Source organism: Heterodontus francisci, chromosome 21, assembly GCF_036365525.1.
Source record: "Heterodontus francisci isolate sHetFra1 chromosome 21, sHetFra1.hap1, whole genome shotgun sequence".
NCBI classification, from domain to species: Eukaryota; Metazoa; Chordata; class Chondrichthyes; order Heterodontiformes; family Heterodontidae; genus Heterodontus; species Heterodontus francisci.
This window is the reverse complement of record NC_090391.1, coordinates 52401732-52545910: the sequence shown is the minus strand read 5'-3', so window position 1 is coordinate 52545910 and position 144179 is coordinate 52401732.

The window sequence follows — 144179 nt, the reverse complement described above, 5'->3', positions numbered from 1 at the left end:
CCCTCTACATATAAAATGGAGGGAGATACCCTTCTACGTTCAAAATGGAGGGAGTTCCTCCTCGATATACAAAATGGAGAGAGATATTTCGCTACGTATAAAATGGAGGGAGTTACCGCTCTACATATGACGTGGAGGGAGATGCTCTTCTGTGTATAAAATGGCGCGGGATCACTGTCTTTATAACAAATGAAGGGGGCTTCCTCGCTATATATAAAATGGCGGGAGCTCCACCTGTCAAGATAAATTGAGGGGATCCCATTTCAAAACACTTTTTTCCATTTTATACCAGAGACAGTGGCCAGGATAACATAAACCGAGGGATGGACAAATACTGTTTTAACATTGGGGTGAGGGGCAGAGAGAGTGAACCGGACAAAGGAGAGATATACAAGGTTAGGTGGGAATGTGAGCAGTGAGGAGGACTGAAATAGACTACAAAGGGAGATGGACGGAGACAGAGGGAGATGGATAGGTCCAGACAGCGACAAAGGGAGACAGGGTGAGAGAGAGAGATCGAGGGGGAGAGATACAGAGTAATAGGTAGAGGCAGAGAAAGTGAGACAGTAAGGGAGAGGCAGAGAGAGAGACAGAGAGAGAGAGAAATGGTGTGGGAGAGACACAAACAGAGTCATGCACAGAGAGATAGAGGGAGAGAGAGAGAGAGAGAGAGAGACTTATATGTGTAAAATGGAGGGAGACCCTTATCTGTAGAAAAAAATTGAGGGAGCTCACTTTCTACGTGTGAAATAGAGGGCGCTCCCCCTCTACATGTGAAATAGTGGGCAATCCCCCTCTACAAATTACATGTAGGGAGCTTCCCCTCCACATCTAACATGGAGGGAGCTCCCTCTCTCACTATAAAATGGAGGGTGTTCCCCTCTATATATAAAATGGAGGGTGTTCCCCTCTACATATAAAATGGAGGGTGCTGCCCCTCTACATATAAAATAGAGGGCGCTACCCATCTACATATAAAATGGAGGGAGCTCCCTGTCTGCATCTAAAATGGAGGGCGTTCCCCCTCGACATATAAAATTGAAGGCGTTCCCTCTCTACATATGAAATGGAGGGCGCTCCCCCGTACATATGAACTGGAGGGCGCTCCCTCTCTACATATAACATGGAGGGCGCTCCCCCTCTGCACATAAAATGGAGGGCGCTCCACTCTCCATATAAAATGGAGGGAACTCCCCCTCTACATATAAAATGGAAGGCGCGGACGCGCCTTCTCTGTCTTTCTGTCTCAATGGCTTTCTCTGTCCTTCTCTCTCTCGATCTCTTTGTGATTCTCTGCGTGTCGTTCTCACTGGCTTTCTGTCTGTCGCTTTACTGCCTGCAATTTCTTTGTGTCTCTGCTCTTTCACTCCCCTTTTTCCCTCCTCTTTTTGTCTGGCTCTTTCTGTCCTTTCTCTATTTCTCACTCTCTCTGTCTTTTCTCTATTTCTCTGAATTTCTGTCTTTTCTCTCTTTCTGTCTTTTCTCTATTTCTCTGACTTCCTATCTTTTCTGTATTACTGACTTTGTTTTTTTTTCTATTTGTCTGACTTTCTCTTTCTTTTTTTTTCTATTTCTCTTTCTGTCTTTTCTCTTTCTTTGCCTTTATTTCTGACTTTCATTTCATCTTACTTTTGCTAACCCTAACCCCCACCCCCCAACAATTTATCCCCACCTCAATTTATATCCCCCCACAATTTATATCCCCTCTGCAATTTATTCACGACCGTGAATAACTTCCCAACCACCATATAAATACCCTTCGTCCACAGACCGCTATCTGATCTATCATGAAAAGTCATTGGCAAACAGGATTGAGGAAAATCCCAAGGCTTTTTAAACATATATAAAGAGCAAGAGGGTAAGGGTAGGCCCACTCAAGGACAGAGATGGGAATCTATCTGTGGAGCCAGAGGAAATGAGCGTGGAGCTGTATGAGTACTTTGCATCAGTATTCACCAAAGAGAAGGACTTGGTGGATGATGCGCCTAAGGAAGGGAGAGTCTCAGTCATCTCAGTACCAAAAAGGAGGTGATGTTGGGTGTCCTGCAAAGTATTAAGGTAGATAAGTCCCCAAGGGCTGGTGGGATCTACCCTAGAATACTGAGGGAGGCAAGGGAAGAAAATACTGGGGCTTGACAGAAATCTTTGCATCCTCATTGGCGACAGGTGAGCTCCCGGAGTACTGGAGAATAGCCAATGTTGTGCATTTGTTTAAGAAGGGTGGCAAGGGCAATCCAGGAAATTATAGGCCGGTGGGCCTTACATCAGTGGAAGGGAAACTATTAGAGAAGCTTATTCGGGACAGGATTTACTCCCATTTGGAAACAAACGAACTTATTAGCGCGAGACAGCATGGTTTAGTGAAGGGGTGGTCGTGTCTTACCAATTTGATTGAGCTTTTTGAGGAAGTGACGAAGATGATTGATGAAGGAAGGGCAGTGGATGTTATCTATATGGACTTTAGTAAAGCCTTTGACAAGGTCCCGCATGGCAGATTTGTGCAAAAGGTGAAGTCACACGGGATCAGAGGTGAGCTGGCAAGATGGATACAGAACTGGCTCGGTCACAGAAGACAGAGGGTATCAGTGGATGGGTGTTTTTCTGAATGGAGGGATGTGACCAGTGGTGTTCTGCAGTGATCAGTGCTGGAACCTTTGCTGTTTGTAGTATATATAAATGATTTGGAGGAAACTGTAGCTGGTCTAATTAGCAAGTTTGCGGACGACACAAAGGTTGGTGGAGTTGCGGATCATGATAAGGATTGTCAGAGGATACAGCAGGATATAGATCGGTTGGAGACTTGGGTGGAGAAATGGCAGATGGAGTTTAATCTGGACAAATGTGAGGGAATGCATTTTAGAGGGTCTAATGCAGGTGGGAAGCATACAGTAAATGGCAGAACCCTTAGGAGTATTGACAGGCAGAGAGATCTGGGCGTGCAGGTCCACAGGTCACTGAAAGTGGCAACGCAGGTGGATAAGGTACTCAAGAAGGCATACGGCATGCTTGCTTTCATCGGTCTGGGCATAGAGTATAAAAATTGGCCATCATGTTGCAGCTGTACAGAACCTTAGTTGGGCCATACTTAGAACATTGCGTGCAATTCTGGTTTCCACACTACCAGAAGGACGCGGAGGCTTTGGAGAGGGAACAGAGGAGGTTTACCAGGATGTTACCTGGTCTGGAGGTCATTAGTTATGAGGAGAGGTTGGAAAAACTCGGATTCTTTTCAGTGGAATGACTGAGGTGGAGGGGCGACATGACAGAGGTTTACAAAGTTATGAGTGGCATGGACAGAGTGGATTGTCAGAAGCATTTTCCTAGGGTGGAAGAGTCAGTTACTAGGGGACACAGGTTTACGGTGCGAGGGGCAAAGTTTAGAGAGGATGCACGAGGCAAGTTTTTTACATAGAGGGTGGTGTGTGCCTGGAACATGCTGCCATTGGAGGTGGTGGAAGCAGATACGATAGCGACGTTTAAGAGACATCTTGACAAATACATGAATAGGAAGGGAATAGAGGGATATGGGCCCAAGAAGTGCAAAAGGTGTTAGTTTAGGCAGGCATCAAGATCGGCGCAGGCTTGGAGGGCCGAATGGCCTGTTCCTGTGCTGCACTGGTCTTTGTTCTATGTTCTTTGATATCCCCATGTAAACATACCTCCTTCTAATACCTTCCTCTGAAGAGACTCCCATCTAAATATCACTCCTTTGAACATACTCCAATCTAATAACCTTCGTGTGAACAGACTGCCATCTAAATACGCCTCCTGTGAACAGAATCCCATTTAAATACCCCCTGGAGCAGACCGCACTTTAAATAACCCCTGTAAACAGACTCTCATCTAAATACCCCCCAGGGTCAGACGCCCATCTAAATACCCCCAGGAACAGACTCCCATCTAAATACCCCCTGTGTACAGACTCCCAACTAAATACCCTACCTGTGACCAGACCCCCATCTGAGTACCAGCAGGAACAGACTCCCATTTAAATACCCCTCCTGGGAACAGACTCCCATTTAAATGCCCCTCCTGTGACCAGACCCCCATCGAATTAACCCCAGGAGCGGACCCTCATCTAAATACCCCTGCTGTGAATAGATCCCCATCTAATATCCCCAGGAACAGACCCCCAACTAATATCCCTCCTGTGAACACTGCTGACCACCATGTGAACAGCACCCCAAGTAATTTGCCCCAATCCCCCTGTGAACAGTCCCACATATAAACCCTCCTCATGAACGGACTAGAGAATCCCCACTGCCCCCTCCCATTTAAACCTGAAGAATCTCACTGCCCCTCCCATTTTAAACCTGGAGAATCCCACTGCCCGTCCCATTTTAAACCTGGAGAAACCCCACTGCCCCTCCCATTTTAAACCTGGAGAATCCCTACTGCCCCCTCCCATATTAAACCTGGAGAATCCCACTGCCCCTCCCATTTTCAACCTGGAGAATCCCCACTGCCCCCACTGAGAGAGAGAGAGAGAGAGAGAGAGAGAGAGAGAGAGAGAGAGAGATCCACACGCAAAAACTTGGTAAACTGAATGTTGAAGGTTCACCGTTGCTGGGATCTTGCTGTGCAAAGCTTGCCTGCAGAATTCCCTGCATTGTAACAGTGACTGCATTTTAGATGTGAAGTCATTGCGTGTAAAGCTCTCCTGAAGGCCTGGAATTAAAGTCCTGAGCTTGGAGCCGGTATAATTCCCAAATAATGCTGGTGTTTTGGGCAGCGCCGTGAATTTGAGGGTGAAATGAAATGTGCAGCAGCCATTTGAATTGAGAGTGACGTTCTGAGAGTGGATTTCTCTGTCTCTCTCTCTCTCTCTCTCCATCTGTCTCTCTGAATGAGAGTAACAGGAGAGAGAGGGACGCAGGAGAGTGAGGGAAACATGGAGGGAATGGGAGGGGGAGAGGAGAGGTAGCCGGCTGTCATCTCACTGCTGCTTGTCGGATCTAGCTATGCACCATTGGCCTACAGCATTTCCAACATTACCGACCACTTTAAAAATTAATTCATTGAGTGTCAAATACTTCTGTGAATCAGCAATGAAATGGCTGAAATGTGACGGTTTATAAAGGCTTGTTCTCATTCCCGAATATTGCTGGTGTTTTTGGCTGTGGGCTGAATTTGATAGTGTAATGAAATGCCTGGGGGCCATTTGAATTCAGATTTTCAGGGATGGGAATGTGGATTTCTCTCTCTATCATTCTACGGGAGAGGGGATGGTGGTCAGCAGTGTTTGTGTGTTTTTACAATGAGGCAGAAACAGATGTAGAGAGACACACAGTGAAATAGACAGACAGAGAGCAGGAAATGACAGGGTAAACACATCCAAACTTCCCAGTCTCTGGCTCTGTGGAGGGGGATGTGTTTGTAAGACGGGGAGTCACTGAGAGATTGTTTTATATCAGTGATTGAGAGAAAGAGCCCTGGGCTCTTGCTGTGTTTTATTTCTGTTAAAAAATGCTTTGCTTTGTTTGAATCAATTTTATTTCTCTTATTCCCAAGGAGAATCTTTCGCAAGCTGCAGCTGTGATGATGCAGAGGAAGAATCTTTTGTCCACGTGGAACTCTCAGACAAGAGCTTGAACCAGAGAGAAAAATAATAATAAATATATATGTGTCATTGTCAAATTCATTTCTCAATACAGAGAAGACGACTGTGTATTTTCGGGGCTGATTGAAATGCTCAGTATTTCCAGCACGGTTTTTATTTCAGATTTCCAGCATACACAGTATTTTGATTTTGTGTTTTCGGGGTCTGTGGATTTTTTACCACAAGGGAGGGGGCTGGAGGGTGCTCCGAAGGGAATAGTTTGGGAAGCGCTGCTCCAGAACAGTCAATGCAATCCTTTAGATTTCCCTCTCTCCATCTCTTGCTGCAACTTGATCCCTGCACCTTCCTCCTTGTTCCTAACTTTTGTTTCTTCACATCTTTAAATCCCTATCCCTGTATCTCTCAACATCCGTTCTATCTCTGCCTCATTCTAGCGTCTCACAAGTTTCCATTTTCACTCTCTTTCTGTTACACTCTGCATCTTTATGTCTTCCAAATCCCAGAATCATTCCATCTCTGCTGCTCCTTTCCTGCAAAATTATGTCTGCAATTCCCCCATCCCCCTGTCTCGGGACACCCCTCTCTATTCTGTAAATGCATCTTACTTTGTACCACTGCCCCTCCACGTCTTTCTGACTCTGCATCTCTCTCTTTGTTGGTGATCTTTCTCAATATCAACATCTCTCTGCATATGTCTCCATTTCTCTCTCTCTCTCTCTCTCTCTCTCTCTCTCTCTCTTCTCCTCTCTCTCTCTCTCTCTCTCTCTCTCTCTCTCTCTCTCTCTCTCCTCATCTCTCTCTCTCTCTCTCTCTCTCTCTCTCTCTCTCTCTCTCTCTCTCTCTCTCTCTCTCTCTCTCATCTCTCTCTCTCTCTCTCTCTCTCTCTCTCTCATTCTCGGTATTCTGATCCTCTGTTCTCAGTTTCTCTCTCCTTGGTTTCGGACTCACTCCCTGCATCTCATTCTCCATCTCCCTTTCCATTTATTTCTTTATCTCTCTCTGTTCTGTCCTAATCCTGGGATCTGTTTGCTGTGTCTCTGTCCCTCTGTCTCGGGGTGGATTTGATCTCGCTGCCTTGGTGTTGAACAATGGTTTGCACCATTGGCACCAAGTCCGAGTCCAGCCCAGTGTTTCTTTGCCTCTCTGTGTATCTGCTCCCGACTGTCTTTGCCTGTCTCCTTATGGCTCAATGGGGAAAGGGACAGATCAGCCATGATCTAACATCGTCCCTGTGACAGGCAGTGTGTGTGTGTTTGTGTGTGTCTCCCCCGGTTTGATTTCCTGAAGCCAATGGGGAGAACAGGTGAAACACCTTTCTGCAGAGAGTGATGTGTCTGGCACTGGGATCTTTCTGTGCGTTAAAGGCTCAGAATGCCAGTTAGCCTCTGGAGAGCCTTGCTCTATGCCCCAGCCCTGTGCTTGATCGGACAGGAGTTAATGTGCCAGGGATCTGGGATCCAGTTGATGGAATTCCAGTGGCTTATCCAGACCAGGAATTAAAGTGAATGAAAGATTGTCAGGAGATGGAGCCAAACACAGGAAGGTGATGGAGGTGGGAATAACATGGGGGGTGGGAAGGGGGGCTGTTCTATGGGGGAGATGTTACAGGGTGGGAATTTGTAGAGGGGGTTTTTACAAGACAGGGAGGGTATTTAGAAAGGGGGAGTGTTTACATTGGAGGGCTCGGGGAGAATTAGATTTGTCAGTTGATGGGGGGTATTTAGATGGGCGTCTGTTCACAGGAGGGGGTATTAGAAGGGAGCTTGTTCCCGGGGGTATTTAGATCGAAGTCTGCTCTTGGTGTGGCATTTAGATGGGAGCCTGTTCACAGAGAGGGGGTATTTTGATTGGGTTCTGTTCCTGGGGGGGGCGGTATTCAGATGGGAGTATGCTCCCGGGGGGGTATTTAAATTGAAGTCTGTTCCTGTGGGGGGTATTTAGATGGAGTTTGTTCCGGGGGGGTATTTAGATGTGAGTTTGTTCCTGGGGGTTATTCAGATTGTAGCCTGTTCCCGGGGTATTTAGATGGGAGGCTGTTCCTGAGAGGCTATTTCATAGGAGTTTGTTCCTGGAGGTCTATTCAGATGGGCGCCTGTTCCCAGGGGGTATTTAGATGAGGGTCTATTCCTGGGGGGTTATTTAGATGGGAGTTTCTTCCTGGGGGGTATTTAGATGGGAATTTGATCCCAGGGGGTACTTAGATGGGGGTCTGTTCCCGGGGGTATTTAGATGGGTGTCTGTTTCGGGAGTGGGGGGGTATTTAGATGGGATTCTGTTCCTGGGGATATTTAATGGGTGTCCTGTTTGGGGCGGCGGGTATTTAGATTGGAGTTTGTCCCTGGGGTATTTAAATGGGAGTCTGTTCCTGGGGGGGGGGGGGGGTTGTATTTAGAATGGGAGTCTGTTTTTGGGGGTGGTTATATAGCTGGGAGTCTGTTCTGGGGGTGGGGGGTGGGTTTTAAGATGGTTGTCTTGTAACTGGCTAAGGGATAATTAGATGGTGGTCTGTTATAGTGACTGTATTAGATGGGTGTCATTTAACAGGGAGATATCCGATAGGGGGCTGCAGACGTGGATTATTTCGGTTGTGGGGTCTGTGCAAGGGGGATGTCTTCGGGTGGGGAAATAATGCAGAGATAAAAATTTGGGTGGTGGATAAAAATTGCACGGGGAGCAAATTTTGCAGGGGAGATAAATTGGTGGGGGGAATTGTTGGGGGGGAGATAACTTGCGGGTGGTGATAAATTGCGGGGGGGATAAATTCTGGGGGGATTATAAATTGCGGCGGGTATAAATTGCGGGGGGGAATGGGGTTAGAAAAAGAAAACGAGAGAAAAAGAAGAGAGAAAAGATAGAAAGAGAAAGAGACAAAGAAAGAGAGAGAAAGAAGTGGAGAAAGATGGAAAGAGCAAAGAAAGAAGATAGACAGAGAGAAATAAAGAGAGAATGAAGAAAGCGACAAAGAAGGAGAGAAAAAGAATGAGAGAAAAGATAGAACCAGACAGAGAAATAGAGAAAGACAGAAGTCAGAAAAAGTGAGAAAAGACAGAAAGTCAGAGAAATAGAGAAAAGACAGAAAGTCAAAATAGAGAAAAGACAGAAAGTCAGAGAAAGAGAAAAAGACAGAAAGTCAGAGAAATAGAGAAAAGACAGAGAGTCAAAAATAGAGAAAGACAGAAAGTCAGAGAAATAGAGAAAAGACAGAAAGTCAAAAATAGAGAAAAGACAGAAAGTCAGAGAAATAGAGAAAAGACAGAAAGCCAGGGAAGTCGAGAAAAGACAGAAAGTCAGAAATAGAGGAAAGACAGAAAGTAAGTGAAATAGTGAAAATACAGAAAGTCAAAAACAGGGAAAAGAACTGAAAGTCAGAGAAGTCGAGAAAAGACAGAAAGTCAGAAATAGAGAAAAGACAGTAAGTCAAAAATAGAGAAAGGGCAGAAAGTCAGAAATAGAGAAAAGACAGTCAGTCAGAAATAGAGAAAAGATCGAAAGTCAGAAATAGAGAAAAGACAGAAAGTCAGAAATAGAGAAAAGGCAGAAAGTCAGAAATAGAGAAAAGACAGAAAGTCAGAAATAGAGAAAAGGCAGAAAGTCAGAAATAGAGAAAAGACAGAAAGTCAGAGAAGTCGAGAAAAGACAGAAAGTCAGAGAAAGAGAGAAAGACAGAAAGCCAGGGAAGTCGAGAAAAGAAAGAAAGTCAGAAATAGAGAAATGACAGAAAGTCATAAATGCAGAAATGACAGAAAGTCATAAGTGCAGAAAAGACAGAAAGTCAGAAATATAGAAAAGACAAAGTCATATAAATAGAGAAAAGACAAAGTCAGAAATAGAGTAGACAGAAAGTTAGAGAAATTGAGGAAAGGCAGAAAGAGACATAGAAAAGAGGAGGGAAAAAAGTGGAAGGAAAGAACTGAGACACAAAGTAATTGCAGGCAGCAACGAGACAGACAGAAAGCCAGTGAGAAAGGCACACAGAGAATCACAGAGAGATTTAGAGAGAGAAGGACAGAGAAATCCATTGAGACAGAAAGACACACAATCACTCTGAGAGAAACAGAGAGATAGAGAGAAACACAAAGTGAGAGAGAGAGAGAGATGGAGGAACACAGAGGGAGAGAGAGAACCAGAGAGAGAGAAAAAATAACAGAAAGAGAGAGAAAAACAGAGAGCGAGAGAGAGAAACACACGGAGACAGAAACACACAGAGAGAGAGAAACAGAGAGAGAGAGAGAGAGAGAGAAGAGAAAGAAACAGAGAGAGAGTGAGTTTGAGAGAGAGAGATTGAGGAACAGAGAGAGTGAGAGACAGAGAGAGAGAGAGAGAAACAGAGAGAGAGAGAGAGTAAAACAGAGAGAAATAGACAGAGAAATTGAGAAAGAGATTGAGAAAGAGATTGAAAGAGAGAGATTGAGAGAGAGAGATTGAGTAAGAGAGATTGAGAGAGAGAAATTGAGTCAAAAGGAGAGAGAAAGGCAGAGAGAGACAATAAAGATGTGGTACTCACCATCCCTCACGGTCTGCGCTCCATCGTTGGACTCGAACACATTCCTTCCATCAGTTCATCCATAGGGAAAAGATCCTGGAGAGGGAGATAGGGGTGGGAATTGGAGTCAAGGGTCAGGACAGTGAGAGGGGGATTCAGACTGGACTGTCTCTCACACACACACATTGTAATCAGCTTGCAATTCACCAGGGCACAGAGACACAGAGACTGAGACACAGAAACTCATCTTCAAAAACCAGCCACATGGAAAGAAAGAATGGAGGTTGATGTTGCCCTAATATATCCCAGAACCTGTCACTCAAAACAGACAGTCCACCGAAAATACAGCTCATCCAACGAGCTCTCAGCTTCCTCCATCTGGACAATGCCTCCCAGGTTTGGAACAGTCCAAGGTGAGTCTCTGTGTAATCAGGGAGTGGGGGAGAGAGGGAAATTCCAAACATATCCCGAATCGACCATTCCAGACAGAAACCTTTATGTTTGTCTGTCTCTCTCACTCCCTCCCCCATAAACCTCATTAACAGAGCAGAAAACTTCTGTAATTTAAAACCTGGAGGAGCCGGTTTGGATAATGGCCATTTAACACGAATTGTATTAAATCTCTTTCACTATTCACCTCAAGTTAACAGAAAGTTTTGAAAATGACTGAAAATGTCTCACTGCAGTAACCTTCAAATTCTGAAAAAGTTTTTGTCGGAGAGGCCGGTTTGACTGCAGTATAAACAAGCAGTTTTTATTCGGATTTTCAATTCCACTGTGTGACAAAGACTGAAACTGGAGCCAGGTTAATGATGTAGCCGAGAGAACTTTAGCAACTGGTGACATTTCACACAACAATTCTCACCTATATTTACAGTTATATTTCTCAGTGATTCTTTGTACTTTATTTGCTGCTGCTGTATTTATGCATTAGCCTGTATTCAATCAAAAAAACCTTCTTAACATTTACCAGTTTAATGCTGCAAGGGTTTATAAAGCTGGAAAACCGACATTTAGCACAAATTGTATTAAAGATCTTCCACTTTTAACTTCCAGTTTATATTAAGCTTCGCGATACCGACCTCCACATTCTGACAAAGAGTTTTTGCTGCTGTAATAAAGTGTCACTTGTTTCCATTTTCTTCCTGACTTTTTCTATCCTCTGCTCTCCTTGGGGATTCAGAGATGATTTTTGTCCATCGCTTGTCCACATTCAGGAGGTTCCAGCTCCTCTGCAGCTGCTGTCCTGCAGAAATTAATTGTATTCAAATTTTTCCCGCAGTTTCGAGACGTGAGGAGAGACAGTTTATGCTAGCAGAAGAGAGATACAAATGGTCAGGGAGTTGTTCTGGTCTGGAATTCACTGTCTGACAGGTTTCTGAAAGCAGATTCAATATTAACTTACAAAAGACAATCGGATCAAAACTTCAATTGCACTGAATTATAGTAGAGAAGATACCAGCATAGAGAAGTGAGAGCGAGAGAGAGATGTCATAAAGTTCGTGATGAAGAATTCAATACAACTTATCTAGAGAGTTTTTATTTGTAAATGATTCAGTTTAATTTGATGCTGTTGTTTTATTTATGCATTGCCTTTAATCATTGAAAATAATTTTCCAAACACGAATCATTTTAATGTTACAAGTGCTTACATAGTAGAAAATAGGCATTTAACACAAACTGTATTGGAATCATTTTATTCAGCATCACAAGTTAACAGAAAGTAAATTCCTCAAACTTGTTAAAACTTTAAAATTCCCAGTAACACAGATTCTCCCAGCAGAAATGGCTCACCATCGCCATCTGCTGGTGTGCCTCGCTCACTGCAGTTACTGTGCACTCTCACCATCTCGATCTGCTGGTGTCCCTGTCTCACTGCAGTTTCTGTCCCGCTCTCACCATCTCCATCGACTGGTGTCCCTGTCTCACTGCAGTTACTGGCCACTTTCACCATCTCCATCTGCTGGTGTCCCTGTCTCACTGCACTTACTGTCCCCTCTCACCATCTCCATCTGCTGGTGGCCCTGTCTCACTAAAATTACTGTCCCCCTCTCACCATCTCCATCTGCTGGTGCCCCTGTCTCACTGCAGTTACTGTCCCCCCCCTCACCATCTCCATCTGCTGGTGCATCTGAAACACTGCAGTTACTGTCCCCTTCTCACCATCTCCATCTGCTGGTGCCCCAGTCACACTGCAGTTGCTGTCCCCTCTCACCATCTCCATCTGCTGATGTCCCTGTCTCACTGAAGTTAATGCCCCATTCTCACCATCTCCATCTGCTGGTGTCCCTGTCTCACAGCAGTTACTGACTTCCTCTCCATCTCCATCTGCTGGTGTCCCTGTTTCACTACAATTTTTGCCCCCTCTCACCATCTCCATCTGCTGGTGTCCCTGGTGCACTGCGGTTGCTGTTCCCCTCTCACCCTCTCCATCTGCTGGTGCCCTTTTCTCAATGCAGTTACTGTCCCCCTCTCACCAGCTCCCTCTGCTGGTGCCCCTGACACACTGCAGTTACTGTCCCCCCCCCCCTCACCATCTCCATCTGCTGGTGTCCCTGTCTCACTGCAGTTCTTGCCCCCCTCCCATCATCTCCATCTGCTGGTGTCCCTGGCACACTGCAGTTACTATCCCCCTCTCACCACCTCACAATCGCTGCGATTTGCAGATTTACCCACTGGCTGCCTTCGTTGACAACTCAACCACTAGGTGGCGCTGTACTAGCACATGCGCAAATGCAGCCTGTTGCGGCGAAACGTCTTGGACTGCCACGTTCAGGCAGCTGCCAGGACTAAAGATGGCGCCGGTAAAATAATCAAAGGCGGGTGGGGGCGGAGGGGAGGAGGGTGGTGGAGCGGGGCGGGGGTGGGGTGTTGGTGGGGGGGGGGGCGAAATTGGATTTACTTCCAATGTTTGAAACCATTCAGCTCTTTCTGTGATTTCACTAATTTAACAATGAGATTGAAAGGGTATTTCACCGCCTTTTTCAGCTCCAGTCTGAATTTAGTCTGGGTCACAGTGTAAATACATGTGTTGGTGCAGGAACTGAGAATCTGCAGCATCTTTGATGTCTGATCTGTGATAAAGAGAGGGTCAGTGTCGGAGAAATAATACTGAATATCTACACTTCGCCTATAAATGACAAATACAACCCAGGTCACCCAGAACAGTATAAAACTGCCGGATATACTGAACAGTAAAATAATTGATTTCCTGCGATTCTCCATCTCTGGGTCCTTGTGATTCTCTGCATTGCTATGGTGCCGGAATCCCCTGCGGACTTTACTGGAGAATAAAATCCGTCTGGCTGTCAGAACATTCAGCAGCAAAATCATAAAGACCGGGACACAAGGGGTTAAAATGAGGTCAAACATTTGAAATGCCCCCCAAAGGGGGGAAGTAAAGAAGCTCAGTTTATAATCACAACCCATGGGAACATTATCAATAATGTAATATTGTTCCAGTGTAAAGTACCAGGGGAGAGACTCTAAACAGCCCAGTACACTTACTGTTCCGACAACCACAGCTGCCGTTTTCTGGCTGCAATATTTTGCTTTCAGTTTCTCACAACAAATGGTCACAAATCGATCAAAGGTGAAAGTGACTGTGAGCCAAACAGAAACAATTGTGGATGCAGAATGCAGAACGGCATTGAGAGTACACACAGGAGTAAAGTTCAGCAATGAATCTGCTAAATAAATGAAAGCAATCCATCTCAATATGGGATCAGTGATAACGACCAGGAAATCAGACACTGCCATTCCTAACAGGTAGACAGTGATACATTTGGAGAGACCGCACTTTCCTCGGGACAGGATCACAATCGCCACCAAGTTAACTGGAAGAGAGAGAAAAGGAAGCAGAGAATTTACTGATCAGACCTGGAGACAAAGCAGCAGTTTGACAGGATCAGGGCTGAAATTTCCAGCTTTGTTGCTGCATCTTGCAGTGAAAACTGATTCATTGACCTGGGCAGCGCTTTGACACAGTGACATTTTTGAAAACACAATTATTAATAATGAATTGGAAATTGATACAGAAAGTGAATAAAGTCAGCAGCGGATCTGCTGGAAGAACTGAATGAGGATACAGTGCCAGTGGGGAAATGAGAAAGGGGTTTTACAGAGATGGAACCCAATGGGTTAATTGGGAATTTCTCTCCAGACTGTTGGTTGGTCAGGTTTGTACAGAGTGGGATGTGTAGCCAGTTTGTTGCTCTGGGTTCAGGGAACCGGAGGGAATGTTACCAAACGGGAAAAAACTGAAAACTGCATCGCTGAGTTAAGCATCAGCCATGATCCAGAATGGTGGAGCAGGCTAGAAGAGCTGAATGGCCTCCTCCTTCTCATTTGCTCCTGTATTCCTATCAGGTTGGACGAGGCAGCTACAGGTGGAGCCAGTGAGTGAGATTGGGAGGGAGAGAAGGTCAAGGACATGTAGGAGCAGGAGGGGATACTGGAGCAGATAGTTTGGGGAAGTGAAAAAACTGAAGCAACGGATGAGGAGACTGAGGATTCAAAACAGTGAGAGGAGAGGCTGAGATTCACAAGGAGAGTCTGCAGAAGAGTGTTAGAGGAAATCTAATCTATAGATCCCAGTAATACAACTCAATTCATACATTTAAACAATAATCCCTGTGGTTATTGGTGTTGGAGAACAGTTCATTGTTTATCCAATATAGTCAATATATTTAGTTTATACAATCAATTAAATATAAATTTTAATATATTTATGATATCAGCCTCGCTCTTTATTGAATTCAGCAGACACAGAGATTTTAAGATGCAGTATTTAAATACTGAATTACCATGCATAGAAATGCAGCAAGACCTGGGCTATATCCAGGCTTGGGCTGATAAGTGGCAAGTAACATTTGCGCAACACAAGTGCCAGGCAATGACCATCTCCAACAATAGAGAATCTAACCATCTCCCCTTGACATTCAACGGCATTACCATCGCCGAATCCCCATGAGCAACATCCTTGGAGCTACCATTGATCAGAAACTGCACTGGAGCCATATAAATACCGTGGCTACAAGAGCAGGTCAAAGGCCATGAAACCTGAGGCGAGTAACACACCTCCTGACTCTTCAAAGCCTGTCCACCATCTACAAGGCACAAGTCAGGAGTGCGATCGAGTAGTCTCAACTTGTCTGGATGGGTGCAGCTCCAACAACACTCAAGAAGCTCGACACCATCCCGGTCAAAGCAGTCCGCTTAATTGGCACCCCATCTACAAAATTCACGCCCTCCACCACAGACGCACAGTGACAGCAGTGTGTACCATCTACCAGATGCACTGCAGAAACGCTCCAAGACTCCTTCAACAGCACCTTCCAAACCCGCGACCTCTACCACCTCGAAGGACAAGAGCAGCAGATGCATGGGAACATCACCACCTGCAAGTTCCCCTCCAAGTCACACACCATTCTGACTTGGAACCATATCGCCGTTCCTTCACTGTCGCATGGACAAAATCCTGGAACTCCCTTCCTAACAGCACTGTGGGTGTAACTACCCCACATGGACTGCAGCGGTTCAAGAAGGCAGCTCACCACCATCTTCTCAAGAACAAATAAGGATGGGCAACAAATGCCGGCATAGCCAGTGACGTCCAAATCCCATGAATGAATTATAAAAACAGTGAAGAACGGATTCTATTCTGTTTCTCCAATCACTTAGTAAGGAATAGGAACTTTCCCCAAAATAAAATGAGGAGCTGACAGAAATCAATACAGAAGATCAGGTCCAACAGGAAAATGAGAACAATCTGACAACTTCAGCTCCCAGTTTCTCTCACTATTTGTTTTGGACATTCCAGCACTTGATGACAGAGAATTATTCACACTGCTGCTTCTTTCTCTTTCTCTTTACTTTGGCTTATCTCTTTCCCTTGGTTTCATTCTTCCTGCTCCTTTTCTCCTTCCCTATCTCTCTGGAGTACTTACAACCTGCAAACTGTTACTTAATGCTACTTTTCACAGACAGTTTATTCCTAACATTCTGCGCCTCTGTTCTTGTCACCAGCCCCAGGTTCAATGGTTCTATTCTCAGGGCCAGTTTGTTCAATGGTGAAACCTCTGTGAATAAGTTAATATATCTACGGAATACCCAAGGCTCCACCTGTTCACCTCTACTCTTCACTTCATCTACAATGCATGGAATAAACAAGATCGAAAGCTTCTTCCTGACAAACCTCACAAACATTGAAATTCCTTCTCCTGGAATTATAAAGTAATCCGCTGGAATGTGGGATTGTTTAATTAGTAAAACACCAACATCAGCGCTGCAGCTGATAATCTACAGATAAATGGAAAGACTCTTGATTCCAACTGATAGAGTGGAAACCAATAAAACATCACATTAGTACTTTCTATTTTACAATGTCGGCCAGTGACAGTGAAGGTCCACGGTGAAGCAGAGAAAAAGATGTGAAAGTGTCAGCACCAAACTCAGTTCAATAGCCAGACCTCCGATGCAGTGTCAGACACACACAGAATGAAATAATATTTGATAACATGATAACCAATATACAAATTGAAATCCCAGTTAAACTGAGCCATGTTATTGGGGAGGGATGACATTGTGCTGTCTCCTTGTAACACCGAGACTGTGAGATGTCTCATTATCAATCACTCAAAAAAAATCATAAAAATGTTCAAGGACCGGTTAGATCCACATCATGAAACTGTTAAAAGCTCTTGATGGTCTGATCTTGATCCTAGCCGAGATGCTTGATTTGAATACACTCAATATACACAGAATAATCCAGTAACAAAGCAACAGTTACCGAAACCACTATCATTAAAGACATAATACGCCTCCTGCAAGACTGAAAGTGCAGACAATGAGGAGATTCCATCAGTAAATTTCTGGAAAAGAAAAGGTGGCTGTGTAACACATACAGTGAGAAATAATACCGAGTACAGGAGCACAGTTAATATCGATTGACACCATGAAAAACTGAGATACAGGCTTACCAGGAATTCCAATTGCTGCAAGTACAGGATAGTAAATCAAGATGAACTGAATGATTACTGGATATCCCATTTCTGTGAGAAGCAGAGACTTCTGTTAGCCTGGAACCCACAGCTCCACGAGGCACTGTGAGCTGATCGATTCCAATGGGTCCTGATTTATACAGGGGATAAGTCTCCACTGACACGGTTATAGCCCTGATCATTGTTATTAGTTACACTCTCCTGAACAAACACATTATTTCAGCAGCTTTGACTCTGATGTAAATAATGTCAATGACATTTTCGAAGTAAGACCTCTCTCGGGAATAAACCTGAAATCTGTACTCATTCGGGATAGATGCTACAATTATAAGTGGCAACATTTATATTTTCCATATTATTGTATTGACCTTGTTCACTCTCAGGTTTCTATTGTAAATGTAACTGATCTGTCTGCAGTTTGCACTGAATCCAGGGACAAAAGCAAACCCGTTTCACTCTGTTCCTGACTTTTCCCAGTTCAATGTGAATTTTGAGGAACCGATTCGAGACCATGTTCAGGGTTACAGCCTCGAAACTACTGTGGGTGACATTGGGAGACAGACACTGTTCACGTCCATTGGGGAGGCTGTCGCACGGTGATAATATCACTCGTCAAGGAATGCAGAGGCCCAAATTGATGGTCTGGGTAGAGGGGTTCAAATCTCACCATGACAGCTGCATAAAATAGAGAGAGCTTCCTCTGTACGTATAATGTGGAGGGAGCACTGCCTCTATGTATAAAGTGGAGGGAGCTCCCTCTCTATGTATTAAGTGGAGGGAGCTCCATCACGACGAATACTGTGGAGTGACTTCCCTCTCAATGTATAATGTGGAGTGAGCACCCTCTCTTCGTATACAGTGGAGGGAGCTCCCTCTCTGCGCAAAACGTGGAGGGATCTCTCTCTATAAATATAAATTGGAGGGAGCTCCCGTTCTGCATATAAAGTGGAGGGAGCTGCCTCGCTGTGTATAAAATGGAGCGAGCACCCTTTCTATGTATAAATTGGAGGGAGCTCCCTCTATATACATAAAGTGGAGGGAGCTCCAGTTCTGTTTATAAAGTGGAGTGAGCTTCCTCGAAGTATAACTTGCAGGATACTCCCTCTCTATGTGTAAAGTGGAGGGATCTCCCTCTCTATGTATAAAGTGGAGGGAGCTCCCTCTCTATGCATAACGTGGAGGGAGATACATCTCTATATGTAAAGTAATGTATATGGATCTCCCTCCACGTTATGCACAGAGAGGGAGCTCCGTCCACTTCATACAAAGAGAGGGAGAACCCTCCACTTTATATACATAGAGAAGGAACCCACTCCATTGTATACATTGAGAGGCAGCTCACTCCACTTTGTATATCGAGACGGAGCTCCATCCACGTTATACATCGAGCGAGCTCCCTCCACTTTATACATAGAGAGGGAGCTCCCTTCACTATGTACATCGAGTTCCCTCCCTCCACATTATACATAGAGCGGGTGCTCCCTCAACTTTGTATATGGAGAGGGAGCTGGCTCCACTTCATGCACAGAGAGGGAGTTCCCTCCACATTAAATATAGAGAGGGAACTCGCTGCACTTTATACATAGAGAGGGTCACCCTCCACTTTATACAAAGAGAGTGTGCTCACTCCACTTTATACATAGAGAGGGAGCTCCCTTCACTTTATATATAGAGAGGGAGCTCGGTCCACTTTATACATAGCGAGGGAGCTCCCTCTCCATGTATAAAGTGGAGGGAGCTCGCTCGATGTATAACGTGGATGGAGCTCCGTCTCGATATACAAAGTGGAGTGAGCTGCCTCTCAATGTATACAATGGAGTGGGTTCCTTCTCTATGTATATAAAGTGGAGGGTTCTCCCTCTCTTTATATGAAGTGGACGGAGCTCCCTCTCTGTGCATAACGTGGAGGGAGATCCATCTCTATATATAAAGTAAAGGGAGCTCCCGCTCTGTGTATAAAGTGAAGCGAGCTCCCTCTCTATAGATAAAGTGGAGCGAGCACCCTCTCTATATATCAAGTGGAGCGAGCACCCTCTCTATGCATAAAGTGGAGGGATCTCACTCTCTATGTATAAAGTGGAAGGAGCTCCCTCTCTTTGCAAACATTGAGAATGCTCCCTCTCTATGTATAAAGTGGAGGACGCTTCCTCACTGCGTATACTGTGGAGTGAGCTCCATCTCAATGTATACTGTGGAGTGAGCACCCGCTCTACGTATATAGTAGAGGGTGCTCCCTCTCTACGTGTAAAGGGGAGGGAGCCCTCTCTCTGTATATCAAGTGGAAGGAGCTCCCGTTCTGTATATAAAGTGGAGGGAGCTCCCGTTCAGCATATAAAGTGGAGGGAGCTCCCGTTCTGTATATAAAGTGTAGGGAGCTTCCTCGATGTATAATTTGGAGGATGATCCCCCTCTATGTGAAATGTGGAGGCACTTCCTCTCCATGTATTAAGTGGAGGGAGCTCCCTCTCTATGTGTAAAGTGGAGGGCGCTCCCTCTCCACATATCAAGTGGAGGGAGCTCCCGCTATTTGTATAAAGTGGAGGGAGCTCCCTCTGTATGTATATAAAGTGGAGGGAGCTCCCTCTCTATGTATAAAGTAGAGGGAGCTCCCCCTCTTTGCATAAAGGGGAGGGAGCTCCCTCGATGTATAAAGTGGAGGGAGCTCCCTATCTATTAATAAAGTGGAGCGAGCTCCCTCGAAGCATAAAGTGCAGGGAGCTCCCTATCTATGTATAAAGTGGAGGGAGCACCCTCTCTATGTGTGAAATGGTGGGAGCCCCCTCTCTATGTTTTAAGTGGAGCGAGCTTCCTCTCTGTGCATAAAGTGGAGGGAGCTCCCTCTCTATATATAGAGTGGTGGGAGCCCCCTCTCTCTGTATAAAGTGGAGCGAGCTCCCTCTCTATATATAAAGTGGAGCGAGCTCCCTCACTCTGCATAAAGTGGAGGGAGTGCCCTCTCTATATATAAAGTGGAGGGAGCTCCCTCTCTATATATAAAGTGGAGCAATCATTTCTGTGTCAATGACATTTTCTGAGTCAGAACTCTCTGGGGAATTCACCTGAAATCTGTACTCATACGGGGATGGATGCTACAATTATGAGTAGCGTCATTTGCATTTTTCATATTATTGTATTGGCCTTGCTCATTCTTGGCGTTTCTGTTGTAAATGTACCTGATCTGTCTGCAGTGGACACTGAATCCAGGGACAAAAGCAATCCCATCTCATTCTGTTCCTGCATTTTCCAAGTTAAATTGTGAACTTTGAGGAACCGAATCGAGACCATGTTTTGGTTACAGCCTGGAACGTTTTGGTTACAGCCCAGAAACTACTGTGGGTAATATTAGGGGCACATAGTGTCCACGTCTATTGGGGAGGCAGTCACGTAGTGATAATATCATGGCGCTTGTAATCTAGTGGCTCAACCTAATGTCCTGGGGACAGGGAGACATCGAGTGACAGGGTGACTGACAGAGAAAGAAGGCCAAACCAGTGTTTTACACAGGTCTGGCTTAGCCCCCTTGCTTTTGTACTCTCTGTCTCTATTTATAAACCCCAGGACTCTTTATACCTCTTAACCACTTTCTCAAGCTGCCGTGCCACCTTCAGTGATGTGTGTATAAATGCCCTTGGGTATGTGGCACTCTACCCCATCATCTTAAATCGTTAATAAATACAGCAAAACTGAGACACACACGGACTTTGCACTGGTAGACAGGTTTTTTAATTCCAGATTTATGTTTTTTTTTTAGAAGAAACAGAATTCAAATTCACAACAGCCCAGTGTGGGATTTGAACTCCTGCTTTTTCAATCATCAGTTCAGGCCTTCAAATTAAAACCCATAAAAAGAGATTCATTTTCCTACAGCTGTTGTCTGACTGTCTCAGGTTTTGTATATTTCTCCCTTCTCCTCTTCTCCCATGTGTCTGAAGTCTTTGACGATTATCAGACATTGGTAAACTATTTTATGTGGTGTCCTGCAAATACCTTCAATTCTGTGTATCTGCAAGGGACACAATTAAAATTCTCCTCTTATTGCATCAACCAAAACCTGCAGGTCCATTCAAACACCCCTATTTCCTGTCTCTGCAAAGATAGTTCACACGTCCACAATGCAGGAATGTCTGAATGGAAACAGCTTTTGACACATTTCCCAACACGTTTGCTAACACTTTTCAGGATGAAGCTGAATTCATCTGACAAGATTGCAAACCCCAAATTGAATCTTTAAGATATAAAAAGTGTCGCAAATGAAATCCCAGATCTCTCTGTCCCTGCACCCATTTTAACATTGTAACATTTAGTTTATATCGCTTCTCCTCAGCCCTCCTTCCAAAATGCATCATTTTCCATTCCTCAGCATTGAAGTTAACCTGCCATGTGTCTGACCATTTCACCAGACTGCCTCTATCCCCCTGAAGTCTACTACTATTCAATTCCCTGTGTATCACACTGCAGATGGCACAATGTTGAAGTTATGCCCTGTAAACCCAAGTCCAAGTCATTAATATATATCAAAAAGATCAGTGGTCCTAATCCAAAGCCCTGGGGAATACACCTGTACCACAATGTGCACTGTATACAGTGAGTACAAAAGCAGGGAGGTTATGCTGAACATTTATAAAGCTCTGGTTGGGTGACAGAGAGGGAGAGACTGGGATTCAGAGGGTAACAGAGAGGGAGAGACTGGGATTCAGAGAGTTACAGAGAGGGAGAGACTGGGATTCAGAGGCCAACAGCGAGGGAGAGACTGGGATTCAGAGGGCAACGGAGAGGGAGAGACAGGGATTCAGAGGGTAACACAGAGTGAGAGACTGGGATTCTGATGTTAAAGGAGAGGGAGAGAGTACCAGCGAGAAAGAGGGAGAGATTGGGATGGAGAGTGTTGGTCAGTGTTCCTGCAAAGCTCTGTGCAGCAGCCTGGAAGGTATGACACAGTGAGAGATTGGGATTGAGAGGGTACATAGGGAGATAAAGATAGACAGAGAAGAGGAGAGAGATAAACATGGAGGGAGTAGCAGAGAGCGGAACTAGTGATTGAGTGAGTAAGAGAGGGGGGAAGACAGAGATGGAGAGAGATCACCAATAAGAGTAGTCTTTGATGGTTTGGTGCTCAACGCAATTCGATTACAGAAGGCATCACACAGGTCTTTCAGCAGTGGGGCAGCAACCAGTCTGCTCAGGACTCATATCAGCAACTACAGCAGGCAACAGGAACCACACACTGGTTGCCGGAATTTATCAGCGACAGGAAGCAAGAGGAATCTGCCACCTTTCAAATTCAGGATTTCTTTTCATGAGATGCAGGTTTCCTTTACAGAGAGAGGTCATTTTCTCCAGCCTTCCAGGCAGGTCAGATTTAAATGCCTGGTCTCTGTCCAATTCACTGATTTTTATAAGTTCAAAGAGAAATTAAAAAGCCTTTGTGAGCTGATCACGTGACCAGACCGTCTTTCCTGTCATTCAAAGTGTTGCTCTTCGAGGTCAGAACTCCTTGCTGTTTCCTTGAAACTGCTTGCTTTTCCTATTTTTGTGTGCAAATTCATCATCTAAAATTCCAGCTATTTGCAGGTGTCCAAGTCCACTGAAAATTCTTTTTTCAGTTTTTAAAACACACAGAATTTGAAGATTTTATTGCAAAAATAAAACCTATCTTAACACCTCTGCCCTTGGTGAAATGAAACGCCATTCTTGAATGCATTTCATTACAATGTAAAAACAGAAGATGAAAACCTTTTAAACATTTGTTTGCACTCATGCCCCTAACTCACTCTACTGGTAGTTAATACAATTTTGCTTTGTACCGTTGAACCACAGAACGATTATGGCAAGAAGGAGGCCATTCAGCCCATGCTGTCTGTGCTGGCCGAAGAAACTAGCCGCCCAATTTAATCCCACCGTCCGACACCTGGTCCATAGCCTTGCAGGTTACAGAACTTCAGGTGCATTACCAGGTACCTTATTAAAATAATTGAGGGTTTCTGCCTCTGCCACCATTCCTGCTAACGAATTCCAGACACCCACTACCCTCTGGGTGTAAAGGGTTTTCCGAATTTCCCTTCCAATTCTTCGACCAATCGACTTAAACCTGTGCCCACTGGTAATTGACCTCTCCGCTAGGGGAGCCAGGTTCTTCCTGTCTAATCTATCTAGGCGCCTCATAATTTTGTACACCTCAATTAAGTCACCTCTCAGCCTCCTGTGTGTTAAGGAAAACAACCCTAGCCTATCCAATCTTTATTCATAACTGCAACTTTCAAGCCCTGGCAACAGTCTTGTTAATCTCCTCCATAGTCTCTCCAGAGCAATTATGTCCTTTTCGCAATGCGGTGACCACAACTGTACACATTACTCCAGCTGTGGCCCAACTAGCATTTTATATGGTTCCAGCATTACATCCCAGCTTTTGTATTCTATACCACGGCAAATGAAGGAAAGAATTCCATATGTCTTCTTCACCACTCTATCTACCTGTCCTGCCAGCTTCAGGGATCTGTGAACATGCACTCTAAAGTGTCTCACTTCTTCTACCCTTCTTTTTCTCAAAATGGAGACGTGTGACCAGTGGTGTTCCACAGGGATCCGTGCTGGGACCACTGTTGTTTGTGATATACATTAATGATTTGGAGGAAAGTATAGGTGGACTGATTAGCACGTTTGCAGACGACACTAAGATTGGTGGAGTAGCAGATAGTGAAGGGGACTGTCAGAGAATACAGGAGAAGATCGATAGATTGGAGACTTGGGCAGAGAAATGGCAGATGGAGTTCAATCAGGGCAAATGCGAGGTGATGCATTTTGGAAGATCCAATTCAAGAGTGAACTATACAGTAAATGGAAAAGTCCTGGGGAAAATTGATGTCCAGAGAGATTTGGGTGTTCAGGTCCACTGTTCCCTGAAGGTGGCAACGCAGGTAAATAGAGTGGTCAAGAAGGCATACGGCATGCTTTCCTTCATCGGACGGGGTATTGAGTACAAGAGTTGGCAGGTCATGTTACAGTTGTATAGGACTTTGGTTCGGCCACATTTGGAATACTGCGTGCAGTTCTGGTCGCCACATTACCAAAAGGATGTGGATGCTTTGGAGAGGGTGCAGAGGAGGTTCACCAGGACGTTGCGTGGTATGGAGGGCGCTAGCTATGAAGAGAGGTTGAGTAGATTAGGATTATTTTCATTAGAAAGACGGAGGTTGAGGGGGGACCTGATTGAGGTGTACAAAATCATGAGAGGTATAGACAGGATGGATAGCAAGAGGCTTTTTCCCAGAGTGGGGGATTCAATTACTAGAGGACACGAGTTCAAAGTGAAAGGGGAAACGTTTCGGGGGGATATGCATGGAAAGTTCTTGACGCAGAGGGTGGTGGGTGCCTGGAACGCGTTGCCAGTGGAGGTGGTAGATGCGGGCACGATGGCGTCTTTTAATATGTATCTAGACAGGTACATGAATGGGCAGGAAGTAAAGAGATACAGACCCTTAGAAAATAGGCGACATGTTTAGATAGAGGATCTGGATCAGCGCAGGCTTGTAGGGCCGAAGGGCCTTTTCCTGTGCTGTAATTTTCATTGTTCTTTGTTCTTTGTTCTCAATATTCTCCCTTTTATTGTGTATTCCCTCACTTTATTTGCCCTCCCCAAAAGCATTACCTCACACTTCTCTGGACTGAATTCCATTTGCCACTTTTCTGCCCACTCAACCAAACCATGGATATCTTTCTGGAGTCCACTGCTATCCTTTTCACTATCAAGTGCACAGCCAATTTTTATGTCATTGACAAATTTATCAATCATGCCTCCTACATTTATGTCCAAATCATTAATATATGCCACAGAACGCAAGGGACCCATCAGTGCGCCCTGTGGAACAGCACTGGAAACAGCAATCCTTTCGCAAAAACATTCATCGACAGAGAGATGCGGGAGGGAGAGAGAGAGAGATTAGGGGAGGGAGAGAGAGATATATGGGGGAGGGAAAGAGATAAATGGGTGGGAGGGAGAGAGACAGAGATGGGGGAAGGAGAGAGAGAGAGATGGGGGGAAGGAGAGAGAGAGAAATGCCACGAGAGTTTCACCAAATGATTCTACAGGTTTTATTCCTTTCGAATTGGTTTACGGACATGTGATGAGGGGTCCTCTAAAACTAATCAAAGACAGGTTCTTAGAACAAAGGAGTTAATCTCAGATACTAGACTATGTATCTGTGTTCCGGGAAGGGCTCACTAAAGCTTAAAATATGGCTCAGGAACACCTCAAAGCATCCCAAACCACTATGAAACATGGTCAGACAGGAATGCAAAGACCCAAACTTTTCAACCAGAGGATGAAATATTAGCATTATTAACTTCGCAGGGTGAACTATTAAAAGTATGGTCCATATAAAGTGGTCAAAAGAGTGGGTAAAGTAAATTATTTGATTGACACCACAGATCGGTGGAAAATAAATCAGCTGTGTCAGATCAAAATGTGAAAGCAATATCATCGCAGTCTCCCCTGTCATTCAAATTGTTGCTCTTAGGAAGTCAAAATCCCTTGCTGTTTCTTTGAAATTGCTTGTTTTTCCTATCCTTGTATGCAAAGTCAACATCCAAAAATTCCAGCTCCTTGCAGGTGTCCAAGTCCACTGAAAATCCTTTTTTCTGTTTTTAAAACACATCGAATACGAAGATTATAGTACAAAAATAAAGCCTCTTGTAATACTACTCTCTGTTTCATGTCAGCTAGTCAATCTTCTATCCATGCCAAAACGTTACCCCCTACGCATGAAGTTGTTATTTTCCACAATAAACTTTGATGTGGCACCTCATGAAATGCCTTCTGGAAGTCTAAGTACAGTACATCCACCAGTTTCCCTTTATCCACAGTACGTTCCTTCTTCAAAGTACTCCAATAAATTGGTTAAGCATGATTTCCCTTTCACAAAACCAAACTGACTCTGTCTGGCTACCTTGATTTTTTCTAAGTGCCCTGCTATAACGTCTTTCAAAATTGCTTCTGACATTTTCCCGATGACAGATGTTAAGCTAACTCGCCTGTAGTTTCCTGCTTTCTGTCTCCCTCACTTTTTGAGTATATGAGTTACATTGGCTATTTTCCAGTCTCATGGAATCTTCCCCAATTCGAGGGAATTTTGGAAAATTAAAACTAACGCATCAACTATCTCGCTAGCCACTTCTTTTAAGACCCGAGGATGAAGTCCATTAGAACCCGAGGACTTGGCATCCAGCAGCTCAACAATTGGCTCAGTACTACATTCCTGGTTATTGTAATATTCTTGAGTTCCCCCCTCCCTTCCATTTCCTGATTTAGAGCTATTTCTGGGATGTTACTTGTATCCATTATAGTGCAGACCGATGCAAAATACCTGTTCAATTCATCTGCCATCTCCTTATTTTCCCTTATTAATTCCCCAGACTCACTTACTATTGGACCAATACTCACTTTATTAAATTCGTTTTTTAAAAAAATATCTATAGAAATTCTTTCTATCTGTTTTTATATTTCTCGCCATTATTCTCTTGTGCTCTAACTTTTCCCTCCTCATTACTCTTTTAATCGTTCTTTGTTCCTTTTTATGTTCTGCCCAATCTTCAGGCCTGCCATCCATGTTTGTGCAACTATATGCTTTCTCATTAAGTTTGATACCATCTTTAACCTTTTTAGTTAACCACAGATAGTGGGTCCTCCCCTTGGAATTTTTCTTCCTTATTGGAATGTATCTATTCTGTGTATTCGGGAATATTCCCTTAAATGTCTGCCACTGCATCTCTATTGATCTATCCGTTAACATACTTTGCTAGTTGACTTTTACTAGCTCTGCTTTCATGTCTTTATAATTGCCCTTATTTAAGTTTCAGACCCACTCTTTTCTCCCTCAAACTGAATGTAAAATTCAATCATATTATGATTGTTGCTGCCTCGGGGCGCCTTCACTATTCCGACATTAATTAATCCTATCTCGTTGCACAGTACCAGGTCTAGTGTAGCCTGCTCTCTGGTTGGCTCCAGAACATGCTGTTCTCAGAAACTATCCTGAAAACATTTTATGAACTCTTTATCTTGGCTACATTTGCCCATCTAATTTTTCCCGTCTATATGTAGATTACAATCCCCAATGATTATCGCTGCACCTTTCTGGCAAAAGCACCCATTATTTCTTCCTTAATATCTATCATGTGCTTACGATTAGGGGGCCTGTATATTACTGCCACATGTGACTTCTTGCCTTTATCATTTCTCATTTCAATCCAAATCACTTCTCCATCCTGGTTTCCTGAACTTAGGTCATCCCTTTCTATTGTGTTAATACCATCATTAATTGACAGAGCCACCCCTCGACCTTTTCCCACCTTCCTTTTCCTTCCTAAATGTCATATACCTTTCAATATTCAGGTCCCAATCAATGGCATCCTGCAGCCATGTTTCTATCAGATGGTACTTATTTATTTCTATTTGCGCCATCTGTTTATCTGTTTTGTTTTGAATGCGACATGCATTCAGATACAGGGCCTTTAGTTTTGTCCTTTTATTATTTTTGTAACCTCTAGTCTGTCTGCTGATTTACTCTTCGATTTGTACTCACTGTCCCTTCTGTCTTGGTGTGTATTTATCTTTTCCCATTTTCATACCTTTATCTCTGGCCTTGTCTCAACTGTTTGATTAACTGCATCTACCTAAATTTGATCCCTTGCTTCAAACCCTCGCTACTTCTCCAGTTTTGTGGCTAGCTAGAACACTGGTCCAAGCACAGTTCAGATGTTGACCGTCCCAACGGTATAGCCCCCACTTTCACTAGTACTGGTGCCACTGCCTCACAAACCGAAACCCACTTATACCACGCGAGTCTTTGAGCCACAGATTCATTTCTCTAATCTGATTTGCCCTACTTCAATTTCCACGTGGCTCCGGTAATAATCCAGAGATTATTACCTTTGCGGTTCTGCTTCTTAATTTGGTGCCTAGCTCCACATACTGACTATGCAGAACATCTTTCCTTGTCCTCCCTATGTCATTGGTACCTACATGGACCATGAGGCAGGATCATCCCCATCCCATTGTAAGTTCCTATCTAGCCCTAAGCAGATGTCCTGAACCCTGGCAGGAGGCAGGCAACACAGCCTTCTGGACTCTCGCAGTTTGCTGCAGAGAACAGTGTCATTCCCCCTCACTATACTGTCTCCTACTACCACTATATTCTTTTTTCTCCCCCCACTTGTACTGTTTCCTGTGCCATGGTACCACTGTCAGTCTGTTCATCCACACGATAGCCCTCGCTCTTGTCCATGCAAGCCAAAAAACCTCAAACTTGCTGCTCAATTGCAAGGGCTGAAGCTCTTCCACTCCCACCTTCTCGATCCCTTTACCTGCTTCATTCGCAGTCACACCCTCCTGACCCTGACCAGTGATCAAAACAAAAGACCCTATCCTAAGGGGTGTGACTACCTTCTGGAACAAAGAGTTCAGCTAACTTACCCCGTCCCTGATGCATCATAGTATCTACAGCTCCGGCTGAAACTCAACTACTCTGAGCCGATGCTCCTCAAGCCAAAGACACTTATCCCAGACATGGTTGCCATGGATTGCTGTGGCATTCCTGAGCTTCCACATACTATATCCGTGACTCATAACCTTTCCTGCCATCATTATTGTGCTACTTGAATTTATTTGTTGTCAATTAATTTATAGTTCCCCTCCTTTCCGAACTCCCTTCTTCACACTCTGTGCCCTCCAGCAGTACTCAGTGCAGACCAGGAAGATTCCAGATTCAATTTGCATTCTGTGCTACGTTAGTTAATCTCAGCTGGCATGTTGGTGGGATTACCACATTTGGCCTCACCTACTCTTTAATTAGGGAGAGGTAAATGATCATGGCCCTTGCTCCTGATTGCTCTCTGATGTTTGTATGACACGAGTTTGGGTTCGGTTGGGTTGCTGATCTCTCTCTTGCTTCCCCTCTCTGCTCTCGGTGCGGTCAGTTAGGCTGCAAGCATTCACTGTCCTGGCTCAAACACAAATGGCTGCTTTGGAGAAGTGCCTCAAAGCTACAGGTACATGGAACCGTGCCACAGAAGGGATTCACTTTTTATAGAACATAGAACATAGAACATTACAGCGCAGTACAGGCCCTTCAGCCCTCGATGTTGCGCCGAACTGTGTAACCGTCTGTCCTACACTATTCCATTTTCATCCATATGTCTATCCAATGACCACTTAAATGCCCTTAAAGTTGGCGAGTCTACTACTGTTGCAGGCAGGGCGTTCCACGCCCCTACTACTCTTTGTGTAAAGAAACTACCTCTGACATCTGTCCTATATCTATCACCCCTCAACTTAAAGCTATGTCCCCTCGTGTTTGCCATCACCATCCGAGGAAAAAGGCTCTCACTGTCCTCCCTGTCCAACTCTCTGATTATCTTATATGTCTCTATTAAGTCACCTCTTCTCCTCCTTCTCTCTAACGAAAACAACCTCAAGTCCCTCAGCCTTTCCTCGGAAGACCTTCCCTCCATACCAGGCAACATCCTGGTAAATCTCCTCTGCACCTTTTCCAAAGCTTCCACATCCTTCCTATAATGCGGTGACCAGAACTGCACGCAATACTCCAGGTGCGGCCGCACCAGTGTTCTGTACAGCTGCAGCATGACCTCGTGGCTCCGAAACTCGATCCCCCTACTAATAAAAGCTAACACACCATATGCCTTCTTAACAGCTCTATTAACCTGGGTGGCAACTTTCAGGGATTTATGTACCTGGACACCAAGATCTCTCTGCTCATCTACACTACCAAGAATCTTCCCATTAGCCCAGTATTCTGCAATCCTGTTACTCCTTCCGAAGTGAATCACCTCACACTTTTCCGCATTAAACTCCATTTGCCATCTCTCAGCCCAGCTCTGCAGCCTATCTATGTCCCTCTGTAACCTACAACATCCTTCGGCACCATCCACAACTCCACCGACCTTAGTGTCATCCGCAAATCTACTAATCCACCCTTCTGCACCCTCATCCAGGTCATTTATAAAAATGACAAACAGCAGTGGCCCCAAAACAGATCCTTGCGGTACACCACTAGAAACTATACTCCAGGATGAACATTTACCATCAACCACCACACTCTGTCTTCTTTCAGCTGGCCAATTTCGTATCCAAAGCACTAATTCACCTTCAATCCCATGCTTCTGTATTTGCTGCAATAGCCTACCGTGGGGAACTTTATCGAACGCCTTACTGAAATCCATATAGACCACATCCACGGCTTTACCCTCTTCCAACTGTTTGGTCACCTTGTCAAAAAACTCAATAAGGTTTGTAAGGCACGACCTACCCTTCACAAAACCGTGCTCACTATCTCTAATGAACTTGTTCTTTTCAAGATGATTATAAATCTTATCTCTTATAACCTTTTCCAACATTTTACCCACAACCGATCCTATCAGCCAATGTCTTCTCGTGTCCTCTCCTTGCTCTTCTTATCTCTCCCTTCAGATCCTTCCTGGCTAGCTTGTAACTCTCAAGCGCGCTAACTGAGCCTTCACGTCGCATCCTAACATAAGCCTTCTTCTTCCTCTTGACAAGCTCTTCAACTTCTTTAGTAAACCACGGCTCCCTCGCTCGACAACATCCTCCCTGCCTGACAGGTACATACTTATCAAGGACACGCAGTAGCTGCTCCTTGAATAAGCTCCACATTTCGATTGTGCCCATCCCCTACAGTTTCCTTCCCCATCCTACGCATCCTAACTTTTGTCCAATCGCATCATAATTTCCTTTCCCCCAGCGATAATTCTTGCCCTGCGGGAAATGCCTGTCCCTGCCCATCGCTAAGGTAAACCTAACCGAATTGTGATCACGATCACCAAAGTGCTCACCAACTTCTAAATCTAACACCTGGCCGGGTTCATTACCCAGTACCAAATCCAATGTGGCATCGCCCCTGGTTGGCTTGTGTACATACTGTGTCAGAAAACCCTCCTGCACACACTGGACAAAAACAGACCCATCTAAAGTACTCGAACTATAGTATTTCCAGTCAATATTTGGAAAGTTAAAGTCCCCCATAACCACTACCCTGTTACTCTCGCTCCTGTCAAGAATCATCTTTGCTATCCATTCCTCTACATCTCTGGAACTATTTGGAGGTCTACACGAAAACTCCCAACAGGGTGACCTCTCCTCTCCTGTTTCTAACCTCAGCCCATGCTACCTCAGTAGACGAGTCCTCAAACGTCCTTACTGCCGCTGTAATACTTTCCTTGATTAACAATGCCACACCCCCCGCCCCCTCTTTTACCATCTTCTCTGTTCTTAGTGAAACATCTAAATCCCGGAACCCGAAACATCCATTCCTGTCCCAGCTCTACCCATGTCTCTGAAATGGCAACAACATCGAGATGCCAGGTACCAACCCATGCTGCAAGCTCACCCACCTTATTCCGGATGCTCCTGGCGTTGAAGTAGACACATTTTAAACCAAGCTCTTGCTTGCCAGTGCCCTCTTGTGTCCTTATAACCTTATCCCTGACCTCACTACTCTCAACATCCTGCACACTGGAACTACAATTTAGGTTCCCATCCCCCTGCTGAATTAGTTTAAACCCCCCCGAAGAGCACTATCAAATCTCCACCCCAGGTTATTGGTACCCTTCTGGTTCAGGTGAAGACCATCCTGTTTGTAGAGGTCCCACCTACCCCAGAAAGAGCCCCAATTATCCAGAAAACCAAAACCCTCCCTCCTACACCATCCCTGCCGCCACGTATTCAACTCCTCTCTCTCCCTATTCCTCACTTCGCTGGCACGTGGCACGGGCAACAACCCAGAGATAGCAACTCTGTTTGTTCTCGCTCTAAGATTCCACCCTAGCTCCCTGAATTTCTGCCTTAACTCACCATCTGTCTTCCTACCTATGTCGTTGGTGCCTATGTGTACCATGACTTGGGGCTGCCCCTTGAGGATCCCAAAATCACGATCCGTGACATCACGTACCCTGGCACCTGGGAGGCAACACACCAACCGTGAGTCTCTCTCGTTCCCACAAAACCTCCTATCTGTTCCCCTAACTATGGAGTCCCCAGTGAATAATGCTCTGCTCCTCTTTCCCCTTCCCTTCTGAGCAACAGGGACAGACTCTGCGCCAGAGACCTGTATCCCATTGCCTCCCTCTGGTAAGTCGTCTCCCCCAACAGTATCCAAAACGGTATACCTGTTGTTGAGGGAAACGGTCATAGGGGATCCGTGCACTGCCTGCTGGTTCCCTCTCCTTCCCCTGACGGTAACCCATCTACCTTCTTCTTTTGCCTGAGGTGTGACTGCCTCCCGATAACTCCTCTCAATCATCCCCTCCGCCTCACGAATGATCCGAAGTTCCTCCAGCTCCAGCTCCAATTCCCTAACGCGGTCCTCGAGGAGCTGGAGCTGGGTGCACGTCCCGCAGATGCAGTCAGCAGGGACACCCTTGGCGACCCTTACCTCCCACATTCTGCAGGAGGAACATTCAACTGCCTTAACCTCCATTCCCTCTATTCTAAATTCCCAAGTTTTTAACCAATCACACGATAAAACAAGAAGAGAAATAGAAAAAAGCCTTACCTTGCCTACACACAACCAAGTCCTTTTTTTTGGCAAGAGGAGGAGGGCGGGTGGGAGAAACTACAAGAGTAGTGTCTCGGGTTCAGAAACAGCGGAAATATATAGGTTTCTCCTTACCCAGCAGTCCCTGGATACTGCTCCACCGATACTCCCGATGAAATTGACTGCCCAGCTGTTCACTCCTCGCTCGCAATGCCTGTGCTCCTGGAAAAGCTGCACAACGAAAAGGTAAGAGAATTTACACAGCCCAAATATATAGGTTTCTACTTACCCAGCAGTCCCTGCTCCACCGAAACTCCCGATGAAATTGACTTCCCAGCTGTTCCCTCCTCGCTCGTAATGCCTGTGCTCCTGGAAAAGCTGCACAACGAAAAAGAGAGTGGAGGGAGGAAAATGGGCAGGAACGGAAGAAAAAATAATCTATTATCAAAGTTTTGCACCGGATATCTTCTGCTTTGGAAAATGACTTCCCTACAGTAGAAGTTTGTATGACAACGAAAAGTCACCTTCATGTTACTGGTACAGGTAGAATAATCGTGATAAACAGCTGGCATCATGTTGGGATTGTCCGCCTCCTCGTTACCCCACCTCCCCCATCCCAACCCACACTTCCTCCTCCACCAAACGCATGCTGCTCTCCATCCCCACCTGATTCTGCTAACGGTAATGCACCTCCAGTTTTCTTAGAATCATGCAGCGCAGGAAGAGGGGAATTGGCTGTGCACTTGAAAAGGAAAAATCTGCAGGGCTACGGGGAAAGAATAGGGAATTAGGCCAATTGGTTATTTCTCTCAAAATGCTGGCACTGCTCCGATGGCCCGAATGGCCTCTTCTTGCGCTGTTTGATTCTAAGAAAACTGGAGGTGCATTACCTTTAGCGGAGTCATGTGGGGATGGAGAGCAGCAAGGGCTTGGTGGTGGGGTAAGGATGGTTTGGGGTGGGTGTAGGGCGGGAGCCAGGAGGCGGACAACAGCATCAAATAAATCTCAACAATAATTTACAAATAAAAACTCTCTAAATAAGTTGTGTTGAGTTCTTCATCACTAACGTTATGACATCTCACTCGCTCTCACTTCTCTCTCTGTGCTGGTATCTTCTCTACTATAACTCAGAGTAATTGAAGTTTTGATCCGATTGTCTTTTGAAAGTTAATATTGAATCTGCTTTCAGAAACCTTTCAGACCAGAACAACTCCCTGCCTATTTGTTTCTCCTCTCTGCCAGTGTAAACAGTCTCTCCTCACGTCTCCAAACTGCGGGAACGATTTTGAATACAATGAATTTCTGCAGGACAGCAGCTGCAGAGGAGCTGGAACCTGCTGAATGTGGACAAGCGATGAACAAAAATATTCTCTGAATCCCCCAGGAGAGCATAGGAAAGAAACATTCAGGAAGCAAATGGAAACACGTGACTCTTTATCACAGCAGCGAAAAACTCTTTGTCAGAATGCAGAGGTCGTAATCGCTGAGCTTTATATAAGCTGATGGTGAAAAGTGGAAAATCTTTAATACAATTTGTATTAAATGTCCGTTTCACAGATATATACACTGGTGAATGTTAAGATGTTTTTTTGGATTGAATACAGGATAATGCATAAATACAGCAGCAGCAAATAAAGTACAAAGTATCACTGAGAAATATAACTGTAAATGTAGGTGAGAATTGTTGTGTGAAATGTCACCAGTTGTTAAACTTTTCTTGGCTGCATCATTAACCTGGATCTAATTTCAGTCTTTGTCACAGAGTGGAATTGAAAATCTGAATAAAAACCGCCTGTTTCCACTGCAGTCAAACCGGCCTCTCCAGCACAAACTCAGAATTTCAAGATAACTGTAGTGAGTCATTTTCTGAAATTTCTGTTAACTGATAAAAAATGATTAAAACACTAATTAACTAATTAGTAAGGAGAGCAACTAAACCAGATGGAGGAGATTAATGTATTTAGTTCTAATTCAGTATTTATTGTAGAAATCTTGCACGATGGACCATATAGTTAAGTGTATCATAATTTAGTAAGGATTTAATAAGTATTCATTTATTTTATATTAATTAACTAATTCGTGCTAGAAATAACTGTTAGAGGGGTGAAGTCCTTACCTGTGAGATGTGGGAGGTCCGTGACGCTTCCAGCGTTCCGGCCGACCACATCTGCAGGAAGTGTACCCAGTTGCAGCTCATCACAGACCGCATGGATCGGTTGGAGCGGCAACTGGATGCACTTCGGAGCATGCATGTGGCGCAAAGTGTCATAGACACGAGTTTTAGAGAAATGGTCACACCCAAGGTGCAGGCAGAGAGATGGGTGACCGCTAGAAGGGGCAGGCAGTCAGTGCAGGAATCCCCTGTGGCTATACCCCTCTCAAACAAGTATACAGTTTTGGATACTGTTGGGGGGATAGCCTATCAGGGGAAAACAACAGCAGCAGCCAGAGCAGTGGCACCACGGCTGGCACTGTTGTTCAGCAGGGAGGGACAAAACGCAGAAGAGCAATAATTATAGGAGACTCCATAGTCAGGGGCACAGATAGGCGCTTCTGTGGGCGTGAAAGAGACTCCAGGATGGTATGTTGCCTCTCTGGTGCCAGGGTCAAGGATGTTTATGAACGGACAGGGGGCATTCTGAAGGGGGAGGGTGAACAGCCAGAGGTTGTGGTGCACATCGGTACCAATGACATAGGCAGGAAGAGTGATGAGGTCCTGCAGGGGGAGTTCAGGGACTTAGGAGGAAGTTAAAAACATCAGGACCTGTAGGCATGTAATCTCTGCATTACTCCCTGTGCCATGTGCCAGTGAGGCTAGAAATAGGAAGATACTGCAGCTAAACACGTGGCTGAGCAGCTGGTGTAGAATGGAGGGTTTCAGATATCTGGACCATTGGGCTCTCTTCAGGGACAGATGGGACCTGTACAAGAAGGACGGGTTGCATCTAAACTGGAAGGGCACTAATATCCTGGCTGCAAGGTTTGCTGGCGTCACTCGGGAGGGTTTAAACTAGTGTGGCAGGGCGGTAGGAACCAGAGCGGTAGGACAGCTAGTGAATTAAATGAGGAGGACATAGTAAATAAGGCCAGTCGGACTAAGAGAAAGAGCAGGCAGGGAGATGTTGATCAGCACAGCGGGACTGGTGGTCTGAAGTGCATTTGTTTCAATGCGAGATGTATAACAGGGAAGGCAGATGAACTTAGAGCTTGAATTAGTACTTGGAAATATGATGTTGTTGCTAGTACAGAGACTTGGTTGAGGGAAGGGCAGGATTGGCAGCGAAATGTTCCAGGCTTTACAAATTTCAGGCGGGATAGAGGGGGATGTAAAAGGGGTGGGGGAGGTGCATTGCTGGTTAAGGAGAATATCACAGCTGTACTGCGAGAGGACACCTCAGAGGGGTGATGCAACGAGGCAATATGGGTGGAGCTCAGGAATAGGAAGGGTGCACTCACGATGTTAGGTGTTTACGGCAGGCCTCCCAACAGCCAGCGGGAGGTAGAAGAGCAAACATGCAGACAGAGTTTGGAAAGATGTAAAGGTAACAGGGTTGTGCTGGTGGGTGATTTTAACTTCCCCAGTATTGACTGGGACTCACTTAGTGCTAGGGGCTTGGATGAGGCAGCATTTGTGAGGAGCATCCAGGAGGGCTTCTTGAAACAGTACGTAGATAGTTCAACTAGGGATGGGGCCCTTCTGGACCTGGTATTGGGGAATGAGCCCGGCCAGGTATTCGAAGTTTCAGTGGGGGAGCATTTCGGGACCAGTGACCGTAATTCCATAAGTTTTAAGGTACTTGTGGATAAGGATAAGAGTAGTCCTTGGGTGAAGGTGCTCAATTGGGGGAAGGCTAATTATAACAATATTGGGCAGGAACTGAAGAGTTTAGATTGGGGGCGGCTGTTTGAGGGTAAATCAACATCAGACATGTGGGATTCTTTTAGGCGTCAGCTGATTAGAATCCAGGACCAGCATGTTCCTGTGAGGAAGAAAGACAAGTTTGGCAAGTTTCTGGATGCTTGGATAACAAGGGATATTGTGAGCCTAGTCAAAAAGCAAAAGGAAGCATTTGTAAGGGCTGGAAGGCTAGGATCAGATGAATCCCTTGAGGAATATAAAGACAGTAGGAAGGAAATTAAGCAAGGAATTAGGACGGCTAAAAGGGGTCATGAAAAGTCATTGGCAAACAGGATTAAGGAAAACCCCAAGGCTTTTAATACGCATACAAAGAGCAAGAGGGTAACCAGGGAAAGGGTTGGCCCCCTTAAGGACAGAGATGGGAATCTATGCGTGGAGCCAGAGGAAATGGACGAGGTGCTAAATGAGTACTTTGCATCAGTATTCACCAAAGAGAAGAACTTGGTGGATGATGAGCCTAGGGAAGGGTGTGCAGATAGTCTCAGTCATTTCATTATCAAAAAGGTGGAGGTGTCGGGTGTCTTGCAAAGCATTAAGGTAGATACGTTCCCAGGACCTGATGGGATCTACCCTAGAATACTGAGGGAGGCAAGGGAAGAAATTGCTGAGGCTTTGACAGAAATCTTTGCATCCTCATTTGCGATCGGTGAGGTCCCAGATGACTGGAGAATAGCCAATGTTATGCCTTTGTTTAAGAAGGGTGGCAAGGATAATCCAGGAAATTATAGGCCGGTGAGCCTTTCGTCCGTGGTAGGGAAACTGTTGGAGAGGATTATTCGGGACGGGATTTACTCTCATTTGGAAACAAACGAACGTTTTGACGAGAGACAGCATGGTTTTGTGAAGGGAAGGTCATGTCCTACTAATTTGATTGAGTTTTCTGAGGATGTGACGAAGATGATTAATGAAGGAAGGACAGTGGATGTTACCTATATGGACTTTAGTAACGCCTTTGACAAGTTCCCGCATGGCAGATTGGTACAAAATGTGAAGTCACACGGGATCGGAGGTGAGCTGGCATGATGGATACAGAACTGCCTCGGTCATAGAAGACAGAGTGTATCAGTGGATGGGTGCTTTTCAGAATGGAGGGATGTGACTAGTGGTGTTCTGCAGGGATCAGTGCTGGGACCTTTGCTGTTTGTAGTAGATATAAATGATTTGGAGGAAAATGTAGCTGGTCTGATGAGTAAGTTTGCAGACGACACAAAGGTTGGTGGATTTGCGGATAATGATGAGGATTGTCAGAGGATACAGCAGGATATTGATCGGTTGGAGACTTGGGCGGAGAAATGGCAGATGGAGTTTAATCTGGACAAATGTGAGGTAATTCATTTCTGAAGGTCTAATGCAGGAGGGATGTATACAGTAAATGGCAGAACCCGTAGGAGTATTGACAGGCAGAGAGATCTGGGCGTACAGGTAGTCAAGAAGGCATACAGCATGCTTGCCTTCATCGGTCAGGGCACAGAGTATAAAAATTGGCAAGTCATGTTGCGGCTGCACAGAACCTTAGTTAGGCCACACATAGAATATTGCATGCAATTCTGGTTGCCAAACTACCAGAAGGCATTGGAGAGGGTACAGAGGAGTTTAGTTTAGTTTAGAGATACAGCACTGAAACAGGCCCTTCGGCCCACCGAGTCTGTGCCGACCATCAACCACTCGTTTACACTAATCCTACACGAATCTCACATTCCTATCACATCCCCACCTATCCCTATATATTTCCCTGCCACCTACCTATACTAGGGGCAATTTCTAATGGCCAATTTACCTATCAACCTGCAAGTCTTTGGCATGTGGGAGGAAACCGGAGCCCCCGGAGGAAACCCACGCAGACACAGGGAGAACTTGCAAATTCCACACAGGCAGTACCCGGAATTGAACCTTGGTCGCTGGAGCTGTGAGGCTGCGGTGCTAACCACTGCGCCACTGTGTCGCCCCATTTACCAGGATGTTGCCTGGTCTGGAGGGCATTAGCTATGAGGAGAGGCGGAGGTGGAGGGGCGACATGATAGAGGTTTACAAAGTTATGAGCGGCATGGACTGAGTGGATAGTCAGAAGCTTTTTCCCAGGGTGGAAGTGTCAGTGACTAGGGGACATCGGCTTAAGGTGCGAGGGGCAAAGTTTAGAGGGGATGTGCGAAGCAAGTGTTTTACACAGAGGGTGGTGAGTGCCTGGAACTTGCTGTCAGGGGAGGTGGTAGAAGCAGATACGATAGCGACGTTTAAGAGGCATCTTAAATATATGAATATATATTTAACAACAGGAGCGGAATAGAGGGAAATGGGCCCCGGAAGTGCAGAAGGTGCTAGTTCAGGCAGGCATCAAGATCGGCGCACGCTTGGAGGGCCGAATGGCCTGTTCCTGTGCTGTACTGTTCTTTGTTCTTGGAGATGAATAGTGAAAGACATTTAATACAATTAGTGTTAATTGGCCGTTATCCAAAGCGGCCCCTCCAGGTTTTAAATAACAGCAGCTTTTCCGCTCTGTTAATAAGGTTTTTGGGAGACAGTGAGAGAGAGAGAGACAGACAGACTGTCAGGTTTCTGTCCGGAAGGGTCCATTTTGGATATGGCTGGAATATCCCTCTCTCCCCCACTCCCTGTTTACACAGAGCCTCACCTTGGACTGTCCTCTACCTGGGAGGCAGTGGCCAGATGGAGGAAGCTGAGAGCTGGTTGGGTGAACTGTATTTTCGGAGGACTGTCTGTTTTGAGTGACAGGTTCTGAGATATATGAGGACAGCATCAGCCTCCATTATTTCTTTCCATGCAGCTGGTTTGTGAAGGTGAGCTTCTGTGTCGCAGTCTCTGTGCCCAGGTAAATTTCAAGCTGATTCCAGTGTGTGTCTGTGATAGAGAGTCCAGTCTGAATCCGCCTCTCTCTGTCCCAGTCCTGACCCTTTTCTCCAATTCCCACCGCAATCTCCCACTCCAGGATCCTTTCCCCGTGGACGAGCTGATGGAGGGAAGGTGTCAGAGTCCACCGATTGAGTGCAGACCGTGTGGGATGGTGAGGATTACATCTTTATTGTCTCTCTCTCTCTGCCTTTCTCTTTCCTTCTGACTCAATCTCTCGCCCTCACTCTCTCTCTTGTCTTCTCTCTCAATCTCTCTCCGTGTCTATTTCTCTTTGTTTCTCTCTCTCTACTTCTCTCTCTCAATCTCTTTCTCAATCTCCAGTCTTTCTCTCTGTTCCTCAATCTCTCTCTCAATCTCTCTCTCGCTCTCTCTCTGTTTTTTCTGTCTCTCTGTTTTTCTCTCTCTCTCTCTGCTTTTTTTCGCTCTCTCTCTTTCTCTATCTCTCTGCTTCTCTCCGTCTTTCTCGCTCTCTGTTTTTCTCTCTTTCTTTGTGTTTCTCTCTCTCTCTGTTTTTTTCTCGCTTTCTCCCTCTCTGTGTTTCTATGTCTCTGTTTTTTTTATCTCTCTCTCTCTGTTTTTCTTCTCTCTCTCTCTCACTTTTTTTAGATTAGAGATACAGCACTGAAACAGGCCCTTCGGCCCACCGAGTCTGTGCCGAACATCAACCATCCATTTATACTAATCCTACACTAATCCCATATTCCTACCAAACATCCACACCTGTCCCTATATTTCCCTACCACCTACCTATACTAGTGACAATTTATAATGGCCAATTTACCTACCTGCAAGTCTTTTGACTTGTGGGAGGAAACCGGAGAACCCGGCGAAAACCCACGCAAACACAGGGAGAACTTGCAAACTCCACTGTGTCGCCCCATTTACCAGGATGTTGCCACTGCGCCACTGTGCCGCCCTACTTTGTGTTTCTCTCCCGCAATTTATCCCTCCCCCCGCAAATTATCCCCCAACCCCCCGCAATTTATATCCCCCCACCCCACCTCCCGCCGCAATTTTTATCCCTGCAATGTTTCCCCCCGGAAAACATACCCCCCTTGTCCAGACCTCCCCAATCTAAATTCTCCTCGTCTGCAGACCCCTATCTGATATCTCCTGTTAACTGACCCCCATCTAATACCCTCACTATGAACTGACTCCCATCTAATTATTGCCTTCCCCCTGTTACAAGGCAACCCGTCGAAATACACCCCCGCGAACAAACTCCCATCTAAATACCCTCCCAGGAACAGACTCCCATCTAAATATCCCCCTGGAACAAATTCCGATCTAAATACCCCCGGTGAACAGACTCCCATCTAAATGTCCCCCCCCCCCCACCCCGGAACAAACTCCCATCTAAATAAGCCCCAGGAACAGAGTCCCATCTAATTACCCTCCGGGAACAAACTCCCATCCAAATATCCCCCAGGAACAGACTCCCATCTAAATATCCCCCGTGAACAGACTCCCATCTAAATACCCCTCCCCCCGGGATCAAACTCCCATCTAAATACCCTCCGGGAACAGACTCCCATCTGAATACCCCTCCCCCCAGGAACAACTCCCACCTAAATACAACCCCCACCCCCGGAACAGACCACAATCTAAATACCCCCAGGAACAGACTCACATCGAAATAACCTCCCCTCCGGAATAAACTCCCATCTAAATGCCGCTCCCCCAGGGACAGATTCCCATCTAAACAACCCCAGGAACAAACTCCCATCTAAATACACCCCAGGAACAAACTCCCATATAAATACCCCACCCCAGGAACAAATTCCCATCTGAATACCCCCCCCCCCCCCAGGAACAAGTTCCCATCTAAATATCCCCGGGAACAAACTCCCAGCTCGACACCCCCAGGGAATAACTCCCATCTGAATAACCACCCAGGAACAAACGCCCATTTAAATACCCCCCCGGGAAGAAACTCCCATCTAAATACCCCCCGGAACAAACTCCCACCTGAATAACCCCCAGGATCAAGCTCCCATCTAAATATCACCCCCCCCCCCACCCAGGATCAAACTCTCATCTAAATACACGCCCAGGAACAAACCCCCATCTAAATACCTCCCGGGAACAAACTCCCATCTAAATACCCTCCCAATAATACAAAAATAGGCAGCAATGTACCAATGTAGCTGGAGGCATCAAATTACAAAGAGATATTAATGTCTTAAATAAATGGGCAAAGCTGTGGTAGATAGATTTCAATGTCAGTAAAAAAAGAGAGTAGAACAGAATACTTTATAAATGGTGAAAAACTACAAACACTGGAGGTCCAAAGAGACTTGAGGGTCCATGTCCATTTGAGTGCAGTGTAGATGTACCAGAATGATAACTGGACTCCAAGGGTTAAATTACGAGGTGATATTACACAAACTAGGGATGTATTCCCTGGAATGCAGGAGGATCAAGGTGATTTGCTCAAAGATGTTGAGATTTTAAGGGGAACCGTGCCCACAAATCCCAGCTCCATACTCACATTCCCTTTTTGATCCCTAATACTTTATCCTTAGTTATCCTCTTGTTCTTCATGTATTGAGAAAACATCTTTGTGTTTTCCTTGATTTTACTTGGGAATATTATTTTCTGACTGTCTCTTTGCTTTCCTAATTTGCTTTTTAATTTCACCCCTGCACTTTCTTCACTCCTCTCGACATTCTGTGGTATTGCGCTCTCGGTATCTGACATCAGCTTCCCTGTTGTGCCTGATCCCACCCGGTTTGATCCTTGACATCCAAGGGGCTCTAGATTTGGGAGTCTCACCCTGTTTGCATTTGTGTGAAAATATTTGTTCTCAACCCTCACTAACTCTCACTGTTCTGACACTCATTTACCTTCAGGTCGCTGTTTCCAGTCCACTTTGCTTAACCCTCCCCTCCCTGAAACTACCATCTCCTCTGATCCCCCTGAAGCACCCTCACATGCTTCCTAATGTGTGGCGACCAGAACTGGATGCAATATTCTAGTTGTGGCCTAACCAGAGCTTTGCAAAGGTTCAGCATAACTTCCGTGATGTTGTGCTCAACACCTCTATTTGTGAAGCCAGGATCCCATTGGCTTTACTGACTACTCTCTCAATATGTCCTGCCACCTTCCAAGATGTATGTACATGTACACTCAGGTCCCTCTGTCCCTACACACTCTCGAGATCTGTTCCGTTACGTCTACACTGCCTCTCCCAATCACTTCTGGCAAAATACAATAGCTCACATTTTCCTGTATTAAATTCCATCTGCCACTTGTCTGCCCATTCTGCTCAACTATCTATGTCCTGTTGCAGTCGATTGGTATCACCCTCACTCTTTGCATCTCCTCCAAGTTTGAAATCATCGCTAAATATTCAAAATTTACTCAAACACTAAAACATTCCAAAATGCGAGGCTCACAAATTTAACACAAGTTTCCTTTTCTGAGTCTCGCTGGTCTGTTCTGATTTTCTGTTGGGTGGCATCAGATTGTGTTTTGTGTTCTGACCTGAACCCAAAAACGTATAATTCAGAGGCAGGATTATTACCCACGGAGCCACAGCTGTCTCCAATGTTCCCAGAAAATTCAGTTGTTGTGCAGGGCCAGTTAGTTTTTCGTGTGTTGTGCATTTAAATATTTGAAGAATCTTTGAAGACGGCTTTCTAAATAAAGGCTTAGAGTATAAAAGCAAGGAGGTTATGATGAAGCTTTGGAAAACACTGGTTCATCCTCAACTAATATTGTGTCCAATTCTGGACAAGGTACTTTAGGAAGGATGTGGGGGGCATTAGAGAGGGTGCAGAAAAGATTCACGAGCAAGGTTCCAGGGATGAGGGACTTCAGTTACGTGGATAGATTGGAGAAGCTGGGGTTGTTCTCCATAGAGAAGAGAAACTGAGATTATATTTGATGGAGGTGTTTAAAATCATGAGGGGTCTGGACAGAGTAGATGTCGAAGTAGAAATACAACACATAGGACATTCCAGACGCATTTCTGTTCAGTGCTTACTTGTACAAGTGAATTGACAATTTAATATTTTTAACTTACTTAACCCTTGTGTTCCCAGAAAGATAAAGCTAGCAAGTTCAACAGTGTCCACTTTGACTTCACCCCATCGTGTCTTATGTACATTCTCACAGGACAGCAGGTATAACTGTAGTCATAGTATTCAGCTGAAAATTGATCAGTTACATTATGATTTCAGTCATTTCAGTCCATATTTACAGTACACACGGTACCTCACTGTTGTAATAAAGTCATATAGTATCTATTCATCCCACTGGGGCAAAATTTCACTGGCTCAACATTCTCACCAAACACTAAAACATTCCACAATACAAAGCTCACAAATTCAACACAAGTATCCTTTTCTGAGTCTCGCTGGTCTGTTCTGATTCTCTGAGGGATCACTGATGCTAATCCTCCACATGAGCATTCGTCCTAATCTCGTGTGCCTGTCCTGCTCCCAAACCCGTTATCACTTACATTAAGGCAAGTGATACAGGAGCGTCTCAGTGACTGAAGCAGGTGAGTCCTGAGCCTGAGCCGGGCACAGTGAGTAACCCGGGTTAATCCGGCACTCCAGGGAATGTTTAAACGGAGCTGTACTCCGTAACTAACCCGTGCTGTACCTTCTCTGAGATTGTTCGATGGGGCAGTGCAAGTGAGGAGAGTTATTCCTTAACCACTTTAAATATGGAGAAGTTATTCTTTCAAGTACATATCCAAGAGATTGTTTTAAATGTGGTGAGGGTTTCTGCCTCGACCATGGTTTAGAGTCATAGAGCCACAGAGAGATACAGCACTGAAACAGGCCCTTCGGCCCACACAGTCTGTGCAGGCAATCAACCACCCATTTTATACTAATCCTTTCAGGCAGTGAGTTCCAGACACCCACCAGCCACTGGGTGAAGAAACTATTGATGTGCTTCGTTCAGTTAAGTTTGATGTCAATGTTTCCCCAGGATGTTGATGCTGGGGGATTCAGCGACAGGATAATGCTTCGAATGCCAAGGGGAGGTGGTTGGATTCTCTCTTTTTGCAGATGGTCATTGCCTGGCACTTGTGTGACGTGAATGTTACTTGTCACTGGTCGGCCCAAGCCTGAATGTTGTCCAGGTCTTGTGCTTGTGGCTATGGATTGTTTCATTATCTGAGGCAAAGTGGATGCTGCAAATCTAGAAACCATAGAGCTGAATCACTAACTCTATTTCTCCCTCCACAGATGCTGCCTGACCTGTTCAGTATTTCCAGCATTTCCTGCTGGGATTTCATTATCTGAGGAGGTGTGAATGGAGTTGAACACTGTGCAATCATCAGTGAACATCCCTACTTCTGACCTTACGATGAAGGGCAGGTCATTGAGGAAGCAGCTGCAGATGCTTGGGCTGAGGGCACTACCCTGAGGAACTCCTGCAGTGATGTCCTGGGACTGAGATGATTAACCTCCAACAAACACAACCATCTTCCTTCGTGCTCGGTATGACTCCAAACAGCGGATTCCTACTGGCTTCATTTTTACTCGGGCTCCTCGATGCGACACTCAGTCAAACGCTGCCTTGATGTTAAGGTCAGTCTCTCTTCCCAGTAGCAGACAGGAGTGAATCGTTCCCTTTGACCCATTGTGCACTGAACATGCTCTGCTTCTTCACAGCCTGATCCAGGACTGTACACAGCCGATTAATGTAGCCCATCAAACACTCCGAGAGCAGGTTCAGCACAGCTTCGGAACAGAGTACAGTTCCTTCAACATTCTATCTAAACGTCCTCCCTCTGTCTCTCCCTCTGCTATCTCTGACACTAGGAGTGAGACAGAGGGAGAGAGGGTTAGATATGCAGACAGAGAGACTGCTGCGGAGAGGGACAGGGTTGGCGAGAGAGATTGTTGGGGTGGATTGAAAGGGAGAATGTAAGATATATTAATTTGATATAATCCTTCACTGCTGTGTGCACAAACATATCGGAGATAGGTACGGAGAGTGAAACATCAGGAGAGACTCAGAGGAAATATTCTCCATTTTAAACATCCATCAAGCTATTCTACTGTGGGAGCCATCACCCCACCATGATATAGGTTGTGGAAATTTTGAAATCTATGTCCCTGCTTATGAACCTCTGTGCTAAGGGAAATAAGTCCTTCCTACCCAATCTATCGACGCCCCTCATAATTTTATAAGCCTCAACTCAATTTCCCCTCAGCCTCCTCTCTTCCAAAAAAACAACCCCCAGCCTGTCCAATCATTCCTTTGGATTTCTTTGCATTTTTGGAACGCTCTTCTGCTAACAGGAATTCATGCTGGCTTAATTGTTATTTTTTAAATCTGTGATTGATAGATTCTTGTTAACCAAAGGGATTAAGAGACAAGGGACAAACGTGGGATATATGGCATTAGTTAGATCACAGATCAGCCCTGATCTCATTGAATGCTGGAACAGGGTTGAGGGGTTGAATTGCCTCCACATTTTCCTATGTCCGATGTTAAATATCCTTCTTTCACTCCCAGTCATCCTGCCTGGCTCGCTGTCGTTCTCTCTGTCTTTCTCTCTCTGTTTCGGACAGTGTAGAGTGAGATTCACTCTGTATCCACCCCATGATGTTCCTGCCCTGGGAGTCGTCTTTGCTTCTGCTGCGTTTCAGCCGGTCTCAGTTTGTGCAGCACAACGCCATTTCTCTGTTTATAATATAATGGGCCCTGCCTTTACTCTGTATCTAACCCCATGCTGCCCCTGCCCTGGGAGTGTGTGATGGGACAGTGCAGAGGGAAACTTAGTGTGTGTCTAACCTCACAGTGTTCTTGGCTTGGAAGTGTAAATTGGGACAGTGTAGATGGAACTTTACTCTGAATCCCTGGAACTTAGAACGTTAAGGGGTGATTTGATCAAAGTTTTCAGAATAATAAGGGAAAGTGACAGCATGGAATGTCCAACATTGGATTCAAGGACTCTTTGTGAAACAGAGAGTAACAATTCGCACTGGCTGCGGAGTCTAGAACTTGTGGGCATATTCTAAAAATCTAAACGTAGTCTAAAACCATTCAGGAGTGAAATGAAGAAACACTTCAACACGCCAGGTGTGGTATCAGTTTGAAACTCTCTTCCACAAGCAGCAATTGCTGCTGATACACTTGTTAATTTTTAGATTTTTTTTTGTTAAAGGTATGAAGAGATATAGGGCCAACACGGGTATATGGAGTTCGATCGCAGATCAGCCATGATCGTTTTGAATGACAGAACAGGGTTGAGGGGCCAAATGGCCTCCTCCTCTTCCAATGTCCTCTGACAAATATCCTGCTATCAATCTCTGTGTCTGGGTCACCGTCTCGGTTTGTGTCTCCCTCTTTGTTTCTCTTTCCGTCTGTCTCTCTCTCTCTCTCCCTCTTCTCTCAGAACATCTTTAGAAATCCACAAACAACAGTCAGCCATTTTAGGTTTGTTCACGGTGGCCATTTTATGTTACCACAGCACTGGGACATTTATTTCAGAGACTGATTCCTCACTAATGTACTGTTAGTGCTTTAAACGTGACAGAGACACAGACATGTAGACACTGAGACACACAGAATCAGAAAGGAGTGAATCAGTCCCTTGTACCCATTGTGAACTGTATGTATACAGGCGCTGACACTGTATTAAATTAATTCCTGGGATCTGGGCATCACTGACAAGACCAGAATTTATTGTCTGATTTCCCTGAGAATGTGGTGATGAGCTGCGCCCCTCATCGACCCTCCTAGTTACCCCCACAAAAAATACAGTCAAGCTAGTCTGACACGATCTTCACTTAACAAATCCATGCTGACTATGCTTGATTAATCTGCATCTTTCTAAATGACCATTACTACTGTTTCTCAGAATTTATCCCAATCATTTGCCCTCCACTGAGGTTAGGCTGAGTGGCGGTATTACTGTCTATCCCTTTCTCCCTTTTTAATCAATGGTACAACGTTAGCAATCCTCCAGTCCTTTCCTTCTTTAATTCTCACTGGTCTCTCCATCTCTCTCACACTCCCTCTCTTTGTCTCACTCTCCTTCCTTCTCTGTCTATCTCTCTCTCTCTTTCTCTCTCTGACTCTCCCTATCTGTTTCTCTCTATCTCCCTCCCTCCCTCTCTGTTTCTGACTCTCTCTCTCTGTCTCTCCCTCTCTCTTTCTTTGCCTCTGTACATTACTCTGTGTCTCTCTAACGCCAACTCTCCCTCTCTCTCTGTCTCTCCATCTCTCTCCCTTTTGCTCTCTCTCTCTGTCTCTCTGTTTGTCTCTGTCTCTTCCTCTATCACTGTCTCACTCTATCTCTGCCTCTGTCTGTGATTCTCTCCCCTCTCTCAATCTCTTTTGCTCTCTCTTTGCAATGCCCCACTAGCCACATCTTGCCAACCTGAAAATGACCCATTTAGTCCTACCCTCTGTTTCCTGTCAATTAACCAGTTCTCAATCCATGCCAGTATATACCCCCCAATCCCATGTGCTCTAATTTTGATTACTAATCTCTTGTGTGGGACCTTAACAAAAGATTTTTGAAAATCTATATCTACCACATCCACCGGTTCCCCCTTATCTATTTCGCCAGTTAATCCTCAAAACACTCCAACAGCTTTGTTAAGGATGATTTCCCTTTCATTATTCCATGTTTACTCTGCCCAATCCGACCATTATTTTGCAAGTGTCCGGTAATCACATCTTTTATTATTGATTCGAGCATTTTCCCTTTGACTGATGTTAGACGAAAAGGTCCGTAGTACCCTATTTTCTCTCTCCCTCCTTTTGTAAATAGTGGGGTTACATTTGCTACCTTCCAATCTGCAGGAACCATTCCAGAGTCTATCGAATTTTCAAGGATGACCAGCAATGCATCAACTATCTCTACAGCCACCTCTTTCAACACTCTGGGATGCAGATCATCAGGTCCAGGGGATTTATTTACTTTAAGTCCCATTCATTCGTCTAGTACTTCTTTTTACTGATATTTATATTTTTCAGTTCGTCATTTACACTAGATCCTTGATTCTCCATTATTTCTGGGAGGTTTTTCGTATTTTCCTCTGTGAAGACAGACACAAAGTATTTGTTTAGTTTCTCTGTCATTGTCCTGTGATGAGAGGCTGAGTAAATTGGACCTGTATTCTCTGGAGTTTAGAAGAATGAGCGGTGATCGCATTGAATCATATCAGATTCTAAAGGGACTGGATAGGGTCGACACTGAGAGCTTATTTCCGCTGGTCGGGAACTGAAAGTCTCCCTTATCCCTTCCTAACCAGCTTATCACATCTGTCCTGTCAGCCTCAGGAATCAGTGAACATTCACTCCTCTGTTCACCGACACAGAGATAATGTTGGAGACGGTCACGTTGTTCGGTTAGATCGAAAGGGCAAATGTCAAATATAATCATAGTTTGATGTAATCCTGGATACACAGACGTCCAAGAAATAGGCATAGAGTGTGAAATATCAGGAGAGAAGGAAAATATAGATGACGAGAGGGTAACAGTGAGAAAGGGAGAGAAAGGCGTGGAGAGAGAAGTGGAGAGCGACTCTTACTGGTAATCACTCTCCATCTCCGTCTTCCCCTCTCTCTTACTCACACAATCACTAGTTCCCCTTTCTGCTACTATCTCCATGTTTATCAAATTCCTCTTCTCTCTCTATCTCTATGTCACTCTCTACTCTCTCTATCCCAATCTCCCGCTGTGTCATACCTTACAGTCTGCTGCACACAGATTTGCAGGAACACTGACCGACACTCTCCATCCCAATCTTTTCCCCTTTCTCACTGGTACTGTCTTCCCATTGCTATCCTTCCCTCTCTCTGTTATACTCTCTCTATATCTATCCCTGTCTCTCTGACTGTTACTCTCTCCATCTGGATGGAGGAATAGAAAGAGAGGCACATATAGAGTCAGCTTTACTCTGTATCTAATCCCACACTGTACCTGCCCTGGGAGTGTCTGATAGAACAGAGAAGACAGAGATTTGCTCAACAGCTCACTAATACCTTGGCAGCATTTGATGGGACATTGTAGATGGAGCTTTACTCTGTATCCCTGGAATTTAGAAGGTTAAGGGGTGATCTGATCAAAGTTTAAAGTGGTGGATGTGGTGCCAATCAAGTGGGCTGCTTTGTCCTAAATGGTGTCGAGCATCTGGTGCTGCATTCATCTCGGCAAGTGGAGAGACACCATTACACACCTGACTCGTGTCTTGCAGGTGGTGGAAAGGCTTTGGGGAATCAGGGGGAGAGTCACTTGTATCCACAGTATTGATGTGATTTTTTCAGTTCAGTTCCTGGTCAATGTCTCCCCAGGATGTTGATTCTGGGGGATTCAGCGATGGGATAATGCTTTGAAGGCCAAGGGGCGGTGTTTGGATTCTCTCTTGCTGCAGATGCACATTGCCTGTCTGTGAGTTTCTTTTTATATGTCTGTTTTCTTCTGTGCTCTGGGACCAATTTTCTCATGGGGACGTCATAATGGTGCCTCATAATTGACCAGTTAGCAAAATGAATGCTCATGAAATGAACGGGACAGGGACAGAGTAGATACGACATTGGATAAGGGACAGAACACAGAGAGTAGTGGTGAATGGTTGGTTCAGACTGGAGGACGGTACCTATGCCTGACATAATCTTATACACTTCTATTCAATCTCCCCTCAATCTGCTTTGTTATAAGGAGACAAAACCCAGCTTTTCCAACCTAACTATGTAGCTAAAATCCCTCATCTCCGGAACCATTCTGGTAAATCTCTTCTGCACCCTCTCAAGGACCCGCACCTCCTTCCTAAAGTGTGGTGACCAGAACTGGACACAATTCTCCAGTTGGGGCCTAATTAGAGCTTTCTAAATGTTCAGCATAACCTTCCTGCTTTTTAACTCACTGTGTACAGTGTACATTGTGGGACTGCGATATTCCCCAGGGGTTTGGATTGGGACCACTGATCTTTTTGATATATATTAATGACTTGGACTTGAGCTTACAGGGCACAACTTCAACATTGTGCCATCTGCAATGCAATAAACAGGGAAGGGAATAGTAGTAGACTTCAGGAGGATAGAGGCAGTCTGGTGAAATGGTCAGACACATGGCAGGTTAACTTCAATGCTGAGAAATGTAAAATGATGCATTTTGGAAGGAAGGCTGAGGAGACGTGACATTAAGGAAATTGTACAATGTTAAAATGTGTGCCAGGACAGAGAGATCTGGGATTGCATTTGTGTCACTTTTTATATCTGAAAGATTCAATTTGGGGCTTGGAATCTTGTCAGTTGAATTTAGTTTCATCCTGAAAAATGTTAGTAAACGTGTTGGGAAATGTGTCAAAAGCTGTTTCCATTCAGACATTCCTGCATTGTGGAAGTGTGAGCTATCTTTGCAGAGACAGGAAATAGGGATGTTTGAATGGACCTGCAGCTTTTGGTTGATGCAATAAGGTGAGAATTTAAATTGTGTCCCTTGCAGATACACAGAATTGAAGGTATTTACAGAACACCACATGAAGTAGTTTGTCAATGTCTGACAAACTTCAAAGATTTCAGACACATGGAAGAAGAGGAGAAGGGAACAATATACAAAACCCGAGATGGTCAGACAACAGCAGTAGGAAAATGAATCTCTTTTTATGGGTTTTAATTTGAAGGCCTGAGCTGATGATTGAAAATCCAGGAGTTCAAATCCCACACTGGGCTGTTGTGCATTTGAATTCTGTTATTTTCTTAAAAGAAAAACATAAATCTGGGATTAAAAAACCTCTCGGATGGACTGATTCACTCCTGTCTACGAGTGCAAAGTTCGTGTGTGTCTCAGTTTTGCTGTATTTATTAACGATTTAAGATGCTGGGGTAGAATGCCACATACCCAAGTTTGCCAATGACACAAAAATAGGCAGCATTGTAAGCAGTGTAGCTGGAGGCATCAAATTACAAAGAGATATTAATGTCTTAAACAAATGGACAAAACTGTGGTAGATAGATTTCAATGTCAGTAAAAAAGAGTAGAACAGAGTACTTTATAAATGGTGAAAAACTACAAACACTGGAGGTCCAAAGAGACTTGGGGGGTGGGGGGTGGGGGGTTCCATGTCCATTTGAGTGCAGTGTAGATTTACCAGTATGATAACTGGACTCCAAGGGTTAAATTACGTGGTGATATTACACAAACTAGGGATGTATTCCCTGGAATTAAGGAGGATCAAGGTGATTTGATCAAAGTTGTTGTGATTTTAAGGGGAACCGTGCCCCCAAATCCCACATTCCCTTTTTGATCCCGAATACTCTATCCTTACTTATCCTCTTGTTCTTCATGTATTTATCAACCATCTGTGTGTTTTCCTTGATTTCACTTGGGAATATTATTTTCTGGCTATCTCTTTGCTTTCCTAATTTGCTTTTTAATTTCACCCCTGCACTTTTTTCACTCCTCTCGGCATTCTGTGGTATTGCGCTCTCGGTATCTGACATAAGCTTCCCTGTTGTGCCTTATCCCACCCGGTTTGATCCTTGACATCCAAAGGGCTCTAGATTTGGGAGTCTCGCCCTGTTTGAATTTGTGTGAAAATATTTGTTCTCAACCCTAACTAACTCTCACTGCTCTGACATTCATTTACCTTCAGGTAGCTGTTTCAAGTCCACTTTGCCTAACCCTCCCCTCCCTGAAACTACCATCTTCTCTGATCCCCTGAAGGACCCTCACATCCTTCCTAATGTGTGGTGACCAGAACTGGGTGCTATATTCTTGTTGTGGCCTAACCAGAGCTTTGTAAAGGTTCAGCATAACTTCCGTGATGTTGTGCTCAACACCTCTATTTATGAAGCCCAGGATCCCATTGGCTTTACTGAATACATCCTCAATATGTCCTGCCACCTTCAAAGATGTATTTACTTGTACCCCAGGTCCCTCTGTCCCTGCACACTCTCTAGAACTGTCCCATTAAGTCTATATTGACTCTCCCAATCACGTCTGCCAAAATACAGTACCTCACTTCTCCCAGTATTAAATTCCAACTGCCAGTTGCCTGCCCATTCTGCTCAACTATCTCTGTCCTGTTGCAGTCGATTGGTATCATCCTCACTCTTTGCATCTCCTCCCAAGTTTGAAATCATCAGTAAATATTAAAAATTTACTCAAACACTAAAACATTCCAAAATGCGAGGATCACAAATTTAACACAAGTTTCCTTTTCTGAGTCTGGCTGGTCTGTTCTGATTTTCTGTTGGGTGGCATCTGCCTAGGTTTTGTGTTCTGACCGGGTTATCATTAGGGGTCGAGTTAAATCACAGACAAAATAAACACTTCACCTTTCTGCCCCGAAATGAACAGCAACATTTGTGGCTATTTTATGTTTGTATTCGGACAATATAGACAGCAAAGTATGTTACATGATGGGATGCTGCAAATCAATTTACACTTGTACGTTAGGACAAACAACTTCAAAACAATTATTCACAAGTCTAGTCCAACTTAACAGCAGATTCGACCCGATAAGATAATAAATGCCAACACTCTTGAGTTTGTTGGAGTACCTTAAGCTTTACTCTGTGTGGATTTCAGAAATTAAACATCACACATGCACTACAAATTAAAGATTACACTTTGGTTAGGTTACATAGAATCCCAGTAAAATAACACTAAAATCCGAGTGAATATTCCTGGAAAAATCAATGCTGCAAATGATCCCCACAGGCTCTCACCTTGTCCGTGCCTTCAATATCACCAAGTTCCCACTGATCGATGACCAGGAGGGATCTTCTTCCAATAGCTGGCCTGGCTATCCGGACTGCAGTGTCAGATAAAGGAAAGGGACCCCCCTTATATCCGGGACTGACCCTCACTCTCCCCTCGTGCACCGTGTCACTGGGATCAGTGTTAGGGTCTTTCCCTGCATGATCAATCACTGTGTGTGATCTTTTGCTTTACTGCCTGGATCACCCCACACACACATTGCATTTGCTTCTACATTCCAAGCCTCACCCGTACCTTATTTCTTGTCATTAAAAGACTCCTTTTTATTATCCATATCCTGCCTTCTTGTAATTCCAGGTCTTTGGTCATTTACTGTCCATATCTTGTCCTAGGAGTGCAGCACATCGGACATTCCAGACCCAATTCTGTTGAGTATTTATTTGTACAAGTGAACTGACCATTTAATATTTTTAACTACTTAACACTTGTGTTCCCACAAAGATCAAGTTCGCAAATTCAACAAAGTCCACTTTGACTTCATCACATCGTGTCTGGTGTACAGTCTCACAGGTTAGCAGGTATAACTGACCAATGTTGTACTGCAGGGATCGGTGCTGGGACCCTTGCTGTTAATAGTGTACATTAATGATTTAGATGTGAATATAGGAGGCATGATCATTAAGTTTGCAGATGACACGAAAATTGGTGGTGTCGTAAATAGTGAGGAGGAAAGCTTTAGATTGCAGAACGATATAGATGGGCTGGTAGGATGGGCAGAACAGTGGCAAATGGTTTTCAATCCTGATAATTGTGAGGTGATGCACGTTGGGAGGACTAACAAGGCAAGGGAATAAACAATGGATAATAGGACCCTCGGAAGTACAGCGGGTCAGAGGGACCTTGGTGTACTTGTCTATAGATCACTGAGCGCAGCAGCAAAGATAGATAGGGTGGTTAGGAAGGCGTATAGGATACTTGCCTTTATTAGCCGAGGCATAGAATATAAGAGCAGGGAAGTTATGATGGAGCTGTATAAAACAGCTGGAGTACTGTGTACAGTTCTGGGCACCACACTACAGGAAGGATGTGACTGCACTGGAGAGGGAGCAGAGGAGATTCACCAGGATGCTGCCTGGGCTGGAGCATTTCAGCTATGAAGAGAGACTGGATAGGCTAGGGTTGTTTTCCTTAGAGCAGAGAAGGCTGTGGAACCTGATTGAGGTGTACAAAATTATGAGGGGACGTGATAGGTTAGATAGGAACAAACGTTTTCCCTTAGCGGAGGGGTCAATAAAAGGTGGGCATAGATTTAAGGTAAGGGTTAGGAGGTTTAGAGGGGATTTGAGGAAAATATTCTTCACCCAGAGGGTGATTGGCAACTGCAACACACTGCCTGAAGAGGTGGTAGAGGCAGGAACCATCAAAACAGTTAAGAAGTATTTAGATGAGCACTTGAAATGCAATTACATACAAGGCGACGGGCCAAGTGCTGTAAAATGGGACTAGAATAGGTAGCTGGTGGATGGCCAGCACTGACACGATGGGCCGACGGGCCGATTTCTGTGCTGTATAATACTATGACTCCATGACTCTAACTGTCGTCATAGTATTCAGCAGAAAATTGATCAGTTACATTGTTATTTCAGTCATTGCAGTCCATATTTACAGTACACACGGCACATTACTGTTGTAATAAAGTCATATAATATCGATCCATCCCACTGGGGCAAGATTTCACTGGCTAACATGCTCACCCAACACCAAAACATTCCACAATACAAGGCTCACAAATTCAACACAAGTTTCTTTTTCTGAGTCTTGCTCGTCTGTTCTGATTCTCTGAGGGATTACTGATGCTTATCCTCCACATGAGCAGTCGTCCTAATCCCGTGTGCCTGTCCTGCTCCCAAAGCCGGCATCTGCTTACATTAATGCAAGTGATAGATGAGCGTCTCAGTGACTGAAGCAGGTGAGTCTTGAGGCTGAGCCGGGCACAGTGAGTGACCCGGGTTAATCTGACACTCCAGGAGCTCCCTCATCGTTTTCATAGAGAGGGAACTCCCTCCACTTTACACATAGTGAGTGAGCTCCCTCCACTTTATGAACAGACAGGGAGCTCCCTCCAATTTATACATAGAGAGGGAGCTCCCTCCACTTTTTCACAGTGAGTGAGCTCCCTACATTTTATACATAGAGAGGGAGCTCCCTCCACTTTATACATAGAGAGGAAGCTCCCTCCACTTTATACATAGAGAGGAAGCTCCCTCCACTTTATACAGAGAGACGGAGCTCCCCCCACTTTATACAGAGACAGAGAGAGCTCCCTCCACTTTATTCATAGAGAGGGTGCTCCCTCCTTTTTATGCATATAGAGGGGAATCCCTCCTCTTTATACATAGACAGGGTGTACATATTATACTCGGCTCTGTCTCTGGTATAAAAATGGTTAAAAAGATTTTTTTTAAATGGGATTCCCTCCATTTTAATTGTACAGGTGGCACTCCCAACATTTTGTAGACAGAGAGGGAGCTCCCTCCATTTGTTATATAGACAGGGATCTCCCTCCATTTTATACACAGAAGGGCACATCCCTCAACGTTATATGTAGAGGTGTATCTCCCTCCAAATTATACACAGAAGGGCATCTCCCTCCAACTTATATGTATAGAGGTATATCCCTCCATTTTATACGTAGAGAGGTGTCTCCCTCCACTTTATACAAGAGGGGGAGATCCTTCCATTTTATGCTTAGAGGAGTATCTCCCTTCATTTTATACGTAGAGGGGTATATCCCTCCATTTTATATGTAGAGGGGGAGCTCCCTCCAGTTTATATGGAGCGTTGTAGGTGCTGCATTCATCCAATCAAGTCGAGAGATACCATCACACACCTGATTTGTATCTTGTAGCAGGTGTAAATGCTTTGGGGAGTCAGGGGGTGTGTCACTTGTAGCCACAGTTTTGATGTGATTTATTCATTCAGTTCCTGGTCAATGTTTCCCCAGGATGTTGATGCTGGGCGATTCAGCGATGGGATAATACTTTGAATGCCAAGGGAAGTTTGTTGGATTATCTCTTGTTGCAGTTGCTTATTGCCTGTCTGTGTGTCTTTTATGTGTGTGTGTGTTTTTCTGTGCTCTGGGATCAATTTCCTCATGGGGACGTTATAATGGTGCCTCATATTCGCAAAATGAATGCTCATGGAATGAACGGGACAGGGACAGAGTGGATACAACATTGGCTTAGGGACAGAACACTGAGAGTAATGGTGAATGGTTTGTTCAGACTGGAGGACGGTATCTTTGCCTGACAGAATATTATACACTTCTATTCAATCTCCCCTCAATCTGCTTTCTGCTCAGGAGACCAAACCCAACTTTTCCAACCTAACCTTGTAACTAAAATCCCTCATCCCTGAAACCATTCTGGTAAATCCCTGCACCCTCTCAAGGACCCTCACCTCTTTCCTAATGTGTGGTGACCGGAACTGGACACAATCCTCCAGTTGGGCCCTAACCAGAGCTTTATAAATGTTCAGCATACCCTCCCTGCCTTTGTACTCACTGTATACAGAGCACATTGTGGTACAGGGGTATTTCCCAGGGCTTTGAATTAGGACCACTGATCTTTTTGATATATATTAATGACTTGGACTTGGGTTTACAGGGCATAACTTCAACATTGTGCCATCTGCAACGTAATAAACAGGGAACGGAACAGTAGTAGACTTCAGGAGGATAGAAGCAGTCGGGTGAAATGGTCATACACATGGCAGGTTAACCTCAATGCTGAGAAATGTAAAATGATGCATTTTGGAAGGAAGGCTGAGGAGAAACGATATAAAGGAAATGGTACAATGTTAAAATGGGTGCCAGTGCAAATCACACCAACAACTATTCCGATAAAAAAAGTGATGGACGCTTAAATAAAGCAGCACTGAAGTCGACGATGTTTCCACACGTTGACTCTGGATGATATGGAGGCACTTCACAGCTATCCTTAGGTATAAACTGTGTTGACATGGTTACTGGTTTATGCTGTCATAGCCAGACCATTGTGAGGTCAGCTGCACAATGTGCAGGACCAAAACTTATTGCATTTAAATATAAACATTGGTAGCAAAGAAATGAAATATACTTGAACAGTTATATGCTGTGAAGTTGATGGAATATTTCACCTTTCATCACCGATTGCATTTGACAGAGCACCTGTGCCAATGTTCAGTTAGAGAACCCTATGTTTTACTAGATAATGACATTCAATATGACCAAGAGTTTTGATACAATTGCCAAAAGCAAACTTGAGGGATTGAGTGGAAATTACCTCTTTTGCCGCCGAGACATAACTATGTATTGGAATATCTCGCATGTTAGTGTGTCAATTTAAATATCTTACAAAGTAGTTTGACTGGAGAGGCTAGGATTGTTCTTCTTTGGTGTGTTTTGATGGAGTAAATAATGATGCGAAACAGATGGCACAGATGTAAGTTAATTGGCAAAAATTCTGGGGTGTTGGGGCCGGGTTGCAGTGGGCATGAAGGAGAATGAGAATTTTTTGAATAAACGTTGCAGGTTATGATCTGGAATCTACTGTCCAACATTGGCGGGAGCCGATTCAGTCATAACATTTGAAGGGGAATTGGCAGTACGCTTGAAAAGGAAAAATCTGCAGGTCTACGGGGAAAGAACAGGGAATTAGACCAATTGGCTATTTCTCTCAAAAAGCTGGCAATGTTCCGATGGGCCGAATGTCCTCTTGCTGCTCTGTATGATTCCAACAAAATTGGAGGTGCATTACCTTTAGGTGAGTCATGTGTGGATGGAGAGCAGCGAGCGCTTGGTGGTGGGGTCAGGGTGGGTTGTGGGTGGGAGTGCGGGGGGTGCGCGAGGAGGAGGACAATCCCAACATGATGCCAGCTGTTTATCACGATTATTCTACCTGTACCAGTAACCTGAAGGTGACTTTTAATTGTCATACAAACGTCTACTGTAGGGAAGTCATTTTCAAAAGTAGAAGAAATCCATTTCAACACTTTGATAATAGATTATTTCTCTTCTATTCCTGCCCATTTTCCTCCCTCCACTCAAAGAAAGGATTAACTCCTTCTGTGGCACGGTTCCATGTACCTGTAGCTTTGAGGCACTTCTCCAAAGCAGCCATTTTCGTTTGAGCCAGGACAGTGAATGCTCGCAGCCTAACTGACCACACTGAGAGCAGAGGGGAGAAGCAAGACAAAGATCACCAACCCAACTGACACCAAACACGTGTCATACAAACACATGGATGTTAATAAATAGCAATCAGGAGCAAGGGCCATGATCATTTTGCTCACCCTAATTAAAGAGTAGGTGAGGCCAATTATGGAAATCCCACCACCATGCCAGCTGAGATTAACTAACATAGCACAGAATGCAAATTGAATCTGGAACCTTCCTGAAGTGAAGAGTGTAGGTGGACAGGTGGTGACTTGAGTGTTCTGTAGGTAATTTAAATTATTCACAGAGGTTTCACAGTTGAACAAACTGACTTTGAAAATAAAATCATTGAACCTGGTGCTGGTGAACAGAACACAGGCAACGAATGTTAGGAATAAATCATATGTGAAAAGCAGCATTTTATAACAGTTTGCAGAGTGTGAATACTCCAGAGAGATGGGGAAGGAGAAAAGGAGCAGGGAGAACGAAACCGACGGAAAGAGATAAGCAGAAGTAAAGAGAAAGAGAAAAACTGCAGTGTGAATAATTCACTGTCATAAAGTGCTGGAATGTCCAGAACAATTAATGAGAGAAACTGGGAGTTGAAGTTGTCTGTTGTCAGATTGTGCTCATTTTCATGTTGGACTTGATCCTCTGTGTTGATTTCTGTCAGGTCCTCATTTTGTTTTGGAGAAAGTTCATAATCCTTACTTAGTGACTGAATAAGCAACAGAATCAGTTCATCACTGATGGTAATTCATTATTTAAATACTGCACTTTAAAATCTCTGTGACTGCTGAATTCAATAAAGAGCGAGGCTGACATCAGAAATATATTTAAGTTTATATTTAATTGCCTGTACAAACTAAATATATCGACTATATTGTATAAACAATGAACTGTTCTCCAACACCAGTAACCACAGGGATTCTTGTTTGAATGTATTAGCTGAGTTGACTGACTGAGATCTACAGATTAGATTTCCTCTAACACGCTGCTGCAGTCTCTCTCTGTGAATCTCAGCCTCTCCTTTCAGTGTATTGAATCCTCAGTCTCCTCATCCATTGCTTCACTTTATCCTCTTTCCCAAACCATCTGCTGCAGTGTCCCCTACTGTTCCAACATGTCCTTTGCCATCTCTCCTTCCCAATCTCACGCACTGGCTCCACCTCCAGCTTCCTCGTCCAACCTGATCGGGATACAGGAACATCGGAGCAGGAGGAGGCCATTCAGCACTGCGAGCCTGCTCCGCCATTCTAGATCATGGCTGAGAGTCAAACTCAGCGCTGCAGTTTTCAGTCATTTCCCATTTGGTAATAGTCTCTGTCAGTTCCCTGAACCCAGAGTAACAAACCAGCTAACCCGCTCTCCACAAACCTTACCAACCAACAGTCTGGAGACAAATTCCCAATTAACCCATTGGATTCCATCTCTGTAAAATCCCTTCTCATTTCCCCACTGGCACTGCATCCTCACTCAGTACTTCCAGTAGATCCGGTGCTCACTTTATTCACTTCCTGTATCAATTTCCCAATTCATTATTAATAATTGTGTTTTCAAACATTTCACTGTGACAAAGCACTGCCCAGGTCAATGAACCAGTTTCACTGCCCGATGCAGCAACAAAGCTGGAAATTTCAGCCCAGATCCTGTCAATCTGCTGATTTGTCTCCAGTTCTGATCAGTAATTCCTCTGCTTCCTTTTCTCTCTCTTCCAGCTAGATTGGTGGCGATTGTGAGATTGTCCCGAGGAAAGTTCGGTCTCGCGAAAAGTATCACCTTCGACCTGGTGGGAATGGCAGTGTCTGATCTCATGATCGTTGTCACTGAACCCATATTGACTTGAATTGTTTCAATTTATTTCCCAGATTCATTCCTGAGAATTACTCCTGTGTGTTCTCTCATTGCCGTTCTGCTTTCTGCAGCCACAGTTGTTTCTGGCTGGCTCACCTTTGATCGATCTGTGGCCATTTGTTGTGATAAAGTGAGAACAAAATATTGCAGCGAGAAAACGGCGGTTGTGGTTGCAGGAATAGTGAGTGTGCTGGGCTGTTTAGAGTCTCTCACCTGGTACTTTACATTAGAACAATTTACATTATTGATAATGTTCCCATGGGTTGTGTTAATAAACTGAGCTTCGATACCTCCCCCATCTGGGGGGCAGTTGAATTTTAACCCCTTGTGGCCCGGTCTTTGTGATCTTACTGCTCAATGTTCTGACTGTCAGACAGATTTTATATTATATTTTTTATATTTAGAGATACAGAACTGAAACAGGCCCTTCGGCCACCGAGTCTGTGCCTACCATCAACCACCCATTTATACTAATCCTACACTAATCCCATATTTCTACCACATCCCCACCTATCCCGATATTCCCCCACCACATACCTAGGGGCAATTTATAATGCCCAATTTACCTATCAACATGCAAGTCTTTTGTGGTGGGAGGAAACAGGAGTACCCGGCGTAAACCCAAGCAGACACAGGGAGAACTTGCAAACTCCACACAGGCAGCACCCAGAATTGAACCCGGGCCACTGGAGCTCTGAGGCTGCGGTGCTAACCACTGCACCAGTGTGCCGTCCAATTCTCCAGTCAAGTCCGCAGGGAATTCCGGCGCCTCAGCAATGGAGAAAATCACAAGGAACCAAAGATGGAGAATCACAGGAAATCAATTACTTTACTCTTCAGTATTTCGGGCAGTTTTATTCTGTTATGTATGACCCGGGTTGTGGTTATCCTTTATCGGCGAATCGCAAACATTCAGGATTATTCCTCCGACACTGACCCTATCCTTATCACATATCACACATCAAAGTTGCTGCAGCGTCTCAGTTCCTGCACCAACACATGTATTTACACTGTGACACAGACTAAATTCAGACAGGAGCTGAAGAAGGCGGTCAAATACCGTCTCAATCTCATTGTTAAATGAATCAAATCATAAAAAGAGCTGAAGGATTTCAAACACTGTAATGGTGAGAGGGAGCCGTAACTGTAGTGAGACAGGGGCACCAGCAGATGGAGATGTTGCGTGGGGGACAGTAACTGCAGTGAGACAGGTACACCAGCAGATACAAATGCTGAGAAGGGGCAATAACCGCAGTGTGACAGGGACACCAGCAGATGGAGATGCTGAGAGAACACATTAACTGCAGTGAGACAGAGACACCAGCAGATGGAGATGGTGCGAGGGGGACGTTAACTGCAGTGAGACAGGAACACCAGCAGAGGAAGATGGGGAGAGGGGCCCAGTAAGTGCAGTGAGACAAGGACACCAGCAAATGGAGATGGTGCGAGGGGAACAGTAACTGCAGTGAGACAGGGACACTAGCAGAGAGAGATGGTGAGAGTGGGCAGTAACTGCAGTGAGACAGGAAATCCAGCAGATGGAGATGGTGAGAGGGGGAGCAGTCACTGCAGTGAGACAGAGACAGAGGAAGAGTTTCAGCTAGTTGGATCATTGGGATCTCTTCTGGTGCAGAGTTGACCTGTACAAGAAGGGCGGGTTACATCCAAAGAGCAGGTGGACCAGAACCCTTCCGGGGAGGTTTGCCTTTTCTACTCGGGAGGGATGAAACTCATCATGCAAGGGGGGTGGGACCCAATGTAGTAGTCTCTCCAATGAGATAATTGAGGCAAATGCAGAGGTTAAAGCAAGCAAGTCCAGTAGGCAGGCCGGGCGGGGACAGAAGAGGGAGCGTGGAAGGCCTGGTCGGCTAAACTGCATTTACTTTACTGCAAGATGTCTTGCAGGTAAGGCAGATGAACTCAGAGCATGCAAAGGTACTTTGGATTGTGATATTATAGCTATTACAGAAACGTTCTTGATGGATTGGCAGGACTGGCAGCTCAATGTTCCGGGATACCCATCTTTCTGGCGTGACATTGGTGAGGTAAGAGAGGAGGGCGAGTTTCACTATTGTTTAGGGTGGACATCACGGCAGTACTCAGCGAGGATATCCCTGGGGCAATGTCCAGCGAGGCCATATGGGTAGAACTTAGCAACAATAAAGGGGTGATCACTTTGATGGGATTGTACTATCGGCTCCACAATAGTCAGAGGGAATTGGAGGAGCATATATTTAGGGCAATCAGAGATCGGTGTAGGAATTATAGGGTCGTAATTGTAGGTGATTTTAACTTCTCTAATATTGACTGGGACTGCCTTAGTGCTCAGGGATCAGATGGGGAAGAATTTGTTAAGTGTGTCCAGGATAGTTTTCTGCAGGAGCTACACTCGAACTCCTCTTAGGAAATACGGATGGGCAGGTGGTTGATGTGTCAGTGGGGGAGGACTTTGGTATCAGTGACCATAACTCTATCAGCTTCAAGATAGTTAAGGAAAAGGAAAGGACTGGTCCTCAGGTTGAATTCCTAAATTGGGGTAAGGCTAATTTCGATGGCATCAGGCAGGAACTCTCAAAAGTTGAATGGGAGAGGCAGTTTACATGTACAAAGGGACGTCTGGCAAGTGGGAGGCCTTTAAAAGTGAGATCGGAGGAATTCAGTGCCGGCATGTTCTGTTGCATGGAAGGGCGAGCCTGGCAAGTTTAGAGAAACTTAGTTGATGAGGGATATTGAGGGTCTGTTTCGGACAAAGAAGGAGACATATGTCAGGTATAGGCAGCTGGGATCAAGCCAGTCCCTCGACGAGTATAGGGGATGTAGGACTACACTTAAGAAGGAAATTAGGAGGACGACAAAGGGCCATGAGATTTCCCTGGCAGAAAAGATAAAAGCGAATCCGAAAAGATTCTATAAGTATGTTCATCGTAAAAGGATAGCGAGGGAGAGAGTAGGTCATCTCAAGAATCAGTGTGGCAATCAATGCGTGGAGCCACGGGAAATGGGCGAGATCTGAAATGAACATTTATCGTCCATATTTACCGTGGAGAAGGTCATGGAAGCTAGTGAGATCAAAGGATATCCTGGAGCATATCAACATGACAAAGGAGGAGGTGTTGGAGGCTTTGAAGCGCATTAAGAACGAGAACAAAGAAGAGTACAGCACAGGAACAGGCCATTAGGCCCTCCAAGCCTTCGCCAATCTTGAAACCTGCCTAAGCTAACACCTTCTGCACTTCCGGGGCCCATATCCCTCTATTCCCTTCCTATTCATATATTTGTCAAGATGTCTCTTAAACTTCGCTATCGTATCTGCTTCCACCACCTCCCCTGGCAGCAAGTTCCAGGCACTCACCACACTCTGTGCAAAAAACTTGCCTCGAACATCCCCTCTAAACTTTGCCCCTCGCACCTTGAACCTATGTCCCCTAGTAACTGACTCTTCCACCCTGGGAAAAAAACTTCTTACTATCCACTCTGTCCATGCCGCTCTTAACTTTGTAAATCTCTATCGTGTCACCCCTCCACCTCCGTCCTTCCAGTGAAAACAATCCGAGTTTTTCCAACCTCTCCTCATAGCTAATACCCACCAGAACAGGCAACATCTTGGTAAACCTCTCCAAAGCCCCCACGTCCTTCTGTTAGTGTGACGACCAGAATTGCACGCAATATTCTAAGTGTGGCCTGACTAAGTGTCTGTGTAGCTGCAACATGATTTACCAATTTGTATACTCTATGTCCCGACCGATGAAAGCAAGTATGCCGTATACCTTCTTGACCACCTTATCCACCTGCGTTGCCACTTTCAGTGACCTGCCGACCTGTACGCTCAGATTTCTCTGCCTGTCAATACTCCTAAGGGTTCTGCCATTTACTGTATACATCCCACCTGCATTAGTCCTTCCAAAATGCATTACCTCACATTTGTCCGGATTAAACTCCATCTGCCATTTCTCCGCCCAAGTCTCCAACCTTTCTATATCCTGCTGTATCCTCTGACAATCCTCATCATTATCCGCAACTCCACCAACCTTTGTGTCGTCCGCAAACGTACTCATCAGACCAGCTACATTTTCCTCCAAATCATTTATGTATACTACAAAAAGCAAAGGTCCCAGCACTGATCCCTGCGGAACACCACTAGTCACATCCCTCCATTCAGAAAAAATCACCCATCCACTGTTACCCTCTGTCTTCTGTGACTGAGCCAGTTCTCTATCCATCCTGCCAGCTCACCTCAAATCCCGTGTGACTTCACCTTTTGCACCAGCCTACCATGCGGACCTTGTAAAAGGCTTTACTAAAGTCCATATAGACAACATCCACCGCACTTCCCTCATCAATCATCTTCGTCACTGCCTCAAAAAACTCAATCAAATTAGTAAGACACCACCTCCCCTTGACAAAACCATGCTGTCTCTCACGAATAAGTTCGTTTGTTTCCAAATGGGAGTACACCCTATCCCGAACCATCCTCTCTAATAGTTTCCCTACCACTGACGTAAGGCTCACAGGCCTATAATTTCCGGATCATCCTTACCACCCTTCTTAAACAAAGGAACAACATTGGCTAAGGTGGACAATCCCCAGGGTCTGACCAGCTGTATCCTAGGATGCTCTGGGAAGCAATGGAGGAGATTGCTGGAGCCCTGGCAGAGCTTTTTCTTTTATCGTTAACCACGGGTGAGGTACCCAAAGACTGGAGGATAGCTAATGTTGTGCCTTTATTTAAGGAGCGCAGCAGGGATAGGCCAGGGAACTACAGGTCAGCGAGCCTTACATCAGTGGTGGGAATGTTATTGGAAGAGATTCTGAGGGACAGGATTTATATGCATTTGGAAAGGCATGGTGTGATTAGGAACAGTCAGCATGGCTTTGTACGTGGGAAATCATGTCTCACGAATTTGGTGGAGTTTTTCGAGGAGGTGACCAAGAGGATTGACGAGCGCAGGGCAATGGACGTTGTCGATATGAACTTTAGCAAGACCTTTGACAAAGTCCCACACTGTAGGCTGGTCCAGGAAATTCAAACACATGGGATACATGGTGAGCTAGCAAATTGGGTACAAAATTGGCTTGCTGATGGGATGCAGAGAGTGGTAGTGGAGCGTTCTTTTTCAGATTGGAGGCTGGTGACCAGTGGTTTGCTGCAGGGATCGGATTTGAGTCCTCTGTTGTTTGTCATCTATATTAATGACTTGGATGTGAATGTAAAGGGCATGATTGGTAAGTTTTAAGATGACCAGAAAATTGGTCGGATAGTGGCCAGTGAAGTAGGTTTTCTGATGTTACAACAGGATATAGATCAACTGGGGAAGTGGCCAAGGGAGTGGCAAATGGAAGTTATCGCACACAAGAGTGAAGTGATGCATTTTGGGAAACGAAACCAGGGCAGGACATATGCAGTGAATGACAGGGCCCTGTAGAGAGTTGTTGAGCAGAAAGACCTTGGGGTGCAAGTCCATAGTTCCTTGCAAGTGGCAACACAGGTAGACAGGGTGGTGAAGTAAGCGTATGGCATGCTTGCCTTCATCGGCCGGGGCACTGAGTACGAGAGTTGGGATGTCATGTTACAGTTGCACATAACGTTGGTTAGGCCACATTTTGAATACTGTGTGCAGTTCTGATCGCCGCACTACAGGAAAGATGTGATTAAGCTAGAGAGGGTGCAGAAAGAGGGCACAAGGATGTTGCCTAGGTTGGAGGGCTTGAGTTAAAAGAGAGATTGAATGGGCTGTGCCTGTCTTCCCTGGAGTGAAGAAGGCTGAGAGGGGGCATGATAGAGGTATACAAAATTATGAGAGGCATAGATAGGCTGGATATCCACAGCCTGTTTCCCATTGTCGGGGTGACTAAAACTAGAAGGCATAGATTTAAGGTGAGAGGGAGGAGGTTTAAAAAGGAACAAATGGGTAAATTTGTCACACGAAGAATAGTGGGAATCTGGAATGAGCTGCCTGAGGAGGTGGTGGAGGCAGTAACAGTAGCGACATTTAAGAGGCATCTGGACAGGTACTTGAATGAGCAAGGCATAGAGGGATATGGAATTGATGCAGGCAGGTGGGATTAGTACAGATAGGCATCATGGTCGGCATGGATGCGGAGGGACAAATGGTCTATTTCGATGCTGTACGACTCTATGACTCTAAGATGGGAGTAGGGGGGTGTGGGGGGGATTCTCCAGGTTTAAAATGGGAGCGGTAGAGGATTCTCCATTCCGTTCATTGCGGTTTTAGATGTTGTCCTGTTCACGGTGAGGGTGGGGGGTCTAATTACATGGGGGTCTGTTCACATGAGGGGTATTGGGATGACGGTCTGTTCACAGTAAGCGTCAGTCAACAGAGGGATATCAGATAAGGATCTGCAGCTATGGTGGTGTCTTCACGGGGTGGGGGGAATGTTTTCCGGTCGTGGAAATATTACAGTGTCAACGAATTGATGGGAGCAAATAATTAGCCTGGGGGAGAATTTTCTGAAGGCGGGCAATATTTGCAGGGGGTGGGGGTGAGAAAAATACTTGCCAGGTGAGGGGGTAGACAAAGAAAGAGAGAGAATGCAGAGAAAGAAAAAATGGAGAAAGAAGAGAAAGAGAAAAAGAAAGACTGAGAAAGTCGGAAAGAAAGAGATTGAGAGAGAGAGAGAGAGATTGAGTGAGAGACACTGAGGCAGAAGGAGGGAGAAAGGCAGAGAGAAACAATAAAGATGTGTTACTCACCATCCAACACAGTCTGCACTCCATCGTTGGACTCTAACATCTTCCCTCTGTCAGCTCGCCCATGGAGAAAAGATCCTGAGCAGGGGCATTGGGGTGGGAATAGGAGAAAAGGATCAGGACATGGACAGAGAGAGGGGGATTCAGACTGGACTCTCTCACTCACACACACTGTATTCAGCTCCAATTCACCTGGGCACTGAGACTGAGACACAGAAATTCACCTTCACAGACCAGCCGCATGGAAAGAAAGAATGGAGGCTGATGTTGTCCTAATATATCCCAGAACCTGTCACTCAAAGTAACCAGTCCACCCAAAATACAGCTCATCCAACCATCTCTCAGCATCCTCCATCTGGACACTTCCTCCCAGGTATGGTACAGTCCAAGGTCAGTCGCTGTGTAAACTGGGAATGGGCGAGAGAGGGATATTCCAACCATATCCCAAATGGACCGTCCCTGACAGAAACCTGTGTGTGTGTGTGTGTGTGTGTGTGTGTGTCGCTCTTTCCCCCTCCCCAAAAACTCATTAACAGTGCAGAAAAGCTATTGTTATTTTAAAACCTGGAGGGGCCGGTTTGGATAATGGCCATTGAACTCAAATTGTATTCAATGTTTTTCAGTTTTCACCACCAGATATCAGAAAGTTCAGATAATGACTGAAAATGTCTCACTGCAGTTACCTTGAAATTCTGGTAACGAGTTTTTGCTGGAGAGGCCGGTTTGACTGCAATATAAACAGGCAGTTTTTATTCGGATTTTCAATTCCACGGTGTGACAAAGCCTGAAACTAGAGCCAGGTTAATGATGCAGCCAAGAAAACTTTAACAACTGGTGACATTTAACACAACAATTCTCACCCATACTTACAGTTATATTTGTCAATGATTGTTTGTAGTTTATTTGATGCTGCTGTATTTATGCAGTACCCTGTCATCATTGGAAAAAAAACTTTCTTAACATTTACCACCTTAATGTTACAAGGCTTTACAAAGCTGCAAAATGGCCATTTAACACAAATTATCCGAAAGATCTTCCACTTTTCAACTCCAGACCAGATACCAGCATAGAAAGACAGGTGAGAGATAGAGGGATGTCATCACATTGTTGATGAAGAACTCAACACAACTTATTTAGAACGTTTTTATTTATAAATGTTTGTCTGACTTTTATTTTATGCTGTTTTTTTAATTTATGCATTAACTTTAGTCACTCACAATAATTTTCTACACAGGAGTGAGTTTAATGTTACAAGTGTTCACATAGTTGGAGAATAGCCATTTTAGGCAAATTACATTGAAATTATTTTACTAAGCACCTCATGTTTACAGAAAGTAAATTGCTCAAACATGTGAAAAGCAACAAACTCAGTGACCCAGAATCTCCCTGTCTCACTGCAGTTTCTTCTCCCTCTCTCCATCTCCATCTGCTGGTGTCCCCATCTCACTGCAGTTACTGCCCCCTCTCACCATCTCCATCTGCTGGTGTCCCTGTCTCACTGCAGTTACTGTTCCCTCTTACCATCTCCATTTGCTGGTGTCCTTGTTTCACTGCAGATACTGTCCCACTACCATCATCTCCATCTGCTGGTGTCCGTGACAAACTGCACTAACTGACCCTTGCTCACCTACTCCATCTGCTGGTGGCACTGTCTCTCACAGCAATTACTGTCCCCCACTCACCATCGCCATCTGCTGGTGTCCCTGTCTCACTGCAGTAACTGACCCCGTCACGATCTCCTCTGCTGGCGTCCCTGTCTCACTGCAGTTAATATCCCCTCTCACCATCTCCATCTGCTGGTGTCCCTGTCACACTGCAGTTACTGACCCTCTCACCATCTTCATCTGCTGGTGCCCATTTCTCACTGCAGTTACTGCCCCCCACCACCACCATTCCAGTGTTTGAAACAATTCAGCTCTTTCTATGATTTCACTAATTTAACAATGAGATTGAGAGGGTATTTCACCCCACTCTTAACCTCCTGTCTGAATTTCGTCTGGGTCACAGTGTAAATACATGTGTTGGTGCATGAACTGAGAAGCTGCAGCATTTCTGATGTGTGATTTATGATACAGAAAGGGTCAGTGTAAGAAGAATGATATTGAATATCTGCAATTCGCCTATCAATGATAAACACAATCAGTGTCAACCATAACAATGGAAAACTGCCGGAAATAGTGAAAAGTAAAATTATTGATTTTCTGCGCTTCTCCATCTCTGGGTCCTTGTGCTTCTCTCCATTGCTGTGATGCCAGAATCCCCTGCGGTCATTACTGGAGAATAAAATCCGTCTGATAGTCAGAACATTGAGGAGCAAATTCAGAAAGACCGGGACACAAGGGGATAAAATAAGTTGAATCAATTCAAATGCCCCCCATATGGGGGAAGTATAGAAGCTCAGTTTATAATCACAACCCATGGGAACATTATCAACAATGTAATCTTGTTCCCGTGTAAAGTACAAGGGCAGAGACTCTAAACATCACAGCACACTCACTGTTCCGACAACCACAGCCATCGTTTTCTCGCTGCAATATTTTGTTTTTAGCTTCTCACAACAAATGGCCACAAATCGATCAAAGGTGAAAGCGACTGTGAGCCAGACAGAAACATCTATGGACGCACAAAGCAGAGTGTTAATGAGAGAACACACAGGAGTAATATCCAGGAATGAATCTGGGAAATAAATTAAAACAATATCAGTCAATATGTGATAATGTGATAATCAGTCAACCAGTGATAACGACCAGAAAATCAGACACTGCCATTCCCACCAGGTAGACAGTGATACATTTGGAAAGACCGCACTTTCCTCGGGACAGGATCACAATCGCCACGAAGTTAACTGAAAGAGAGAGAAAAGAAAGCAGAGAATTTGCTGATCAGACCTGGAGACAAAACAACAGTTTGACAGGATCTGGGCTGAAATTTCCAGCTTTGTTGCAGCATCGAGGAGTCAAAACTGATTCATTGGCCTGGGCAGTGCTTTTCCGCAGTGAAATGTTTGAAAATACAATTATTAATCATGAATTGGGAAATTGATACAGAAAGTGAATAAAGTGAGCACCGGATCCATTGCAAGTACTCAGTGATGATGCAGTGCTGTGGAGAAATGGGAAGGGGTTTTGCACAGATGTAATCCAATGGGTTAATTGTGAAGTTTTCCTCCAGTCTGTTGTTTGTGAAGGTTTGGCAAGAGCGGGAGGTACAGCTGGTTTGTTGTTCTGGGGGCGGGGAACCGACATGGACTGTTACCAAATGGGAAAAAACTGAAAACTGAAGCGCTGAGTATGAGTATCAACCATGATCGAGAAAGGCGGAACAGGCTCGAAAGACTGAATTGCCTCTTTCTGCTCCTATGTTCCTATCAGGTTGGACGAGGCAGCTGGAGGTGGAGCCAGTGAGTGAGATTGGGAGAGAGAGAAAGACATGTTGGAGCAGGAGGGGAGACTGGAGCAGATGGTTTGGGAATTTGGATAAACTGAAGCAATGAATGAGGAGACTGAAGATTCAACGCAGTGCGAGGAGAGGCTGAGATTCACAGGGAGAGACATAGTGTTAGAGAAATATAACCCATAGATCCCGGTAATACAACTCAATGCATACATTCGAACAATTATCCCTATGGTTATTGGTGTTGGAGAACAGTTCATTGCTTATTGAATTTCGTTAATGTATTTAATTTGTACAGGCTATTAAATATAAATTTAAATATATTTCTGATATCAGCCTCGCTCCTATTGAATTCAGCAGTCACAGCGATTTTAAAGTGCAGTATTTCAATAATGAATTACCATCAGTGAAGAACTGATTCTATTCTGTTTATTCAGTCACTAAGTAAGGAATAGGAACGTTCTCCAAAACAAAATGTGGACCTGACAGAAATCAATACAGAGGATCAAGTTCAACAGGAAAATGAACACAATCTGACAACAGAAACTTCAACTCACAGTTTCTCTCACTAATTATTCTGGACATTCCAGCACTTTATGATGGTGAATTATTCATACTGCTGCTTTTCTCTCTATGTCTTTACTTCTACTTATCTCGTTCCCAAGCTTCCGTTCTCTCTGCTCTTTTTCTACTTCCCTATCTCTCTGGAGTACTCACACTCTGCAAACTGTTACTTAATGCTACTTTCCACAGACAGTTTATTCCTAACATTTTGCGCCTGTGTTCTGTTCACCAGCTCCTGGCGCAATGATTCTATTTTCAGGGTCAGTTTGTTCAATGGTGAAACGTCTGTGAATAATTTAATGCATCTAGAGAACACCCAAGTCTCCACATGTACACCTAGACTCTTCACTTCATCTACAATGCCTGGAATAAACAAGATAAAAAGCTTCTTCCTGACAAAATCACAATTATTGAAATTCCTTCTCCTGGAATTACAAAGTAATCTGTTGGAATGTGGGATTGTTTAATTAATCAAACACCAAGATCACCTCGTAGCTGATAATCTGCAGATAAATGGAAAGACTGTTGATACCAACTGATAGTGTGTAAACCAACAAAACATCACATCAATTCTTTCTATTTTACAATTTAGTCCAGTGACAGTGAAGGTCCACAGTGAAGCAGAGAAGGAGATGCGGAAGTGTCAGCAGTAAACTCAGATCAGTAGACAGACCTCTGAAGCAACGTCAGACTCTGACATCGAGAAATAGTGTTTCATAACAGTGATAACCAATAAATACATTGAAATCCCCGTTGAACTGAACCATGGCATTGGGGACGGAGGACATTGCGCTGTCCCCTTTTAACATTGAGACCGTGTGATGTCTCATTATCAATCAAAGAAAAAAAATGTTCATAAAAATATTTCAGGACCGGTTAGATCCACATCATGAAACTGTTCAAAGCTCCTGATGGTCTGATTATTGACCCTAACCGAGATTCTTGATTTGAATGCAGTCGAATACAAGGAATAATACAATAACAATGTCACAGTTACTGAAACCAATGCCATCAAAGACATAATACAACACCTGCAAGACTGAAAGAACAGACAATGAGGAGTTTCCATCAGTAAATTGCTGGAAAAGAACAGGTGGCTGAGTAACACACACCGTGAGAAATAATACCGATTACAGCAGCACAGCATCGATTTACACCATTAACAGGTGAGATACTGGCTTACCAGGAACTCCAATTGCTGTAATTACTGGATAATAAATTCTTGCTATCTGATACATTACTGGATGTCCCATTTCTGTGAGAAGCTGAGACGTCTGTTAGCCTGGAATCCACAGCTCCAGCTGGCACTCTGAGCTGATCCACTCCAATGGGTCCTGATTTATACAGGGGATAAGTCTCCACTGACACGGTTATACCCCTGATCATTGCTATTAGTTACTCTCACCTGAACAACAACATGACAATAGCATCTTTGAAATTGATGTAAATAATGTGCTGGATAAAACACAATCATTTCAATTTCAATGACATTTTCTTTGTGAGACCTCTCTCGGGAATAAACCTGAAATCTGTACTCATTCGGGATAGATGCTACAATTATGAGTGGCGTCATGAACATTTTCCATATTATTCTCTTGATCTTGTTCACTCCTGGCGTTTCTATTGTAAGTGTAACTGATCTGTCTGCAGTAGCCACTGAATCCAGGAACAAAAGCGATCCCGTGTTTCTGCCTTTTCCCAATTAAAATGCGAACTCTGAGTCCCTGATTCAGGACCATGTTCAGGGCTACAGGCTAACAGCTACTGTGGGTGATATCAGGTGACAGACACTGTCCACGTCCATTAGGAAGGCAGTCGCAGAGTGATATTATCACTGGGTTAGTAATCCAGACGGCCAACCTAAAGGTCTGGGGACAGGGGCTCAAATCTCAGCATGACAACTGTATAAAATGAAGTGAGCTCCCACTATATGTATAAAGTGGCGGGAGCTTCCTCTCTTCGTATGAAATGGAGAGAGCAGCCTATCCGTGTATAAAGTGGAGGGAGTTCCCTCTCTATGTATTAAATGGAGGGAGCTCCCACTCGACGTCTAAAGTGATGGTGAGGGAGAGAGAGCGAGCAATAGGATTAGGGACAGAGGGAAAGAAAGAGAGAGAGAGAGAGCCAGGGTGAGGGCGAAAGAGAGAGAGAATGATAGAGACAGGATGAAGGAGAGAGAGAGAGAGAGAGAGAAAGAGAGAGAGAATGATAGAGACAGGATGAAGGAGAGACAGAGAGAGAAAAATGAGAGAGGCCATGATGGGGAAGGTAGAGAGAGGGAGAGAGACTGGGTGAGGGACAGAGACAGAGACAGGGTGAGGGAGAGACAGAGACACATACAGAGTGAGCGAGAGACATGGTGAGGAGGAAAGAGGGAGAAAGAGAAAGACAGGGTGAGGGTGAAAGACAGAGAGAGGGTGAAGAATAGAGACAGAGAGAGAGAGGGGGAGAGGAAGTCAGACTGAATGAGAGAGAGAAAGGGTGAATGACAAAGAGAGAGAGACGGTGAGGGTGAGAGAGAGACGTACACACAGTGACGGAGAGGGAGGGAGGGACTGGGTGAGGGGAAAGAGGGAGAAAGAGAAAGACAGGTTGAGAGAGCGAGAGACAGACAGATACAGAGAGACAGAGTGGAGGAGAGGGAGAGGGTGAGGGACAGAAAGAGAGATAGGGTGAGGCAGAGAGAGAGACAGGGTGAGGGGGAGAGAGAAATAGAAAGAGACATGGTGAGAGCGAGAAATGGAGAAAGAAAAAGACATGGTGAGGGAATTAAAGAGAGAAAGACAGGGTGAGTGAGAGGGAGAGAGAGACTGGGAGAGGGCGATGGAGAGAGAGAGAGAGACAGGTTGAGGGTGAGGGAGAGAGAGGGTGAGGCAGAGAGAGAGACAGGGGTTGAGGGAAGAGAGAAAGAGTGAGAGGATGTGGAGAGAGAGAGAAAGAGAGATAAGGTGATGGGGAGAAAAAGTGAAGAAGTGAGAGAAGGTGATGGGTAGAGCGTGAGAGGCTGAGTGAGAGTGAGAGAGAGAGAGGGTAGGGGAGCTAGAGAGAGTGAGACAGTGTGATGGAGAGAGGGGGCAGTGTGAGGGAGAGAGACAGAGAGAAAGAAAGAGAGAGAGAGGGGGTGGGAAGAGAGAGAGAGAGAGAAAGAGAGAGAGAGAGGGTGAGGGTGGGAGAGAGAGGCACAGGGTGAGGGAGAGAGAGAGGGAGAGACAGGGTTAGGGGAAATTTTGCCCCAGTAGGATTGATTGATACTATATGTCCTTATTACAACAGTAAGGTACCGTGTGCACTGTAAATATGGACTGAAATCCTATGACGACAGTTGTACCTGCCATCCTGTAAGAATGTAAAATTGCCACGATGCCAGCAAGTCACATTGGACACTGCTAAATTTCATAGCTTGAACTTCGTGTGACCACAATGGTTAAATAAGTTAAAATATTAAATGGCCAATTCATTTGTACAAGTAAACACTCAACACAGGTGGGCATCTGAGGAGATGGTAGTTCCAGGGACGTGGGATTTTAGCAAAGTGGATTGGAAACAGCTACCTGAATGTAAATGTGTGGCAGAGCAGTGAGAGGTAGTGAGGATTGAAAACAAATATGTTCAAACAAAGACAAACAGGGTGGGACTCCCAAATTTAGAGCGCCTTGGATGTCAAGGAGAAAACAGGGTAGGATAAGGCACAAAAGGGAAGCTCAAGTCAGATACCGAGAGCTCAATACCACAGTAAGCTGAGAGGAGTGAAGAAAGTGTAGGGGTCAAATTAAAAATTAAATTAGGAAAGCAAAGAGATGGCTAGAAAAATATTACCAAGTAAAATCAAGGAAAACGCAAAGAGCAAGTGGATAACTAATGATAGAGTATTATTGACCAAATAGGAAATGTGTGTTTGGAGGTGGGAGATGTGGGCATGGTTCTTAATGAATACCTTGTGCCTTTGTTCATAAAAGAGTGGGAAGGATGAAGATATTGTAGCTAAAGAGGAGGCGTGTGAAATATTGAATGGGATAAACAGAATGAGAGGGGAAATATTAGGTGTTTGGCATCTTTGAAATTGGATAAATGGCCAGGCCTGAAGGCATTGGAATCAATTCAGAGAAGGTTCACTAGGCTGATTCCTGGGATGGAGGGTTTGTCTTATGAGGAATGGTTGAAAAGGTTGGGACTATACTCATTGGAGTTTAGAAGAATGAGAAGTGATCTTATTGAAATATACACGATTCTGAGGAGACGTTACAGGATGGATGATGGGAGGATGTCCCTCCTTGTGGCAGAGTCGAGAAAAATGCGGCAGAGTTTAAAAATAAAGGGTCTCCCATTTATGACAAAGACGAGGAGGAATTTATTTCTCTCAGTTGGTGGTTTGACTTCGGAATTCTCTTCCCCAGAGAGCAGAGGAGGTTGGGTCATTGAATATATTCAAGGCTGAGTGAGACCGATTGATAATCGACAAGGGAGTCAAGAGTTATGGGGCGGGGGTGGGGGGCAGAGAGGAAAGTGCTAAAATCCCACGTCCCTGGAACTACCATCTCCTCAGATGCCCACCTGTGTTGAGTGTTTACTTGTACAAATGAAGTGGAGATAAGGCCACAATCAGATCATTCATGATCGTATTGAATGGCAGAACAGGCTCGAGGGGATGAATGGCCTACTCCTTCTCCGATTTCTTATGATCTTGTGTAAAAAATGGAGAGTGTTCTCTCCACTTTTTAAACCACTTTTATAGCAGAGATAAGGCTATATGTAATATAAATAGGGAAGGTGTCTAATGCAGACCTAACTAATGCATTGATAACTGTGTAAAAGGTATCGAGAATACAGAATTCTAAATATGTATTCACTGGAAATTTTTTAGGCCAGTATGTAGCAAGGCCAACAAGAGATGGGTCAGTTTTACACTTAGTTTTCAGGAATAATGATGGGCCGGTGGAAGGCGATTTAGCAAAGCTGGACTGGAAAAAGTTTATTGAAGGTAAATCAGTGTCAAAGCAGTGATAATGAATCATTTTATCTTGCGGAATTTATTATTCCAGATTTAGCTGTCTTTTATTTTCAGTGAAATTTAAATTCACAAGAGCCCAAAATGGGATTTGCTTTTTTAATCATTAGCACAGGCTTTCTAATTACAAACTGCAAAAGACATTCACCTTCCTCCTGTCTCAGCTTTTGCATATTGTCCCCAATCCTGTTCTTTCATGTGTCTAAAGACTTTGATTTTATTCAGACAATTGTAAACGTCTTCATTCTCTCAGGACATCGGCGAAAAGACCTTCAGGGACACAATCCACAAGCTAATTCACACCCTATTCAAGCAACCAAAATCTTCAACTCCATTCAAACACCCCGATGTCCTGTCCTTGCACAGATAACTGACAGTTCCACAATGCAGGAATGTCCTAATGAGAAACTACATTTACCTGACACAATCCAAGCTCCAAATTGAATCATTAAGATATAGAAAATACCATAGAAATGTGACTTGTTCTTTGCAACAGGGAGATTGAAACATTTCAGGGTACTATTCAACCAAGAAGGATTCCGAGAAAAGCCAGGATCGGTATTGAAAGAGAAAGAGAGTGAGTGAAATGGGGAGAAAGAGAGAGAGAGAGTGAGAGAGAGTCTGTTAGCTCTTGCATGTGTAAAGTCTCTCTGTTCCTGCTCCCATTTTAACATTGTACCATTTTGTTCATATTGCCTCTCCCAGTCTTCCTTCCAAAATCCATCACTTCACATTTCTCAACATTGAAGTTAACCTGCCATGTGTCTGTCCAATTCACCAGGCTGCCAATAGCTTCCTGAAATCCGCTACTATTCTCTTCCCTCTTTACGACATTTTCAAAGTTTTGTGTCAACTGCAAACTTTGAAGTTCTGCTCTGGCAACCCAAGTCAGGTCATTCATAAACATCAAAAAGAGCAGCGATGCCAATGTAAACCTCTGGGTGACACCACTCTGCACCCGCCACCCAGTCTGAAACAACCGTTCACCACTACTCTCTGTGTTCTGTCTCTTCCCCAATGTCATGACCCCTTTGCAGCAGCTTATTCGGGAGCAGAGAGTGTGAGCGAGTGATCAGCTGGGAAGGTCAGTTTCAAAGTAAACGTAATTTCCTTTTGTTTTCGGCGGAGACCAGGTGGCTGCTGGGTAAGTAAAACCCTATATATTTGGGCCGTTTAAAATAACTTGCCTTTCATTGCAGCAGCTTATTCGGGAGCAGAGAGTGCGAGCGAGTGATCAGCTGGGAAGGTCAGTTTCAAAGTAAACTTAATTTCCTTTTGTTGTCGGCGGAGACAAGGGGGCTGCTGGGTAAGAAAACCCCTATATATTTGGGCCGTTTCTGAATTGGTCACACCGCAGATTAGGATTGCTGAGAGAGAAAGGGATTGGGTGACCAAAAGGCAGGGAAGGAGCAGGAAGGCAGCGCAGGAGTCCCCTGCAGTCATCTCGCTCCAAAGCAAGCATACCATTTTGGATACTGTTGAGGGAGATGGCTCACCAGGGGAAGGCAGCAGTAGCTAGATTCATGGCACCGTGGCTGGCTCTGCTTTTTGGAAGGGCGGGAAAAAGAGTGGAAGGGCTACAGTCATTGGGGATTCGATTGTAAGGGGAGTAGATAGGCGGTTCTGTGGTCGAAAACGAGACTCCCGAATGGTATGTTGCCTCCCAGGTGCACGGGTCAGGGATGTCTCAGATCGGCTGCAGAACATTCTGAAGGGGGAGGGTGAACAGCCAGTTGTCATTGTGCACATAGGCACCAATGATATAGGTAAAAAACGGGATGAGGTCCTACAAGCAGAATTTAGGGAGTTAGGAGCCAAGTTAAAAAGAAGGACCTCAGAGGTAGTAATCTCAGGATTGCTACCAGTGCCACGTGATAGTCAGAGTAGAAATTATACAATAGTCAGGATGAATGCGTGGCTTGAGTGATGGTGCAGGAAGGAAGGGTTCAGATTTCTGGGACATTGGGACCGGTTCTGGGGGAAGTGGGACTATTACAAATTGGACGGTCTACACCTGGGCCAGACTGGAACCAATGTCCTTGGGGGGTGCTTTTGCTAACGCTGTTGGGGAGGGTTTAAACTAATGTGGCAGGGGGATGGGAACCAAATGAGGAGGTCAGTGGACAGTAAGGAGGTAGTAACGAAAGCCTGTAAGGAACTAGATAATGAAGTCAGCGTGACTAAGGGGAAGAGTAGGCAGGGAGCAGATGATGAAGGCAAAGGGAGTGGTGGTCTGAGCTGCATTTGTTTTAATGCAAGAAGTGTAGTAGGTGAGGCAGATGAACTTAGGGCTTGGATTAGTACATGGGAGTATGATGTTATTGCTATGACAGAGACTTGGTTGAGAAAAGGGCATGGTTGGCAACTAAATATCCCAGGATATCGATGCTTCAGGCGGGATATAGAGGGAGGTAAAAGGGGTGGAGGAGTTGCATAACTGGTCAAAGAGGATATCACAGCTGTCCTGAAGGAAGGCACTGTGGAGGACTCGAGCAGTGAGGCAATATGGGCAGAACTCAGAGATAGGAAGGGTGCGGTAACAATGTTGGGGCTGTACTGCAGGCCTCCCAACAGCGAGTGTGAGATAGAGGTACAAATATGTATACAGATTATGGAAAGATGTAGGAGCAACAAGGTGGTTGTGATAGGAGATTTTAATTTTCCCAACATTGACTGGGATTCACTTAGTGTTAGAGGTCTAGATGGAGCACAATTTGTCAGGGGCATCCAGGAGGGTTTTCTAGAGCAGTATGTAAATAGTCCAACTCGGGAAGGGGCCATACTGGACCTGGTGTTGCGGAATGAGCCCGGCCAGGTGGTTGAAGTTTCAGTAGGGGACTACTTTGGGAATAGTGATCACAATTCCGTAAGCTTTAAAATACTCATTGACAAAGACGAGAGTGGTCCGAAAGGAAGAGTGCTAAATTGGGGGAAGGCCAACTATACCAAGATTCGGCAGAAACTGGGGAATGTAGATTGGGAGCTGCTGTTTGAAGGTAAATCCACATGTGATATGTGGGAGGCTTTTAAAGAGAGGTTGATTAGCGTGCAGAAGAGACATGTTCGTGTGAAAATGAGGGATAGAAATGGCAAGATTAGGGAACCATGGATGGCAGGTGAAATTGTGAGACTAGCAAAGAGGAAAAAGGAAGCATACAAAAGGTCTAGGTGGCTGAAGAAAGACCCTAACCCTAACCCTAACCCTAACCCTAACCCTAACCCTAACCCTAACCCTAACCCTAACCCTGACTCTAACGCTTTGAAAGAATATCGGGAATGTAGGACCAATCTGAAATGAGGAATTAAGAGGCCTAAAAGGGGTCATGAAATATCTTTAGCAAACAGGGTTAAGGAAAATCCCAAAGCCTTTTATTCATATATAAGGAGCAAGAGGGTAACTAGAGAAAGGATTAGCCCACTCAAGGACAAAGGAGGAAAGTTATGCTTGGAGTCAGAGAAAATGGGTGAGATTCGAAACGAGTACTTTGCATCGGTATTCACCGAGGAGAGGGACATGAAGGACGTTGAGGTTAGGAACAGATGTTTGATTACTCTCGGCCAAGTCGGCATAAGGAGGGAGGAAGTGTTGGGTATTCTGAAAGGCATTAAGGTGGTCAAGTCCCCAGGTCCGGATGGGATCTATCCCAGGTTACTGTGGGAAGCGAGAGAGGAAATAGCTGGGGCCTTAACAGATATCTTTGCAGCACCCGTAAACACGGGTGAGGTCCCGGAGGACTGGAGAATTGCTAATGTTTTCCCCTTGTTTAAGAAGGGTAGCAGGGATAATCCAGGTAATTATAGAGCGGTGAGCCTGACGTCAGTGGTAGGGAAGCTGCTGGAGAAGATACTGAGGGATAGGATCTATTCCCATTTGGAAGAAAATGGGCTTATCAGTGATAGGCCACATGGTTTTGTGCAGGGAAGGTCATGTCTTACCAACTTAATAGAATTCTTTGAGGAAGTGAGAAACTTGATTGATGAGGGAAGGACTGTAGATGGCATATACATTGACTTCAGTAAGGCGTTTGATAAGGTTCCCCATGGTAGGCTGATGGAGAAAGTGAAGGCGCATGGGGTCCAAGGTGTACTAGCTGGATGGATAAAGAACTGGCTGGGCAACAGGAGACAGAAAGTAGCAGTGGAAGGGAGTTTCTCAAAATGGAGACATGTGACCAGTGGTGTTCCACAGGGATCTGTGCTGGGACCACTGTTGTTTGTGATATACATAAATGATTTGGAGGAAAGAAAAGGTGGTCTGAGTAGCAAGTTTGCTGACGACACTAAGATTGGTGGAGTAGCAGATAGTGAAGGGGACTGTCAGAGAATACAGCAGAGTATAGATAGACTGGAGTGTTGGGCAGAGAAATGGCAGATGGAGTTCAATCAGGGCAAATGCGAGGTGATGCATTTTGGAAGATCCAATTCAAGAGTGAACTATACAGTAAATGGAAAAGTCCTGGGGAAAATTGATGTCCAGAGAGATTTGAGTGTTCAGGTCCATTGTTACCTGAAGGTGGCAACGCAGGTCAATAGAGTGGTCAAGAAGGCATACGGCATGCTTTCCTTCATCGGACGGGGTATTGAGTACAAGAGTTGGCAGGTCATGTTACAGTTGTATAGGACTTTGGTTCGGCAACATTTGGAATACTGCGTGCAGTTCTGGCCGCCACATTACCAAAAGAATGTAGATGCTTTGGAGAGGTTGCAGAGGAGTTTCACCAGGATGTTGCCTGGTATGGAGGTGCTAGCTATGAAGAGAGGTTGAGTCGATTAGGATTATTTTCATTAGAAAGACGGAGGTTGAGGGGGGACCTGATTGAGGTGTACAAAATCATGAAAGGTAAAGACAAGTTGGATAGCAAGATGCTTTTTTCCAGAGTGGGGGATTCAATTACTCGGGGTCACGAGTTCAAAGTGAAAGGGGAAAAGTTTAGGGGGGATATGCGTGGAAAGTTCTTTGCGCAGAGGGTGGTGTGTGCCTGGAACACGTTGCCAGCGGAGGTGATAGACGCGGGCACGATAGCGTCTTTTAAGATGTATCTAGACAGATACATGAATGTGCATGAAGTAAAGAGATACAGACCCTTAGAAAATAGGCATCATGTTTAGATAGAGGATCTGGATCGGTGCAGGCTTGGAGCGCCGAAGGGCCTGTTCCTGTGCTGTTAGTTTCTTTGTTCTTCTGTTGGTTGTTCTCTGTCACTGTCCCTTTAATCACAGGAGCAACAATATTGCGAAATAGTCAGAAAAGAGGGGGCCGATGCCGACGTTGTGGTTAAGGGTCAATGAGGAGTGTGAAATATTGGATAGTCTAAACAGATTGGAATGATACCTGGACTCCAAGGGTTAAGCTAACTGGGATAATCACAAACCATAGGAAACACTTTTTATATGTGATCAAGGAGAGTCCGCTGTGAACTCACCGAATCACAGAATGCTCCAGCACAGCAAGAGGTCAGTCACCCATCGTGCCCGTGTGGGCTCAGTGAAGTTCTCCCTGGTGTCCTGCCCAATATTTATCACACAACCAAAATCACTAAAATAAGGCTCTGCTCATTATCATATTGCTATTTGTGGGATCTTGCTGTGCACAATTAGATGTACTGCTGTACATCTCTACACTGTCGGAGAAACAACCGTTCGCAACTATTCTCTGCTTTCTGTGTCTTGGTCAGTATTAGACACAGAGTAAAGCTCCCTTTGTATTGCCCCCATCAAACAGTCACCGGACAGGTGTAGTGCAGTGTTAGATACAGAGTAAAACTCCCTCTGTACTGTCCCATAAAACACTCACGGGACAGGTACAGCACGGGGGTTAGATGCAGAATAAAGCTCCCTCTACACTGTCTCCATCAAACACTCCCTGGGCATTTGCAGCAGAGGTTGGATGCAAAGTAAAGTTCCATCTACCAATGCAAGCCTCACTTTTCCTCTTTCTCTTTCTCCTCATCTCTTACTGCCTGCGACACTCTTTCTCTGCACTCTTTCTCCCTCTTCTCATCCGCAGAGCAAGACGTAGAGATTGAGATAGTGTACAGAGGGAGATGGATTTAGAGAGAGAAAAGCGGAGAGATAGAATTGGAAAGTGAGTAACAGAGAGAAGAAATTGTGTTTCAGAGAGTGGAAGAGGGGATGAGAGAGATAAAAGTGGAGGGAGACTACTAAGGGAGAGATTACCAGAGATTACCTCTCCCTCCGTGCCTATCATTCTTTTCCTATTTGTTACCCTCTTCATCTATGTTCTCCCTCTACCCCGATGTTTCACACTCCGTGACACTCTCTGATATGTCTTTGTATACTGCAGTGAAGGATTACATCGAAATATTATGTTTTACATTTGCTATTTCAATCTAACCGAACAATCTCTCTGTCTGGGAACAGAGGGACCTTGGACTAAATGTCCACAGATTCCTGAGATAATAGGACAGTTGGACTTTGTCTGCTGACTTTCTCTTTTCTCCATTTCTGTGACGTTCTGTCTTTTCTCTATTTCTCTGACTTTGTCTTTTCTCTATCTGTCTGTGTCTTTCTATCTTTTCTCTCTTTCCTTTTCTCTCTTTCTTTGTTTCTTTCTATTTGTTCTCTCTTTCTCTCTCTCTTTCTTTGTCTCTTTCTATCTTGTCTCGTTTTCTTAGTCTCTTTCTTTCTTTTCTCTCTTTATTTGTCTCTTTTGGTCTTCTCTCTTTCTCTCTTTTTTCGCTCTTTATATCTCTTTCCGACTTTTTCTTTTCCTCGTTCTTTTCCTAACTCTATCACCCCCACAATTTATACCCCCTCTCAATTTATCCCCACCACACAAATTTTCCCCCGCAATTTATTCCACACCCGCAATTCCCACCCGCAATTCCCCCTGCAATTGATACACTCACGCAATTTATACCCCCCAGCAATTTATACCCCCCAACAATTTATATTCCCCCCACAATTTATATTTCCCCTCAATTTCACCCCCCGCAATTTATACCCCTCGCAATTTATACCCCCGCAATTTATACCCCCTTCAATTTATACCCCTGCAATTTATACCCCCACAAAATATCCCTCATGCAAATTTCCTCACCCCACAAAATTTACCCCCCCCCCGCATATTTCCTCACACCACAAAATATCACCCCCCAACTTTTTTACCCCTTCAAAATTACCCCCCCCCCGTACAAATGTTTTACCCCACAAAATTTCCCCCTGGCAAATTGTTTACCCCACAAAATATCCCCCCCCGCAAATTCTTCCCCCAGAAACTTGTACCCCTGCAAATTTTTTGCCCCACAACACTTCCCCGCCACGTGAATTTTCCCCCCGCAAAATTTTGGTGCCATATTTCCCCCATGCAAAATTCGCCACCACAAATTTCCCAATGCTAATTTTTTTACCCGCCCCCAAATTCCCCCCCCCCCCGACAAATTCTCTGCCCTGCAATATTAATCCACCACACAAACGTTTTTCCCTGCAATATTTTCCCTCCTGGGAACCATCCCCCCTTGGACAGACACCCGCCCCCACCCAACTAAATAATCCTTGTCTGCAGACACCTATATGATATCCTCTGTTAACTGACCGCCATCTAATACCTTCACGGTGAACAGACTCCCATTTAATTATCCCCTCTCCCCTGTTACAAGACAAACCATATAAATACACCCCTGTTAAAAGACAACCCATCTAAATACTCCCACCGAGGAACAGACTCCCATCAAAATACCCCCTGGGAACAGACTCCCTTCTGAATACCCCCAAGGGAACAGAGTCCCATCTAAATAAACCCCAGGAACAGGCTCCCATCTAAATACCCCACTGGAGCAGGCTCACATCTAAATACCCCCCAGGAAACAGGCTCCAATCTGAAATAAAACCCAGGAACAGGCTCCCATCTGTGTACCACCCTGGGAACAGGCTGCCATCTAAATACCTCCCGGGGAACAGTCTCCCATCTGAATACCTCCCACCCCCCTCCCCAAGGCAACAGACTCCCATCTAAATATTCCCCCCCAGGAACAGACTCCCATCTAATTACCGCCTGGGAGCAGACTCCCATCTAAATACTCCCCCCCTCCGGGAACAGGTCCCCATCTGAATAACTCCCCCCCACCATGGTAACAGACTCCCATCGAAATATTCCACCCAAGGAACAGACTCCCATCTAATTACCCCCTGGAAGCAGACTCCCATCTAAATGCCCCCACCCCCAGGGAACAAGCTCACATCTAATTACCCCCCGGGAACAGGCTCACATCTAAATACCCCCCACCACCCCCGCCCGGTATTAGACTCTCATATAAATGCTTCCCCCCAAGAACAGACTGCCATCTAAATACCCCCTCGGAGCAGACTCTGATGTAATTCCCCCGCCCCCCTGGAACAACTCCCATCTAAATACCACCCGGGAACAGACTCCCAGCTAAATACACTCTGTTAAAAGACCCCCACCTTCATACCCACCGTGAACATACTGCCTGTTAAATACCCCCCAGGATCAAACTCCCATCTAATTACCCCCTAGGAGCAGTCTCCCATGTACATATCCCCCCCCAGGAACAGGCTCCCTTCTAAGTACCCACCCTGGAGCAGGCTCTCATCTAAATACCCCACTGTGAACAGACTCCCATCTAAATACGCCCCTGTTAAAACACAACCCATCTAATTGCTCCCCGACTCCCGCCCCCCCCCCAGGAACAGTCTCCCATCTAAATACCCTTTGGGAGCATCTCCCATCTAAATACCTCCCCAAGAGAACAGGCTCCCATCTAAATACCCTCTGTGAAAAGACCCCCATCTAAAAACCCACAGTGAACTGACTCCGATCAAATACCCCCAGAAACAGACCCCGATCGAAATACCCCCCTACCCCGGAACAGATTCCCATCTAAATTCCGCCCGGGAACAGGTTTCCATCTAAATACCCCCTGTTAAAAGATGCCAATCTAAATACCTCCCATTAACATACACCCATCTAATTCCCCCCTGGGGTATATGCTCCCATATAAATACGCCATAGGAGCAAACTCCCATGTAATTACCCCCTGGGAGCAGTCTCCCTTCTAAATACCTCTCCCCAGGAACAGACTCCCGTCTATATACCACCTCCCCCCCGTAAAAACAGAACCCATCTAATTACTACTCGCCCTGCCCCCCAAGTACAGACTTGCATCGAAATGCCCCCTGGGAGTACAGTCTCTTCTAAATACCCCCCTGGGAACAAACTCCCAACTAAATACCCCCTGTTAATAGACCCCCATCCAATTAACCCTCACCCCCACCCCCAGGAGCAGGCTCCCATTTAAATTCCCCCTGTTAAAATACCCCCATCTAAATACTCCCAGTGAATGGACTCCCATCTAAATTCCCCCCGGGAGCAGGCTCCCATCTAACTACCCCACTGATAAAAGACCCCCATCTATATACCCACCTGAGAACAGGCTCCTGTCTAAATACAGACTTGTTAAAAGATCCCAATCTAAATACCCCCTGCAACGCGTTCCCAGCTAAATACCCCACTGTTAAAAAATCCCCCATCTACATACCCCCTGGGAACAGGCTCCCATCTAAATAACCCCCGGGAACAGACTCCCAGCTAAATACCCCCTGTTAAAAGACACCCGCCGACCCCCCGTGTCCTCCCCCCCGGAGCAGGCTCCCATCTAAATACACCCCTGTTAAAAGACCCCCATCTAAATACACCCCATAAACAGACTCCCATCTAAATACCTCACTGGAAACAGGCTCATATCTGAATACCCCCGGGAACAGTCTCCCAGCTAAATACCCCCTGTTAAAAGACCCCCATTATCCCCCCTCAGACCAGGCCCCCATCTCAATATCACCTGTTAAAGACCCCAATCTAAATACTCGCCGTGAACAGACCCCCATCTGCATCCCCCCAGGAACAGACTCACATCTAAATACCCCCCTATTAAAAGACCCCCATGCAAATATCCCCGAGGAACAGGGTACCATCTTAATACACACCCGACCCCCGGGAACAGATCCCCATCTGATACCCCCGCTAATTGACACCAATCTAATTTTCCTCCTGCCCTCCCACAATAAAAACTCCCCCTTTCTAAATACCCTCCCTGTCCTGTAAATGCCTCCCCTCTACTAATTTCCACCCTGCGTCATCTGCCCCGTGAACAGGCACCCCTGCCATCCTCCCTGTGTAACTCCCGTCCCAGGCAACTGTCCACCCTCCGCCCCCCGTGTATTTCCAACCTCCATCACTTTCCTGGGTTTGGCTCCGTCTTCTGACAGTCCTTAATTCACTTTAAGTCCTGGTCTGGATCAGCCACTGGAGTTCCATCAACGGGCTCCCAGGACACTGGCACCTTTAACTCCTGTCTAGCCAACAGCAGGGCCGGGCAATGAGCAATGACCTCGTCCCCCACCCCCAGAGGCTAACAGCATTCTGAGCCTTTAACGCACAGTAAGATCCCAGCACAGACACATTCCTCTCTGTCGAAAGGCGTTTCACCTCTGCTCCCCATCAGCTTCAGGGAATCAAACAGACACACACATACAGACACACACTGACTGGCACAGGGATGGAAGGAGGTCATTCGGCTCTTTGATCCTGTCCCATCCGTGTTAGATCATGGCTGATCTGTCCCTTCACCCATTAAGATTTTTTTTTCTCGCCAAGTGGATTGAGGATTGCTACCTACGATTATCACATTCATGCCAACATCCTCTCCTCCTCATTTCTCCTCATTCTCTTCTCAGCAACATTTTTTCCACGAGAAGTCAGTTCCTACTGCCACAAGACTCACACTGGATTGTGTGTGTGGGGGGGGGGGTGGGGGTGGGGGGGGCGTGCATGTGTATTTATGTATGTGTGTGTGTGTGTATATGTATGTGAGCGTTTGTGTGTGTGAATGTGAGTGTGCTTTGATTTTATTCTTTAATGCGCTGTGGGCGTGGCTAGTTAGGCCTGCATTTGTTGCCCATGTCTAGTTGCTTGTGAGAATGACACGGTGATATTTAATTAGTATCAGTGTGTGTGTGTTTAAGATGGTGTTTATGAATGTGACTGCGCATTTGTACTTGTGCGTTTGTCACATTGAGTGGAGTTTGGGGTAAATGTGTTAACCCATGTGGCTCCTAAAAATATTATTAGTTTAAAAACTTTCAGTTTTCTTTCATTCATTGGGAATGGTCAGTATTTTAATCTGGCTCATTTGAAGTTCATTTGTTTTTTTTTGTCTTTGCCTCTTCCAAAGATGGCGGCCGCTGACAGACAACAAGACAGGCCATCGCCGTTATTGTTGGCAAAGACAATCCGGGAGGAGACAGGAATGAGCCATCTTCTCCCTTACCTCGGTAAAATCCTCCAACCCTCCAGCCCGCCAAATCTCTCTAACTTCCTCAAGCCCCTACAATCCTCGCTATCCCTTTAATATTTACAAACCCTACAAGAGAGAGAGAGAGAGAGAGAGAGAGAGAGAGAGAGAGTAAGAGTAAGAGCAGTGACCAAGCTGGGGGGAATGTAAGGGAGACGGAATCAATAAAGTGTCCACAAAATATGAACAAATAATATTAATAATAATGACTGACACAAAAAGCTTTCCACCCTCTGCAGCATTTTGCTTGTGTCCGACTAAGTTTTGTTTTCTGAGTTGCACTGATGAACTGTGAATGGAACCAGTGGTGATTGAGGGGCGACTGCGATTGCTATTTCCCTTCATATTCTGCAGAGCGAACTCTGACTCTCTATCTTTCCCCTTTTCTGTCGGTGCTCCGAAGGTTAATTCAAGCCTACCAGCACACTGTTATTTGTCATGTGCAACCATCCACCTCGCCAAACCCGGTTAGTGTATTTCCGGTATCCAACTGTTCACTTCTGGCACGCTGCCCAGCTGCCCTTTGGTGTCTGTGACAACCCCAACACCAGTGGTTTTTCAGTCATCGTGCTCTCTGTCATATCTTCTCTGTTGCTGCACTGCTCTTCGGCGTGTGTCTCTTCATGACCCCAACCCACCAATGTATTGTGTCTCAACCCGCTGTCACTATCTCTTTCCCATTGCAGATAAATATTATATTCATGCACGAGAAATACTGGGACCCGCCTCTGGGCTGCTCGCAGTGGTATTATTTATTCATTAGTTGAATAATTGATGTAACTGGATATTTCACTGCGCTCTTGAACTGCTCTCTGAACTTGGACTGAGTCACCCCATAAATAAATGCGTTTGTGCAGCAACTTAAAATCTGCAACATCCATCCGACTTGTTGAAATATAGATTCAGAACTGTTGTAATCCCTGGGATCAGATACTGTGATGTTATAATATAAGAAATGTATAACATGCACCAACAAAAGAAGTATGAAGCTGCCTGACATGGAGAAGAGTAAAATCACAGACTTCCTTCTGCTTTCCATCTGTGGGTCACTGCGATTCTCCCCCTTGCTCTGACCCCTCAGTCCCTTACGGACTCGACTGGCCACTAAAATGTGTCTGACTGTCAGAGCATTGAGCAACACAATTAAAGTGAATGGGAGCAATGGGGTTAAAAGCGTATTAAACCAGTCAAATCGCACCCATCCGGGCTCAGTATAATAGCTTGCTTTTATAGCACAGAACCACGGTGCGTTTTCCATTATCCATCGACGTTCAAGGATAAAGTAGTAGGGATGTTTTGTGAAGAGAGCAGAATGCAAGTTGTTGCTAGAACCACAGCCGCAGTTTTCTCATTGCAATATTTTGTTTTGTGCTTCTGCCAACAAATGGCCACAAATCGATCAAAGGTGAAAGTGACGGTGAAACAGACAGAACAGTCCAGCGCTGCACCTAACAGGACAATGTTAACACGACACACAGGGGTGATTTTCAGGAAGGAACTTGGGAAATAATAAGTACTGATCCACAACAGTATGACCTCAGTGATAATGACCAGTAGATCTGCCGTTCCCAAGGCCACCAGGTAGCGAGTTGTGCAGGTGGAGGAGTTGGCATTTTCCCCGAGCCAGGATCACAATCGCCACTAAATTAACTGGAAGAGAGACCAGGGAATAATGACTGAAAATTAATGATTAACATTTTTCAGACAGTAAGGGCAGGATTTTATCACCTCAGATAGGTGAGTTGCTGGCGTGTTGGAGGTTAAAATTTTAAAAATCTCAACTCCGATCACCAACCAACTCTGACCCGTCCATTTCTGGTTTTAATGGCGCTGTGACAGGGGACAGGCAGACCCACGTTCCAAGGAGGCAGGTTAGCAATTGGAATACTTTACTCATGCTGGAAATTTCTGATTTTTTGTGTTTGACAGGTTTAACTCTGGCCGGCCCGCTTTCCCTGTTATCATAGGGAACATTTGTATGTGGAACCCCATGTCCAAAGAAAGCCGGGTTTGGCCATTCTAATCGACCCCCACCAGAACTGGACCCTGAACGGCGAGATTAGACCCCTCTCCTGGAATTAGACCCGCCCTTCCAGGATCAGAATTCCCTCCAGGATTGGACCCCTCTCTCTTGATCAGACCATATGTCGTCTCTTGGATAACATAATCTACAGGACCCATCCTTCCCTGGCCTGAGATCACACTTCAGGATAGGAGTCCCCTCCCCTGCTTTCAGTATTGGCAACCCAGTGATCGGAGATTTCAAGACTCTACCTCGCTCTCGAGTTAACCTTCGGAGACCCCAATGTCAGGCAGCTCCTCCCATACCCCGGAGTCAGTATTTGAACAACCCTGTTCCGAAGATCAGGTCTAGACTCCTTCCTGCCCAATTGGAAGCAAAGCCTGTTGGTGTGACATCAGATGGTGTACTGTCAAGGATTAAAAAGTTAGGGTATGTAGTTAAAACTCCAGAACACCTAACCTCACCTACGTCATTCACTCTTTAATATCTATACCAAAGTAAAAACAAAATATTGACACTGCTGTAAATCTGATTGGAAATAGGACAATATTGAAGAGGAAAATGTGTTGTCGTGCCAGTAAGCTAGTAATCAGGAGGAACAGGCTAATGCCCCGGGGACACGGATACAAATCCCACCATGGCAGTTAGTTGAATTCAGATTCAATTTAATTAATACAGTCAGCAAATCAACAAAAAGCAAGAATTGAAGGTTCGTCTCAGTAATAGTGACACCAGCATTTTTATTGTCAAAAATTATCTGCTTCACTAATGTCCTGTAGTGAAGGAAATCTGCCATCCTTACTTGGCCTGGACTACATATGACTCCAGTCCAAGCGCAATCTAGTTGACTCTTTGCTTCCCTCTGAACTGATCTGGCAAATAACTCAGTTGTCAAAGGAAATAAGGGATGGCCAATCAATGCTGGCCTTACCAGCAGCACACTCATCCAGTGGAAGAATTAAAGAAAACACTCAGCAGGGCAAACAACATTTGTGGATACAGCAAGGGAGTTAACGATTCAATCTGAAAGGTTTTCTCCAGTACTGGCCGATATTAGAGATTAACGGTTTTAAAGCAATGATCGAGTCTGTGAAAAGTCGGGTATGGGAGTGGAAAGAACAACGGGGAAGGTCAGTGATCAGTTGCAGGGCAGGAATGATACAATGGCAAAAAACATATGGCGAATGGGACAAAGGAAAAGGAAAGGATTAAAACGTGGGTGGCTTAAATGGTTACAGCAGATTACAGAAGGAGGGAGGAACCTCGAAAATCTGGCAAAGACGAGCCAGAAAAAGTGACTCAGAATGGTGGATAAACCCAGCAGCTGTTTATTAATAGAGAATCCCTACACCACCTTCACTCTGACTGACTCTGGTGTAACCATCCCTCAATAACAGCACAGGCTGTCCGAGAAAGTGTTTATTATCTGAATATTTTAATCTCAGTGTTGAACTCGAGATGCGATAAAACACCTATTCGAACTTGAGCTGCAGTGGAAGAGGATGGGGGGCGGGGGGTGGGTGGGGTGGGGGTCAGCTGTCGAGAGGTCAGAGTGGAGGAGGGTGTAGAATTAAAGTGATAAGTGACTGGAAGCTCAGGGTGACACTTGCAGACTGAACGGAGTAGTCATGCAATGCAATCATCCAATCTGCATTTGCTCCTGTCCCAATGTCCAGTAGATTTCACCATGCGTACTGAATACTATTACTAAATGGTAAATAGTACAGCACATTATTTCACCGGGAAGGATTGTGTGGGGCCCTGGATACCTCTTGCATGGGAATGTGATAGGGAAAATGATCAGATATTGTGGGTAATTGAGGAGTGGACCAGGGTGCAGGGAACAGGGTGGTAGAAGGGGAGCGAAATATATGTTTAGTGCTGGTCTTAACCGGATATGGTGGAAATGTTGGAGGATGGTGTGTTCATTGCGGAGGCGAGTGGGGAGGAAAGTGAGGGCAAGGGGAACATTATGATGGCTTTGGCTGGGAGGGGAATGGGTGAAGGCAGTAACACGGAAAATAGGATAAACATGATGAAAGTTCCTATTAACCACAGTGGAGGGTAATCCTTGGATGACGAATAATGACGACATTTCTGAAGCACTGGTGTGAAAGGTAACATCCTCGGAACAGATGGAATAGAGATCAAGAAATTGGGAGAATGGCACAGAGTCTTTCTGGGAAGTGGGATGGGAGGAAAGGTAATCAAGGTAGCTGTGGGAGTTAGATATTCGTGGATAGGCAATCCATGAAATAGAGGCAGTATGGTCGAGGAAGGAAAGGGAAGTGTCAGAGACGGCTATGAGAAGCCCAGGGACGGATGGCATTGTGAGAAAAATTTGCGCAAATGTTCCAGTTCAAGGCAAAGGAAGTAAAAAGGCAGCAGTACAGTCAGCAAACTAACGGGAAAAATGTGAAGGAAGGGAACAAAGAATGGTCCCCGTATTCTAAGCAAATGAAGCACAGCTTAACACTTACAGTCTTCCAGAGACATTATTTGAGTGTGTAATATAGGATTATTTACACCCGAGGTCCACACACCATTAATTTACGACAGAGTTCCTGCACAGGGGTCAGGATCACAAAACGGGGTTGGTTTTGATTCCCATGCCAGAGTCACTGACAACGAGTGGAGTCCCAGTGGAAATGGTGAGCGAATGACACAAAACCAATCAATTTCAAATGGGACCCTCGGAATCTACCAGCAAAAGATGCTGGAAGGAAACGAGGTGGGAATCGGGCTCATTGTGCTGGAGCCTGTTCTCCTCCCGAGGTCGGGTTTCATTGCGCGGGTTTGGAGAATCCAGGCAGAATCAGGATTGCAGGTTCTGATTCTCCCGGGAGCTGGATAGGCCCAATGATGCCTTCACACCCAGAGGCCAACTGAGGTCCTTGAGTGGCCTATTAACGGGACTACAGCTTCACAGGACTGCAACTAATATCCTCACAGGGAGATTGGGTAGCGCTGCTGGAGAGTGTTTAAACAATCTTGTCAGTGGGATGGGACCCGGAGGCATAGCTCAAATTGGAAGAAACTAGAGCTTAAAACATCATGTAGAAAAGTAGACAACAGAGCATTAGAAGATAGGCGAAACAAAGGCAAGCCTCAACTAGTTTTTGAATGCAGAATAATATTAAGAATCCAAGGTTAAGGGCACACTACCTGAATGCCAGCAGCATTCGAAACAAGGTAGGTTATTTCAAGGCACAGATAGAGGTAAATGGGTATGATCGCATTGTCATTAGTGGCTATCGGGTGACCAAGACCGGGGACTGAAGATTCAAAGAGATTCAACATTTGGAAAGGAAAGGAAAGCAGGCAAAGCAGGTGGATTAGCGCTGATAATATGGGATGGGATTAGTATCTTAGTAAGGGATGGTCTCAGATCGTAAAAACAAAATGTAGTATTTGGGTGGAGCTGCGAAACAGAAAGGGGTAGCAAACATTGGTAGAAGTTGCTTATAGGCCAACAGGCAGTCGTGACAGTGTGGGTCAAGGTGTTAATCAGGAGATTAGAAATATCTAGCATGGGTAATGCAGTCATTATGGGTGACTTCAAACTGCAGATAGACAGGGTTAATCTAATGAACACTAATGCTGTGGAGGACGAGTCGTTGGAGTGTTAGGAATGGTTTTCTGGAGCAATATGTTGTGGAACAGACCAGAGAACAGGCTATTTTAGATCTAGTATTAGATAACCATAAAGGGCTAATTAATAATTTTGTTGGTAAAGATGCTTCCACGATGAATGACCATATATGATATAATTTTACGTTATGTTTGAAAGTGAGTTAGTTCAACTTGAAGCCAGGGTGTTAATTTTGAACAAAGGAAATTATGAAGCTATGAGGGGCAAATTGTCTGCCGTGGTTTGGGAAAATACATTAAAAGGTCTGACAGCACAAACGCAAGGATAGTCTTCAAAGAAATATTTCATAGTTTACAGCAACCGTATATTACTTCAAGGTTCAAAAAAAAAACAAATGTATAGGCAGTCAACAGTGGCTAACAAAGGAGGTTAATGGTTGTATAAGATTAAACTAAAATGCCTATAAAGTTGCCAGAAATAGTATTAAACCAGTGGGATGGGAAGATTTGAGAATACATAAAAGTAGGAACAAAAACTAATAAAGAGAGACGGAATAGAATATGAATACAATAGTCAAAAAACAAACAAAGTAATGCACTGCAAAAGCTTCTATGTCCATAAAAAGGAAACGTTTGTCTCAGTCAAATGTGGGTCCATTGCCGGCCGTGTCAGCAAAATTTATCATTGGAACAAAGAAATTGCAGAGAAGCTAAATGATTTCTTTGTGCCTTTCTTCACTGAGGAAGATATAAGAAATTTCCCAAAATTAGAGATCCAAGGGACTCGGGAGAAAGGGAATATGATGGAAATTAGTCTGAGTATGACGGCTGTATTGGAGAAATGAATGGGGCTGAAGGTTCCTGCATATTTGAAGGTCGCAAATGTCACAACACTATTTTCGAAGGGAGGGAGACAGAAAACAGGGAATTATAGACCTGTTAGCCTTCCATCAGTAGTTAGGGAAAATATAAAAATCTATTGTACAGGATGTGATAAATGGAGACTCGGATAATAATTATCTGATTGGGCATGGTCAACATGGTTTCATGAATGGGAAATCATGTTTGACGAGCCGGTTGGAGCTTTTTGAACAGTTTATCAGCAGAATTGAGAAATGGGAGTCGGTGGACCTGGTATACTTGAATTTTCCGAAGGCTTTAGAAAACGTTACCCACAGCAGATTGATAGCAAAATTAAAGCACGTGGAATAGGAGGCAATATATTGACATGGATTAAGGATTAGTTAACAGGCTGAAAACAGAGTCGGAATAAACGTGTCATTGGCATTGGCAGGCTCCCATTGGCAGGCTGCAAATAGTGAAGTACCACAGGGATCAGTACTCGGGCTCCAGCTGTTCACAATGAATCTTAATCTTGGATGTGGGGGCCAAATGTAATATTTTCAAGTGGGTGGATGACACAAAACTAGGTGTGAATGTGCTTTGTGAGGAATGTGCTAATTGGCTTGAAGGGGATTTGAACCGACCTACAGAGTGGGCAAGAAATTGGCAGATAGAATATAATGTGGAAAAGTGTGAGGTTCTCCATTTTGGCAGGAGCAGCAGATGTGCAGAGTTTATCTTCAATGGCAACAGATTAGAAAGTGCAGAAGTACAAAGGGACCTGCATATGTTTGTCAATAAGTCACTGAAAGCTAACATGCAGGTGCATCACGCAATTAAGAAGGCTAATTGCATGTTCGCCTTTATCACAAGAGGATTTGAGTGCAGGAATAGTGAAGTCTTGCTTCAATTGTATAGAACCTTGGTTGCACCACACCAATATTATTGTGTGCAGTTTGGTCCACTTACCCGAGGAAGGATCTTATTGCCATAGGGGGAGTGCAACGAAGGTTCACCAGACTTGTTCCCAGGATGGCGGGACTGTCCTATGAAGAGTAATTGCAGAAACTGGGCGAGTATTCTCTCGAATTTCGAAGAATGAGAGGTGATCTCATTCAAACCTAAAAAAATACATAAAGGGACAGACAGGGTAGTTGCAAGTAATGTTTTTTTACCCCCGGGGTGGGGAGTCTAGAACCAGGAGACACAATTTCAAAATAAGAAGGACATCATTTAGGAGATAGATGAGTCGAAATTCCTTTACTCAGAAGGTTGTGAATCTTTGGAATTTCCTGCCTTAGAGGGCTGTGGAACCTTAGTCATTGAGTATGTTTAAAGCAGAAATTGTGGGATTCCGAAATACGAATGACATAAGGAGATATCGGGATAGTGTGTAAAAAAGGCATTGAAGTGGATTATCTGCCATGATCGTACTGAATGGTGGGGAAGGCCCGAAGGGCCGAATTGCCTACTGCTGCTCTTCTGTTTCTAGTACCGGTAGTGGCCACGGCTCCCGGTGGTGCTGCCGTTACTGCTGAGCTGCCAGCCCTGTGATTATGCAACCCACGGCCCTATAAAGCCTTTAATGGGATGGGGATTCCGTCTCGTTAAACTTTACACTAAAAGACAGGAGGGTCGGTCCTGGGGGCGGCGGCGGGGGTGGGGGATGAGTGAGGGGTGACATTTCAGGCCGAATCCGGGAATCCTGCCTCCTGCACAGGACCCAGCCCATCGCGTCTGTCGGGAATGATCCCATCCACTGAGTTTAGGGACAGCTCGCATTTACTGGGCTTTGGAGCAGCCAGGACAAACTGACATGGACAAACATGGAAATGGATTTCAGGAGCACATCTGTGATCTCAGAAGATAGGAAGTCTCATGTGTTTTGGGGACACTCAGGGCAACATGAGCCAGTGAATGAGGATTCAGAGCCTGAAGAAGGGGAAGATAGGTCTCTGAGGGGAAGAAATAACTGTCCAATAATAGTGAATAAATTCCAATAAAATAAATCTCGCAACATTTAAGGTAGAAAGTAGTAAATATTCGATAAAGTAATCAAAGAGTGGGAAAAGTCTATGGTTCAGATTCTTTGTGTCCAAACATACTAAAAAGATAGGGAAGAAGCACAAGAGGCATTATTATCGGCTCATTAATAATCAGCAGGTCAGGAAATAGTCTCAGAGGACTGGTGGACAGTTAATGTGGCTGTTATATTTCACACGTAAGGCAGAGCATGTCCAAATAACTATATAACAGTTAGCGTCAGTGGCACAGAGGTTTCTGGAATCCCTTTTCCGAGATGTAACGGATAAACACCTGGAAACACCTCAATAAAGAAGAGCACATATTCCAAAATGAAGGTCATACTTGACCAACCTTATTGGATTTTTGAATAATGTCAGAAAGTTTAGATACATGTAATACAGTTGATGTAATGGCCTTTAATTTTCGAAAGGTCTTCAATAAGGGACCATGTGTCAGACTGATGACTAATCAGAGAGCAAGTGAATTTAGGGGATAAGTAGCAGAATGGACATCAATCTGACTACAAAAACAGAAAACAGGGAATAAGGGTTAAAGGTATTTTGTCAGACTGGCAGAAGTTGGGAAGTGGTTTTGCACAAAGATCAGCACTGCAAATACTGTCCTTCAACATTTAAATAAACCATATGGATGTGGGAAGCAGAAGCACAATTTCACAGTTTCCAGCCAAGTCCAAATTCAGAGTACCGTTAATACCGAGTATGAATTCAACCAAATACCTTAAAACATTATTAATAAGAAATGATAAAGTTGCACAAAGGGCATTTAAATGCCTAATTATTTTGAGGAGTGCAAAGTGTGAGCTGCTTAATTTTGTTCTGATAAATAAGCATCTGAAATAATGCTTGGACGACAAGAGTCTGAATGGGGTCAAAGGGGAAAGAGGTTCAGGGGACAGATTCTCAAATCATTTAAAGTAGCAACACATGTTACCGGGCCCGTAAAGTACAAAACAATCACAGGAGCTCAATTCCAGAGGATTGGAATTAAAAAAAAACAAAGAGCTGATCTTATACTGAAATAGAACCAAGGTTTTACAAAACTTAGCGTACTGTGAGTTGTTCTATTCTCCATGTTACAAAAAGGATACTGATGCACTCGAGATGGTGCAATTATTTTTAATCAGATAATACCAGAGCTGAGAGAAGTGTACTGTTTATTTCACCATTCATATTTTACCAAGTTATTATTTACCTCCCTTGCACTGATCTCTGTATTATGAAAACCGGATATGTATGTTCATAAGCTATAGGTATTTCCTCACAGGGACACAACTCACTGAACCAAGGACAGAGATTGGTACAGGTTACATCTGGTGAGATTCTGAAACTGAGATATGAACTGATCCGTCAAATCTTAATCTGTTACAGCAGTGGACGATTCATCAAACACAGCCCAATATTTATCCTGTGCCATTAATAGGTAATTGGCTTCAGCACACGTGACCCACAGCTTCGCAGGACTATGTTGGGTGAAGGTATTAATCAGCAGTAAAATAAATAGTGTTTACAGTAACTATACTCAGCTTGTGAGTAATTCATGATTACAGTATTAGAATGATGTCTCAGTGCTGACCCGCGGTTTAATTGTCGGTAAATAGTTAAATCTGTTTCAGTCAGAACAGTTCAAAAGGAAACAGAGAAATATCAATACATTTAGATTTATACATGGATTAGAAGACCTCAGTAAACATCTTCCGCTTGGCAATCAATTCGCAAGACCCAAAGGCATCTCAATAGAGAGATCCATCATCTGAAACAAAGATTTCAATATAGAAATGGATTGGACAATTGCAGTCATTACAGTAAAACATGCTCACTGGGATCAGGTGTCCCACTCCAGTTCATGACCAACACTCCGCACATTTCCACAATGACAGATACTCCCAATAGTACATGAACACTGGAATCAGAGGTTTCGCTCCTGTTAGTGACCCACACTCAGTATAATTCTACAGTGACTGATAGTTCCAATAATACCTTCTTTTAAAGATTTGGTTTCAGTGATATCTAAGTTAACATTACACGATTTTCCACTAAATGCAATAACTTGACAATTCAGAGAGCCTATCAGTTACAATCAGAGCTTTATTATCAGTTAAGGGATTACAATAAAACCGCAGCGATAATGCACGATATTTGACATAAGAAAATGATATCAGTGATCGGTTGTCTGTATATCGCTGCCCACTAGATCACCAAATAACATTCTTTATCTGACAAGAAATATAGACCAGTTCACACACAGTTTTACACAACTTCAATGATAATAATCACTTACCAGGAACACCAATGATGGCAAGGATCAGGTAATATATTTTCCTGATACTGATCAGTGTTTCAAGCATTTTCTGTATGAAATGATCTGTCCCTTTGTACTGCAGGCAATCTCTCTATATTAAACTCTGAGGTGATACATTCCCAGAGCCTATAATTTATACCCTGTGGGATCTCCACGGGGAAATTGAAATTGCAACTTTAAAAAAAATTTGAACAAACAGATTACGACATCGAGTTCCATCCCTATTCTAATAAAATACATATGTTTCTGAAGTTGAACTGGAAAACTGCTAAGAATGGACTATTCTAATCACATCAATTAACTCATGGAAATTAGAAGCTTATTCTCCTAGCAATGAGGTTGTTCTTTCAAACATCATCTATTATTTCTCTCGTCTCATATTGTTTCAGTGATGTCCTTCACTCGACTGTGACCATTCAGCAATTTAACACCCAATGTGTGGATGTTTCCCTCAGGGCTGCTCTACTTCACTGTGGATTGTGGATGTCCCCTTTAACTTTGTGGAGAAGCTCTCTCAAAGCTGCTTTTCTTCATTGTGGGAGATGGCTGCTTCTTCAACTGTAGACTTTCAATTAAGTGATTAAAATAGTTATTTGTGACTATGCATTGCAGAATTGAACTAATGCAGCATCTCATCCTTCATTACCAATACAGCCCCACATCCTTTTCCTTTTTCCTATCCTTCCTGAATGGTAAATAAAATTGAAATTTCAGTTCACAGCTTTGGTCAGCTGCAGCCACATGTCCGTTAAAGAACATCCTTGGTAATTAATGTACCATCAATTCATCGATTCTAACTTAATGCGAATGCTATATGCAGTCGACAGAGTGCCTTACATTTGGCCTTTCATAACTTGTTTCCCCATATTTTGACCCGATTTGATGCTGCCCTTTGTTTCTGCTGCCTTGCCCTTTCGCTTACTTCCTTTGTTACTACAATTACCAGCTTCGTTTTCTCCTATCTGAAATCCCTCTCAGGTTCCTATCCTCTGCCAAGCTAGTGTCAAACCTCGCCTGCATCACCAGCAAATCGTCCTGCGAGAATATTGGTCTCAGTCCTGCTAAGGTATAATCCATCCTTCTTGTCGAGTTTCCACCTGCCCAGAACGAGTACTGATGCCTCAAGAATCTAAAGTCCTCCCACCTGAACCACCTTTCCAGCCACACCTTCATTTGCTCCACACTCCTATTTCTGTACTCACTAGCGTGCAGCACTGGGAGTAATCATGAAGTGACTCCTTTTGAAGTCTTGCTTTTTAATAGCTTTCCTATCTCCCTAAAATCTGTTTCCAGGCCTTCACTCCTCTTTCTATCTGTCTTTCGCAGAGATGTGGTCCATGAACTCTGGCTGTTCACCCACCCTGAAGTTGCACAGTGACATCCTTGATGCTGTCACCAAGGGAGACAACATACCATCCTGGAGTCACATCTATGGTCGCAGACATGCCTGTCTGTTCACCTAATTATTGAATCCCCTACAACTTCCACTGTTTCACCTCTCTTCCTCCTGTCCTGTGCAGCTGAGCTGTCCGTGGTTTCAGGCACTTAGCTGTGGTTGCAAAACCATGAGGAACCATCATCTTCACCTGTATGCAAAGTGGGAAATCTATCAGTGAGCGAGATCGACTCAGCGAACACCTGGACTACCTGCCTGGTCCTCCTAGTCTCTCTGGTGGTCACCCATCCCCTCTCTGCCTGCACTCTCTTCACCTACAGTGTGAATGCATCTCTAAACATGCTATCTAAATGGTTCTCAGCCTCACGGATGCGAAACAGTGTCTCCTGCCATGGCACAAGTTCAAATCCCAGGAGATCACTTTCTGTAGCTGGTGACACTCCCTGAACATGTGGTCGTCTATGCAACTGGAAGCGTCCAGAAACAGTACCCTCCATTTTAAACATCCAACATGCTATGCCACTGTGGGAGCCATCGCACCCTCATGACAGGGACACCAGCAGATGAAGGTGGTGAGAGGAGGGACAGTAACTGCAGTGAGAAAGGGACACCACCAGATGGAGATGGTGAGAGAGGGACAGTAACTGCAGTGATGCAGGGACACAAACAGATGGAGATGATGAGAGGGGCGACAGTAGCTGCAGTGAGGCAGGGGCACCAAAAGATGTAGATGATGAGAGGGGCGACAGTAGCTGTGGTGAGACAGGGGCACCAGCAGTAAGAGATGGTGAGAGAGGGACAGTAACTGCAGCGATCGAGGGACACCAGCAGATGGAGATGGTGGGAGGAGGGACAGTAACTGTAGTGAGACAGGGACACCATCAGATGGTGATGGCGAGAGGGGAAACAGTAACTGCAGTGAGATACGGACAACAGCAGATGCAGATGATGAGAGGGGCGACAATAGCTGCAGTGAGACAGGGACACCAGCAGATGGAGATGGTGAGAGAGGGACAGTAACTGCAATGAGACATAGACACCAGCAGATGGAGATGGTGAGCGGGGACAGCAACTGCAGTGAGACAGGGTCACCAGCAGATGGAGATGGTGAGGCGGGGGGGACAGTAACTGCAGTAATACAGGGACACAGCAGATGGAGATGGTGAGAGTGGAACAGTAAATGCAATGAGCCGGGCACACCAGCAGATGGAGATGGTGAGCGGGGGGACAACAACTGCAGTGAGTCAGGGACACCAGGAGATGGAAATTGTGAGAGGGGGCAGTAACTGCAATGAGTCAGGAACACCAGCAGATGGCGATGATGGGCCATTGCTGATGGGACATTCAGTGTTCCTGAAAGCCTGAAAGTTTCAAAAGGTTTGAGAAGTTTAGTTTCTGAAAACTAGAGATGCTGAATAAAATAATTTCAATACAATCGTTGTTAAATGGCTATTTTCCTACTATGTAACATTAAACTGGTTCCTATTTCGAAAAATATTTTGAGTGATTAAAGATAATTCATAAATAAAACAACAGCATGAAATAAAACTCAACAACAATTTACACAAATAAAAACTCTCCTAATAAGTTGTGTTGAATTCTTCATCACTAACGTTATGACATCTCTCTTTCGCTCTCACTTGTCTCTCTATGCTGGGATCTTCTGCACTATAACTCAGAGTAATTGAAGTTTTGATCCGATTGTCTTTTTTATTTTAACATGGAATCTGCTTTCAGAACCTGTCGGACAGTGAATACCAGACCAGAACAACTCCCTGGCTATTTTATTCACCCTATGTTAGTGTAAACAGTCTCTCCTCTTGTCCCCAAACCAAGGGAAATATTTTGAATACAATTATTTTCTCCACGACAGCAGCTGCAGAGGAGCTGGAACCTCCTGAATGTGGACAAGCGATGAACAAAAATCATTTCTGAATCCCCCAGGACAGCAGAGGAAAGAAAAAGTCAGGAAGCAAATGGAAACAAGTGACACTTTATTACAGCAGTAAAAATTCTTGGTCAGAATGTGCAGGTGTTATCGCTGAGCTTTATACAAACTGGAGGTGAAAAGCGAAGATATTTCATACAATGTTGTGATAAATGTCCATTTCCCAACTTTGTAACCCCTTGTGACATTAAAGTTGTAACTGTTAAGAAGGTTTTTTCCATTGATTACAGGCTAATGCATAAATACAGCAGCATCAGATATATTACAAAGAATCATTGAGAAATATAACTGTAAATATGGGTCAGAACTGTTGTGTGAAATGTCATCAGATGTGAAGGTTCTCTTGGCTGCTTCATTAACCTGACTCTACTTTCAGTCTTTATCACACAGTGAAATTGAAAATTCGAATAAAAACTGCCTGTTAAAACTGCAGTCAAACTGGCCTCTCCAGCAAAAACGCACTGCCAGAATTTCAAGGTAACTGCAGTGAGACATTTTCAGTCGTTTTCTGAACGTTCTGTGAACTGAAGGTGAATAGTTAAAGACATCTAATGCAATTAGTGTTAAATAGTCATTATGCAAACCCTCCAGGTTTTAGATTACAGCAGCTTTTCTGCTCTGTTAATGAGGTTTTTAGGGGAGAGAGAGACAGAGAGACATACAGACAGGTTTCTGTCTGGAATGGTCCATTTGTGATACGGCTGGAATATCCCTCTTTCCCCCTTTCCCTGTTTGCAAAGAGACTCACCTTGGAATGTCCCAAACCTGGGAGGCAGTGTACAGAAGGAGGAAGCTGAGAGCTGGTTGGATGAGCTGTATTTTGGGAGGAGTGTCTATTCTGAGTGACAGGTTCTGGGAATTATTCGGACAACATCAGCCTCCATTCTTTCTTTCCATGCAGCTGCTTAGTGAAAGTGAGTTCCTGTGTCTCAGACTCTGTGCCCAGGTGAATTGCAAGCTGATTACAGTGTGTGTGTGTGTGTGTGTGTGTGTGTGTGTGTGAGAGAGAGAGAGAGAGAGAGAGAGTTCAGTCTAAATCCCCCTCTCTCTGCCCCAGTCCTGACCCTTTTCTCCAATTCCCAACCCGATGCCCCTCTCCAGGATATTTTCCCCATGGACGAGCTGATGGAGGGAAGGTGCTGGAGTCCAACGATGGAGCCCATACCATGTGGGATAGTGAGTATCACGTCTTTATTGTCTCCCTGTGCCTTTCTCCGTCCTTCTGACTCAGTCTCTCTCACTCAATCTCTCTCTCTCTCTCTCTCTCTTTCTCTCCCGGTTTCTCAGTCTCTGTTTCTCGCTATCAGTCTCTGTTAATCTCTCCACCTCTGTTTCTCGCCTTCTCTGTGTACCTCCATCTCTCTCTGTCCCTCCCTCTCTCACGTTGTGTTTCTCTCTGAGTGATTGTGTGTCTTTCTGTCTCAATGGCTTTCTCTGTCCTTCCCTCTCACAACCTCTCTGTGATTCTCTGTGTGCCTTTCTCATTGGCTTTCTGTCTGTCTCTTTGCTGCCTGTAATTTATTTTTCTCTCTGTTCTTTCCCTCCACTTTTTGCCTCCTCTTTTTCTCTGGCTCTTTCTGTCCTGTCTCTATTCCTCTGACTTTCTATCTTTCTCTATTTCTCTGACTTTCTGTCTTTTCTCTACTCCTCCCTCTGTTTCTTTCTCTATTTCTCTGAATTTCTGTTTTTTCTCGATTTCTGACTTTCTGCCTTTTCTCTATTTCTCTGACTTTCTGTCTTTTCCCTATTTCTGAGATTCTGTCTTTTCTCTATTTCTGAGTTTCTGTCTTTTCTCTATTTCTGACTTTGTCTTTTCTTTAATTGTCTGACTTTCTCCCTTTTTTCTGCTTCTCTGTCTCTGTCTTTTCTCTCTTTCTTTTTCTCTCTTTCTTATTCTCTTTCTGTCTTTTCTCTATTTCTCTGTCTCCCTCCGTCTTGTCTCTATTTCTCTTTCTGGCTCTGCCTTTCTCAATTTCCCTGACTTTCTGTCATTTCTCTATTTCTCTGACTTTCTGTCTTTTCTCTATTTCTTAATTTCTGTCGTTTCTATATTTCTGACTTTGTCTTGTCTCTATTTGCCTGACATTCTCTCTCTTTTCTGTTCCTCTGTCTCTATCTGTCTTTCCTCTCTTTCTTTTTTTCTCTCTTTCTTTATCTCTCTTTCTGTCTTTTCTCTTTCTTTATCACTATTTCTGACTTTCATTTTCTCTTTCTTTTCCTAACCCTAACCCCCCGCCATTAGTATCGCGCCGCAATTTATATCCCGTCCCGCAATTTACCTCCCCCCGCAATTTATCCCACCCCGCAATTTATATCCTGCCCGAAATGTATCCCCGCACAATTTATGACCCCCCACAATTTATATCTCCCACGCAATTTTTATATCCCCCCACAATTTATACCCCCTGGCAATTTACATTCCACCGCCCACAATTTATATCCCCCTGCAATTTATATCCCCTCGCAATTAATCCCCCCACAATTTATGCCCCCCGCAATTTGTTTCCCCCCACAATTTATATCCCCCTGTAATTTATTCACATCTGCAAATAGCGCCCCCCACCCACCACGTAAATACCCCTGGTCTACAGAACCCTATATGATGTCCCCATGCGAAGCGACGCCCATCTAATACCCTTATTATGAAGAGACTCCCATCAAAATACCCCTCCTGTGAACAGACTCCCATCTAATACCCTTCATGCGAACAGACTCCCAACTGAATACACCTCCTGTGAACAGACTCCCATCTGAATATCCCCAGGAACAGACGCCCATCTACACACCCCTCCTGTGAACAGACTCCCATCTAAATCCCCCCTGTGTAGAGACTCGCATCCCATGCCCTTCCTGTGACCAGGTCCCCATCTAAGTACCAGGAACAGACTCACATTTAAATATCCCTCCTGTGACCAGACCCCCATTTAAGTACCCACAGAAACAGAACCCCATCCAATAACCCTCCTGTGACCAGACCCCTCAATCTAAAGAACCCCAGGAACAGACCCCCATCTAATACTCCTCCTGTGAACATCACCCCAAGTAATTAACCCCATCCACCCTGTGAAGAGTCCCACATATAACCACCTCCCACCAATCTCCCCCCCGTCACCCCATGAACGGACTGGATAATACTCACTGCCCCCTCCCATTTTAAACCTGGAGAATCGCCACTGCCCCCTCCCACTTTAAAGCTGGAGAATGCCTACTGCCCCATCCCATTTTAAACCTGGCAAATCCACAATGCCACCTCCCATTTTCAACCTGGAGAATCCCCACTGCCCCTCACATTTTAAACCTGGAGAATCATCCCCCTCTCAATTTAAACCTGGAGACTCCCCACTGCCCAATCCCATTTTAAACCTGGCGAATCCTCCCCCTCCCTCCTATTTTTAACATAACTTATTCTCTCTTTGATTATTCCCCTCTAATTCTCCCCCCTGCCCCCACTGTAAACACTCCCCCCTTTCTTAATACGCTCTTTGTCCTGTAAAAGCCCCCACTCTACTAATTCCCCTCCTGTTTCATCTCTCCCGTGAACAGCCCGCACATCACCACCCCCAACCCCTGTGTTATTACATCCTCCATCACTTTCCTGGGTGTAGCTCTGATTCCCGGCAATCTTTAATTCACATTAATTCCTGGTCTGGATAAGCCACTGGAATTCCATCAGCTGAACAAATAACAAAGAACAAAGAAAAGTACAGCACAGGAACAGGCCTTTCGGCCCTCCAAGCCTGCGCCGATCCAGATCCTCTATCTAAACATGTCGCCTATTTTATAAGGGTCTGCATCTCTTTGCTTCCTGCCCATTCATGTATCTGTCCAGATACATCTTAAAAGACGCTATCATGCCCACGTCTACCACTTCCGCTGGCAACACGTTCCAGGTACCCACCACCCTCTGCGGAAAGAACTTTCCACGCATATCCCCCCTAAACGTTTCCCCTTTCACTTTGAACTCGTGTCCCCTTGTAATTGAATCCCCCACTCTGGGAAAAAGCTTCTTGCTATCCACCCTGTCTATACCTCTCATGATTTTGTACACCTCAATCAGGTCCCCCCTCAACCTCCGTCTTTCTAATGAAAATAATCCTAATCTACTCAACCTCTCTTCATAGCTAGCGCCCTCCATACCAGGCAACATCCTGGTGAACCTCCTCTGCACCCTCTCCAAAGCATGCACATCCTTTTGGTAATGTGACGACCAGAACTGCACGCATTATTCCAAATGTGGCCGAACCAAAGTCCTATACAACTGTAACATGACCTGCCAACTCTTGTACTCAATACCCCGTCCGATGAAGGAAAGCATGCCGTATGCCTTCTTGACCACTCTTTTGACCTGCGTTGCCACCTTCAGGGAACAATGGACCTGAACACCCAAATCTCTCTGTACATCAATTTTTCCCAGGAATTTTCCATTTACTGTTTAGTTCACTCTTGAATTGGATCTTCCAAAATGCATCACCTCGCATTTGCCCTGATTGAACTCCATCTGCCATTTCTCTGCCCAACTCTCCAGTCTATCTATATTCTGCTGTATTCTCTGACAGTCCCCTTCACTATCTGCTACTCCACCAATCTTAGTGTCGTCTGCAAACTTGCTAATCAGACCACCTATACTTTCCTCCAAATCATTTATGTATATCACAAACAGTGGTCCCAGCACGGATCCCTGTGGAACACCACTGGCCACGCATCTCCATTTTGAGAAACTCCCTTCCACTGCTACTCTCTGTCTCCTGTTGCCCAGCCAGTTCTTTATCCATCTAGCTAGTACACCCTGGCCCCCATGCGCCTTCACCTTCTCTATCAGCCGACCATGGGGAACCTTATCAAACGCCTTACTGAAGTCCATGTATACGACATCGACAGCCCTTCCCTCATCAATCAACTTTGTCACTTCTTCAAAGAATTCTATTAAGTTGGTAAGACATGACCTTCCCTGCACAAAACCATGTTGCCTATCACTGATAAGCCCATTTTCTTCCAGATGGGAATAGATCCTATCCCTCAGTATCTTCTCCAGCAGCTTCCCTACCACTGACGTCAGGCTCACCGGTCTATAATTACCTGCATTATCCCTGCTACCCTTCTTAAACAAGGGGACAACATTAGCAATTCTCCAGTCCTCCGGGACCTCACCCGTGTTTAAGGATATTGCAAAGATATCTATTGAGGCCCCAACTATTTCCTCTCTCGCTTCCCACAGTAACCTGGGATAGATCCCATCCGGACCTGGGGACTTGTCCACCTTAATGCCTTTTAGAATACCCGACACATCCTCCCTCCTTATGCCGACTTGACCTAGAGTAATCAAACATCTGTCCCTAACCTCAACATCCAGAGATTAGCACGTTTGAAGTCTTGCTTTTTAATCTGCTACCTCGCACCCGAAATACTTGTTGCAGGACCTCATCCCTCTTTCTACCTATATCGTTGGTACCAATGAGTACCACAACCTCTGAATGTTCACGCTCCTCTTTCAGAATGTCATGCAACCGTTCCATGATATCTTTGACCCTAGCACCAAGCAGGCAACATACCAGCCTGGAATCACGTTTGCAGCCACATTAACGCCTGTCTGTACCCCTTACGATAAAATCCCCTATTACTATAGTTCCCCAATCCTTTCCCTCCCCTGCTGTGTGGTTGAGCTACCCGTGGTGCCACCCTCTTAGCTCTTGCCGCGTTGCCCTGAGAAGCTATCTCCCCCAACAGTGTCCAAAGCGGAATATGGATATGGAGCTGGACCAAGGGGTCTCCTGCACTACCTGCCTGGTTCTTCTACTCTGCCTGGCGGTCACTCATTTCCTTTCTGCATGAGCAGTCCTCACCTGCGGTGTGACACCCTCCATGTATGTGCCATCCACGATGATCTCAGCCTCGCAGATGCTCCCCAGCCCGCTGTAGATACAGAACGCGGATTTCGAGTAGCTGCAGCTGGAGATACGTTCTGTACACATGCTCGCCCTGGACATTGGAATTGTCCCTGACGTCACACATTACACAGGAGGCGCACACCACGTTGTCGAGCTGTCCTGTCATGACTCACTCTTAATTTATCCCCTTTAATTTCCCAAAACATATATTATATTAACTATGGACCTTGATTCCCTCAAAACAAACCTACCTGTATTAAAAAAAAATCTGCAGACCTGTCCCTTTACCTTTAGTTACCAACCCAGCTATTTGGAGCTATTCTCCAACAACTGTCATTCACCAACTGTTGAGCGTTGAAGAAACTTTATTATCCAATACAATATTTAAAATGGTTTGTTTTTGCTTCAAGAATCAACATTCCATTTGATTCCAGGTCTTACCATCTTTTAGTTTATTTAGATTCCTCCAATAATAATTCCTTTGTCTTTGTCTCAGTCGTTGTTGCACTTCTAAATCACAGTGGTCATACTCAAATAATTTCTCTCCTATTGGCTTAATATAAGTGAGGTTAAAATAGAAAGTGCTTTCTCTTATAACTCAAATAACTTATTGCAAGTTGAAACACAATGGTTGTCTATTTAAAGATACATGCAGTGCAACTGACTTTACACCATCTGAGCACATTTATATTGTAGATGAATGTGTAATTGTGAATCCAATGAAACGTTTCAGGCCATTTCCTAATCATGTTATCATTCACAAAGTATGACATTGATTAATTTCTTTCTTAATGAGTCCGCTCATTAATTTTAATGAGGATTAAGTAACGTTAGTCATTTTAAAACACAATTCGAAGAACCTCCAATTCCCCAGAGGACAATATCTGCCTTCTGCTTTATCTCATTATTGTTGTTGACCACTCGTTCTATTATGTAGCTCATGAGTGGTGTGATCTGCACAAATTTTACATGTTGTTATCTTCTAAAATATCATTACCCCAAATGACTACTGATGATGAAGAATGTTATTATCTGTTAAAACTTCATTGACACTCCTCATATTGAAGACTGTCACCCCATCTGCTGATCACCTCAGTCAATGACAGTCATTACCCTTTCACAGGAGTGCAGTTAATTGCTAAGCTATTATCATGCCTTCCACTAGATTACCACCTCTTCCACTAGATTAACATGAGGTTCATCTGCTGTCTTGGCACCTCTGTAATTAGAGTGGTGTGCACTGAAAGCATGTTCATCGCTTATTTCCTCGGCCCCCAGAGTTAACATTTCATTGTGTGAACAAATAATACATCCTTGCAGATACAAAGCAGTTGTACATCAATGTTTCATCTTCTTATCAACCATGTCAACTATTGTAAACAATTCACCTCAAAATTCCCAAGGTGCCAAAGCAATTAAGAATAAATATTTCGAGTGGAATATCAGGAAGACAATGCATTTTTTTCAAAATAGATGTTTGCTTCGACAGCTATAGTTAATTGATCAAGTTAGTTTAACATACTTATTATGGCATGGTGCTTGTTTAATGATAGGAGTCATATCCAGTTCAAGCTTCTTTCACATAAGTTCCTTTAGGGAGCACAATCACTCTCCTACTGACCCCTTGACGAAGGTCCTCTCTTTCCATTTTTCTCTCTGCTCTTCCACTTTTTTGATTTCTGATCATGTACCTCCGGTCCTCCCAGTGTCTCCTTTCGGCGCCCACTCCCCCCCCCCCCACTCCCCCACACCCCCGCCCCCCATCCAACCCGACCCGCTGCTCTATGCTCTGTCTGACTCCTGCTGCATATTTATTGTTGATCCTCTGAAAGTAACTTCTTGCGCTTCTCCCAATACTGCTTGGCAAGACTGACTACTCCTGCTCATTTACTTCAGGTCCTCTGAATGTCACGGTTTGTTCTTTATTCACTGGTCTTTGGTATATCAGATAGCCGCTGCTAATTTCCTTCCAATCCTCCTATTCTCGACCCCCTCTTCAGCTCTAGTGTTTGTATTCACTCCTGCAGGCCATTTTCTTCTGGACCTTCAGTGGTCACCTCTTGTCCATTCACCACTGGATCTTTAAGCTGGTCTCAGTTGCTTTGTTAATTAATTAATTTAATAATTGATGTAACTCCATATTTCACTGCATTTTTTAACTGCTCTCTGAACTCGGACTGAGTGACCACATAAATAAATGTATTTGTACAGCAACTTAAATTCTGCAGCATATATACGACATCTTCAAATATATCAAAAGATTCACCATCTAAGAGATCACCAGCATCAAAGATATATAAAATATACACCAGCCACAGAAATATGAAACTGCCAGATATGCTGAAGAGTAAAATCATGGACTTCCTTCTTCTGTCCATTTCAGAGTCACTGTGATTATCTTTCTTGCACTGACACCTCAGTCTCTGACGAACTCGACTGTTCAGTAAAACGTCAGAGCATTCAGTAACAGAATTAAAATGAATGGTAATAATGGTGTTAAAGCTTTTTCAAACATTCTGAATCCAATCCGTCGAAGGTCAGTAAAATAGCTTGGCTTATGAGAACAGCACCATCCTACATTGTCGATTACCCATTTAGGTTTATATCTAAAGTAGGTGGGAATATTGTTTAGACAGAACAGAATGCCAGTTGTTGACAGAACCACAGTCGCAGTTTTCCTGGTGCAATATTTTGATTTCAGCTTCTGGCAGCAAATGGCGACAAATCGATCAAATGTGAAAGCGATGTTGAACCAGACGGAACAGTCGAGGGCTACACGGGTCAGGGCATAACGAGAGCGACACACAGAGGTGAGGTCCAGGAAATTTAATGGGAAATAAAGATTATTGACTCCCCAGAGTATGGTCTCAGTGATAATGACCAGTAGATCCGCCGTTGACATGGCCACCAGGTTGCGGGTGGTGCAGGTCGAGAGTCCGCAATTTCCCTTGGACAGGATCACAATTGAGACCAAATTAACTGGAAAGGAGAGAAGGGAGAAGTGGCTGTAAATTGCTGAAAAATATTGTCCGCTTCTCAACCCAGGCAGGAAGGATTTTAGCATCAAAACCGTGTGGGTTGAGATCGGGTCAGATCGGGTCCATGACCCCAACCTGCCTCCAACCGCAGCACTTCCAGATTTAACAAATCCTGGATGGGGAGGTACAGCACCCCGCTCACCGGACGCTGGTCAACTAGTTAAATGTAGCAATGAGGAGCCAAAAAACGAGTATACTTGAGAAAAGGTCTCCAACCACTCCCAAAGTAGGAACCCATCCCGGACTCGGACTCGACCCCTAGGGTCGAAGAAATTTCTTCCTGACTCGAACCAGTCCCTCGGATCGGAGGCACTCATCCAGATTGGACAACTCTCTCTGATGTATAAATGAGTTAAAGTGAAAAGGGAGTTTCATGAGTCAATGCAAATGTGATCAAAGCACGAGGTTTCATTTCTGCAGGAATATCACTAAAAGAAAAATGTTATAATAACCTATTATAAAGGTGGTTATTGAGCACATAAATAATGTGTGCTCTTCTGGTCTACAAATGATAAAAATATACAGAGTAACCAGCAGGTTCATACCTTATTCCAAAAATAATACCTTAACTGAAAGATTATAGTTATTGGGATATGTCGTGGTTCGATCTGTCGTTCAGAGAAGGATGTGTGTTGAGCTAATAGAGGACTTTAAAATACTATCGGGGTTAGAGAGGGAAAACGCAGACCTGATATTTCCACCTTTGCTGGTGACCAGTTTCTGCATTTCCTGAAAATAAGACGATCATCAATAAATGCACGATGGAATTCAAGAGAGACCTATTTACTCAGAGTGCTGAGAACGTGGAATTGAGACCTCTTGGAGTAGTTGCAATGGGAAACAATATTAGAAGAAGCGAGGTTAGTACATGAGGGAGACAATATTGGAAGAATATGCTGATAGGATAAATGAGCTGAAGTGAAGAGAGGCTCGTGAAGAGCAGGAAGACAGTCCTAATCTAGTTGTGCCGAATGCCCAGTTTCTGTGCTGTAAAATCAGTAACTTGTCTATGAACAAGTCATAGTCATCAGTGCTTTTTTTTCGTAATATTGAAGAGGATTATTTATTATTGCAGTGCACTTATGACCAAACGCTTCTCAGGACTGTGATCGGGAAGGAAATTAATCAGCACCCCATTGTGCTGTCAACAACTCGACGAAGAGTAAATGGGGACCTGTATTGAATACAATGACAGATACTCCAGGAAATACATGGTACCCCGTGTTACGTTGTCCACACCAGTTAGTCAGCCACAATCAATGCAATTCTAGAGTAACAGAGATTCCCAGGTATGCATGATCGCTGAGGTCAGGTGCTCCACTCCAGTTAGTGTGCACACACAGTATAATTCTACATTAACAGATAACTCAAGTCATCCTTCCCCTCTGAGGTTTTCCTGCTTTGAGCTGCGATTCTACAGAACACAACATTCCACATAAATCAATAACTTTGCAATGCAGAGTGCCTTGAGCTAGAAACAGTTGAGACAACAGATTAAAACTGCACCGATAATTCAGTAAATTAATGCAATTATATTATTGAATATGTGTCTGTGTAACTGTAACCATTCGATCTCATGTAATATTAATATTCCCATGGCAATGGAAGAAACCAGCTCACACACAGATTTGCAGAACTTCATTGGTTATAGGTAATTACCAGGAACGCCAACTGCAGCAAGGATCACATAGAATATGTTCCTGACCCATTGAAGTGGTTGGTGCATTTTCTGCATGGAGTTATCGGTCTGTTCATGCTGCAGGTAATATCTCTGAAATAAATTCTGACGTGACACATTCCCAGTGCATTACCGTAATACAGGCCCGGAGCTCCATGGGGATACTGAGGTTGTAAAATTGTTCAAACAGTTTTTCTTAATCTTTGAACAAACAGATTATGACAGCTGTATTGATTCCCTGTTGATGGAATATATTTTGCACTAAGATTGTTTTGGACCAAGCCCCACCCCTAAGACAGGACAAATCTGATCATAATAAGCAACTAATCAGAACTGGAAGCCGCTTGAAACAGAAATAAAGGAAGTCTGACATAAATCATGAGTCCCATCTGTAGATCTCAAGTAGTTTTCATGATCGCCTTCACTCAGTATGATTATTCAGAAATGAAATTCCTAACTTCGGAGAAGCCTCTAAGGGATGTTCGTCTATACTTTGGACGCTCTCTTTAATTGTGCAATTCCGTTCAACAATTCAATTATTAAAACAAAAAGAAACATAGAATGGTTGCAACACAGCAGTTGGCCATTTGGTCTCTCTTGTCCATGTCAGCTCTTTGCACGGGCAGCTCATCTAATTTGACTCCCACATCCCCTCATCACTGACCTGCATTGTTTTTCTCTTCAGTTGTTTATTCAGTTCGCTTCTGATTGAATCTGTATACACCACACTCTCAGGCAGTTCATTTCATATCCTAAACATGTGCTGTGGAAACATACGTTTTTCCTCATGTCGCCATTGATTCTTTTGCCAATCCGTTAAACCTGTGGCCTTTGTTTTGCGCTCGGTTTGCCAATGAGAGCAGTTTCTCTCCATCGACTCTGTTTAAACAGCCCATGGTTTGGAACAACTCCATCAAACACACTCTCAATTTCCTCTTTAAGGAGAACAAGCCCGATTCTTCAATCTGTCGGCATAAAACATCTGTCACCCCAGAAATTTTCTCTTGAGCATTTTCTGGTGCCCAGAACCCGATACAATGGCAGGACTTTCAATATTGTTCTCTCCCTCACACGGTCCGAAGTACTCCGTTTCCCTTTTCAACCTTTTTATCCGTCACATCGATAATTGTTGTTGTGTCAAACCCTTCTTTCAAATTGAGCTCGAAAAATTGATCAATTTTGCATTTAATTTGCTGTTCCTCCCTCGCTTGAAACGGTCCATCTGTGACTCCTCACTTCTCTTCCACGAATTCCCTCCCTCAATAAAAGTGGACAGACTCTGCATCAATATTTACTATGATCCACCAACTTCCACAATGATCTTGCCCACACTTCCTCAAACTCCATTTTGCATAAATAATAACTTCCATTCTCTCAGTTTCCTCATCGCCTTCTGTTTGTCCCAACGGTGCCATCTTCCAAGCCAGAGCTTCTGCAGTCTCTTCATTTCACATTCAGCGTGCATTCCTCACATTAGTTTTGCATAGGTCTCAGCTTTATATGTGAGTCACCTTGAGTGACTGTCCTCACCTGCTTCCCTACCTTCAAGAAGCATGCTATTAAATCGCTTATTTTCACTTTCCACTCCAACCGCCTGCACATTCAACACATCATGATCCTCCATTTCCACCATGTCCGCATAAAATCGCGAACAAAATATCTGTATTCACTCTTCCATCACACCCAAGATCTGGTTTGCTTACCCGCATCTCCTTTCTATGCAAATGCAAGAGATGCAACAGATTTCCTTTCACCGATGATCATAAGGTCATTAGAAATAAAAGCGGGAGTAGGCCATTCAGCCCCGAGGTCAGGTTCTGCATTCAATGCCATAATGGCTGATCTGACCACTGCCGTAATTCCAATTTTCTGCAAGACAACAGTAAGTCTTTACTCCCTCGTAAATGAAAAATCAGTCTAAACTAGCCTTGAATATATTCAATGACCCAGACTCCACTGACTTCTGTGTAAGTGAATTTTAAATGCAATGGAACTTTCAAGGGAGGGAATTCCTCCTCAACACTGTCTTAATTGGGAGACCACTTATTCCTAAACGGTGGAGAATGTTCTGAGCTCAGGGCCGGGCACGGCACCAATGTACCACGCATCTGGGCTTCGACTGAGGTAGCAAGGTGAAGGCAGTTCCTTCTTGTTCCTTGGATGTGGGTATTGCTGGTGAGGCTGGGGTTTGTTATCCATCTTTAGTTTCTCTTGGGAACGTGGTGGAGGGCCACCTTCTTGAAACGCTAGACTCCATCTGCTTTAGGTAAACCCGCAGTACAATGAGAAAGGAAGTCCCAGCATTTTGTACCCAGCAATAGTGCAGAAATGACGATGTCGTTCAAACTCAGGATGTCTGTGGCTTGGAGGGAGCATTCAGGTGTTCATATTTCCATGCATCTGCCGCCCTTATCCTTTTATGTGTTAGAGGTCTCGTGCTTGAAAGGAGCTGTCGAAATAAATTTAGTAACCTCCTGCGGTGTGATGTTATATATGGTGCACACGGCAGCCACTGTGTGCTGGTTGTGGAAGGCGTTAAGTGTTAGTCTGGTGCATCGGATGTGCATCAAGCAAGCCCATTTGCATGGATCCTGCTGAGGCGCTTGAGTTTCTTTGGTGGCGGCACAGATCCAGGTAAGCGGAGTGTATTCCATTATTCCTGGCTTATGCCTTGTCGATTGCGGATGTAACAATCAGTGAGTTATTTGTTGCATGTATCCCAGCGTCTGATCTTCTCTGGAGCAGCAATATTTATTTGTCTAGCCCAGTTAAATTTCTAATCAAAGGTAACGTCTATGCGATTAATAATATGGTAATTGCGGAATGACCACGAAGATGAATATCAAGGGAAGGTGGTTAGATTCTCTCTTGTTGGACAAGGCCATTTCATGGCAAATATGTGATGCGATTTTAAGTTGCCTTTTAGTAGCCGAAATCTGATGCAAACAATGCAAAAATGCGGAGTTTTTTGTGGGAGTGAAAGAAGACAGTTTCAGTTCGTCTGTCATCCATCCAGAGTAAATTCCATCTCATCCTGGCCTCAACCTTTGACCGAATAATTGAAAGAGGCAAATGACAGGGTAGGTGGGGAAGGTATTTTTTTTTTTGTTTTTTAGAGATACATCGCTGAAACAGAGTCTGTGCCGACCAACACCCACCCATTTATACTAATCCAACAGTAATCTCATATTCCCTACTGATACTCGGGCAATTTGCAATGGCCAATTTACTTATCACCTGCAAGCCCTTTGGATGTGGGAGGAAACTGGAGCACCCAGCAAAAACCCACGCAGACAAAGGGAGAACCCGGGTCTCTGGAGCAGTGAGGCTGTGCCACTGTGCCGCCCAAAAACTGTCGTTGGTCTGTTTGTTGAAACAAGCCACAAGCTTCTTGATTTGCTGTAATAATTTCGAAAAGATGTATTGTAATGATCAGGAGAACATGGAAAATACGCAGTATTGTGTCATATATGGACAAGAGTAGGGGTCATTGGATCTGATACAGGATCTTCAATTCCCCATCAATGCTTAGTTACATGTTTTAAAGGGGAGAACACAATATGGATAGTGATGAGGCTGTGTTTCGAACCTTGGGGCATTCAAGGCTTAATCTTGGGAATTAGGTGAACCATCTCTGCCCACTACATGGAGAGACATCGTAGTAACAAGGGGGAATGCAGAATGGGTGTGCGGCGGCTCGGGCTAATGGGAGGTCCAACCTTGCCTTCTGGTTGATGGAACTGTAGCTCGAGTGTCCAGTTGGTAGGTGATGGAGGAAGCTGTTACTCAGAGTTCTGGAAGTGATTGCATCACTGAGCCTGGGGAAGTGCAGACTGGCCCCAATGTGTCATTATCACTGAGCCTGGGAGAAAGTCAATTGGCCGCACTGTGTCGATATCACTGAGACGGGGTTAGTGCAGACTGGCCGCACTGTGGCTGCATCACTGAGCCTGACGGAGAGAAGAGCCGCCCCACTGTGTCTGTATGACTGAGTCTGAGGGACAGCAGACCGGCCCCACTTTGTCTACATCACTGAACATGGTGGAGAGCAGACGGCCTCCACTGTGGCTGTATCACTGAGCCTTGGTGAGCGCAGAGCGGCCCCACTGTGTCTGTATCACTGAGCCTGGGGAGAGTAGACCAACTCCACTGGGTCTGTGTCACTGAGATTGGGGGAGACCAGACCGACCCCAATGTGTCTGTATCAGTGAGTCTTGGGGAGAACAGACGGGCGCCATTGTGTCTATACCACTGAACTTGGGGGAGAGCAGGCCAGCCGCACTGTGTCTGCATCACTGAAACTGGGGCATAGCAGACTGGACTCTCTGTGCTAGTTTGAGGGATATTGGGGGACAGCAGATAGGCCCCCTCTGTATCTGTACCACTGAAGCTGGGGTAGGGCAGACCAGCCCCACTGTGTCTGTATCACTGAGCCTGACAGAGAGAAGACACGTCCCACTCTGTGTCACTGAGCCTGGGGGCGGGCAGATTGACCATTCTGTGTCTGTGTCACTGAGCCTGGTGGTAGAGCGGACTGGCCGATCAGCGTCTGCATCACTGAGCCTGTGAGGAGGGCTGACTGGCCCCACTGTGTCTGTATCGCGGAGCCTGACGGAGAGAAGACCCATCCCAATGTGTCTGTATCACTAAGACTGTGGAGAGCAGAACAGCCCCACTTTGTCTGCATCACTGAACATGGGGTAGAGCAGATTTTCCCCACTGTGTCTGCATCACTGAGCCTGGGGAGAGTAGACCAACTCCATTGGGTCTGTATAACTGAAATTGGGGGAGACCAGACCGACCCCAAGGTGTCTGTATCAGTGAGTCTTGGGGAGAGCAGACTGGCCTCCTCTATGTCTGTATCACAAAGCCTGGGGGAGAGCAGACCAGCCCCACTGTGTCTGTATCACTGAGACGGGGTGAGAGCAGACTGTCCCCGACGTGTTTGTATCACTGAGCCGGGGGTGGGGGAATAGCAGGCCGACACCACTGTGTCTGTATGACTGAGATTGGGGGAGAGCAGACTGGCCCCAACGAGCCTGTATCAGTGAGTCTTGGGGAGAGCAGACTGGCCCCATTTTGTCTGCATCACTGAGCCTGACGGAGAGAAGACCCGCCCCGCTCTTTCTGTGTCACTGAGCATGGGTGGGAGCAGATTGGCCCTGCTGTGTCTGTAACACTGACCCTGGGGGTGAGTGGACTGGCCCGCCAGTATCTGCGTTACTGAGCCTGGGGAGAAGGGCAGACTGGTCCCACTGCGTCTGTGTGTCTGTTCTTGGGGAAGAGCAATCCAACTCCACTGTCTTTTTATGAGTGTGCTCGAAGGGGAGCAGGCTGGCTCCACTGTTTCTGCATCACTGAGCCTTGAGGAGAGCAGATCGGCTCAACTGTGTCGTTATTACTGAGCCTGGGGGAGAGCAGACTGTTCCCGCTATGTCTGTATCACTGAGCTGTGGGAGAGCTGACTGGCTCTACAATGTCTATGTCACTGTGCCTGGTGTAGAGCAGACCGGACCCACTGTGCTCTGTATCACTGATCCTGGGGTAGAACAGACCCGCCCCACCGTGACTGTTTCACTGATACTGGGGTACAGCAGACAATCCCCGCGGTGACAGTATCATTGAGACTGGGTGAAAGCAGACTGGACTCACTGGTGTCTGTATCACTGAGCCTGTGGGGAGACGTCCTGTTCCACTGTGTCTGTATTGCTGATCCAGGGGAGAGAAGACTGGCTCCAATGAGTGAGGGGAGAGCAGAATGACCCCACTCTGTATGTGTCACTGAGCCAGAGGGAGAGCAGACTGGCCCTACTCTGTATGTATCACTGAGCCAGACGGAGAGCAGACTGGCCCCACTGTGTCGATAACACTGAGCCTGGTGGAGAGAAGACCGGCCTCACTGTGTCTATATGACTAAGCTTGGGGGAGAGCAGACCGGCTTTATTATGTTTGTGACATTGCGCCTGGGGGAGAACAGCGTTACCGCACTTTGTCTGCCCCACTAACCCTGGTGGAGAGTAGCCTGGACAAACTGTATCTTTATCACTGAGCCTGGTGGAGAGCGGACAGGCCACACGGTGTCTGTATCACTGATCCTGGGGAACAACGAACAAGGAACAAAGAACAGTACAGAACTGGAACAGGCCATTCGTCCCTCCAAGTCTGCGCTGATCTTCATGACTGTCGAAACTAAAACCTTCTGCACATCCGGGGTCCGTATCCCTCTATTCCCATCCTATTCATGAATTTTTCAAGATGGCTCTTAAACGTTGCTATCGTAACTGCTTCCGCCACCTCCCCAGCAGCAAGTTCTAGGCACTCATCAGCCTCTGTGTAAAGAGCTTGCCTCGCACATCCCCTCTAAACTTTGCCCCTCGCCCGTTAAACATATGTCCTCAAGTAACTGACCCTTCTACCCTGGTAAAATAGCTTCTGACTATCCACTCTGTCCATGCCACCCATAACTTTGTAAACCTCTATCATGTCGCCCCTCCACTCCGTCGTTCCAGTGAAAACAATCTGAGTTTCTCCAACCTCTCCTCATAGCAAATACCTTCCAGACCAGGCAACATCCTGGTAAACCTCTTCTGTACCCTCTCCAAAGCCTCACATCCTTCTGGTAGTGTGGCGACCAGAATGGTGCACAATACTCGAAGTGTGGCCTAACTGAGGTTCTGTCCAGCTGCAGCATGACTTGCCAATTTTTATACTCGATGCCCCGACCGATGAAGGCAAGCATGCCATATGCCTTCTTCACGACATTATCCACCTTCCAGTGATCTGTGGAGTTGTAGGCCCAGATCTCTCTGCTTGTCAATGCTCCTAAGGGTTCTGCCATTTACTGTAGACGTCTCACCTGCATTCGATCTTCCAAAATGCATTACCTCACATTTTTCCAGATTAAACTCCATCTGCCATTTCACCACCCAAATCTCCGACCAATCTGCATCCTGCTGTATCCTCTGACAATCTTTGTCACTATCCGAAAATCTACCAACCTTTGTGTCATCCGTAAACGTATTAATCAGACCAGCTACATCTTCCTCCAAATCTTTTATATACACTGCAAACAGCAAAGGTCCCAGCACTGATCCCTGTGGAACACCACTAGTCACAGCCCTCCATTCAGAAAAACACCCATCCACTGCTACCCTCTGCCATCTATGACCGAGACAGTTCTGTATCCATCTTGCAGGCTCACTATCGGTCCCGTGTGATTTCACCTTTTTTACCAGTCTGCCATGAGGAACCTTGTAAAAGGCTTTCCTGAAGTCCATGTAGAAAACATCCACTGCCCTTCCTTCAACAATCATCTTCATCACTCCCGCAAAAAACTCGATCAAGTTAGAGAGGCACGACCTCCACTTCACAGAACCATGCTGCCTCTCGCTAATAAGTCCATTTGTTTCCAAATGGGAGTAAATCGCATCCCGAGGAATCCTCTCCAATAATTTCCATACCACGGATGTAAGGCTCACTGGCCTGTAATTTCCTGGATTATCCTTGCTGCCCTTCTTAAACAAAGGAATAACATTGGCTATTCTCCAGTCCTCTGGGACCTCACCTGTCGCCAATGAGGATGCAAAGATTTCTGTCAAGGCCTCAGCAATTTCTTCCCTTTGATCCCTCAGCATTCTGGGGTAGATCCCATCAGGCCCTTGGGACTTATCCACCTTAATGTTTTACAGGACTGCCAACACCTCCTCCTTTTTGATATCGACATGACCCAGACTATCTACACTCCCTTCCCTGGACTCATCATCCAGCAAGTCCTTCTATTCAGTGAATAGTGATGCAAGGTCTTCATTTAGTACTTCGCCCATTCCCTCTCACTCCACGCATAGATTCTCTCCACTGTCCTTGAGTGGGCCAACCCTTTCCCTGGATACCCTCTTGCTTTTTATATACGTATAAAATCCTTGGGATTCTCCTTAATCCTTTTTGCCAATGACTTTTTCATTACCCCTTCCTGACTCCTTGCTTAAGTTGACTAGAGCGGCAGAAGGCAGCTCACCAACACGATTGCAAGGGCAATTATGGATGGGAAATAGATGCCAGCGTTGCGAACAACACCTCGATCCCATGAACGAATAAAACATGAATCAGCACTCGGATGGGTATCTCACACCCACAGGCTGATGCAATTGGGGATGTGCTGTCAATCTCATCGTGCCTCACTGTCCCGGCCGTGCCCAAACGCCGCATACCCCCCTCCCCCACTCCCCGCTCCTCCACGTCCAGGCCCTGTTGCTGATTCAACTCTCTCTCAATGATCGGGACGAGGAATTATACAAGAGAGGAGGTTGTTGTTAAGGCAGTTTGCTTTTATTGGCTTTCATGTTGCAGTGGCGCTCGAGGAATCAGAAGTCGCGGCGAGGGAGTGGGGGTGCTAACATGCTGAACGGGTGGGTATGGGGGCGGAGGAGCTGTTTGCTGCAATTGAAGGATTCATGAGTTGAAAACAGCGAGAGTCTGGGCGGTCAGGGCGTCCAGCCTCATCAGTTCTTTGTTCCGACAGCACTGCATCCTGTGATGGCACATGGCATGAATTCCGACCTCTTCACTTTGACAAGCACCTCTGTGGCACACAGCATTCAACATCAGACAGGTGTCATTATCGTCTGCAAGAGAACAGAGATAATCCATTTACTGGTCGATGTGTTGGCAGAAGCGGTTATTAATTGTATGTTCAGCGTATTTAGTTGTAAACAAGCAATTGAAAATAAATGGGACTCAGCTGAGCCCCTTTAAATAGGAACAGACTGAAGTTCTGGCTGCTGGATTAGGAGGTGCATGCATGCAATGTGTATCTCTGTACATAAACAAAATTGTGTAAAGATTGCTCTCCAGTTGAATCCTTCATCATCTAGTGGATGCGGGGTGGCGACGGGAGTGCGGCGGTGGAGCACAGACACAAGTCAGCCAGCTCTCTAGAAGAATAACTCACTGAGTTCCACTCCTCAAGCCTTTCCCCATAGCCCTGCAGTATTCTTTTCCCTTCAGATAGTAACTCAATTCCCTTTTGAAAGCCACCACACTCTCAGGCAGTATATTCAGCATCACAACAACATTTATTTTCGTGCTGTTATTGCTTCTGTTGTCCATTACCTGAAGCACTGCCCTCTTGTTCTCGACCCTTCCACCAATGCGAACAGTTTGTTGCTGTCTGCTCTGTCAAGACCCCGCCTAATTTTGAATACCTCTAACAAATCTTGCTCAACTGTCTCTTCTCCAACTTTCACCAAGCGGGCAGCACAGTGGCGCAGTGGTTAGCACCACAGCATCACAGCTCCGGCATCGTGTGTTCAGTTCTGGCTGCTGTCTGTGTGGAGTGTGCAAGTTCTCCCTGTGATCAGGTGGGTTTCCGCTGGTCAGCCGCAAACCAGGTGGTCTGGTTTCCACCCACAGCCAAAGACTTGCAGGTTGGTAAGTAAATTGATAGTTGTAAATTGGTGGGGATGTGGTAGGAATAAGGGATTAATGTAAGGTTAGCATGGGTGAGTGGCTGTTGGTTGGCACAGACACAGTAGGCCGAATGGACTGTTTCAGTGCTGTACCAAAAAATAAATAAACAACCCCAGGCTCTCCAATGTGTAGATGTAACCAAAATCCCTCATCCCTGGAACCCTTCTTGTAAGACTTTTCTGCACCCACTCTAAAACATTGACATCCTTTCGAAAGTTCGCTGCCCAAAATTGGATGCAATATTCTACCTGTGGCCGAACCAATGTTTTATAAAGGTTTATCATATTACATAATACTACAGATTAACTATGGTACAGAATTAAGCCAATCAGTCCAGGAGGTCATTTCCGACATTGGTGCTCCATCCAACGGCTCCAAAAGAACACAGGAACATCAGCACATGAGGTCATTTACCAGCGCCCACACCCCCCCCCAAACAAAGTCTGTGAATTGTTGGAATTCTCTACAACAGAGGCTTGTGGGTATTCCATATATTTCAGACAGATATTAATAGATTTTTGATTTGTCAAGAAATCGAGAGATCTTTGGAGTGAACGGGGAAGTTGAGCTGATAAAGTTCCGCCATGAAGAATGAAGCAGACTGGAGGGGCCGAATGGTCTATTCCTGCCCTATTTTATAGGTGCTTATGTAATCCTCCATTCCTTTCTCCGTCATGTTTTCTCAGTCTCCCATTAAATGCATCGATTCTATTCACCTCAACCACTCCCTGTGGCAGCGAATTCCAAATTTTTCCAACTCCCTTGAGAAAGAATGTTCCTCTCAATTCCCGATTTGGTTTATTGTCAATGATCTTGTAATGCTGAACGCTAGTTTTGCACGTCTTCACTGGTGAACATATTTCTCTTGGCATCCACGCTATCAAAACCTTTCATAATTTTGAAGACCTCTATTAGATGACCTGCCAGCCTTAACTTTCGATGAGAATAGAGCCCCAGCCTTTTCAATCCTTTCCTGATAGGTATACCCACGCATTTCCGGGATATTTTTTGATTATTATTCATTCATGGGATGTGGGCGTCACTGGCTATGCCAGAATTTATTGCCCTTGAGAAGGTGGTGGTGAGCTGCCTTCTTGAACTGCTGAAGTCTATGTGAAAAAGGTACACACACAGTGCTGTTAGGAAGGGAGTTCCAGGATTTTGACCCAGCGACAGTGAAGGAACGGCGATATAGTTCCGAGTCAGGAAGGCATGCGACTGGGAGTGGAACTTGCAGGTGCTGGTGTTCCCATGCATTTGCTGCCCCTTTCCTTCCAGTTGGTAGAGGTCGCGGGTTTGGAAGTTTCCGTCTAAGGAGCGTTGGTGCATTGCAGCAGTGCATTTTGTAGATGATACACACTGATGCCACTATGCGTCGGTGGTGGAGGGAGCGAATGCTTGTAGATGGGATGCCAACCAAGCGAGCTGATTGTCCTGGATGGCATCGAACTTCTTGAGTGTTGTTGGAGATGCACCCATCCAGGCAAGTGGAGGGTATTCCATCACACTCCTGACTTGTGCCTTGTAGAAGGTGGACAGGCTTTGGGGAGTCAGGAGTGAGTTACTCGCCTCGGGAGTCCTGGCCTCTGACCTACTTTTGCAGCCATGGTATTTATGTGGCTAAACCCAGTTCAGTTTCTGGTCAATGGTAGCCCCTAGGATGTTGATCGTGGGCGATTCAGCCATGGTAAGTAATGTCATTGAATGTCAAGGGTAGATGGTTAGATTCACTCTTGTTGGAGATGGTCATTGCCTGGAACTTGTGTGGCGTGAATGTTAGTTGCCACTTCTCAGCCCAAGCCTGGATATTATTACGGCCTTTTTGCATTTCTACAGGACTGCTTCTGTATCTGAGGAGTCACGAATGGTGCTGAACATTGTGCACTCATCAGCGGCCATCCCCACTTCTGACCTAATGATTGAAGGAAGGTCATTGATGAAGCGGCTGAAGATGGTTGAGCCGAGAACACTACCCTGAGGAACTCCTGCAGTGCTGTCCTGGAGCTCAGATGTTTGACCTTCAACAACCACAACCATCTTAATTTGCGCTCGGTGTGACTCCAGCCAGCGGAGGGCTTTCTCCCTGATTCCCATTGACCTCAGATTTCCTAACGCTCCTTGATGCCAAACTCGGTCAAATGCTGCCTTGATGTCAAGGCCAGTCACTCGCACCTCACCTCTTGAGTTCAGTTCTTTTTTCCATGTTTGAATCAAGGCTGTAATGAGATCAGGAGCTAAGTGGCCCTGGCAGAACCCAAACTGAGCGTCACTAAGCAGGTTATTGCTAAGCAAGTGCTGCTTGATGACACTGTTCATGACTCTTTCAATCACTTCATTGATGATTGAGAGTAGGCTGAAGGGGCGATAATTGCCAGGCTGGACTTGTCCTGATGCTTGTGTACAGGACATAGCTGGGCAATTTTGCACATTGCAGGGTAGATGCCAGTGTTGCAGCTGTACTGGAACGGCTTGGCTAGGGGCGCAGCAAGTTCTGCAGCAACAGATATTCAGTACTATTGCCAGAATACTGTCAGAGTCCATAGCCTTTTCAGTATCCAGTGCCGTTAATCGTTTCTTGACATCACGCAGAGTGAATCAAATTGGCTGAAGTCTGGCATATGTGATGCCGGGGACTTGAGCAGAAGGCCGGCTTCGATCAAGAACTCGGCACTTCGGGCTGAAGATTGCTGCAAATGCTTCAGCCTTATCGTTCTCACTGATGTGCTGGCCTCCCCCATCATTGCGGATGGGGATATTTGTGAAGCCACCTCCTCCAGTTAGTTGTTGAATTGTCTACCACCATTTATGGCTGGAAGTGGCAGGACTACAGAGCTCAGCTCTGATCCGTTGGTCATGGGATCGCTTAGCTCTGTCTATCACATGCTGCTTACGCAATTTGTCACGCAGATAGTCCTGTGTTGTAGCTTCCCCAGGTACCTCATTTTGAGGTATGCCTGGTGCTGCTCCTGGCATGCCCTCCTGCACTCTTCATTGACCTAAGGTTTGTTTCCAGGTTTGATGGTAATGGTAGAGTGGGGTATATCCGGGCCATGAGGTCACAGATTGTGGCTGAGTACAATTCATCTGCTGCTGATGCCCCACACCACCTGATGGTTGCCAAGTTTTGCAGTGCTATATCTGTTCGAAATCTATCCCATGTCGCACGGAGGTAGTGCCACACAACACGATGGACGGTATCCTCAATGTGAAGACAGGAATTCGTCTCCACAAGGACTGTGCGGTGGTCACTCCTACCCATGCATGGACAGATGCATCTGCACCAGCCAGATTGGCGAGAATGAGGTCAAGTATGTTTTCCTCTCTTGTTGGTTCCCTCACCACCTGCCACATACCCAGTCTAGCAGCTATGTCCTTTCGGAATCGGCCAGCTCGGTCAGTAGTGGTGCGACCGAGCTACTCATGGTGATGGACATTGACGTCCCCCACCCAGAGTGCATTCTGTGCCCTCGCCACCCTCAGTGCTCCCTCCAACTGTCATTCAACATGGAGGAGTACTGACTCAACAGCTGAGGGAGGGCGGAAGGTGGTAATCAGCAGGAGGTTTTCTTGTTCTTGTTTGATGAGACTTCATGGGTCCAGAGTCCATGCTGAGGACACCCAGGGCAACTCCCACCCGACTGTATACCACTGTGCCACCACCTCTGGTGGGTCTGCCCTGCCTGTGGGACAGGACATCTCCGGGGATGGTGATGGTAGTGTCTGGGGCATTGATGTCAGATAGCATTCCGTGAGTATGACTATGTCAGACTGTTGCTTGACTAGTCTTTAGGATAGCTCTCCCGAATTTGGCACAAGCCCCCAGATGTTAGCAAGGAGGACTTTGCAGGGTCGACAGGGCTGTATTTCCCGTTGTTATTTCCGGTGCCTAGGTCGATGCCGGTGGTCCGTCCGGTTTCACTCCTTTTTCTGACATTGTAGCGGTTACATACGACTGAGTGGCTTGCAAGGTTATTTCAGAGGGTACGTAAGAGTGAGCCAAATTGCTGTGGGTCTGGTGTAACATGTCGGCCAGACCAGGTAAGGAGAGCAGATTTTCTTTCCTAAAGTATATTAATGAACCAGATGGGTTTTTGCAACTATCAACATTGGTTTTATGGCCATCATTAGACTAGCTTTTCCGTTCCACATTTATAAATCAGATGCAAATTCCACCTTCTGCTGTGGTGGGAATTGAACCCATGTCCCCAGAGCAGTACCCTGGGTTTATGGGTTAATAGACCAGTGGCAATACCACTACGCCACCGCCTCCCTGTAAATAATATTTGCACCATCTCGAACGCCATTATATCCGTCTCAAAATGCGATGGCCACAAATATGTGCATTGCTCTATGTGTGGTCTAAGCACATTTCAGTACAGGTAAATAATGTCAACACTTTTCCACGCAAGTTCCCCTTTAAATATGTTGGATTTTGTGCCTTCTTAGAGCACACAGAAAGGCCAGTTGGGCCATCGTGCCCGTGCTAGGTCTTTGAAATGGCTATCCAGTAAGGTTTCATTCTCTATGTTCATTCCCCATACGCTGCATGAGGTTCCTTTGCAAGTGTTTATCCAATGCCTTTTCAATAGTCACTGCCGCATTTTCTTCCTCCGACTGTCCATTTCTGCAGTGTGCTCCAGCCACCAAATTTATAGAACGGTCAAAGCACAGAAGGAGACCATTCAGCCCCACTTATCTGTGTTGGCTGTCTGGAGGAGGAACTCAGACAATCCCACTTCACTGCCATTTCCTCATTGCTCTGCAAATTTATCTATTCAAATAATTATCCAATTACCTTTTGAGCGCCACGATTGAATCTTCCTCCATCACAATCTCAGGCAGTGCGTCCCAGATCCTAACCATTCGCTGAATAAATTAAATCATCTTGTCGCCAATACTTCTTTTGCCATTTGCCTTCAATAGGTATCCGTTGATTTTCTCCATCCACTCTGTCAAGATCCCCTATGATTTTGAACATCTCTATCAAATCTCCTCTCAACCTTCTCTTCTCCATGGAGAACTGCCCCAGCTTCTCCAATCCATCCACGTAACAGAAATCCCACATCCCTGGCATCATTCTCAAGCACGCCGTGCATTCCTCACCTCTCTCTCGCTGTCCTGGCTCTCTTAAATTATCAATTAAATCAACTATTTTCCTTAAATCTGTGTTCAGTGGTTCCTGATCCGATTGTCATTGGTACCAGTTTCTCCTCACAGACCCTCAAAATTTAGCACACCGCTTTTGAATCTCCTCTGCTCCTCTGATAGCTCCAATTTGAAGTTTTTGAACGAATATTGCTTCAGAAAATATTGCACTAACTGCAAGATAGCAAGTAGATTTATTTGTTAAAAGTCATGTGGCTCATGACTTACCAGTCATCGAATAAATAGCGAGGTTGGGCGCAACCTCTTTGCCTGTTTCTATTTTGAACTCAATGCTAGGAACAGTGTCAGAAATGAGCAGCACCAATTGTCTGACAACTCAGTTTTGGAATTAGAACAGCGCAGAATCATTTGGGTCCAAGTCAGTGCCTGCTGTGCTTTAAACAATCCACCACCATGTGGGTTTCCGGTTAATGCCAGATTTCCTATTTCACCTTTACAATTTTATGGGCACATCCTTTACTACCCTTTCCATGTACAAACTTAGGCGTGATCCGTCGACGGGATAAAACCTCTTTAGCAGTGTAATTGTCTCTTTGGCACTGGTTGAGGTGAAGTGAGCTGGACCTTTCATTTTCAAACTCATTATGTCAAGAGGTTTGGATTACATGCAGGGTAAATGAGGGGGAGTTGGCTGCATATTGAGCAGGCAAAAACTAAGTGCTGCTGAGGCAGAAAATCTGAAGCGAAAACAGAAAATGCTGCAATTGTTCGGCTGCTCTTGCAGCCTCTGTGGAGAGAGAGATAAAGATAGGGAAGAAAACAAGTTGAGAGGAGGACACAAAAGCGTCTGCAAAGGGATGAAGGTAGGGTAAGTGAGTGGCCAAAACTTTGGTAGATGTATTATAATGCGGGAAAATGTCAGGTTATCCACTTTGGCAGGAAGAATATGAAAGCAGATTTTTTAACATCGAGGGAGATTGCAGGCTTCTACAGGGATCGTGTACATGAATCACAAACGTAACAGGTAGAGCAAGTAATTCGGAAGGCAAATGGAATGTTTGCCTTTTTTGCAAGTGGATGGAGTATACAAGTAGATACGTCTTGCTACAACAGTAAAGGTATAGGTGAGACTGCAACCAGAGTACTGTTTATAGTTTTGGCTTCCTTACTGAAGGCGAGATGTACTTGCTTTGGAGGCAGTTCAGAGAAGGTAACTAGCTGATTCCTGGGATGAAGGGGTTGTCTCAAAAGGAAAGTTTGAGCAGTCGGGTCTATACTCATTGGTGTATAGAAAAATGAGAGATGTTCTTATTGAAACTTATAACATCCTGAGGGAATTTGGCAGGTGAGATGCTGAGAAGATGTTTCCGCTCTTGGCGAAATCTAAAACTAGAGGGGCGGAGATTCAGAATAAGGGGTCTCCCATTTAAGACGATGACAAGGAGGAAGTTATTCTCTCAGAAGGTCATTAATCCTGTGGAGCTCTCTTCCCCAGAGAGCAACGAAGGTTTGGTCATTGAATACATTAAAGGCTGAGTTTGATAGATTATTGATCGACAAGAGAGTCAAAGGTTTCTGAGGGTCGTCAGGAAAGTGGAGTTCAGGCCACAATCAAATCAGCCATGATGTTATTACATAGTGGAACATTCTCGAGGGGCCGAATGGCCTACTCCTGCTCCTATTTCTTATGTTATGTTCTTATTATGGAGCAGACTCTGGGCTCAGTTTTGAGGCTCTGGCTGACATCCAACAGGGGCCTGGGAAGCTAGGCAACCCCAGAGCCGTCCAAAAGCCGCCCAGTGCTAAGAAGAATGCCAGATCACCACCGGATGTGTGACTCAACAGGCCATCTTTCTTTATACTAGGTATGGTACCAACGAGTTAAACTACTGGAAAGATGCTGTTGCAACAGAAGAGATTTAATAGAGGTGTGCTGAATTATGAAAGATTATGAGGAGAAACATGTACCACTGGACGCAAATTTAAGTAATGAATTGACTTAATTGATAATTTAAGAAGTTAGGAGACAGAGAGACAGACATAGACACAGAGAGAGAGAGACAGAGGGAGACGAGGACCACACAGTGAGCTATGGGAATGGTTGAGAGGAGGTTTAATAGATGTGTTGAAAACCATGAGGGGTCTGTTCAGAGTAGATTGGGAGAAAATATTCCCATTGATGGAAGGCTCAAGAACCAGAGGGAACCGATTTAAGGCGATTGGCAAAAGAGCCAATGGTGACATGCCAGTGTTGAGGCATTCACATTGGTTACACTGCAGGGCCCAGCTTGCAAACGAAGATGTAATGTTCCAAGCGCAGCATATCAGTGCTAATAACGGAGAGTCAGAAGGCTGTAGCAAATGCCATTGGACTCTCTACTCCCTCGCTGTCTCTCCATCACTTTCTGTCACCCCTCTATCTTACTCACTGTGTCACAGTTTCTTTCTCTCGCTCAGTTCCACTCTTTCAGCATTTGCATCTCCACCTGACACCTTTTCCTTCTTCATCTCCTCTTCATGCTCTCTCTCTCCGTGCTCTGTTTCCTTGCCTGATTCACCTGAATGGGGTGGTGAACTATTCCAATTTTGAAGCCATTGTCGCTTTGTTAAACATTTGCCTGTAACGCAGAGTTGTATGGCCTCCAGTTGCTGTCCAATCTGACTCTCTTGAGCACGGTGTGAGGAATGAATTTACCCTGAATATGAATCACCACCTCACTGCCTGTCTGCGGACAATACACACAGCCTCAACTTTTGAGTGTCCAACTATCATCGGTTGGAAGCATTAAAACTGGAAGACATTCTATGCCCTTGCCACCCTCAGTGCTTTTTTCCGAAGTGTTACTCAAGGTGGAGGAGCCATGATTCATCAGTTGAGGTGGGGAAAGTAGCAATCAGCAGGTGGTCTCCTTGCCAATGTGTGACCGGATGCCACGAGACTTCATGGGATCAGGAAACAATGTGGAGAAATTTCAGGGCAACACCCTCCTGAGCGTATAACACTGTGCCACCACCTCTGGTAGGCATTGCCAGTGGGACAGGACATACCCGGGAACAGTGATGGAGGAATCTGTGACATTGACTGTAAAATATCATTCGGTGAGAATGACTGGGGCAGGCTGTTGCTTGTCTACTTTGTGCGACGTTTCTTCCAATTTTCGCAAAGATCCGCAGATGTTAGTGATGAGGATTTTGCAGGGTGGATTAGGCAGTGCAAACCATTGCCGTTTTTGGTGCTGATGTCATATCCGCTGTTGTCTCCAGTTCTATTTGAATTGTCCACAGGGGTTCATGCTCTGAGTGTCTTACTTGGTTATTTCACAGGGCAGTTAAGAATGAATCACATTGCAGTGGGTCCGGAGTCACATGTCGGCCAGACCAGGTAAGGATGGCAGATTTCCTTCCCCAAAGAAAATTAGGGAATCAGATGGGTTTTTCGGACAATTTGGTATTTTGATTGGCACCTCACTGATCGTAGTTTTTATTCCAGATGTATGAATAAACTGAATTTAAAATCCCTCAGTTGTCCTGATGGAATTTGAAATCTTGTCTTCAGATCACTGCTCCAGGCCTCAAGATTAATGGTCTGCGAAACTAACCCCTATGCTACTGTACCGCCTCCAACCATTCACTGTAGGAGCTGTGTTCAGTGTAGGGAACCGTGTCCTGTTTATGGGGTGTGTTACGTGTATCACTAGTTGCAGTCTGTGAGATTCTCCCGACCCCAGGAATGACTGAGTTCACTGAGAAACCCTCTTCCACACTCATCTCCAATCTCTCCCTTCCATTCCAGCTGCCTGCCATTTCGTTTACCTCTTCCCCCACGCCCAACCCACTCCCAATTTCTTAATTCCATCTCCCTACACGCTCCCGTCTCCGGAATGCCCCGTCCCTTCTCAGCTACAGTGGCCCTGTCCTGAGACTGACGAGGCCCCAGCAATTACTGACACTCATTTCAATGTCAATCTGGCTGCACGCTGAGCCCAAAGTGTTTTATTCCCATGATACAGGCAGTACTGAGTGATAGGTGCTGCACAATCAAATGGAGCATGAATTAATGCCAGCTTCTGTGGATGCCTCTAAAGGGCTTCATAGTGGTACATATCCCCGGATTGTGCATCATATGCTCCTGTAGCACCTTAAATTGCCCAAACAACTCCGATCGAAATCGAGCTCATTTGGCTTACACAGGCCTTCTGCACAGTCCAGCCAATGTTGTCACTTACGAAAATCTTACCTGAAACCCAATAAGGAACACGTCCTTAATCAGTGTTTCAGTCACATGGAGGTCGTGGTATTGCACAAGATTGTATTTCTTCCTCATGTGCTTCACTAACTTCCCTTGAATACATCGATACTATTCACCTCAACACTCCCTGTGGTAACGAGTTGCACAGTCTCCACACTCACTGGGTAAAGAAGTTTCTCCTGAATTCCCCATTGGATTTATTAGTGACTGCCTTATGTTGAGGGCCCATGCCACCAGTTCCAGTCTCACCCGCAAGTGAAAACGCCTTCCCTACGTCTGCCCTATCTCTGTCTTCTGTATCTTATGCAACATCAGCAATGTGAATTAATATCGCACGCTGCACATCGTGAAGTGTCCCACGATGCTTTGTGTGACAGGAGAAAACCCGAAAAACATCAGTCACCGAGCCATGTAAGGAGATATTAGGACCAGGCTACCAAAAGCTCAGCCAAAGAGGTCGGTTTAAGGGAGCCTCTGAAAGGAGAAGAGAGGGAGACAGAGAGGTTTAGGGAGGAAATTCAACAACTTAAGGATCCAGGCAGCTGAAGACTGCTGAGGAGCCCTGAATCGGAGGAGTGCAGGGATATCAGAGGATTGCAGAAGCTGGAGGAAGTCACATAGAAAGGGAGGGTGGCTCGGGCAATAGAGGTATTTTTAAAGGAGGATGGGTATTTTAGAGGCACTGCGGACTGAGAGTAATTGTAGATCAGCGATCACAGGGGATGAAGGGTGAATGGGGCACAGTGCACGTTAGGATCTGGGGGCAGCAGTTTTTTGGATGAACTCAAGTATATGGAATCTCTTCTCGGGGTATAGCCTTAGACAATTTTTAGGGAGACGAATGGAATCAGTAGCTGGGAAACCGAGTTTGTGATGGGGACAGAAGATAATTCCTTCAGTCTTCACAAATTTAACGGAAGAAGATTTTTGCTCATCCAGTACTGTGTGTCGGATAAGCAATATGATAAAGTAGAGAGCGTGGAAGAGTTGAAGTGGTGGTAGTGAGGTTGAGCAGGGTTTCGTCAACGTGCATGTGAAAACCAATGATGCATTTTTGCACGATGTCACCAAGGGGTAGTTTGAAGATGTGAAATACGAGGTAGTCAAGGGTAAATCCTTGGTGGGGGGGATACATAGGTGAAGATGATGGGGATAATTAATACATTTGAAAATAGCAATCTTTTGAAAACGTTCAAAACGGAGACGGTTGTATTCTCATTGGAAAACGGAGTGGATTGTTAGAGCACCAAGGTGGAAAGATGGAATTAGCATGCATATCAACAAGAGCTGGTTGTATGATGGAAGAGGCTTGAGGGGCTGATTGGCTTCCTTTTCTTCCTACGAATGGTCCTAAAATTTAGCTAGTGCAAGATTTACTTACCTCTCGCTGGAAGATGTTTATTCTCTTCTATGGCAGTGATGGGCTGTACCAGCACCAGGACTCCAAGAACAAAGAGCACTGTATTCATCATCTTCTGTTGAGCTGCTCAGTCACAATGAGATGGCTGAAGTACAGCAGATCTTTATATGAGCTCAGAGAATTTTCAGTAATTAATAACCACACCAACACACGGTGGCGATTGGCTCCATATTTGGCATGTTGAAGGGGCAGTGCACTAACTAGGACAAACAGTAACTGGAATCAAACATTGAGTGTGTCTCCTAAGCTGGTTGCTTTTCAAATTAATAAAGGGAGGGACCAGTCTGAGTAATGAATGAATTGCTGAAGGTTTAAAGGAATTATTTGCAGTGCTTATTGTACGAAACATAGAGCAGAGGAGGAAGCCATTCGGCCCATGATACCTATGCTGCGTCTTTGCAATTTTAGGCCAATTATTCCCACGTATCCACTACTGACAACCTGTGCATCGAGCCAAGCTGTTCTAATAAAGCTACAATAATGGCATCGGCCTGGCAATGTGAAAAATCGCTCATGTATGTCCTTTCCTTAAAAAGCAGGACAAACTGGCTAAGTACCACTCTGTCAGTCTACTCTCAATCACCAGCAAAATTGTGCAAGGTGTCGTCAACAAAGCGATCAAGCAGGACTTGGTCAGCAATAACTTTCTCACTGAGGCTCACTTTGGGTTTTACCAGGGCCACTCGGCCCCTGAACTCATTACTGCCTTGGTCGAAGCATGGACAAAATATATCAGATCAGAGTGACTGACCTTAACATCAGGGCAGAATTTGACCAAGTGTGGCATCAATGAGGGAGATTAAATTTGAAGTCATTGGACATCAAGCGGAACCACCCTCCCCTCCCCTGGTTGGATTCATTCCGAGAACAAAGGAAGATGGTTCTGGTTTCTTGAGGCCGATAATTTCAGTGCAAGACATCGCTGCAAGTGTTTTCAGGGTCCTGGGCCTTAGCATCGTCAGCTGCTTCCTGAATGACCTTACCTCCATCATAATGTCAGATATGGGGATGTTTTCTGATAAGTGCACAGTGTTCAATACCAATTCGCATTCCCTTGTGTACTGAAACAGTCCGCGGAGAAATGCAGCAAGATGTGAACAACATCCAGGCTTGGAATGATATGTGGTAACTAACATTCACGTCATATATGTTCATGGCAATGGTCATCTCAAGCAAGAGAGAATTTAACCATCTCCTCTTGACATTCAATGGCATTATCATTGAGAACTCCCTATTCTGAACATCCCAGGTGTTACCATTGACCAGAAACTGAACTGGACCAGCTGCATAAATGCTGTGGCTACAAAAGCAGCTCAGGTGCTTGGTATTCTTCTTTGACTAACCCACTTCCTGACTCCGCAATCTACAAGGCGTAGTCAGGAGTGTGATGGAATACTTTACACTTGCCTGGATGGTGCAGATCAACAATGCTCAAGAAGCTCGATACCATGCAGGACAAAGTAACCTGCTTGATCGGCACCAGATCAACCTTCAGCATGCACTCCCGCCACCGGTGGTACACCGGGGCAACAGTGTGTACCATATACAAGATGCCCTGTAGCAACTTGCCAAGGCTACTTCGACAACGCCTCCCAAATCTATGGCATCTGCCACCTAGAAGGACAGGAGAACAGATATGTGGGAACACCACCGCCTGCAATTTCGCCTCCAAGCCACACACACCGTATTAACTTGAAACCATATCAGCCGTTTCTTTACTGTGGCTGGGTCAAAATTCGGGAACTCCACTGTATGTGTACTTACATCACACCGACTGTAGTGGTTCAAGAGTCACCTCACCAAAAGGGCAATTACTGATGGTCAACAAATGCTGGCTTGCCAGCGATACCAGCATTCCATGAACGACTTCATCACAAAATGGTGGAATATGAAGCAGTGTGAGTCAGCGAGCTCAGGGGCGATGGTTTGATAAGACACGGGAACGGCAGAGTTTTGGATGAGCTGAATATTACAGAAGGCAGGAGGTGAGAAGTCGAGCACAGTGTCCTCCGTATATGTTTGATGGAGACATTATCACGGGGAAACCCTTTGTGATTTCGCAACTTGGCATCGAAAGTGAAAACATAGAGACCTGCCTGCGCCAGGCAAATCAGTGTTTCGATAACTGTGGTTAGTTCAGCAAGCAGGGAAACACTGGTCCCCGAGATGGTCAGGGGAGGGTTTTCCAAACAGCAGGTGAGAATTTCGATAAGGAATGTACTCTGATAGTGGAGGGGGTTCCTCAATGCCCATCACTAACATTTGATTGGTAGTGCCACCGAGCTGGCCAAGTACTGAAGGACATAGCTACCAGACTGGGCCTGCGCCACGTGGTGAGAGAAACCACATCATAGAAACAAAAAGCACTCTCTGGCTTTCTCTCTATTTCTCTCAGTCTCTAATCTTCTCTCTGTCTGTCTCTATTTGTCTTTCTCTATTGCTCTCTGTTGCTATCTTATTCCATCTTTCTCTCTCCCTCTATCTCTCTCTGCCACTCTATCGTGATCTCTCTCTCACACGCACACATTGCGAGGAGTTGACACTGAGATAAATACCGGAACCATATATTGCCAGACAGGAGTGAATCGTTGCCTTTTACCCACTGTGTTTAGTGTACATGTGAAGGAGCTGAAACTGAGATACACGCACATGGACCGTGCAGTACAAGATGGAACTCCATCATTCCCTTCTGTGCACTGTGTACATGGACAAGAGCTGATACTGAGACACACACAGGCAGTACAGTACCAGACGGCAGTGAATCATTCACTTTTTACCACTGTGTGTACTGCACATATGCAACAGCTGATACTGATACACACATATACACCAACAATACATTACCAAATGCCAGTGCATCATTCCCTTTTATCCTCTGTCTGTACTGCACATGTTCAGGAGCTGACACTGAGACACAGGCACACTACTACATACAACACCAGACGGGATGAATCACTCCCCTTTACCCACTTTGTGTACTGCACATGCACAGGAGCTGACGCTGAGACACACATGCACCGACCATGCTGCATCTGCACATGAGTTGACACTGAGGTACAAATGCGTTTATGTCGCTACTGAAGTGTGGGGTGAATAAGGAGAGACAGACAGCATTGCAGTACTGTCATCATCTACTTCGTATTCTCCCTATATGTTCACACTATATTACCCTCAGAAAATCACGTTTTATTGATTGCTTGTGAGAAGCCTCTCTAATCGGTAGGCATGAAAAAGAAAAACAAATCAGCAACTATGGGGTTAAATGACATCTCAACTAAAGCTAAATGTAGCAACTTAAATATTGAGAACAGCGCCAGCTAAGATGGAATGAGCACACGGTGCACTAAACAGGGAGTACCAGAGTTAATCATTGCAACCACTGACGGATTTAGACACTAAAATAAAAGTTAAATTTAGACGATGGAGTTGAGGTGCTTTCCACTATTCCAGGAACCTGGGACAAGCTGGCATGCCTTACGCTGCACCGTTCAAGACAGGTGATGCCAGACCACCTCTGCACAGTCTTATAAATGCCAGACTTTCGGTCTCCAAATCGGTTGTTCCTCAAAACAACTCGATATCTAACAGACTGATGCAGGGGCAAAAAGTTAACCAGGGATAACAGACGAACAGAACACTTCATTCCTCAATTATACACCACTGGCACAGGTGTGACAAGGAAAAGGTGAGCTTCATTCTATTCATTATAGACAGGAATTGACTGACAGCAAAGTCCCGAAAATTGAATATATCAATATTGGCATTAGCAACAGTGCACAAAAGGGAGGATATTATAGCTAAACTGGAGAAGCTGGTTTTGTTCTCCTTAGAGAGGAAACGCTAAAGAGGAGATTAAATGGATGTATTTAAGAACATCATCCTGGCTGGGAAATGTAGCCACTGTTCCTTCAGTGTTACTGGGTCAAACTCCTGGAACTCGCTCCCAAACAGCAGTGCAGGATTACCCACACGACATGGACTGGAACAGTTCAAGTAGGCGGCTCACAACCAACCTCTCCAGGGCAATTAGTGATGGGCAACATCGAAATAAAATTTTTAAAAATCCATAATACTCAGCATTTCGCAAAGGCAGACAGAATGGAAAAATAATTGGGTGCTTTATCTCTGAGAATAAATCATGTCATAAGGGCATTCGTGATAAATGCTGTCTGCTCAGGAGAATGGGTCGTCGAATCAGTATTGGTGGAGATTAGAAATAACAAGTAGAAGCGCTGGGGGGAGCAGTTTCTCAGTACCATAACAGTAACTACTGTTCGACAGAACAATTGTCAAGAAATAAGAGGAGCTTGTAACAAAGGGAATGCAATATTCCTGGTTGACGTTAATCTCCATGTAGATGGGACAAAACAATTCAGCCAGGTAATTTGGAGAAATGAATTCAAGATAGTTTCCTGGATCAGTATGTCATGGAAGCAATCCGAAAAGAGGCTATTGTGGGTCTTACGTGTGCAAGGCGACGGCGTAAATTAGTGATCTTGAAGAAAGGGATGCTGTGGGGAAGAGCGATCAGAATATGGTGAAGTCAACATTGAGTTTGAGAGAGGTGAACATCAGTCGGAAATCAGAGCACTGGACTTAAGTAAAGACAAATGAATAGAAATGAAGGATCAGTTGATAATATAGATAACCAATCACAAAACATTTGAAGAAATATTGCATCATTCCTATCTGAACCTGCATTCCATTGAGAAATAGAAACTCCATTCCAAAAGTATTGGGGAACCAAGTAACTGTACTGTTAGAGTTCTTTTTTTTTTGAGGATACAGAAAGTAGGGTAGATAAGGGAGAACCAGTGGATGCAGTATATACAGATTACCAAAAGGTGCCACGCAAGGGTTGTTACACAACATAACACTTCATCGACTTGTGGGTAACATATTGGCATGGCTATGGAATTGACTAACTCACATGAAACAGAGAGTCGGGTTGAAATTTCTGGTTGCCAAACTAATTAGTGGAGTGTCGCAAGGATCAGTGCTGGGACTTCAAATATTTGCAATCTATATTATTGACTTGGACGAAGAGATGGAGAGTAATGTATCTAGGCTTATTGAGGAGACAAAACTGGGTGGGAATGCAAGCTGTGGGAGGCACAGAAAGAGTTTGCAAAGAGATATAGACAGGTTAAGTGAGTGGGCAACAAGTTGCCAGATGGAGTATAATGTACAGAAGTTTGAAGTTCTTCACTTTGGTACGCAGCATTGAAAAACAGTTTTTTTTTAATGTGGAATACTGCCAATGTTGATGTTCAGAGAGACTCAGACAAGTCACACAAAAATTTAAACATACAGGTACAGCAAGCAATTAGGAAGACAAAAGACGTGTTGGTCATTATTGCAAAGGGATTGAAGTACGATAATAAAGAAGTCTTAGTGCAATTGTATGGGGCTTTGCTGAGACCACACCTGGAGTACTGTCTGAAGTTTTGATCTCCATATTTTAGGATGGATTTACTTGCAATAGAGGCTGCACAACGAAGGTTCACTAGACTGGTCCCTGCGATGAGAGTGTTGTCCTGTCATGAGAGGCTGATTAATTTCGGCCTGTACTCTCTGAAGTTTTGAACAATGAGACGTGATCTCAGAGAAACAATATTGTGAAGGTGCTTGGCAGGGCAGACACTGAGAGGTTGTTTTCCCTAGCTGGGAATCTATATCACGGGGGCACAGTCTCAGGATAAAGGGGCGGTCATTTCTCACTGCAACAAGGAGACATGCATACACTCAGAGGGTTGTGAATCTTTGGAATTCTCCACCCTAGAGGGGTGTGAACACTGTATCATTGAGTATTTTCAAGACAGAGATCGATAGATATTTAGACTGCAAGGGAATTGTGGGATATAAAAAGGGGGCAGGAAAGTGGAGTTGAGGTCAAAGATCCGTCATGATTATGTTCAATTGCAGAGCAGGCTCGAGAGGGCGAACACCGACTACAACTCCTTTTTCTCATCACAACTGTCCCTGCACTGAATGCTATCACTGTGCGGAACATCGTCGATTAAATTGAAAACAGCCTTAGAATTGCATAAAACATTCACCAGCTCAATCATTATTCAGAACGGTCCCTCCGTTTATTAATGAGAAAGCAGCTTTTGAGATTGATTTAATCATTGATTACACTTATAATTGGTCTCAGTTAGTGGAATGTCCCTTTAACGTGCCAAGGTGGAGCCAATCCCCACTGCTTGGGCATTATTATTATCTGCTGAATATTCTTCGAACTCGAATAAAGAGGTTCTGTACACCAGGCATCTCGCTGTGTTTCTGAGAAGCTCAATGGAAGATGAGGAAACTGCTCTTGTTTTTTGGTGTCCTGGTGCTTGTACAGCCCATCCCTGCCGAAGAGGAAGAGACAACTACAGTTTAATTCATAGGTCAGCATATTGTTCCGGAGCCAATCACTCGCAGGAACAGGAAGATACCATTCTGCCCCTCCACATTTTCTTTCTGTCATTCAATTCGATTGCAGCTGCTCTGTATCTGAAATCCATCCAGCCTCCTTGGTTCCGTTGTCGTGAACACCCTTTCCGAGCAAACAATCTATCAACCTCTGCCTTCAAAATTCCAATTCAACCCCGGCATCCACATCCGTTTGAAGGGGAGAGAGTTCCCTTTTTCATTCATTCATGGGGGTGTGCATCACTGGCCAGGCCAGCATCTATTGCCCATCTCTAACTGCCCTTGAGAAGGTGGTGGTGAGCTGCCTTCTTGAACCGCTGCAGTCCATTTGGGGTAGGTACCCCCACAGTGCTGGTAGGAAGGGAGTTCCAAGATTTTGACCCAGCGACAGTGAAGGAACGGCGATATGGTGCCAAATCAGGATGGTGTGTGACTTGGAGGGGAACTTGCAGGGGGTGGTGTTGCCCTTGTCCTTTTTGTTCGTAGAGTACGTGGGTTTGAAAGGCGCTGTCTAAGGAGCCTCGGTGCATTGCTGCAGTGCATCTTGTCGATGGTACACATTTCTGCCACTGTGCATCAGCGGTAGAGGGACTGAATGTTTGTAGATGGGGTACCAATCAAGCGGGCTGCTTTGTCCTGGATGGGGTCGAGCTTTTTGAGTGTTGTTGGAGCTGCACCCATCCAGGCAAGTGGAGAGTATTCCATCACACTCCTGACTTGTGCCTTATAGATGGTGGACAGGCTTTGGGTAGTCAGGAGGTGAGTTCCTCACCTCAGGATTCCTAGCTTCTGACCTGCTCTTGTAGCCACGGTATTTATATGGCTACTCCAGTTCAGTTTATGGTCAATGGTAGCCCCTAGTATGTTGACAGTGGGGAATTCAGCGATGGCAATGCCATTGAATGTCAAGGGGATATGGTTAGATACTCTCTTGTTGGCGATGGTCCTTGTTTGGCACTTGTGTGGCGCGAATGTTACTTGATATTGTCCCGGTCTTGCTGCATTTTTACACAGACAGCTTCAGTATCTGAGGAGTCACGAATGGTGCTGAAGATTGTGCAATAATCAGCGAACAACCCCCTTCTGACCTTATGATTGAAGGAAGGAATATGATGAAGCAGCTGAATATGGTTCGGCCTGGGACACTACCCTGAGGAACTCCTGATATCCTTGGAGCTTAGCTGATTGACCTCCAACAACCACAACATCTTCCTTTGCGCTAGGTATGACTCCAGCCAGTGGAGGGTCTTCCCCTGATTCCAATTGACCTCAGTTTTGCTAGGGCTCCTTGATGCCATACTCGGTGAAATGCTGCCTTGATGTCAAGGGCAGTCACTCTCACCTTACCTCCTGAGTTCAGCACTTTTGATCATGTTTGAACCAAGGCTGTCATGAGGTTAGGAGCTGAGTGGCCCTGGCGAAACCCAAACTGAGCGTCACTGAGCATGTTATTGCCATGCAAGTGCTGCTTGATGGCACATTTGACGACACCTTCCATCACTTTAATGATGATTGAGAGTAGGCTGATGGGGCGGTAATTGGCCGGGTTGGACCTGTTCTGCTTTTTGTGTACAGGACATATCTGGGCAATTTTGCACATTTCAGGGTAGATGCCAGTATTGCAGCTGTACTGGAACAGCGTGGCTAGGGGCGTGGCAAATTCTGGAGCACAGGTCTTCAGTTCTATTGCCGGAATCTTGTCAGGGCCCATAGTTTTTGCAGTATCCAGAGCCTTCAGTCGTTTCTTGATATCACACGGAGTGAATCGAATTGGCTGACGTCTGGCATCTGTGATGCTGGGGACTTCAGGAGGAGGCCGAGATGGATTATGAAATCGGCACTTCTGGTTGAAGGTTGTTGCAAATGCTTCAGCCTCATATTTCGCACTGATGTGCTTGTCTCCCCCATCATTGAGGATGGGGATATTTGTGGAGTCACCTCCTCCAGTTAGTTTTTTAATTGTCCACCACCATTCACGGCTGGATGTGGTAGGACTGCAGAACTTAGATCTGATTCGTTGGTTATGGGATCGCGTAGCTCTGTCTATCACATGTGCTTAAAAGCTTTGGCACGCAGATAATTTTGTGTTGTAGCTTCACCAGGTTCACACCTCATTTTGAGGTATGCCTGGTGTTGCTCCTGGCATACTCTCCTGCACTCTTCATTGAACCAGGATTGGTCTCCTGGCTTGATGGTACTGGTAGAGTCGGGAAATTTCGGGCCATGACGTTGTGGTTGAGTACAATTCTGCTGCTGCTGATGGCCCAATGCGCCTCCTGGATGCCCAGTTTTGCATTGCTATATCTGTTCTAAATCTATCCCATTTAGCACGTGCATAGTGGCACACAGCACGATGGACAGTATCCTCAATGTGAAGGCGGGACTTTATCTCCACAAGGACTGTGCGGTGGTCACCCCAACCAATACTATCATGGACAGAAGCATCTGCGGCAGGCAGATTGGTGAGAACGAGATCAAGTATGCTTTTCCCTCGTGTTGGTTCCCCCACCACCTGCCGCAGACCAGTGTAGCAGCTACGTCCTTTCGGACTCGGCCAGCTCGGTCAGTAGTGGTGCGACTGAGCCACTCTTGGTGAAGGACATTGAAGTCCCCCAGACAGAGTACATTTTGTGCCCTTGCCACCCTCAGTGCTTCCTCCAAGTGGTGTTCCACATGGAGGTGTACTGAATCATCATCTGAGGGAGGGTGGTAGCTGGTAATCAGTAGGAGGTAATCTTTCCCATGTTTGACCTGATGCCATGTGACTTCATAGGATCCGGAGTCAATGTTGAGGAATTCCAGGGCTGCTCCCTCCTTGCTGTACACCACTGTGCCACCACCTCTGGTGGGTCTGTCCTGCCGGTGGGACAAGACATACCCGGGGATAGTGATGGCAGTTTTAGGGACATTGTAACGTATGGTTCCATGATTATGATTATGTCAGGCTGTTGCTTGACTGGTCTGTGGGACTGCTCTCCCAACTTTGGCACAAGCCACCAGATGTTAGGAAGGAGGACTTTGCAGGGTCGACATGGCTGGGGTTGGCGTTTACGTTTCTGGTGCCTCGGTTGATGCCGGGTGGTCCCTCTGGTTTCATTCCTTTTTTAGTGACTTTTGTAGCAGTTAGGTACAACTGAGCGGCTTGCTAGGCCATTTCAGAGGGGATGTAAGAGTCAACCACATTGCTGTTGGTCTGGAGTCACATGTAGGCCAGACCAGGTAAGGACAGCAGATTTCGTTCCCCACAGGACATTCGTGAACCAAATGGGTTTTTATGAACAATCGGCAATGGTTTCACGACCATCATTAGATTAGCGTTTAATTCCAGATATATTAATTAAATTCAAATTGCACTTTCTGCAATGGTGGGATTCGAATCCATGTCCCGAGAGAAATACCCTGGGTCTCTGGGTTACTCGTCCAGTGACAATACCACTGCGCCACCACCTACCCTTTCTTCTCCCCTTTGCACCAATATGTGTTGGCCGACATCAACGCTGAATGGCCCGGCTCTATTTTTAAGAATCTGCTCGCCCTGCTTTTGGATGCCTACAAGAGGGAACTGTTGCTCTCTGTAACCTATATACCTGTCCTTGTGTTTAAACTCTTTGAGACCTCGGGTTTGTTCTGGTGAGTTTGCACTGTACCCCGTCCAAGGCTGATGGATCATTCCTCTGTTTTGGAGCCCAGAATTGAATGCAATTATTCAGAAGTTGTGTCAATCGCTGCCGTATACCACTGGAACATGAGTTCCCTTCCCCCATCCGACCCTTGCTCCCCCCGCCCTCACACACACACACACACACACACCTTTGCTTTCCAGTCCTGTTGGGACAAGGTCAGTATCCTATTAGTATTATTATTTATCAATGATGCGATCTCATGCAAAGTCACCCGGGGCCAGGCAGTCAAGAGCCCATCTCAGGGCAAATATTGGTCTCCGGGACACGTGGGACAACTCTCTCCTCCAACTCGCTCTGATTCCAATAGCGGCCAGGATGTCATTTAGTCCTGCCTGAGAGGGTAGATGAGAGCCTGCGTTACCTCAAATGATGGCCCCTGAAACAGAGGGCACTCCATCAGTACTGACCCTCTGACAGGACAGCACTCCCTCCCTACTTGACCTTCTGAAAGTTTCGTGCTCCGTCAGTGCTGACCCTCCGACAGTGCGATGCTCTCGGTACTAAACCTCTGACAGTTTGGAATTCCGTCACTACTTGACCCTCCAACAGTGTGTTGCTCCCTCAGTATTGACCCTTCCACAGTGCGGCACTCTCGGTACTAAACCTGAACAGCACAGCGCTCTCTGTACTGACCTTCCAACAGTGCAGCGCTCCCTCAGAACCGACCCTCTGATAATGAGACGCTCTGCCACTGCAGACCGTCCAACAGTGCGTTGCTCCCTCAGCACTGACCCTCCCATAGTGCGGTTCTTCCTAAGAACTGAACTTCCCACAGTGTGGCCCATCCTCAGTACTAGTCATCCCATGGTACAGAAACTCTTCAGAACTGACCCTCTGACAGCACATTCTCCCCCACAACCAACCGTCCACAAGTGTGCTGATCACTCAGCACTGACCCTCCAACAGTGCAGCATTCTCCCTCTACCGATCGTCCGACAGTATGGCGCGCCTTCAGTTCTGTCCCTTTTCCCGTGTGGCTCTCCATCATTATGAACCGCCCACAGTGTTGTGCTTCCTCAGTATTGACCCTCCGACAGTGTGGCTCTTCCTTCGTCCTGAACTTCTGACAGTGTAGCGATCCCTCATTACTGACCCTCCCATATGTGGTGCTCCCTCAATAATGACCCTCTGACAGTGCAACACTCCCTCAGTACTGACAATCCAACAGTGCACTGCTCCCTCAATACTGACCCTCCGTCAGTCTAATACTTCCTTCGTACTGGCCCTCCGACTGGATCGCGACCCCTCAGTACTGACCTTCCAAAAGTATGGTGCTCCCTCAGTGCTAACCCACCGACAGTGCGGTGTTTCCTCAGTACTAACCCGCCAACAGTGCAGCTCTCCCTCAGGACTGGACTATGGCATTGCAGGCTTCCCGCAGTGCTGAGCGTCCCACAGAGCAGCACATCCTCAGTACTGACCCTCTGACAGTGCAACACTCCACCAGAACTGAGCTTCTGATAGTGTGGTGATCCGCCTCTGCAGACCATCCAACAGTGCGCTACTCCCTCAGCACCGACCCTCCCACAGTGCGGTTCTTCTTCAGTACTGACCCCTCCACAGTGTGGTGCTTCCTCAGTACTGGCCATCCAATAGTACAGGAACCCCTCAGAACTGACCCTACGACAGCGCTGTGCTCCCCGACAGCCGACCCTCCAACAGTGCACCGTTCCCTCAGCAATGGCCCTCTGAGATTACGGCCTTCCTCCTCTACTGACTTGCCAAATGTACAGCGCTACCTCAGTGCTGACCCTCCGACAGTGTGGTGCTTCTTCAGTACTGACCCTCCGACAGTGTGTTATTTCCTCAGTACTGTCCCTCCAACAGTGTGGTGCTTCCTCGGTACTGACCGTCCGACAGGGAGGCACTTGCTTAGTACTGACCCTCCGACAGTGCGGCATTCCCTCAGTACTGATCATCCACCAGTATGGCGCTCCCTCAGTCCTAACCCTCCGAACTTGTGGCGCTTCTAAGTACTGACCCTCTGACAGTGCTGCGC